The sequence below is a fragment of the Manacus vitellinus genome, unplaced genomic scaffold, assembly GCF_001715985.3.
Source record: "Manacus vitellinus isolate BGI_N305 unplaced genomic scaffold, ASM171598v3 scaffold_69_pilon, whole genome shotgun sequence".
NCBI classification, from domain to species: Eukaryota; Metazoa; Chordata; class Aves; order Passeriformes; family Pipridae; genus Manacus; species Manacus vitellinus.
Genome location: NW_021940749.1, coordinates 1 through 144,179, shown reverse-complemented (window position 1 = coordinate 144,179; position 144,179 = coordinate 1). Strand labels below are relative to the sequence as shown.

Sequence of the window (144,179 nt, the reverse complement as noted above, 5' to 3'; positions counted from 1 at the left end):
GATTCTACACTATTTAAAGATATAAGTTGGTCCTATAAACATAACTAAGAATTTATTTTAAAATGATTTCTATTCAAAAGGATACTATAATGCTTAATATCTTAGCTTTGGATTCTACAAAAATTTGCCCACATGCTGAGATTTAAGCACAGGAACTGAAGAAATGGTGCTATAGATCAGCTTCATCACATTTAATATGAAAGCTGCCTTTTCTGCAGCAGAAAAGCCAAGCAGAGCATCTCCAACCTTTTCCAGTGTAACAGAGAAATGGAATATATCAGAACCAATAATTATCATTGTATTGCTAAATGCTCAGTGCCAAGAAATTTAAATCAGGGCCTTTCCTTAACTCTCCCTTACCTTTAGCTTCTTCCTGTAAACATAGAGGTAACTGCATGTTATCATGTTAGAAATAAGTATTTCTTTATGCAATGTAAACTTAATTTTTGGTGGCTTACCTGCAAAATTGCCTCACCCAGTGAATTTTAAACAGCTGGCCTATACATCCTTTTCATTCAACTGTTTTTCCTTCTGGAGGTACTTAAATAATATCTTGAGGGTGTTTCCTCTTAATGAGGTAATAATACCCATATCCTGGGCTAAATAAACTTGAGGCCAAAGGCCTAGGTGTTTATTAGCAGAGGATGTGGTTATTAAGAAATTTAACAGGAAGCACCCTTGAGTTATTATTTTACTGACATTTCTAATGATTATGCATTTGAGAAATAATTGGCTGAAAAATAATAATTATACTTTTAAGAGGTCAGGTGAAGCAGAAGATAATTTATAAGTCTGCTCATGGCAAACAAAGCTTCTATCAGTCTGGTACCTTCCAAAATGGGTAGTGATACCAGAGGGAGGAGGATCTGCTGTTGCCTTGGGCACACCAGGTCAGGGTGCCACTCTCCTTAATGCAAGAGAGCCTGTGGAAACTCTGGGTTTCAATTCAGAGCTGGTTAGACTGTGCATCCTTTTAAGAGACTGTAGTTATTTGTCAATAACAGAGGTAGCAAAAACACATGAATTTGTGAAATTTGCATGTTGTTAGCTCTAATAAGTGACAATTGGCATCCTAATCCTCTTTAGCAAGGGAGTTTTGCCCCCAAAGGAACAATAATAATGAGCTTAGCTCTTAGAAAAACTGGTTCTCATCTCTGGATCTTAATTGGTTTTGCAGAGATGGACAGAGGAATGGAGACAAAGGGAACTTAACAGCATGCCAAGTTCCTGTCATAAGTAAACAGTAGTTTGGAGAAGACTCTGGACTCTCAGTCTGGTGTTCCAGTTGCGTTGCTTCCTCTGCCTCGTAATACCTCCGTCCTGCAAATATTTGTGCTGCATGAGTAGATTCAGAGTCCTTGGCTCCACTCACCAGGCATCTTCCACTGTGGATAGTGTTTCTTTTACAACCCTTTGCATTCTGTATGATGCAAATGCTGGCAGAGTGCAAACGTTCTGATGAGAATGTGCAAACTGCTCACAAACTCGGAGCTCAGCACATGTGTAGGTATTTGTAAGGCTGGCGGCTGAGAGTCATCAGATTATGCTGTTTAGTTCCACTCATATGAAATCAACTGCTGTGTAAAATCCCACCAGCTTCCCTTAATTGCTACAGAACAGGAACTCTGTGGATTTAAACAAATGAAAGAAGGTGATTCGGGGAACTGACAAGTCTCTACTGTTCTTTGTTTAGGGCAGAAATTGTAGCAAAGTATTTTCAAGTTAACCAGCTTCTGTGAGCTGAATTTTTGCCAAGCTTGAGACTCTCCATTAAAAATGCAGCAGTGGCTAATTGCTTTGCTGACAGCTTGTTTAAGTTGAATATAGGATGCTAAGTTCCTCATGTTAGAACAAAAACAAAAATACAATGGCTACTTATGTTTTGCCTGCAATTAACAGAATAAACATCTTAATAGGCAGAGAAGACACAAACAGATGTTCTAATTGCACATCTGTGTGAAACTGATATTTGCTAGTTCCACTGTAGCTTGACCTCTGTACCTCGGGAAGTTGAATTCCCTCCAGATTTAAATGATTTATTGATCTGGATGCAATGAATATTGCAGAAACAAGCTGTATTTCTAAGAAGTTAAATACATTCTCATTCTGTGAAGTACTAATTCATATTTGAAAGGAAATCACACTCTGCTTTAATCAGAGTGGCGATATATATATTGTTCATCATATCCTTGAATAAGTGGGAGGAAAGATGAAATATGCAGGGGATATGAGATTGGCCAACTGGATGAATGTGGAAACAAGGAAATTGGTTCCAATAGCTACATCTTTCTCTTCAGGCTTCTGAAAAGATTTTGTGAGGTGGACCAAAGCAAAGCCAGTGAAAAACACCCTTTTTTGTAAGCTAAAAAACCCCTCCTTCCCTACTACAATGAAGATTAATTTTGTTTTGTAGTTCTCTATGCAGAAACTAGAAAAAAACCCCCTTCATAATACATATTAATCTTTTTCCATAAGTAGAGTTAAGATTTATATTGACAGGTTTTCATGACATTTCAGAAATAGCAAATAATGAGTAGCAAGTGACTTTAGGACCAGATGTAACATCAGAGACTGCAAAATAATATCATTACCTCTACACTGTAAAACTGGGCACTGTACATTTGTATTAATTTTTATTTTATTTATTTGTGTTTTTTTAGAATATTTGCTTTCATTGGTTTGGGTAATTATATCTTTGACACAGCACCCACTGTTGTGTGCTGCTTTGAGTTTCTTTGCTGTTCCACTGAAGCCAATACTTAGTCAAACCTGGGAAGACTCCAGTCCCAAACCCAGTGCTGGTTGTTAGGCTTTTGTTATCTACCAAGCTGCCTCTTGTTCCTGCCAAAAACAGTTACACCGTGTTGAACTGAAGTACAGCAAATCTCTGTGGTTTTAAATGCACTAATTTTATATCCAGCTGTCTGGAATTAATGCAGAGGAATAAACAAACAACATCACAGTTTGATTTGTTCAACCTGTTTTGTGGGTTTTGTTGGTTTAAGTTTTATTTTTTTTTTCTTTTTCCGTAATTGTCAAACAAACCTAGAGTTTATTTTGCTAAAGGAAAGTGAGATTGAGGAAAGTACCAAATCCACTGCTATAGAGGAATGGATGGATCTTTCCAGCTAGGAACAAAATGTTTCTAATCAATATGGAAGCACCCGAAGCGCGTGTTCCTCCTCTGCAGCTCAGCTCTGGCCAGCTGTGGGATGCTATTCCTGTTTCCATGTGCCCATGGATGCAGTCTGGCAGCACGTTAGGAAAACTCGTAATGCATAAAAAGAAAGTGCCTTGAGAAAGCAAAACGAGAAGAAAGAGGAGAGGGAAAACAGCAAGGAAACAGGGAGGGGAGTAGAGAGATGAGTGAAAGGATGATTGTTCCTGGGCCTCCTGCAGCTGGTGCCATTGCTGTGTTTTTCTGGGAACTGGATGATGATGATGATGAGGGAAAGAAATTGTGTCTTCTTGTCATAGCATGGTGTTTTGGAGATTGCTCGAGGGGTGGGAAAATGGGATGAGTGATCATTTGAACTATACACAGAACTCGGTGCCTCATTGATGTCTGGATCTTTAGCCAGCTCTGAAAGTTATAGTTCCTTTTCTGTGCTTTAATCACAACTAACTCCTAAGGAGATCCCTAATTAGTATTAGAAAATAAGAGATTATCATTAAAGTATTGTGTTGATGTATCAAAATACAAAGAAAACATACAAAATCAATAAGAGAACGCACACATCTATTTATGCACTTATAATGTCTATAATTCTGTGTCCAAAGGATGGCTTCATAAATTACAGGATTAATACACAGTGGGAATTAGTGCAGTATTTTCTATTTATTGTTATTATTTTAATATAATTTCTGTACCTCTTTTTTATATCAATTTATATAACTTTTGTTTTCTTCTGTGGTGCTTTACAGGTTCCGAGTTATTTTGTGGCACATAGAAATGTTTGAATTAGGAGGCAAATTGTTCTTTCATATGTATGTGAGGAGTAACATCTGGCTTCTAAATTTCTACTTATCTTTTATTAAGGCTGGTGAGGGCATCATCTTCCAGGTGTTTTCACTTAACTATTTGGTGGACAGCAAACACATGTCATACACACTGTGTACTGTGTCTAAGTACAATCTGGAGCTATTGAAAGAGAGTATTTACTGAGGAAATTGTTTAAGAGTTCATATATATGATTTTAAGAGGACAATTTCCCTTTCCCTAGAGGTGATTTATATATAAATGTCAAATTTAAAATATATGACTCCCAAAAAGGCAGCCACAGAACACAAGACTGTGGTCATATAACACAACTCCAGTGTCAAAGAAAGGCCATATTTTAGGACTTTGGCACCATTGTCATGAAATATGGCTTAATATAAAACTAACTGAAAGTCAAATGTTATTTTGCAAGAGGAAGGGACAGTAACTTGCTGTTTATAAGTTCCTGTGGAAATGGGGCGATGTTACATGCAAGCCTTGTTGTAAAGCACTGCTAAGGCTAAAAAAATGAAAATTAAAAAACAAAATGAGATCATGCAGATATTCAGTTCTGAGGCAAATTCAGCTGTGAGCTGAAAGCCTTTATTTAACTTTGTTAGTGTTTGAATGGCTCTCAATGTGCAGAATCAAAGTCTGTCTGTCCCACAGCCTAATGAGAAGGGGACATGCATGTGTCCCTCCTTTTCTGTCCATACAGAAAGCTCCCACAGCAGCAGAGCTGGCAAGGTTCCGCTTCATTTGTCCCCAGCACACCAATGTGCTTGTGCCTCCTCAGATGCTGTGACTACTGGCTTCAAATAACTGTTTAGTCTGACATTTCTTTATGTTTGAGCTGGTCTCTGGGCAAATCATCATTATTATTGAAACATTGCGCATTAATTTGTGGACAAACTAGGCTTGTAAAACTTGTGATGTTTGGAGTTTAAAAATGAACTTGATTTTCGTAAGAGCAGGTCCAGAATTACTCAAACTGATTGTGCTTTTCAGTGTGCAGCAGTTTCACAGGGCAACAATTTATTCTGAGCAAAGAGAAGATCTTTTTGGCTGTAGCTGTAAAGGAAAACAAATAGTTGTTCTGAGTTTGTGGGACAAAAATTATGCCCACACTGAATTTCACCTCATGAGGCTATTGATAGTGTGAGGAGCTTGCTGTAAACCTAGTGCAAGTCTTATATTGTTCTGTATTCTTAGAGATAGTTTTGGCACTCTAGAAAGGACAAGGATATTTACTGAAACCTGTGCCAATGAAATGATGGAAATCAGATGCGGTGAGAATCAAACCTCCTCATTACTATGGTCAACAAAAGTATCTAACTGGTCACTACTTGACAATTCTTAAGATCCTCAAAAAATAACAGTAAGATTGATCTTGTAGTGAAAGACACAAGACAACTTATAAGGACATTAAAAAAAAGACCTCTTCAACTTATGTAGTCTGGAAAAGGCACAAGAGATAATGTCAACTTTAATTACTGTTTTCTTCTGAGCACAGGGAATAGGCCAAAGGGCATGAATGGAAATTAAAGAAAAATGGAAAACAGATGGTAGGAAGCATGCTACAGGAACTGGGATCCAGGCAGCACTGTACATAATTTACCAAAGAGAAAAGGGGCCTTTTGAGTTATTTTCTCCCATTTTAAACAACGTCATCTTATGGTCTGTTTCACAACAACATTATTACCAAATCAAGTCCCCACTGATAGCAACTGATGTATTGTTGCCAGGATTTAAAATTTTTCCTTCTCCAGTTTTTAGAAGACATCTTTGAAATATAGGTCAAGTAAAATTGGATGCTGAAAGATAGCTGCATAAATTAATAGCTTGACATCCCAAAGTGCTGGTCACCAAAGCCACCATATATTTCCACGGGGTACTGGTTGAATACTTGCCATTTGGAAAAGGTTGACATTGATTTAAATGCTTCAGCGTGGGATTAGGAGCCTAATTTTAATAAGTGTTTTAAAATAAATCATGTCAATATTTATGGTGATATATTGCCAAGTACTGTTGCTTTGTTTTAGGGGCTTTCATCTGGATAGGAAATCTTTTAGTCCAGGCAGAGTTTCTTTCCCTTTACAGCAGGCTTCTCAAAGTTAAGGAAGCTGATTAGGGAATGGTGCTGACGTGCAGCAGGGAGGTTTCAAAGTTTTAAATCAGAGAGACTTTAAGGCACACTAAGCCATAGACTGGAGAAACACAAACATCAAATGATAGCCCTTGCAATTAATCCTAAAATTCATGCCTGTTTCTATACTTAATTTTTTTTCTCCTCCAATCCTACTCTGCATAATGGGAGCCAGGCCTATGCTTTTCATGGGAAACTTCTAATTTGTTGGGGTTTATGTAGGATGAAGCAGAATCGTGTTCAGATCACATATGGAACATCACGGCAGTTCTTGGAATGGGTTTCATCAGAAGTGTTGTTTAAAAAAAAAGGCTGAATGGTTACTTGCAAACATGTTAACATAAGCTCAGTCATCCCTAGGCTTCCAACACCATGATGGGAGAAGGTAATGAGGTCATGGGTTGTTTTTTTAGGTTCTGAAGACTGACTTTGAGAACGGAGGAAAAGTAAATAAAGGATTATTTATTAAATGAAGAAAGGATTATCCATTACAGGATAAATCTTGCTTGCCTTACGTGTACAAATAGTTCTCATTGACTATGAACAAGTCAAATACTTACATAAGACATTTATAACTTTTTATGTAACCTTATAAAACTGTGTATATTCTTCTATGTCCTGGCCTTAAGCAGCATGCAGAACTTAGCCAGTCAGGTGTATAACAAAACAAAGCAGCCTCATTTTTACTACAGATCTCTCCAAAGATGGTTTTAAACAGGAAAACTGCTTATCTATTTAACCACAAGGCAAATTTATCCAGAAAAAACATCCAGACAACTAAGCAAGTTTCAATGGTGAGTCTCAATTGCTGTGAGAACAGAGTGGCTGGGAAAAGGAAAGGAGGAGGGTGCAAAGCATGAAAACATTCAGGAGGTATTTAAATGGAAAGTTTCTCCTCCTGCGCATTCCTCAGAGTCCCTCAGAACACTGGGCAGGGCTGGCCCCGGGACATTCCTTGCTGGATAACAGTAACCTTTATTATAAGGCTACAGATTAATTTCAGAGTAATTTTCTTCCCTCCCACCAGCTGTAGTTACTCAAGGCAGATTAACCAGAACATGATTGGTTTCAGCCCCTCTCTGGTAGCATGAACTAAATACCACAATTACAGAGGTTGCCAACAGAGATAGTGTTAAATGCTAATTTAGTGACTCTCTTAGTTGGGATTATCTCAACTGTCACATCTCTGGGCTGAGTTTTTCCAAGGTACAAGTGCAATGTCACTGAAGAGTTGGGAGGACTGAGCTCTTCTGTCATCCCCTGCGGAGGTGCTGTGTGGATTCATAACCACAGGCTACCGCATGGCATACAGGTGTCCTCATATCCCATCCTGCCTCAGCCTCTCTGTCAGCTCTACACGACACATTTGCATTCAGTGACCCCTTGTGCCTCAAGTATGTGGCACTTGGGGACGTGGTTTAGTGGTGGACTTGGCAGTGCTAGGTTAACAGTTGGACTTGAGGATCTTAGAGGTCTTTTCCAACCTAAACGATACTCTCTCTGGTATTAAGTCACTTGGCAGCTTCTGCAGCCTTTAACTGATGTTATGCTGTGCATACAAGATATAAAAACTTTTCTCATCATCTTTCATCCTTATTGGTTCAGTTGGAAATCACCCCGCTTTATGTTTCCCATAGTTTATCTCAGGAATGCGTAGATAATGACCTTTCATTAAAAGAGAAGGAAACATTCAGCCTCCTATTTTAATTTTATTCAGAGGAACAGCTGAATCCAAAAGGAAGATTTGGATGTTTTCCCCTCTTTCTTTGAGAAGCTACAGAAATTGAGGAGACTAGACTTGAATCACCACTAGACAAGTGCATTCAGTGCTGCTCTGGAGTAATTCAGAGACATTTTTTCCCTGTGGTGAAATATTTTGAAATCCCTCATTTTTGTCTGAATGGCAAATGCCAAAACCTCAGTGTTTTTCATGAGGAGGAATTCTTGTCTTCTGGCCAGCTCAGTTAGCTTCCCAGCAAGAACTGGGAAGTTAAGGCTGTGGCAAAGGGAGGATTTCCACATTCATGTGGAAGTAGACAGCAGTTGCTTTCTGTTCTTTGACCTCCTGTAGTACTGAGGTATCAGACATTAGAATCACGACACTGTACAGAAAGTTATTGAATCAACTAATTCCTCAGGGTTTTGACCATTATCTCTGTCTAATTTTTCTCTTAAGATGGTTTAGTTAAGCTTAGACATTTATCATCCAACTAAAGATCATGTCAGGAAATTTTCTCATCATCTATCAAGTACTCCCTGCTAACTTGTTCAAAAGAGTAAAAAAAAAGAAAAAAAAAGGCCAAATGATCCATTCTCTCAATTCCATGCTGGAGTGGATTTCCTTTCTTGATCACAGTACACATTGCCATGGTCTCACCTGTCACCCATAATCTGAGTTCAGACTTCAGCTTGACCTAGCTTGTGCTGTACCTTTTGCTGATTCTGTTTTACATTAACTCAAAGACAGGGCAGTTTTTTAAATCCAGCTAGAATATTTGACTGGGCTTTTCCTCATGTCTTGTCTGTGACAACTACAGTCCTCCCTTGTGCAGCTCCCCCAGAGTGTGGTTGCCATTATACTCCTAGAACATAGTTTTGAGTACATCCCCCTTCCTTCAACATCCTGCTTGTCCTCAATCTGAAGGTGCTTCCTTTCCCCTCTAGTCAGTCTTGTGATATCTCCATCCAGTCCATAACTCCAGGCCCTAATGCCGAGCTCATTTTATCCAACAAACTCATCTCAACTCTCCGACTGAGAGTGTAGGGACTGGATATTCAGCTTGGTGCTTCAGGCCATGCAGATCTAGGTCTCAAGCAGTGTGGTTTATTTGACACAGTTTGAAGCCACAACTTTAGCAGCAATTCAGAACATGAAAAATACTTTCCACTGGATTCCCGTGTTTTCGACTTCATCACTTGAATTACAATGATTTCTTGTTGTGCCTGAGCAGAGTCCACAAACTCTGCAATTTACTGCTTCCTGCAACAGTCTGACACAGTCTCCTGTGGGAGAAAAATAAGTTAAACAGAGAACTTTTTCCTCTTAAAGAATTATATTGATCTTGCAGATGCTGAGTTGACTTACAGTGTTTTTCCTTAGAGCACTTGGCTGCAGATTCACTTAAGAGCAAATATAAGAGCCCTATCATCTCATTTCCCCTTAAGCCTAAGCATTATAATCTCTGTCAGTCACTGACATGCAGTTTTTCTTTTAAAGATGAGATATAATAGTATGAAACAGCTCTTCAGTGTTCTCTAAATTCTGTGTCATAATTTCCTAACTATTACTATTTCATTTCTCTCCAAAACCTCTGGTTTATATGCAGCCTGAACTTCAAGTGCAATATATAGAAAATATAAATATTTAAATTTGAGATATGGTTTACACTGTTCTTTCCTGGAGTGTTTTTCCTTGTTTCAGAAACCACATGAGTGTAGCTTAAGTAGCCTACTTGAGAGAGCAAATTCATCATGTGCCTACTTCAAGGCTCTCGTGTTGTTTAAGAGCTCGCTAGGCTGTGGTAAATAATCCACAGACCTTCACAGGAGGCAATGCTGACTCACATTCCTTGTGGAAGAGCACAGGCTTGCATCTTTTGGTGTCCTCCTCCTTCTTTTACCCCTTTACATCTAGTTTTCTCTGAGACGGGAACGATGTTTATCTGACACAGACCTTTACAGTCTTATTTCAGCTTGACTGGGCTTCTCAGGGTCAGTTTTCCACGTTCTGCAGCTTGCTGCAATACGTTCTTCCTGCAGACTGGAATCTCAGTTTCCAAAATGAGGATGACTTTTGACATCCCATGTTCTTACACAGCGCGAATCTGTCACCTTTACATCAAGATGTACAAAGATGTATATGTATGTAAAGACGTGTAAAGGATATACAAAAGAGGGGTATGGTCACATGACCATCAGCTTTACTTCAGCCAGGGAGCAGGCAGTGATTTTTCTCTTGTGACAAAATCTAATGGGCATCATCTGATGTGCTGTGACGAGGCAGCACCGCATCAGTAGTGATCAGTATGATTCTGATTTAGTGTTTGAGAATTGACCTTCTGTGCTAGGTAGTGTAAACATGAACTAAAAGAGGCAATTTTGGTCCCAAAGGTGGAGGAATCTGATGTACCAACCTTTTATCTGTTGTTGAGTAGTTGATGTGTGCAGAATGTGTAGCTCAAAGCTAAAATACACTGACAGGACTCTTCCTTTATGGCTCACTGTGGCTCATCATCCAGGGTTACTCCTGTAGTCTCCCAATGGCTTGCTTTTGTTACCAAAGCTAAGGTGATTTTATGCTACTGTCAGTTTTGCCATAATTCACCAAAAACAAGTAACCTTTGCTTTTATTCTGCAGCACTGATGGGGCTGACAGACAATGGCCCTGACGTGCAATTTGTGTTTCCACAGTGAAAGAGACTATATTTAGAGTAAATGATTTTAACTCCCCTTAGTAAATAAAGGGGGAAAAAATTAATCTCTGACACTGCTTTTTACAGGTAATTGATTTTTAAAAATGACTTTGCTACCTCATTTATGGCTAGGAAGCAATAAAACCTCTCCCCCAATTCAGTTCAGAAATTCACCACAGAGATGTTGCAAGCAGAGAGAGCCAGGAAAAGAGTGAGTGTAAAATACTTTTAAAACCAGACATCACATCTCTCTGTAGTGGTGGATAACCGCAATCATTTTCCCTTCCTTCACAGAGCATGAGGGATATTGTACTCATGAGAATTACGCCTCAGCCCTTCAAATGCTACTTACCCTGTTATGCAGCCTAATCAGAGATGATCTTTGCTGGAAGGAGCGAGGTGCAGACAGCCACTGGGCATTGCTGTGGAATGCAGGGGCAAAGAGAAGTCCTGCTTCGTATTTGGCTTTAAAAATTGGATGGCCTACAGGGTGTAATGTGCCTGGCTTGGGCTGTGGCGACACGGAAGTTCATACAGCTGCCCCTTCTCTTGTGCTGGGGTGTTCAGATTGGGCACATGAGTTTTGCAGTTTTCTCTGTGTTGCCTTGTTCCAAGTTACTGGTATAACTGTAACCTTAGAACTGTCTACTTTATGGATGGGCAAATAATGTGATCATTAAAGATGCTGGGGCCAGAGGTTGGCTGATGTTTGTTTAATTGAATCCCATGGCAGAATCTGGAAAATCCTCAGCAGGAGAGGTTGCCATTCAGGGCACATAAGAGTACTGAAATAGGTCAAATAATTTTGAGTATGACATTCCTGAATCTGGTGGAGCTTTAGGGTTTGGTGCACAGTGACTTTAAACCACTTTTTCAATTTCATGATGCTAAACATGCTAAATCTATTCCTGTGCAATGAAACACAAACTCGAGGCCCTAACAGGTGAAATAGCTGCTACTGGATCTGGTATTTTTGAATTATAATAAGCTAGATTCTGTAGTGCTTTAGCATTTTCCTTCACATCCAACTTAAGGGGGGGAAAAAAAAGAAAAAAAAAGGTAAAATATAAAGGATGACAATTTCCCCCTCATTTAAAACAATTCTGTTCCTGAATGAGATGGATGGCACAAGTCATTGATGAACATGAACCTAGAACTATGTGCCACTGCTGCTGAGTTTGCATTGCAAGCTGAAAAGGAAACAGATATTCCTGGTTAGAGGGATGGGAATTTCCCAGTGTGCACATAGTGCCAGTGGGTGCCAGGAAGAGCAGAAGATCTTTAATGCACAGGAGGGATTTAATGACTTAATGAACCTGTTGTACTGAATCAGTGAGAGAGGTTATAGAAAAACATGCTGACTTCTGGCAAGAACTGCTTATTTACCGGACTTCACTTATTTTATGGGCTATGATGGCCATTACTTTCAGGTTATATATGAGGATAATTACCAGAACTTCAGTGAAGTAACCATCTCTTTGTTTTCTGGGAAAATTTGTGTACATACAGAAAAAAATATTCATTTATATGCATGATTTCCCTCAGAATACCCAAAAGCCTGAAGATGTATTCTCCCTCCATGTTCTCCATCTTCAAATTTAGTTTCACAACATATTCTGTGGGTTATACCATCCAGAGGGTTAATAATTATAATTGTGAGAAAAAAAATATTCTTTTTCACTGAGACTGTAGGGAGACAGTCTGTTTATTGGCTAGAACAAAGACTTGGCACGCTTATATTATAATACTTTGCCATTATTCACTTTGTTAAAGAAGTGCAAACTATTTTTTTTTTTAGTTTTTCATGTGTCATATATGTTAAGAACTTTGCATTGAAAGGGAAGTAAGTGTACTGGAGACTCTCATAAAACCTGCAGATGCTAATGGAAATGGTGGGTGTGGAAAGGCAAAATTAAACAGCTTACAGGAGTGAAAATGCTGGCTTAGGTATTTAGACTATGATGTTATCCTGCAGTGTAAACTACTTACAGGACAGCAATATGTAACATTTACTATCCAGATCTGAGTATTGTGGGAAGCTATGGCCATTCTTACAGTTATCTACATGGTGAAGACTGAATATAAAACTCTGCAAAGTAGAGGCAAAAGAATTTTCATATGCCATAAAGGCCAGACCCAACTAATCTCCAACAATGTCTTAGCATTATATAAAAGCTTCATATAAAAATGGGTTTGCAATTTTGCACATCCTCCTCTTGTGTAAGGCACAATAGATTCCTCATGTCCGGTCGAGCTGCGACAATTTATGTGTATAGAATTAGAAGGGAATATTATTTTAAAAACATGAAAAGCATGGTTTTCAGAGAAAAGGAAGCAAAAGTTATGTATTACAAAAAACTCAGACATGCCTCAGTTTCAGTTTGAGAAACCTGGCCTATATTCCTTAAGCAGTTTGCAACCACAGGCCAACTTCCAAGGGGAACACCCAGCTCCCCATGGGGAAGGATTTATGATTTTATTCAGGATGTATGAAATGCGATGATTTTGGCTGGAGTTCAGGAAACAGAAGAGGGGGGCAGTGTCTACATGCATTTACACCCCTTTCAGTCTGCTTGTTGTCAATGAAGTTTTAATGACAATGAACAAAGGCAGAACGTGGGCTGCAGAATGGGAGCCGTGTGCTTTGTAAAAATGGCCAAAAAAAAAAAAAAAAAAACAAGGAAACAAATTGCCAACCCTTCTGTGAGCAGAAGCTGCTGGTGCTGGCAGAGCTTTGAAAAACAAGGCTGCAGCTGAAAACAACAGCGGATTCCAAGAGCCTCCATTAGGGACCTTTCTTCCAGACCCTGAGTTCTCGTTCTCTCTGACCTACTGAAATGATCTGTTACAATACATTTGTGAACTCAACCTTTGGAAACAGATGAAGTCGGCTGTGTTTCCAAAATTCACGAACGTGCAGTCAAGTAGCTGTATTCCTGGAATATGCAGGAACTTTTCATCCCCTGAGCTGCTGCATGGATGGACATCTATGCATTTTGAGGGAAGCTGTTTGACATGGGATTTTTAAAACCTGAGAAAAGTTCATGGTACCCAGTCAGTTGAAGGAAATCCTTCCCACTGTTCCTTCTCGCTGATAGTTTAGTGTTGTTTAACACGCGGTAATTTTCGTTTAATGAAAGCAGTGTGCGTGGGGAGAATCACTGTCTAAAAGAAGCAGTTGCTGAGCCAGATCCCTGGCTTGCATCCATTGCCCTGCACCACGAGAGCACGAGGGAATTCCTGGGTACCGCTGAGCTGGGGAGCCTGGCCCCACCAGCACCCTCTCGCTGTGCCTTTCCCGGGGGAGCAGGCTGGGGCTGGGCAGAAGGGAGTCTTCAACCATTTGTGAACTCTGACAAGCCCCAACTGCTGAAACAGCCCTTGGGAGGACGTTGCAGCTGAAGACAGTTTTGAACAGTCTGAAGCAGCTCCGTGCAGCTGAGCGGGGTCCCGGCAGGCCCCTGCCTGGGATGGAAAGTCCGGAGACTCTTGCACGTTCTTGTTGCTGCACTCAGGTCTTGCTGCAGGAGGTGGAGACGGAGTATCTGCACTGAAATACACTATCAATAGCTTTGAAAGAGAGACACAGGCTCTGCCTGGTGGGAGTAAGACCCCTGCCTATCATCTAAACATATCTGCTATTTTGTAAGCAAGGCAATAGCTTAATAAAACACTGGAAGTAACAGGTATTGCCTGGGAGGCTGAAAGTGAGAAGTGAACTAGTGAGCTGGCTTCCACCTGGGATCTGCAAGAGCCTTGAGGTCATCGACAAAGATGTCTTGACTTGAAACCGTAAACTTTCTTTGGGATATGCTGTGCACTGGAATAATCAAGTATGGAATGATTTATTAGCAGTTTATGCAGATAGAAGAGTCACTCCAAAGGGAGACAAATTTGCCATTGAAATAGGTTTCTTTGTGATGGAAATAAAAATAAAATGCTTGGCTTGTTACATATCAAGACATAGATTGAAATCTTCTACATGGCCTTGGAGAGAGAGAGAGAGGGTTCATACCCACTACAGACGTATAAACTTAGCTATCATTAAATTTTTCACAGAGTATCAAACACGTGCATTATGTATCTCCCCACTGGTCAACAAAAAGCTTTCATAGCCTCAAATTAATTAAAAAACAACAACAATGCAGCATCATGCCCATATGAAACCAGAAAATCACCACCAGAAATGTTAGCCACAACAAGTTAAAAATCTGAGAGTGTCGCCGTGCTAAGCTGCTCATGTCTTTCTTCTTCCTCACGTACTGATCTTCCTAAATACACGGTAAAACACTAAAACATAATTACAGAGTAGATACTTGACTGGGAAACTTCCCCTCACCTGTAATATGCATCCAGCTGCTTTGTTAATATTGCAATTCAGATACAATTTAAAATCAGCAAGGAAAGTTATTCCAGAACCTGCACCAGAAGGTCACAAACTCCCCTTGAAAGCACTGATACTTCCTTTTGTTGGCTCTTATGTATCTGATTACAAATTACTAAATCCTCCTGCTATTTGAGAACTTTTAGATTCTAATCAGTACTTTGATGAATGTACAGCACAATAATGCAGATGAGTGATGTCACCCTTTAAACATACAGCAGCATGCATGGACGTAAAGCCAGAGAAACCATTCAAAAGCTCTGGGACCTCTGTGATCTGGGATCTCCCTTTGTAATCCATCCTGACTGTAAATTATTGCCTAACAACTTGACATTGTTAAAATCTAATTAAACATTGAAAAAAAAAATCACAAAAATACAAAATGTTCTGCTTAAATTGTAAAGAGTTGCCTTTATGTTGATATAATAGAATGAAAATCCGGGATAAGGAAATGTTGCAGATGTTGACTTGAATAAATAAGAAGGAAACATGAGTAAGTTGAACAATGTCAGCAGCATTAAAGATCTTTTCTTTAGCAATTAGGAATTAAGTAACTTCCTAACACTTTGTGCTACAGTATAAGAGACTGTTTATTAAATTAAGTAGAGATAAATATTACAGACTTTTTGCATGTAATGAAATGTAAAGTAATGAAAGAAAAACAATGTAGCCAGGTGTCAACAGATGAGCAAAGAAACCTTAAAAGGTAGGATGTTTTCATAAAATATAATGAAACCAAATTGTTGAAGTAGAACTCATAATGTAAGTATAATGTGTCATTTTTCTACTGCAGCTGACATGGTCCTGACCTGTTCTTTTAGTCTGTTTAACACACTTATATTCAGTATTTTCATTGAGTGTGAAAACTCCATAGGATTAGTCTTAGTGAAACTTTGTTAAAAACTGCGCTGAGGGGATGTGAGGATGGTGCTAAGAATTTATAAAGGGGAAGAAATGCAGAGATCTGTCTCTCTGATACCCGTTCAACAGCAGCTGGGAAGGGATATTGCCTGTTCAGTTCCACACAGTCTTTATAATTCTTTGCCCGTGTGGTTTTGCATTATGATATCACTATTCTTTTAATGTGGATTAAAAAGGAGTGACCTTGCCTTATTTTAAAACATGCACCATTAAAGTAGGATAATTGGGGAATTTCCTGTAAAAAGAACTTTCCTGTCACCTCACACTATGTCTGGGTAGTTGTGTGTGTTGTTCTTCTGAGACTGCCCAAGGAAAGGAAATGTAAACCAAAGTATATTTTCCTTAAGTTTTCCTATACTTTGCACCGATGTAGTGCAAAGAAACCTCTCTGCAGAGGGGCTGCAACCTGCAAGCAGCTGCCTTTTAATAATCTTCCTCCTTTCCTCTGCCAGGGGTTTCTGACACAGGGGCACCTGAAGTACAGGAAAAGGACTTTTTGCAGAAGTTGTTTCTTTCTGTTCTTTCTCTCTCTTAGGTAATCCATGCTGCTGATCAGTTGTAAATGGGATTAAGCAATCTGCTGTGCTTGTATCAAACTGGTGGTTGAAGTAGTGTAAAAATACTAAACCACTTGTGAGTCTGCCACCAGAAATGGACAGATATTTGATGATTCTAGCTGTCGTGATAGTTATTCATTCCTTGTATTTTGTTTTCAGCTCAAGAACTATAAACTGACCTCTGCACTCCGCTCTTGGAAATTAAATCTATATCCCTTTATTTTTCTATCCCCGTCTTTCTGAGAGTGTATATATACATTTTTACAACTGCAGTTGTCTGTGCTGCTTTATCTGGGAAGCCCCCGGAAAAAATCTAATGCTTTTCTCCACTGAAATAGGTTTTTCTTCCAGTGTCACTTTGATTATGGTGGGGTGCTGTCGTTTCAACACTTAAGCATGTTGTGTCACTACATGGTTAACATTTAAAGCTTCTTTTAGCAGTGAAAGTCAGTCTTACTTAGATACTTGTTCCCTTGTTGATTTTAATATGGGAAGTCACCATCCTTTAACTGGACAAATTTATTTCAAATGAGCTTGAAATGAACATGGGTAGTAGCACTGTATCAGTTCATATCATTCCCCCTCCTTCCTCTTCTTCCATCATGTCTAATACATCTGATGCACTTTGAAAGATCCTGGGCATAAGATAAGCTATTAGAAGTCTCTAGTTGTTTTGAAAGAGATCAGGGAGTCTGAAACACTGGAAGGGGTCACCTTGAATCTGTGTTGAGTATGAGAAAGGCAGGCATGCCAGCCCAGATGGTCTTTCTTTATACTTTTTATGCTATAAAGAGGGGCATTACTGCTGCTTGGAATGAAGGGGTTTTATGATCAAGAGCAGAAGAAAAGGATTTAGAATTGTTAATATACTGCTTGAGTGCTTAGCCATTTATATTTACAGTAATTGCTTCTGGGAAAAAAAAAAAAGTCTTTCTCCTGCCAACATGTAGGAAAAATAAAGGCTGATTGAATTAAGTCTGGGAACCAGTTTGATTAGAAACTGAAACAAATCTCCTAGGACTCTAGAAACCTAGTTCATTTGTGGCATTCCTTCCATACTCTAATGGGCTCTAATGCTTGATGCCGAATGATAAGAAAAACTTGTTTCTGAAAACAGCTGTTGTGGGTTTGTTAGCTTGGAACCACACTTTGAGAGCTGAATGTAAACCATAAATAAGTGGAAATGCAGGCAAGTGAGATTCTTCCTCCCGATAGGATTGTAACCAATGGTTGTTGTTTCAAAAATGTTCACAGAAAGGTAATAGAATTACACCTTTCACTTTTGGAAACAGTCATACTGTGTAAAAGGTCTGCAATGTGTAGTGATGTGTACGCTCTGAGACTTATAGCAGGCACCTGGAGGTACCACAGATCAGCATTTTGGTATTTGCTGTTTACTGAACTACAGCCCAGTGCCATTATGCCGGGATGATGTTGATACTGCTTCAGAACTGGAAGAAATTAAAACATTTCTGTTCTGTGCTCACGTTAAGGTAACTCAGGCCTTCAAATACCTGAAAAATCATGACCCTGCTTTCTAACTTTCCCATCACTCATTAAAACTTGTAAGGGGCATTTGGAGCTCTTCACCTTTAGAATTGTTTCGAGAGAAAACTTGAAAATGGGTTTCTTGAGGCACTTTGTGGGGCATAACTTGGGAACTGAGAGCAACAAAATCCTTTGGTTGTGAAATGCAGCAGTGAGATTCACTACCCTGCTTTCCTGCTCCTAATCTTTCCAGTCATCACAGTTAAATTTGGTCTGAACTCCTTGGGCCATCCCTGACGTAACCCACAGGCCTGAGACTTGTGAGTCACAGTCCCAGAACAAACTTTGTGGTTTTTCATATTTTTAAACAGAAAAATTATTTTTTTCCTTTATTGTTAGTTGGAGAGATCATATTTTTAAAGAGAAGTTGAGTAATACCAAATAAATTTCTCTGTTTTGCAGGTAGCTCTTTGAAAATGACAAATTAACAACTATTATAATTTCATTTAATGTATAATTATCTATTATTTACAGAATAAAGAGTAAATAGTGGAAACAAAGATCATGTCATAACCTGCAGTATGTGAAGTGCTAGAGAAGAGCACTTTTTTATGTGGCCACTTCTTTCATCACTCAGAAATGGTAGGAAAATATTTCTAAAATACAGCATGGACAGGCACTGGATTTCAAACTGAATTTCATGAAGCAGCACAACAACTCATTAACATTGACTTTTAAAAATATTTAAACACCTGTTTTTTGGTATCAGCTAATCATAGCAGAGCCTTGTTAAATGAAATTGTTATTGGATTATTTTTTTAACTTTTGGCATATTATATGTCAGGAATGAACAATGTAGAATTAGCCCACATTTTGGAAAACAGGTTTTCACCCACTTCGGTGTGTGATGGAGTGATATTTGATAATTTTGCAACAGTTGCAAAATGCAATTTTTTGGAGAAAAATATGCAAAGCGTTGAGTGCATAAGGTGTACAGTGGCAGTTTGCATTACACAAATTTTGTGCAAATAAAAATTAAAATACCCCATCTGGCATAATCTGGAAGTGTAATGCATAGAAACTGTACGTGTTGTTCTGAAAAAACTTTTGTAACCTTGCTTGCTTAGAACAAATTCATCCCGTTCTACCAGGATGATACAATGAAGCCAGTTCTATCTTCTTCCTTAGCAACACAAAACTTTTACAAAAAAACAAAGAGGTAGTTGGAAGCATTTGAATTACAAATGTTTCCAAATCATTAAAAATACAAATATTAAATTTATTAATGATATTCAAGAAGTAGATGCAATAAAAAGTTGATGAATTAACAGATTCAGATGAAGGTTATGTGCCATTTACCAGACATCTTGGTGACCAGACCCTGTGGACCAGATGGGAGGGTTAAGGAGAAGATGGTGATACAAAGCTGATGTTTCAATACATTCTTGCACATTTTCTGTGGTTCCTGTTTTGTTTGGTTGTATTTGATGGGATCTGCTGGATGGCTCCACACTCACTTGGACACTGTGCCCAGTGCATTCCTGGGTGCACTTGTGATTTCATGGCTGTTGGTTAAAACCTGTAGAATAATACCCCATCTCCTTGAAAGAGCCCAAATAATTTTTAAAAGGTTTTGTGGACATGATTTCAGTCTCAGCCTTAGGAAAAAGAAAGGATTCATTTAACACTGGAGATTGAGGAGTTAAAAAGGAGGCTGAGAAAAAGATGGACAAGAAGGCAGTGGAAAGGGAGGAAAGAGAAAGTGGCAGAAAGCATCAGGTTTAGATATATGAAAAAATGAGCATAAATGGAAAAAACAATGCAGTAAAGACATATTGTTTTTCTTTGCTTTAAATGCCTGTTAAGCAGAGCAGTCAACAGGCAGACAATTATACCACCAGGCACTTTAGATTACATTAGGGTGCAAGGCAAGCTTTGCTCTCCATGGTTCATGATATCCTTTGAACTCTCTGAAAGGATAAATGATATAATTTGTGATGTGACTCATACAGGAAAGCAGATAATCAGTGGTGTGCCATAATACAAGTGAGAAAAAGACAAAATAACAGTCAAAGAGTGCTTACATTGTGTTCCTTTTATCTTCTGATATTGTTTATCATCTTAGTATTATCATTATTATTTGCTAATGTTATCATATCACCTAATGACAAAAATTCAAGGCTTGGAGCCAGCATGCCAGACAAAACATCCTAATGCTCATGGCAGTTTCTTCCTTTGTTGGTTATTAAACTGTTTCTGTGAATGAAAACAATGATAACAACAAGGAGAAATGTACACCACGCTGGGACCAATTTCCTGCCACACCATGAGTGGTGCCAATAAACTGCCTTCTGCAGCTGAAATGATGCTCCTGGTTGGAGGGAACCTGAATGAGGACTGACAAGTGTGGCAGGAGTGACCTGAATTGTACTGTTAGCACTGAGAAGACAGATGCCTGATTTAGTTCTTCTGGCTGCACAGCTTCCTACTGAAAAATTGAAAGTGAAGAAAATAGGTCTGGCAGGGCTGGGAGGTGTTCCGAGCGAGGTTTCAGTACTGACTTTCTGTGGGGATATCGGTTTTGTAGCAAAGATAAAAACTTCCTAGCTTACCATCTGTATCTGTGCTTTGCTTCCTGTGTTTTTATTTATTAAATTAAGCAAAAGGGCACCAGAGCAAACCCCAGATGAAAATGAAGTGCCCTGTTTTTTTCAAGAAATGCATAATAATTCAAAAACAGGCTATCATCCACAGTTTTATGGAGAGCCTTGAGCTATGCTATGTGTCATATTTTTCTAAAGCCCTCTTGTTAATAGTTCTGTAGGCAGACTTGAGTGCTCCAAGAATTAGCTAATGTTACACCAGTAAAAATGTCCCTTGGAAAAGACAGATATAAGGAACATTTCTACTGGGGATTGCATTTGGTCATGTTTTTTCCATTAGATCATGCTTCTGTGGAGTTCCTCAGCTCTTATTGGAAGATCCTGCTGGTTCTTGGACTGTGATGCAGAATGTCCCTTACGTTCATTAGTAGCTTATGTTGGAAGCAGAGGGCTTCTGAGCCCTTCAACTGTAATTCAACAACATTAGTCTTAGGCAGGAAAGTGAAAATTTATTTACTGAAAGTAAAATATTTGTTTTGGCCAAAATGCAATTTTTGGCACTAGTACTGACGTCTTTTAGGTCAAATTTTGGTAGTAGGCTTGTAAGCCTGGGATTACAAACATAGGAGAATGTAATAAAAATTTGGTCCTGTCTCATTCCTCTTGGTGTAAATCCAGAGTATTTTACTGAAATCTATTGCCATCTGACTAAACTTTCTGTTTCTAGGGTCTGCCAGTGTACACAGCATTTGGTGTTACTAGCCCAGAGTATGTGGATTTTTAGATTTTCTCATTATTATAGAAAGCGAAAAAAAAAAAAAATAATAGCCAATCCACTTTATAAGTAACCAGGTAACATAAACTCATGTTACTGATGTGACAATTATCTGATTTAGTAATTATGATTAATGGTAGCAAAAATAATGCAAAAATGACCTCCTGAGGGAAGTGAGTATTACTGTCCTTTTTGTGCAGGCAAACTGAATCCAAGAGGTTAAATAGGCTGTGTAGCACTTCCACATAAGATGGAAATGAAAGATGTGCAGACTAATGATGAATTGTGCTATTTGTGAACTTTTAGATTAAACTTCACTGTGCTTATACTTTACAACTTGTGGAAGTAATCAAACCAAGACTGAGTCCTTCACATCCCTACAATATAAAGCTCCTCTATGTGCCTCACAGATTAGTTTAGCAAACAACCTTCACTTCATTGCTCTAAAAAAAAAATTAAATCTCTCTTTGTATGTAATGGAATTTTTTTCCTTTGTTTTCTAGGATCTTCATGCTTCCAAGAGGACAGCTGTTCCCAAGAACCATACAGTTCCTGTAAATTTGTCCTTATATCTTGCCTTCGACAGCTCAGAGAAGATATTAATGGTAAGTTTGGAGTCCCTAACAGTTGTCTTTTCCAGGAGACTGTGTAGGCAATCAGTGCTGATATTTCACACAGTGGTCACCTACTGGAGAGGTGTGACTATCTGGGGATGCTGGGCCACGCAGAGCTCTTGTCACTCTGCACAACTGGCGCTCTCATCCAGAGAATTAACACAAATTTTACTTGCTCCAAAGTTTCACTTCCCTTTTGAGTGTCTCAGAATTTCCAGCTTTGATTCCCTAAACTGAGACTTTGGAAATGAGAATCAGATACTTAGACTTAATAGAATAAAGTTGCTGTGGAGGCTCTGAGCACGCTGCACTGATAATGTCAAGCACCCCAGTGCAGACGCTTCGAGCTCAGTGGTAGGTGCCTGGGTTTAGCAGCTAAGCCTAAGGGTTCTGCTTTACACTTTTAGATCCGGCCTGTGCTTTTCCATGTCAGAAATTATTTAAGCAGCTATTAGACCTGCAACAAAGTGCAGTGGAAAGATCAACAGAGCATGGAGAAGCTCTGTTTACAAGGTACCAGGGACGACTTGCATAACAAACCTGTCAATGATTTGTAAAGTGTACAGGCACAGTACCGTGGAAAGTCTCACTCAAAACAATTGGTTACTCATTACTGTGTTTTTTCAGTGATCTTCTCATCTTACTGGATGTGCTGGACAGCAGGAAGGCCTGCCCATCTCTTTAGTATCTGATGATCCTTGGACAACTTTGTTGCCCTCTCTGTAAATGAATGCCAGCTTTCCTACAGAAGTGTAGGACTGCCCAGTGATGTACAGTGCCTGTTTTATTTGAATGTTCTCTGGGAAACGGTTTAGAGAGCATCCATATCAAACAATTCCTGCGCTGCAGTATTTGTACCTCGAAGAGCTAGGTCAAGGGTTTTGGATCAAAGCCTAGCTGAGACTGCATACATCATGGGGCCCAGGGAGAGAAGCATTAAATTTCTTGCTTAAAATTGGCTGTTAAATGCAAATGCATCATCCTTTGTGTTATATAAAATCTGAGATGAGTGTTCTGTATTTTCTCGAGGCAGCAAACTGTTGAACAGATTCTCCTCCATTTCAAGGTCTTTCCATCAGGCTCTTGATGAATGCATTAAACTATATATTCATTATAGGTGATGAAAAGTATATAACCTTTCCGGAAAGGAAGTGGGTCTGCTCCATAAATAAATCTAGTTTTGTAAATTAAAGATGTGCTAGAATGAAATACTTGAGTCCTACAGTGCTGAAACTCGAGCAAGGCAAATGTTGTAATGGCAGCTTTGGGAAGGAGAGTGCTCACAATGGAATGGATGAACCTTATGGAGTGCCCTGATGGTCTAAAAATTCAGGCTGTGCTGGATCAGGGGAAGAAGTTCCATAACCAAGGTCCCTTGCAGAGGAAGGTCTGCCAGAGTTTCTCCTTTGCTGTGTATTAAGGTCTGAGCACGACCTCAGATGGAAAGCACAGCACTACTCCACCAACAAAGAGGCCTTATGAATAGGAAAATTCTGATTATATTCTGAGAGGTCATCTCTTAATGATCTGTGTCCTTTTAGGAGCTCAGAGGGCAGGAACTCATAGAACACTCTCCCTAGTTTCTTGCTTCATTTAGTACTGGCTCCATTGCTTTTATGTATTGTTTGGAGCTCCTCATGACTGTGAAAATTGGCTCCAACATTGAAACCATTGTAGAAGTTCAAGAAAGAACTGATGAGTCAATGAGTTCCACATCTTCCTTTTGGCCAGAAACATGAAAAAGTATATGGTCTTTCTCACTGTGATTTTCAGGTCAACTACTGTCAGGTGACAACTAAGTACTTAACCAGATCCATACCCAGTAATGTCATGTGAGAAGCAACAGCAAGAAGGTCAGGTAGAGCCTTTGCCATATCTCATAAGTGATTTTCCTGACATGCCAGTACAACTTTGGCTTTCTGTGAGTTATACTTCATATGTTTCCTAACCACTGACTTCAAAAAAGCCCAAATCATTTACTTCCATTATCAAGATTTCAACACTTCAGTTTTGGTTATTTTTTGTTTTATTTTTTCCACCACCCTTCTTTCAAATGAACTATGAAGCTTTGCATGCTTTGGTTCTAAATGTAAGTGCACTGCACACGTTTATCCAAGGCACAATTCTCTGACCTTTCTCTCAGTTGCAGCTTGCTTCTGGTATCATTGTCAGGTTTGTTGGCAGAGGGAATTAGCCACAACTGGTGTCCTCCACAGCACTTGCTATAGCAGTTGGATGCCAATGAAGAATGTTTTATAGCAATGGCAGCATTACAGCATCTCAGGGGTTTTGCTTAATGATTGGACACATTCCATGTTAGGATACAAATGTAATCTGTGTTTGTGGAAAAACAAACATCCCAGTTAAGACTAGAGCAAATCCTCCTCAGTACTGACTGTGACCAAGGTATGAGCCAGGTCAAGTGTGGAGAAATAAATATTGACCTCATATAACGGTTCATATGAAAGCTGTGCTGTGTTAAATCTGTAGCTGTTTTGCACTGGAGTACCAGCTAATGACACAGCCAACTTAAATCTATTGAGTACTACCATATTTTTTTAAAGTTGACACTCTCCCTCCCCACTCCCAGTAATTCCATTTTGATCTCATGGAACTGATTCAGCTCTAAATGAAGCTCTCAGGAGCTGCAAAGCTACTGTAGACAAAGGGTCTACAGTCAGTCACTTACCAGACACAATGTACTTTTTTTATGGTCTAATGCAGCCTCAAAATAAGAGCCACATTTTTAAATTTTAGCATGACAAGTCATGTGCACCCACAAATCATGCTGTTGTCATCAAGGTCTTAAAAAAACATATTTCTTGGAGAAAAAGTAGATTAATGCAGTTAAACAAAGCACATTACAGGAGACGGAGAGAAAAATCCACAGAGGGGAAATTAGTGCCCTACTTATTAGTACCTTTTAAAAATCTCTCTTCTGTACTTGAAATATTAAATAGCAGGCTGGAAAAAATGTAATCTTCCTGCAGGAATGTATTGCTTCCTTCGACATAAATATTAGTCTCTTAACATGCAAGTTTGTCACTGCTTGAATTGTACTCATATTGTGGTGCAAGCAAATGCTTTGTGCTATTGAAAGAGTTTTCCTTAATAAAATGCAGAAGCTAGAATGTTAAATCTTTTGAAGTTGCTGCTAAACATGTAATATTTAGCTTGAGAAGCAATAGTGAGGAAATGAACATGATAAGAACTCATTCAGTAACAGGCCTAAATTGATTATTTCCTTCCTTATGTAAACTTATCAGTCAGCCCTTTGGGCTCACTTCCGAATACCAGCTCAGCACAAGAGTCTTATCACAAGGAAATGGAATGTAAAAGCCCTGACAATTTTGATAAGGCACGTACTTTAGTTATGATCCTATCTCCCCCCTCCTCCCTTTTAAATAATTCATCTGCACTAAAAGGGGAGATGCCTTCCCTCTAACTTTTGTATAAATAAAAGTTGGTGCTGTTATAGCCAGAGTAATTTATTGTGCTGGTTTCTCAAAATATTCTTAGGGAAGGAGACTAGAAGATGTATTGACAATTACAAGCAGCTTTGGAATGGAGTGGCATAGTGTTCTGAATAGATTATTTCCGAGTTTTTAGAGAGACTCATATGAATTTTGGACACAATCTAAAGATTCTCAGTAGAGTGGATACTGTTGGAAACTTAAGACTCTCTGGTTTTATCTGCCACTTGTTTATTTGCCACCTTTACCCATCTATGATGCCGTGGGTCTCACATCTCCTTGTGATGGCAGAACCCAGACTGCATAAAGATCCAACAACTCACAGTACAAAAGTCAGACATACAAACTGAAAAACCTACTACTCCAACACCAAACCACACACCCAAACATACATGAGGCAAAAGAATACTGACAACCAAGCTCTACCCACCAGCCACAACAGTTTTAGAAGCCAAAATACCAGCAAAGCAACCCAAAATACAAATTTAACTTCATTCATTTGTCCTAGTAAAGTAATAATTTAAAAATGTGTGTAACAAGTTTTGTCGTTCATCGAATACCAGGACAGCAAGGCCTGATAAAAGGACTCAAATGACAGTACTGTTTTTGTTCAAGATGTGGTGACATGCTCCTCAAGCAAATGTTATAGGCAGCAAATCCACGACCCAGTAAAATACACTCCAGACCATCAAAGTAGTTCTACAGCTTGATGAAATCCACTCATTTCTAGCAAGAATGACCTAAAACTCTTCAGAGAAAAAAAAAAAAGGTGTGGTGGAATTCAGAAAGAATGTTTTTTAAGCAAACAGTGACATACCAAAGCTGAGTGTAACTTTTCCACTGAAACCTAAAACTAAGCCAAACTTACCTGATTCATTTTTTCTGCGGAAACTCAAATTTTGAGTCTCTTTATGCAAATTAGGGAAAAGTCATGACTGAGGCTGGATTGACATATAATTTGGATTGGCTACTTATCTAAACCTCCTCTCAGGAATAATGATCATCAAAACAACATCTCATCATTGTAAATCAAGAGGAATTTTAATCCTGACAGTGTTGAATTGCACGGTAAAGATACCATTGATTTTAATAGGGTTAGGATTTCTCCAGGATTTTCGTGATGCTTTGCACGAGGAAGCCCTTAGACTTTTTCACAAGACATCCTAAATGCTTTCTGTTGGAGAAATGTTGCTATGGCAAGTCTATTTCATGAAACAGTGGCAAAAATAAGACCGGAAAAAGGTCATGGAACAAATCCAGAATGTACTTATATGCACATGAACACCCAGAAGAAAAGGCTTCTGATGGAAGATTTGGGATCAGGGCTCTCTGTGTTGCCTTTTCCCTGTCTTTGTGCACAATATGAACTTTCATAACTCTGGGCTTTCTTTAACAAACTGTACATAACAGGAACAAAATCTTGTTAATGATTTTGGAGAGAAAAACCCCAGAATTAGCAGGGCTAAGGGAAAAACTAAACATTTGCAATGTGAATGCTAGGTAGTAAAATAAAAGAGGGTGTAACTGCATTGCCTGTCATTTATTTCTTTGGGCCTACAGCAGCAAAGTCCTCAGGGAAAAGAATTACAGTAGGAGATATTATCTTATTTTACTTCTGTATTTCCTATCTTAAATTAATAGTGCCTTAGGATTTTCATTATAATTGATATAATTATTCATGAGACTATTTTGTTATACAAGTGAGTAAAGAGCACTTTGCTGCTCCGTGAAGCCTGGCTTGTTTTATGGTGTTTAAATTAGGGCTTAAAGATATAAGTGAGGGGAAAAAGTGCTATTGCTGAAATTCTCGGTCCAACAACTGAACTGGTGTTCGGAGCAAAGAGCAGATGGAAGGGCTGGGTTTTTGCATCTGTTTCTGTAAATCCACAGGGGAAAAAAAAGTTTTGTGACCTCAGATACTCTACAGCAACTGGCTGTAGTGTGCATGGGGTTTGCTTTGTGATGCAAAGCTCAAGCACTGGAGAACTGCAGAGCTAGTAATCAGATGGTCTGTAAGAAGGCCAGGTTGAACAGGGCTTGGAGCAACCTGGTTTAGTGGAGAGTGTCCCTGCCCATGGTAGGGGCTTGGAACTACCTGATATTTAAGGTTCCTTCCAATCCAACCCATTCTGTGATTAACAGCACAACCTCTGTTCATGATAGGCTTTATTGGCAGTGATAAAAATGGGGATGGCATTACACCAATCAGTCATTGATTGCTTGGAGATGGAGAACAGGGTAAATCTAGAGGGAGCTTTCAGAGATAATTTCTGGCAAAGCTCAGGTGGGTACTGCCACCTTTACACTGTGGGAAGAGGCACATCAGGAAAATTTTGTGGTCTGCTTGAAGGTGGCAGAATTGCTTATTTATTTACGTCGTGCACTGGCGTGGTGTGAAGGAGATACATTCTGGGGGAGAGGCACAGGTGGGATAAGAGCACAGTCTCTGAACAGATGTCTCATGACATTTCACGGTGATCAGGGAACAATCGTGTGGTCAGAGACTGTCTAATAAATGGATCTGCAGAGTCCCAATGAAAATTCCCCCAAAAACTTTTCATATATTCATATATTCTTATATTTTCATATATTGTGCTTATTAACCATTAGGTTTTGGAAACACATGGTGATCACTCACCACCCAGGCCAGTCTTCAGGCTTCTGTACTAGTTTGGAAGAGTTCAGACTGAATCAAAGTTTCAAGTATTGTAAAAGATAAACCAGTACATTTTATTGTCTTGAAACTTACAGGAACTGTTCTAAGAAGTTCAGCTTATCTGTTTGGGATAAGTAGAAAGGCCTAAAGTCAGGCTAATTTTTTTGGCTAACAGTGATTATGTTTCCTTTTTTGCTAAACACCTAGATATTTATGAAAACAAAGAAGAATATATGTGCAAAGATTCCATCAGCTTTATAGCCAGAATTAATTGCAAAATAATTTTCTCTTAATCTCAATTCAGATTTTGAAAGAACATTTCTGTTACTTCTCTTTGCCCCGTTTTTACAAGCTACACTTCTATCACTTCTATCCTGCTAATATTCAATTAGCAGGAATTAAATATAATTCCTGCTAATAAATGATCCATTTTCTGCAATATCCTGAATTGTTACTGTAAAAGATGCAAGTCATGAATCAAAATGCATTTATTGCATACTGTAGCTCTAGTGCTAGTTATGTATTTATTAGATATTTGAAGCTCCATCTTACATTGTCCCCTGCATTTCCACCAAGCAAATAAGAGGTCAGGTGAGCAACATCTGTTCACTTTGCAGGCTATCACAAGTTTCAAGGGAGTGGTAACAGAGGGCTGTGCCAGCTGGTGTGATAAGCCATGAGGTGACATACAGGTAGTGCTCTGTGACAGACTTAAGCTCTGGGGAACAGTGCAAAGGTTGTGCAATTTGGGGCAGCGTGGAGCTGCTCCAGTGAGAAAGTCCCAGGAAAGGGCTGTGGCCTGTGTTACCTGTGATGGCAACATCACTCTGTGGAAGCAAATTATTATCACCTCCTGTGTCCACCTTCTCCGTGTTGTTTCGTGCCCGGTGACTGTGGAAGGGTCAGACCTGTCAGACCAAGTGCAGGTTGTCCTTCTGCTTGGCTGGGAACCAGCTGTTTGCAGGCAGCCCGGGGGGATGCATGTGGTGTTTTTGCTTCTGTGGACATGGAATACAGGTGAGACAACTGAGATCTGAATCACTGCTGGTGTAAGTGGTAAAAATAACCTGATGCAAACCAGATTCTTGTCCATTTCAGGTGGCATAATGTGATCAGCCAAAAGATATGATCTACAGTAGTAATAAATTGACTTCTGACTTGATAAGTTTTTCAACTTGTTTTTTTTCATGACCCCATGAGTGACATAACAAAGAACATTGCACACCAGTCTGTGAAGTTGTTGTATTTTAAATGTATATTAAATTCTCCACTCTACATTAGTTGTACCATGGAACAGACTCATTTCCTCTTTTGGTGAGTTAATCTTGTAAATTAGCATTACAACAAAGCCTGAAGAAGCTCCCTCCCCTCCCCTTCCATTTCCTTTTCTTTTGTGGTAGATCAGTTATTCACAGAATGTCCTTTGTTTCTGGAATCAACTCTTTGTTTTGCCAAACTTACTTCCACCCCTGTGTCTAGTAGAGACCTGTTCCAAGAGGTGTTCCACTGCCTGAGAACACGCACAGGCAACAGAAGGGCTTTTCTTACAAAACTGTCTTTGCAAGCTTTTTATCTGTTCCCCGCCCTAGAGAGGAAAGATTTTTGTTGAAAACAAGTAGACCTGTATGCATTCCCTTTGGGAAATTCTCCTTAGTGCCTTCAAAAACTGCTTCTAAAAATCTGCATTTGAGGAAATGGCCTGTACATCTAAATAGGTGAAGAGATCTCTCAGACATCTTCTTTCATGGGAATATATTTCTAAAGGAATATGGATTGTTCTGCTTTTAGTGGTTTCAAAATCTTGAGTCAAATCTGTGAAGTACATTTTACTCAATTACGTGTATAAGAGTTTCCATTCCTTCAGGTACTGGATTCCCTGCTAGTGATGGAAACTGCATCTTCCATTTCGTAACCAATAATCTTAATAACTGCAATCTACACTCTGTGCATTTATTTTGTGGCGTGTCATTGACTCTTGAGACTTGCATACCCAAAGGTGACTTTGTCCTGATGCAAATACACGGATATTCCCAGGGTCTGCATTGCCTTCTGTAAGTTTCAAGAGGAAAACATGGTAATAGGAAGACAAGAAATATTAGAAATGTTCATTATAAAGTTGGAAACAAGTCTCACCAAGCCTCGAATGCATTCTTTGTGGATGGAATGGAAGCAGAAAAAAATGTTTCAAAGGAACTGACTGCTCCTTTGTGTGATTCAGGCTCATAGAGAACTGTGTTCATTACAAAATCTTTTCCAGAAGACACGTTTTCATTGAAGGCGGTGACATGTGTGAGTCTAAGATAAAAATAATTCTTATTTTATAAAGAAGTGAGTAACCTCTGTGTCTCATCCTTATGTATCTGACCTGGTACCATGTAGATGGTTTCTGCATCATGTCTGTTCTACAGAAAATGAGTGTCCTTTTTAATTGTCTGAGGGCTTGCTGAGAAATTGGTCTGTTAGGGTTACTGCAAATAAAAGAAGATCTCAGTAGTCAATTATTTCTTTGTCTAAAAGAAGTCATTAAATTTGATGATAGAAGCTGTCAATGTATAAAAATATACAACTGAATAGAACGTGAGAACAAATGCTGACAAGTGTAGTATACAGCCAGTGCTCTTGACAAGACACAGGATTGAATCGAACAAATGGCTCATAAAGCTCATTTAGCAGGAGGACAGTAAAATCCTTCCTTTAAGATGATTTAGCTTTTTTATATGGAGATAGGGGTCTACCCCAGTGGATGGGGGTGCTTGCTTTTACCAGGCACTGCAGACAGCGCTGCAATATAACTTTAGTTTATTATGGCACTAAAACTATTAAACTGTGACAGTCTTTTTTTTTTACTTGAAGTGAGGTTTGTCTGTAACCAAAAGGGGACAGCCATTCTTTTCCCATGCTGACTATTGTTTTTGATGGGCAGTCATCTCTGTGTCTTTTAAAAAAGCACGAACTCACTTTGTGCTGAATGCCTGAGAGGGAAAATATAGAGTTAACTGTAGAGGTTGATCAGTAACTCAAAACTACAGTAGCTCCACTCAACATACAAAAAAGTTAAAGCAGGTACTCCATTCTCTGTCTCATTGATTAGCATTATCCAGATGATAAATATTAGTAAGCACCAATTTCCGGAGGGACAAAAGCTGTGTGGGTGGGTGTAGGAAGAGCCCAGGTCAGGAGCCCTCCCACGAGGATGAGGATCTGACTGATGCCCCAAGCAGAGGATAACTATGGTGGCTTTCCCCCAGGAGACAGTCACCTCTGTGGATAGGTGGGGGTGTTGAATATGTGGAAACCCCTTGGAGCCAAGTTTCCATTCGCCTGGGCGACCGTGTTGGACAGGGATGGGAGGCTGTCTCAGCAAAAAACCACCATCCCTCTGTCTGATGTCCTGGTCTGCTTGTGTCCATCACTGGTCTGTCACCACTGCTCGTGGTAAAATACTGCTCCTGCCAGCACCACCCATGGTATGTGGCTCCTGTAGGATGCCTGGCAGGCCCACGGTCCTGGGTTCACTCTGTTGTTCCAATCTGGATGCTTGTTCTGGGGAGCACAGAAACTCTCATTCCAACTTGCAAAAGTGTTTTTCAGAGTCATTCTGAGGTTGCAGAGTCCTCTGAATCACTGAGGTCACTTAGACATAACCTAAGTGTCTTCAAGAGTCCTTTGAAAATTGCTGGCAGTATTTTCTCTGACCGGGTCATTATCTGCTTACTGAGAAAGAGGATGTTTTGTAATACACTTTTTCTGTCAAGCTGAATGTTTGCAACATGTAAGTCCTCATTTGGACTGAAAGATCATCTTTAAATTCATGAGTTGGGTTAGGGAAAAAAAATCCATCACTGACAAATCAACACTTTCAAAACTAGATTTATGATAGTGTTTGAATCTCATGTAAGCTTTAGATCAATTCTTTATTGATTTTATTCAACTATTTCTTCAACTGAATGAAATTTGGACGAAATAAGATTTGCCTTTCGGTACCAATCCTTCTGTTGATTAAGAAGGGACATATTCACTCTGTCATTAGCATCCTCTGTTAGAGAAGCTCTCAAATACCTGCTTTGTTGAAAAGAAAAAAGAAAATAATATAGGCTGCCATCACAGGCAGTCCTAAATCAGGGTCGGGTGCTGTGGATCTGGTCCAGGATGACAGAAATCTGGTGCTGTGCAGAGTCTAACCCAAAGTAGGAGACTGTCAGTGTTGCTTGCCCCAGATATGATGCTGACCAGTGGTACAACATAGCTGGTATTGCAGACTGTCTGTGAGTCTGTCCTCAGCAGAATAGCCACCTCATTCCCAAGGAAACTTCAACTGTAATCTGAACTTTTCAGTATCTGTTCCATATGGACACCAACAGTGAGCTTTTAGCTGTCTTAGAGACTTTTCCTGGCTCTGTTTTTTCACCTTTTGCTCTATGACAAATCCCAGTAAATGCATATTAGCAGATTGTTTTTATTATCCGCAAATCCCACAAAATTTAGTATGTTTTTCACTGTATCTCTCTCATTCCAAGACAGAAAGAAAAGAAAATTCTCATGTATCCATGTTAGTTAGGTCCAAAACCACAGTTTATGTCATGCCTGTTGTTATTCAGGTTGACCAGTTTGGCATATTTTGACTTTAAACCCATATCTAACCTTAACTCCAGTATGATGGCTCTGTTAAGATCAGACCTTTAAAACTTTAAACCTTGTGATCCCCCTATAGAGGAGTCCCACTATTCTGGGGCTCAAAGTCATTTCATGTCTTTGGTAGCTGTCTAACTGAGCATCACAAAAAAGGCTCAAAATTTTGTTAAATCATTGGTTGTATTTAATACCTAACAAAACAAAACAACCATCAGGTATGTTAGGAAAACATGGCAGGCTTGCACAGAATGTGAGCTCTGCTTCTTAAGTGGAAGAGACAGACAATTATTTACTACAATTTCAGAGCACATGGCACTAAGTCTCTTGGCCAGGAGACACAACTTTAGGGAAAGCGATGTTTATCACAGTGCCCTGTTAAGTGGATTCGAGTCCAACAGAAATAAACAAAACAGCCTCTGGAAAAGTTTCAGGGCTTTCAAACTGGTGAGTGCTCCCGTGTCGCAGACAGCTCGGGTCATTTATTAGGAGCCAAACAGTCAGTACAAATGGCAATAGGAACTTTTATGTTGACTTCTTCCTTCTATTTTTGTTTGTTGTTTTGTAAAGAAGGTGGATTTCATACAACTATGAAAAGCTACACTTAAAGACAGTCTCTAGCCTGCCCATTTGACAGACCCTACATCTTTCAAATACACTTCTTTTCTCTGCTCCTCATGAGGAACCTCCCATTTGCTGCTCTGCTTTTCTTATCTCATACAAATGAGACAATCCTCGTTTCCTGTAAGTGTTGTAAACCACTCAAATTTTTACTAATCATTGTGGTATTTGCTACCTGCCTTTCAGGATTGGTATAGCTGGTAGATGATCTAAAATTGACAGGTTGTGTGCTACAGATTCCAGGTCGTAATCATCTTGCAATCCTGCATTTTGCTTGCAAATGTTGCAAGATTTTTGTATTGGCTGTTTTCTGCAACTAGATGTCACCTTGTTGAATCATTTCTGAGATCATCGTGTTACCAAATTTACCAGGCCCAGCAATATCAGGAAATCCCAGATGGGAATCCAGGACTTTTGTTTTCAGGTCAATGATAGTGGTGGAGGTTTTGTAAGACATCCCCTTATGACTTCAATGACACCGAATTCTTGAATTGCACCTAAGAAGGCTGCTAAGAGTGGTTATCTAAGGTGGTGTGTGCTTATACATTTAAGCAACAAAACTTTGGAAGATTTCGTGAGGGCCGTGCTTCGGCAAAGTCCTTGGTCTTATGTTTGACTGTAGATAAGGGAACTCACTGCTTGTAATGCATGTACTAACACAATTTACTCTGTCCTAGAAACATGTTGAAAACAGCTTCTGAGTCACTTTAAATCCAGCAGTTTGTTGCAAACAGACTGCATTGTTGCAGCAGAGTGTTGCAAAAAAAAATTGCAATGGACCCCCTGGTACATCTGAGCCTCTTTCTAACATTTCTTGTAGACTTTTCCCACTCATGGAAAATGTATGTATTAAAAAAAAACCAAAACAACCTTACAAAGCTTCTAATTGCAAACAAACTTACAAAACCATATCCACCTTAAGGGGAAATGAGAAACAAACCCAAATATCCAAGCCTGGGTCATAATGTTGTTTTTCTGTATTGCACACTCATTATGGAGGTAGCTTTTACTTAACCTCTTAGTTCTCACATCACTCATGTTAATGGCCAAGTTTCTGATACCAGGGACATTTATCAACTGATCATCTGTGACTCCATGAGTCACTGTCTCCAGGCTTGACATAAACCACTCAGGCTCTCTGCTAGGGTCACCTGGACTTTGTCACTATTTAACAATTGAAAAGGAGCAGTATTTTCTTAAAGCACAGGCCAGACCCTCCAGTGATGTAAATGAGTACAAGAGAAGTAAAGTCAATAGAGCACTAAGCTCTATTTTCCTTAAGCTCCAAGGCAGTTGAGCAAATGCTGAAGCTCTGTTTTCACTCTGTACCTTCTTTTCCTTACTCATTTGTTCGTTTGCCCTCTTCAGTTAAATCAAACATACCTAGGTATAGGCAGTACTTGAAAAGCAAATCCCATGGCTTATTCTTTCCTATGCCTGCATCTTTCCTGTGGAGAAAATTCTGTAGTAGGAGGGAGGAATGATGAGGCAATATCTCTTTCAGTTCTTGTACAGTTTAAGATCTGTATCAAACCTGGGACCTACAAACTGCAGACAACTAGTAAAGCTGTAGGGCCCAACTGCAACACAGGGGCCAAGGTGTACCTCTGAGCCAGAGCCATTGACAAAAGCATGTTGGAATTTAGTCCTGTCCTTGGCAGTTAGTTTGAGAAAACATACAGACTTTTTCCAGGTCAGCCTCAGCTTTTTCTTCTTCCAAGCCCCAGGAAGTAAAAAAATGCATGTTTAATGAACTTCTTGAAAGCTCTAGTTCTTGTATTCCTGACCTGATAAGTAAGAGATATCGATGAAATTTGGAAATTTATTGTAGGGAAACTTTAATCCAAGTGCCCGACATATATTTCTTTAGTGCATGAAGTCTTTAAAACATTAGACTAGGTCAGGAGAATCAGACCACTGACTCAATGTAGAGAATTTCTCATTGTCAAAATACCATTTGAAACTTCTGCTGGGAATTTAGTGCTGCTGCTAATGTGCAGCTGCTGAGTAGTCAAAGGACATGCTTACCCACGTGTCTCTGCTTCTCTACTTCAGCCTGCCCTGAAGAATGTGTCATGGGATCTATTTCTGGATCAATGGCAGAAGTCACCAAACAATCCTTCCAAATTATTCTGTTGACCACATGAAGGCTTAACTCTCCTCTAAAGACAACAAGGCCGATGTAACGTTGAATGCTGTAATTAACTCCATGTGTTTTGAGGCATTAGGGTAGAGTGAAATGACCAGAAGTACACTAATAAATAAAGACCATATCCTGGTATTGATCTGTATGTGGAACTCACCTCTGAAATCAATAGGGAGCACTGAAAAAAAAATCAATGGCAGGATATGACCTTAGATAAGCTGTTTTCAAATCATTCGGTCCCTCTACTACAAGAAGACAGGTTACTTTGTGTTATCTAAGCCCTCAAACATCCTCAAGAAGTTTGGGAAGTAGGAAAAAGCCACAAGTAAGGGAACTGCTATAGAAAGATTTGCATGACAAAATACTCGTGTTTTGTAAGACCTTGATTAGTTGTTGCTTTGTAATATCAACTCTCTGGGTGAAATATTTAAACTGTTTCTTGTAATTAGGACTGAAAGTCTCTGAGAATTCCTTGGGGAAGAGTGAGTGATGTAGTAAAAGGAGCCAGTGTTTACATGCACTTCCCTCTAGCACAGTCGATAACCTTGCCCTGTGTTATAACGTGGGGAAAACTCTACAGAAATGAGGCCTTGAGGCAATTGCTCTGCATGAGAAATCAACTATTTGTTGTTGAAGGGGAAATGGAACTAAAAAGCTCAAGGGATACAGCCTACCTTCTTTCCTGAGATATGGTTTTGACAGATGAGCATGCTATAGTGTGGTTATTTTTCCTCTTCTGGAAATCAAAAAGGCTGAGTTTTGCATCTCATAGTTTATGTTTCTTGGCTCTATTTGCCTGTATTAGATAAGTTCTGTGTGGGATCTTCTGAAGCGTAAGAGGGCAAACAGGGACCTCACTGAAGGAGGTTATAGATCCCTTCAGGCTCACAAATTTGATTTCTTTCCTTCAGAAACCATATGGAAGGGATGGGCACATGGATACCTGGATACCTGTCTAATATGGTGTCAAGATGCAGCTGAAGCTTACACCCAGGCCTAGTTAACTAACTTTGTTGCTCCCATGACCAGAATAAAAAAATAACTTTAAGATGGCTGCATGGATATTCCTCTCACTAATTGTTTTCCACAGATATGAGTATACATTTTTTTCTCTTTTAATATTCTGGGAGAGAAGTCCTCAAGCAAATGTTTCTGGGAGTGAGAAGAACTACTTTTAATATCCCAAAGTTTTTATGTGAGCTTACCCTGATGAACAGTACAATAATATGGTATGAGGCATGTCCCATATCAATTAAAAAGAATATGGAGAAAATTGTAGATTTGAACATGGGGGTAGGGGAAGGGGAAAGAAAGAACCAAAGGCATTTACCCGAAGAGTTTCTCTCTTCAGAATAACTCTCTTTACTTGCCCTTGCTTGCCTTCTGCCTTTTTGTTTTTTTAATTGCATACATGCATTTAATGCATGTGAGATGATTCACTTTGTCAAAGATGGTATAAACCTGCACTTAGAGACTTGTATACTTCTTGTTCCTAATGCTAGAAGATGCAATCCAGCCAAAATCCCCTCTAGATGGCTCCGATGCTTTCATTACATTACCAGTCTTTGCTCAGATCCTTGTCTGACTCTTTTCCCTATCTGTAGCTTTGTTCTCACTTAGAATTGCATGTTTGAAAGTTCCTATTCCTTTTTATCCATGAAGGAGATCTATGTCAGTAATACAAGCTTTTGCATGCTGCCCCATTAGTGTCTCATCTTAATCCATGCCTTGAGGGTCCAAATCCGGGGAGGATAGAATAATTGAGTCTCCATGCAGATCTTGGACTCTTGTCAAACTGTGCCAAAAAATGTGCCAATTAAAATTGCATTTTCATGACATTGCAAGCCAGACGGTTGCAGAAAATGTGGATGAACAAAATGAAGGTTTATAAATTAGGTTTAAGAAAAAGACTAATTTCCCCTCCAAAATTACCTGACTTGTATCGTGTCATTGTTCATGATTTAGTCAGAACCTGGAATGCTACCTTCAGATTATGGAAGCTGGCAAAATTCATAAGCTGGCAGAAGGGAAAATATTCACATAACTCTCGGCGAGAAACCAAATCAAACTATTCTTTTTAATTGCAGGTGAGTAATAGCACTCTTACATTTCATACAAATAACGTCAGCACTCTCCTGCTCTGTGATTGATGGGATGTTTTAAGTGGAGTGCTCTAATTCAGCACAGCTGGTCTTGCTGGATTTCCCTCCTAGTCCAAGAAATTTTTGGGTTTAGATGTATTGGCAACAACTTACCCTGTTAAGGCTGAAAAATATTCCTCAAGAGAGTAGATGTTGAATCGTCAGCTCTTCACTTGGTCTCTATATCTCTTCTAGTGAAAACCAGGGATTACTGTTTAGTTGTTTGGTTGGTTTTTTGAACCAATTCTTTTGGCCTTCAAGGTCTTGTTTGAGCTTTTTGGACTGAACCATAATGGTCTATCATGAGTAATATGTCTGTGGCCTAAGTGCTTCCTCGTAGTGCTTTCAGAAGGAGTTTTTCTTTTCCCTGGATCTCTGCCATTTGGTTGCTTCCCGTGGCTGGGACTAAGAAGTTGGCTGCATATTTAGGAGGCCCCGGTAGAGTTCCCCACACTCCTTGAACCCATGTGCATGGCCAGTGGCAGGAGAGGGCTCCCATGAGGATCACAGGAGAGCACTGATAGGGAAACATACACACTGTGGGATTCTTGAGAACCTCACTCAAGTACAGCATGGGTTTGAAGAGGGGATTGCACAGCATTAGTGCACAATTCTCCATACCATGGGCAGGCCATGATGCTTTGCCAAGCCTAAGGGTATCTAAGGAAAGAAAACTGATGGGTGTTTGAGAAAGCAGAAAGACTAAACCACTTCTATCATGCTTCCAAAGTGGAGGATGTAGAGCAAAAGATGGGATTCTTTAAGGATCTTACCATGCTACAGACTATGGAGATCATTTAAAGTAGGCATATATCCATTAAGTTTCCTAGCATCAGACTCCTATGGATTTATTTATAGTCCTTGAGTAGAATCCACATGAGCTTTCAGAGCCCTTGGAGTATGTAATAACAGGAAAATCATGCCTCTAGTTAAACACTTCCCCAGGGAAAGCCTGGTAAATGTCCAGGGTGGTGATTAGGAAAGGTTAACTTATGATGTGACAAGGAAAGTAGTACAACTTAGATAACACTAATAAATGACAGTGGTGCCAAAAAATGATAGATTATTCCAATGTGTTCTGTTAAAAATAAATAAGTAAATAAACCAACCAAGTAATATTTTAGAGGAATATCCTAAATCTATCTGTACCCATATACAGTTATTTACTGTTCTAGCATATCAATTTGGATGTCTATGTGTGGAAAATATGTTACAGAAGTAATTATTTAACATATAAGGAATTATCTGTTGTGTTCCACCTTGGAAATGACGGGACATTATACTGTGGAGCTGTCATGAGTGAGCACCCGCAATGACATTTATACTGGAGGAAAGTAGCAGTAATAGAAAGCATTTAGTAAATGACTGAAAACAAATTTGCAAGGGAGAGACAATTTTCTCTTTGCTTTTGTTGGTTTTATGCTCTGTATATGGTAATCCTTAGATTATGGAGTTAGTAAATCGAATTGGTGGGGAGTTTATGCCTTAAACAAGTGAAACCCTAAGCTTCCAACATTAAAAAGCCTTTTTATTCCCAAGGATTAGACTTTTGCTTATTATTGATTTTCTTATGTTGGAATTCACAGCATGATCTTCTTTCTTTCTGCTGTAGTTATATGAATTATTATTGCTGTATTATTGGCAAATACGTATTTTTAGACTTTGTTCCTAGTTATGTTGCAACCTCTCAGTCTTGCACAGACTCTCAGATATGCTCTCCCTCTTATGCACTGATCTGAAATACAGATTTCAGCAGGAGAGACCATAATGAAAAAAATTAAGCAACACTTTACCATTGGGATCTAAATAGTTCTGTCTTGCTCAGTGGCCGAGTAATTGCTCAATATTCCTGACTTCCTGTGATGGACCCAGCGTGTCTGTTCAGTGCCAAGGACTGTGATGCTCAGATATCTGATCTGTCTCTGAGAAATCCTGGATTGTCTATGCAGGGCTGTCTGGAAATTGTAGAGCTGGTCTCAACTCAAGCAGAGCCCTGCACCGACACACTCCAGTCTTGCAATTGGTTTAGCTGCTGTTTATTTGGGTCCCCCTGTATTACACTCCACTACACTGAGGAGACATACTCAAGCAGTGTCTTTTAGAGGAGTTGATGGAGAAATGTCTTAGCACAGTGAAACCCAGAGACTCCTTACTGATGCTTTGAGATTCTGCAGGTATCTGTAAAAACCTCTGTTTCCTCAGGTTTGTTCCTGAAGTCTGAAACAGATGTTTTATTACACTTTTACTGACTCCAAGGACAAAAAAAATCTCACCACTTCAGCAGGAACATCCTGACACTAAAATCTTTGTTCCAAATATTATAATGTGTATTTTATGGCATATAAAGAAAAAGTTACTCAAAATACTGACTAGGGAGATGTTTTCCCCACCTGTCCCATAGTGGATAAAAATTTGCCTGGACGGTGCTATTATAAATCATATATCTATTATACAATAATGCCAAAACATTAAAACCTGAGTGTTTATATACAGAGTAAGGTCTAGCATACATGCCTTACACTGTGGTCTACATGATGCCTTCTGAAGTGTGAGCAGCTGACCACGTGGTATGTCCCTCACTGCTTTCTAGATTCAGGCATTCAGTATAATTTTGGCAGCCAGTGAGATTTAAAGACCTCAGATTCTCTGGGCATCAGGGCAATTATTCAAGGCATAACAAGGTTTGGGTCAGAAATAAGGAGCTGAGAGATTGTGGCCAGTTGAGAAGGTCTCTCTGTTACATCAACGCAGGTGTGTACCTATGTTTGCCTTCTTCCTGGCACAGTTTATTGCTGCTACTCTTTCTCTTCACCTACAGTGGTAAGGATTTCAGTGTGTTTTTACCATTTGAATGGTATTTTTAGTACTGCCGGGGGTATCTGACTGGACCTGCCCTTGGAAGTTTTTCTGGGACAGCTCTCAAGGTCTCCCCTCATGCCCAAAGTGCTGCCATCTCTCTCTTTCTTGAGCTGTGTTGTCTGTACAGGGAAGCAGTTCAAAAGCAATTGGCTGGTTGTCTGGGCTGTAGGAGGCTGATGGCCTAAAGTACAAGAAGAAAAAGAAGAACACCATAAAAATTTGTGCTTTTCAGCCAGGTAAAAATGAGCATATTTGCCACTGAGATAAAAAAAAACAACTTGGGGTTTTTGTTTGTTTATTTTTATCATCTTCATTTACAGGACACATGAACAGGTTTCCTTTACATAAAGGTGCAAATTCAAAAAGAAAAATGTTGCATATAAACTTTTAAGGAAAAAGGTACCTTTTCATTTTTGCTATTTGATAAGAGAATCACTGAACAAGAGCAAAACACAGAAAAAGGCTGTATCAAATGGATGCTTGTAGCGTGTAATACATTTTTTTTCTGGCTGCAGTTGAAGCTGCAGTCAGTCTCTATGCAGTTAACTAAAGCTAGAAACCTACGTGGTTCAGCCACTTAAAAATACTAAAATGACTTTCTTCCCTCCTGCTCCTCCACGCTTTCTTCTTTGCAGATGGCAGAGGACAATATGCTGGGTCTGCAATAACACTGACTCAAAATTCCTTGCTAATTGTAAGATAACTTCCTAAAGATTGCAAGCAAAAGGAAGTCAGAGAACAAAGCAATGTCAAGTATGCACATGTCACAACACAATGTGCTGATTCCAAGCCTTTGGAAACATGCTGAAAGACATGTCTGAAAAAAAAAACAACAGGGAAGTGCTTCCACACAGGCTTTCAGCATGAAAACAACAGCTGAATGTGTCTGTTCCCACCAGGAAAAAATACCCTGAAATAACAAAAGGTGTTGGAAAGCTAGAAATGAAATCATCAGATGACGAGTACACCCTTTTGTCTGTTCCTAAAATTTACATAGACTGTACTCCCAGTGCATTGTAAACCAAGGGATCAATCTGGAGTAGTGTTTGACTGCAAGGTGCCAAGAAGACCAAGAAAAATGGAATGTATAAACAGGTCTCTCTTACAATGAAGGACTAACAGAACAAAACAGAAGGAAAGCAAACAAAGGGCCACACTTTCAGATAATGTATCTGCAGGAATGCAAACTCTGTGCATTCCTGATCACTCCTGTAGGTACTGAAGGCACAAAAGACAGACTCTTGAGGAGAATGGCATACACAGCGTTTCTTTGTGAAACAGTCTGCACACATTCCCTTCATAACCACAGGCAAATCTTTGCATCATTGCTGTGCTCTAAAGATGTAAGTGCTTTCAATTAGGTCTGTCACTGTTGGCTTGCTGAGTCCAATTTTCTGTCATCTTAAGAGCTAAGGGTTGAGCAAATTCCAGGGGAAAATTATGGGATCCCAGTGAAAGACAACATGCACAACACAAATGAAACACTGAGTGCATCTGACTAAAGACATTACAAAATATCACCTCCAAAAGCAGAGAGAGATCATACCTAAATGCAAATGAAGCAGCACTCAGGAATGAATAACGATGTGACTAAGGCATTTTTCTTTTAAAGCTGACAGAAGGAAATAAAATTATCCCTAGTTTCTGCAGGCCTGAAGTGAAAACCAAGTTGCATAACATTGCATATCAGCTCAGGAATAAAGCCTCCATTTCCAGATTCTCTAGTGACTTTATAAAACTGTTCCTTTTTTTCGAGTGCCGAGCCCCAAAGAGCACTCAGGACAAGTGCACATGAGAGGCTTGTTTTGCATTCAATGCTTCTAGTTGTGCTCCCAGAGATACACGCCATAAAATGACCTCAGAGTTTGTTCATGTTTCCTACAGTGGCCATAATATGTAAGAAAATGAAAATCCAATCTTACCTTAAGCAAATTGTTTAGGTACATTTAAGCAAAATTTTCCAGAGATTTGTTAAAACCTAGCATAAGTTTTTCTGCCAGAAATAGAAAAAGTGTGTCTGTGATTACAAAGGCTGAATATGAAATAAGCTGAGAAACTATTTCTTTCCCCTGGCTGCAAACTGTAGTATCCCTCTCAAATCTATTTGTCTGTTAGATATTCCTTGTCAGTGTACTTTTGGGGATTCAGGTCTTTCTTGCTGATTCTAATTTGGACTCCAACTGTATGAGGCACCATTTAAATTTGGTGTTCAGCTGTCTTCCATAGATTTCCATCCATTTAATGGATTTCTTCTTCTCTCTTGGGCTAAACTGACAATATCTGTCTCTCAGTCTCAAAATAGCAAGTTCATGGAAAATATGGCTTCTTTCAAATCAACATCGGGTTTCTTTTATTATTTGTGTAAACAAGAACCTGACCAAACTGAGCCTTCTGTTTTACACTCAGAGGAAACCCTCTGCCATAATAAATCATATTGCAGATGCCCTTTGAGGCTGAGACTATGCCTGACTGTAGCCAAATGAGGGAGTGATATACTCTGTTTCGGCTGTGCATGGCCACATAAAATTTGGGAACTGGCAGAAACAGGCAATAAGGCACATGAAACTGTTAGGCAATGAAGGAGAGATGGGGAATGCACCTTAAAAAGAGCTTTTGGTTTGCACTTTTCTAGGGCCTGCCAGAGGTTTTGAAATAATGCAAAGGATGAGCTTGCTATCCCGGGAACAATATTCTAGCAAATTGCTTTTTCAGGACCAAGGGAGTTGTATCTTTGATCATAATTCCTTTCAGATCCCTGAGTAAATGAACTGAAAACTAACTTTGTGTTAAACAAAAAAAAAAAAAAGGAAGAAAGAGAAAAAAAATAGAAAGGAAATATGAAGATTAAATCCAAGCAGTATTATACTGTCCAAAAGCACTGAAGAGATTGTAGCAGGTGGTCCCACCACCTGTGCTTGTCTGCTTCCATTCCAAATAATCTCCTTATCAAATGCAGAGAGAAGCAGACACCCAGGAGGGTCCCACAGGAAGAACAGTGGCTGAAAAACAGAGTGACTAACCAGAGAGATAGGAACCTGCAGTGGGGAAGCTGAAACAGAGTGGGAAACAGTGGAGACAGATCCTTGTCCCATTTACTTGCATATGTACAGCAGTGCTGCTGGCTCCAGCCCTTCACATTTATGTCGTGTTGGTAACGGGAGATAAGAGATCCTGCAATTCAAAGCTATAAGCTACCACGTTCTAATGGCTTGCAGAGAAAAAGGCCAATCAGACAATGCTTTTGTAATAACACCTATTTTCTTTGTCCTTCCTCAATTGCTACAGGAAATGCTTTAATTTAACGGAGTAAGCGGATGCATTGCGGGAATTCCAAATGGCACAGAAACAAGTAATGATCCCTTCCCTCGGCATTGCAGGGAGGACTGTGGTTTGGTTCTCAGTGGGCTGCACTTACAATAGCTTTTTATAATTGTCAGACTTTGACTAAAAGAAAACAAAGCACTGGCTGAAAAAGAAATGACAATAAAGACCATTCCTGTCATGTATCTGAATATTCCTTTTCACTCATTCTTTTCTGTGCATGAAATTTCTTAGGTAAATACAGCTAGAAGGGGAAAGGTGCCTCAAAGGAGCCTGCTGTTGCCAGTGTGTATCCTCGCATTCAAGTGAGATCTTTTGAAGTGAAGGCATTCCCAAAGTTGAGGACTTCTGTGTCGAGCTGCCTGCTGGGCATGATGCACACCCTGGAGCTGATGGCTCTACCTTTTCCCGAGTTGTTCCCTAGTGGAGCAAAGTTCTTGCTCTTTGGGTGGCAGCCAGTTTCTTTCTCATCAGGTCTGCTCAGTGTGGTGCAGCATCACACTGACATGGTTAAACGGCTTCTCAGCTGGGACCGTGCTTGGTACCTCTTTGCCACCTTCCACTTTGCACCCAGAGATGGTCCCTGAGCTCTTTGTAAATTCTATATCTGGACCCAAAGGCTTCCAGAGCTTCCTGTCCACACCACAGCCTGGAATAAATTGTGATAGCCTCTTATGGGATGCAATCCTCAGTGCTTTTCCTCCTCCTGGACAGGACATTTTTCTGTCCTGTAGGGAGCAGTTTGATAAGAGCCCTGACGCTGGATCTGCCATTCTGGGAAGTCCAGTTGTTAAGCCTGGACTTTCCTTAAATCTCTGCTCTGTTTTAGAAACACAAGAGGATATGGACAAAAGTTAGGCCTGTTGAAACTCATCAAAAAAATTGTCTGGCACCCTGGGTAAGGGGGACAGACTCGAGGATCCACGTTTTCTGTAGTGATAATTATCCATAAAAATGAATACAGTGTTCTGTAGGAGAGCTAACCTTAAAACATCCAGCACAGCTTCTGCAAGCTTTAGTGGTTTGTCTTGATGTAGCATTGCTTGATATTGTTTTTGCAAAGAAGGGAACTTTGGATTTAACACTGCAGTTTTGAAGTGAAGTCTTGTTCACCTTGATAGCTTTTTGGCTCGTTCATTTTGAGCAATGGTTTTGAGATCCCTGAGAGGAATATTCGGAGGTAAAAGAATAGTACCGCAGTTTTCGTTCATGAATCAGAAATATTTCTTTCATTTCTTGCATGATGTTGTCAAGACAACAGTGTCCTAATTGCACCTGTACTGTTTGCCACAGTGTTTTGGAGAACAAAAGACATTTTTTTGTTTATATGACTCTCAGAATACACAGGTTTTGATCTAACTTTTAAAGCAAAAATACCATATATACAGAAGAAGGTCTAAGGTTCTTGAAGTGTAAAAGTCAGGTAAAGAAAAGTGATGGGTCTCTGCAACTGAATCAGAAATATATGACATTTTCTATTATTCTGTAGGGTGATGACTTTGTACCATCATATACTTACAAAGTGTGGCAAATTTTATAGTAACTTCATTAATCAACTTGGCACTTTTACAGTCTCAGCTTGCATTGCACTTAACATACTTTTTCAATATTTGAATTCCCTGACTAAATCCATAAAGCAAAGAAAGGAGAGATTAAAATAACAAGAACTACATTGACTTCAATTCAGCTCAAAGTTTATTCTGGATTCTGCTGTCTGCTTTTAGCAGAGAAGCAAAAAGTTTGCTCTCCCCTCTTGTGAAAGGGTCATGTTAGAACAGGACAGGCCCTGAGGGACTTGGCATGAAGAAGTGGTGGTTGTGTGGTGACAATTCCTTCAGACCTTCTCCTTCCTAGAAGTGTACAGTCCTGCTGATCAGAAGGCTTTTGGTAGGAATAGGTAAGGTTCCTGTCAGTGTGAATCTTCCCTAGGAATTCTGAGCAGCCTCTTAAGACTGGTTAAGAAGAAACAGTTCATGTTGCTCTGAATCTAGTTTTAGGAATCTGATAACTGGAGTCATTAACAAAAGCAGCAAAATGCATGTGGTAAACTCAGATCTGGGCAGGAATAATCTTGGTTTCAGTGTGGTCATTTTGATCTTGATCACAACATTGGCCAGTAAACAAGGGAAGAAGAACCAATTTTGTATGAAGTTTCTGTTGACTCCACTCCAGGACCATAGTGATTCTTCCAATTCCAGCAAGAGCATCATTCTGCAGGTGACTCCTGATTTTCTTCTTTCTTCAGCTCAGGTAAATAGAAAGCTGTTCTGGGGCAGGCTAGAATTAATTCCCACCTATATATAAAAGCCATCTGAAGATGTCACCTGACAGAAATTCTGTGCTTAGGTTGCAAAGCCCAGAATTTAAATGTAAGGAAATGTTTTACTCACAGCTGCCAGCAGAACCTTAATTCAGATGCTCTTTGTGTTAAGATATAGTCTTTAATTGCATAATCACATACTATTTTTTCCAAAGGACCTCTGTCTCACTCAGGGCACAGGACCTACAAGAGGGCCAAGTAGAGGTTATACAGGCACACATAAATCTGCCACTTCCTAATTTAACTGTCCTTGACTTTGCAACCTACGTAATTTTGCTTTCAGAGATATATATATTCTTTTTCTTACACCATGATAGAGGAGGTTTTCATAAATGGTTTCTTTTGGTGGGAAATGGTTGGATGTCAGCTTGCAAAGGCTCTTAAAGGAGACATAGTTAAGAAATGGATAATCCAGTAAACACAGCCTCCATGCATTTTAAACATGCATAGGCTAACACTTCATTTGCTCTCAGTTTGGAGTGTCACACGGTGTTTCAAGTGCTAAAAGATTTACTATGGTTTATGACTCAAATATTTCTAACTCAATTTGTCGTTTAGCACCAAACTCCCCTGTCCTGCAGCACACTCAAAGGCTAAAGGGCATCGAGGCATTCTCCTGCTCAACTGCCCGTGGATTGGAATAGCTCTCATGACCTTTCTATTGCTCTTGGGATCTTTTATGAAATTAATTATTAAAATGCAAGGCCTTGGGTTTATCTGTGATGTAATGCTTGAGGTTTTCACTGCAAAACCAGATTTCCTCAGTCACAATAATTTTTATATACTAAACAGTTTCTGCTTGAAAAGAATGATACTGCCCTTCAGTATAATTTTGCTTTTTTAATCCACCTTATTACCAGTTTGCTCTTTTGCAAAGCACTATTAACTGAGTGCATTTCCATTAAATTTCAAAGCACATCTTGGTCTCTATGACTGGATGTTGCTTATAAAACATGCGAGTTCTGGCAGGTATGACCTCGGGTGCAAACATAACTTTATTTGCTAAGAATAAGCTGTTTAACTCTGTGGCTTTGCTTATGGTTCCATAATTAAAGTGCTTGGACACTATTACAGCAAATGGACTGAAGCTACAGGTATAATGAGCAGTAAACAGAAATACAGATAAGAGGAATGAAGTTTGAGGAGCAGGTTGTCATATCCAATTCTGCTAACCTCATAAATGGAAAATACCCAACCTTGACTTGCATTAATACTTAGAACAATAGTTATCATAAAGAGCCCTTCAGCCCAAGAGGACTGTGTTTATTAAGTGGCCAAATCAGGGGGTTTGTAATCTGTAAAAATAATTTGCTACAGTGTATTGGAACAATAATTATTGAGTGGCAAACGCATTTTAAGGCATTTTAGTGGCAGCTCCACAGTTGATCCTACAAAGAGAGACTATTACGAATCCAGGTTTTCATGCCTTCAGCAAATGCAGGTTTTGAGTAAGAATTCAGCTATGGAACACTGAAAACTTTCCATACAGATACGTGCCTGAGCTGTATAATAGATTAGCAATCTGAGGCAGCACTGAAAGAATCCATTTTTCTCTTTCCAATTTTTCCCCATCTGGGTTTACTAGATTACCCAACGAATATGAGCTAATATTTTAGTTTGCAGAGAGCTCTCCTCATGTTTGGAGGAACTGGGAATTTCATAACAGTTTTATGAGATGAGTTTAGAGCTGCTTTTTGGAAATGTGTTTTTAAACAGAGGATGTGTTTTATCTTTCTTTAGAACATATTTTCTTGATTTAACTGGCATAGGTTCATATTTTTTTGAATAATTTAAGCAGTCTGGGTCCAGGGCCCAAATTGTGTTGACCTTCAATATAATCCTGGTGAAGTGAATGTTGAAATAGCAAAGGGAAGTTCACTTTTGTGTTGAAGACCAGGGTCAGTGAGAAATATTTCAGCTGTTATGCTATCCTGATTTAGAAGGCAAAGGAAAGGCTTCTGTGCATCGTATTGACGTGATGTGACTGAGCGAGTGCAGATGCATCACGATCTGAAGTCTGCTAAACTTGTGTTTGGAGGGGTGTGAATGTATAAGAAAGAGTCTGTTCCTGGGAGAAGCCAAACGCTGGTTCTGGAAAGATCCCAGCAAATCACAATAAAGTTATGCAACTAATCTTTATTGGTAGGATGTGGTACAAAATAAGATGATTTATGGTTTTATTTGGAGTGTCTGAGCATGACAGACTCTAGTGGTTATCACCAGTGTCAGGTCAGGAGCAGGGCACAGGAGCTTCCCTAAACGCTCAGGAAAAAGTGTTGCGTGCATAAAACTTGTGGCCCATTGTGGGAGAAGCATTTTATATTATGCTGAATATTTGAATTCTCTATTAGGCTGCTCCTTATGCAGTGGACACAACCTGACCAAGCCCAGGCCTAACAGTAAGTGACAATATATAAGATTTTATGCTCCTGCAGGACTGGAGATAATTTCAAGAAAACTGGCTTCTCAGGGAAGGCAGAATCTCAAATCTGTTACTACTGGTCAGAGTCCAAGAAATAAAACTTCCAATTCACAGGGGCAGAAGATCACACAATACAGCTGTGCTTCAGGCAGCCATACCCAGCCTAAGTGATATTTCTACATGGTCCAGACCTTAACCCAAGCAAAGACCCCTCACAAGCATGGGTCTGTGTTTGGGGTAGTTGGTCTCACTCATCTTAAGTATTTGGTGTGAAAAATCCGTAGCAGAGCTGGTTTTTTTAATTGGGTGGAGTGGGAGAGGAAGGTGGCGTGTTCCCCATCTGAAATTTGTTATTGGAAATTATTTCTAGCATTTGAAAAATTATTTGAATAATATTTAGATAGTATTAGTCACCCATTTCCATCAGCTATTGAAAAGGGCTCAGTGAAAATAATGTTTCATTTTTCAAACTTCTCTCCTGCTTGAAATAAAAATTGGATGTAGAGAAACCTTGAGTTTTTGAAAGCAATATAAAAACAATGGAGTCCTCCTGAAAAAAAAAAAAAAAAAAAAAAAGAATGGAATTTGTCCAGTTCCTTTAGAAACCCAGGCTCTGCCTTCAGAGCTTTCTCAACAGTCTATATTTTTCCCAATCACTAGCAAAACAAGGGTAAAGTCTTTCCCAAGGGAAACTGCTTAAGCCTGTTGCAACGTCCGTGAGGAGTATGGGTGCTGGTGGAGAGTGATACAGGGAGGAACTGTGCTGTCAACAACAGGAAGCTGGTGAAAAACGAGCGGTGCCCCTGGGGAGGTGAATGCAGAGCAGATGGCTCTAATTGTGAGTCACACTGTGACAACCGACAAGAGAAATTCTGCACTCTTGACACTTTAAAGATACCAAAAATACCAGAGAGCACATTCCATGGCTTCTTGAAGACTTCCATATCGAGGTAGCTGGGGGGGGGAGAGCTCCAACTCCTCCTGTTTCCATCACTGAACAGCCCATAAAATTTGCTGTTGATAAGCTTCCAAGCAGCCAAGCAGTCTAATACTTAGATAAGTCACTAATGTTAATAAAACCACTGAAGAAATAAGAAGGAAGAGGTGCAAAGGGGATTCATGTGCAGGGCAGCACCAGTTGCTTTAGATACTGATCCTTTCAATTAGGGGTGGTTCTGGATAAGAAAGGGGAAAGTAACATCCTTGTTTATAAGCACTGTTAGATTTTGAAATATCTGCTTTTTTTTCCTTTTTTTTTCTTTTTCCATCCAGAGTGACTGCAAGCATTTCTTGATATATTTCAATTATTGTCCGGATAGAGGGTTGCAGATTTATATTGTGCTTCTTTAGTGGAGTTACAAAAAGTCAAGACCAGAAACCATTCACAGTTGCTTGCCAATTTTTTATTTTGGGATGAATGCCTGGCTTGGGTGGGTCTGCAGATGTCAACAGAGCTACCCCAGAAATATGTTTTATTTGCAGTATTTTTTTGCTTGATACAACTGCTTTACTACCAGTAGTTTAGTACCAGATTATCACTTGAGCATGGCCTGGTTATTTTGCTCTCACCCTAATAACATCAATCAGCTCCTTTACTTGGAACTCTGTGACCATTGATATCTGGCTGAGGCACTATTGTTGTTTTTCTTCTGGTCCCATGTAAAAATGTTCCCTGGATATTTGGGGAGGTGTGTGTGTGTGTGAATTTCATAGTGTTAGAAATATTTTTGGGAGTGTCTCATTCTGACTGGATTCAGATATCTGATATTTTGGCAGTTTCTACTATTTTCCAGATTGTTGATATTTGTGAAAGCTGCTAACAATGGAAAAGTGCATCTGGACACTTGGGAAGGAACAACACTGCACAACTGTTCCTCCTACAGCTGTCAGGCTGCAGCTCAGGGGTGCAATTTCAAAGCTGGTAGTGGGCAAGTGCTCGTGCAGTGCGGTGGTGTGTTTGCTCAGGGAGGTCTCACAGTGCAGCACTTCTCAGTTCATTTCAGTATTTCTGAGTTGGAGCTATCGTTATCATTTTCTTTTATTGTTATTTTGGTTTATGTTACAGCAGTTAAGTGGCTCTGTAGCTTGCAGTACCCGTGGTAGTTGTGTCATGTCTCACTGCATCCTCTGGAAATCCCACCAAGCAGCCTTCCCCAGTTCTGCACTGTTACACTGCTGAGGTTACACCAGTGGGTCCTTCTTTGGTCCAATTCTCTCATGTCACCAATGCAGCTTGAGATGAGGCTAAATTGGGCATTTCAGAACAACTGCTGTGGCAGACTGACACTTGACCTATTTGCTAGCAGATATTTTATTAATCTTCTGCTGTTATTGCCATTTTTAAGATGAAGTTACTCTGTGAAAAGCCCAGGATTTACACTAATTCGAATTAATCTACTGAAATACTTGTGTAGTTCACACTTAAGAATTTTTAAGCTATGTAACACCCATATACACTGGGTTGCATTTACTAAAATCATGAACTTTTTTTGTATCCAACTCACAAAGATCTGTGCAGATACACACATATGAGCCTCCTAAGACATGCAAAGCCCTGCCATCATTTTGTGGTATCACCACTGCCAGAGAAACCTACTGCAATGCAAAGCCAAGGAGCAGGACTCATGTTTGGTGTGAATTTCCAAGTTTGTCTCTTGTGGTGTTACTTTTTCCTGCTGGTAGTAGTAGAGAAGAAGAGGAGTAAGCACCATGCCATCTTCTTTTCTTGAATCCTTGGCAGGGATTTTGAGACCACAACTCTTCTCTCCTTTTAAAGGCTTTCCCTTGGAGAAGTTGTATGACACGGTGGAATGTCTTTCTTCTTTATATCTGTGTTGGCTAAAGGAAGACAGAGGAGCTTGAAAAGGCTCGCCCTCCTCAAGGAACGCTATCTGATTTGTAAGCATTCCTAGAGGTTAAGGCTGGTGACTATCAAGAAAGCAAATACTTCACGCAAGGGTAAGTCCTCTAATTGTGTTTGTGTTGAATAGCTGCCAGATCCCCATGTCAGGATGTCTGCAGTCACGGCTCTGATCTCACCATTCCTTCCTCGGCTGTTGCACAATTGTGTTGCATGTTTGTGGTAGGGGAGAAAGTTGGAGAGCTGGGCTATGAAACCATCTCAGGGAAGGAAGCCATGTTTTATTTTAGTTGCTTGGTTTGGATAAAAGCCTGTAGGAGATTGAATAACGTAAAAAACCCATAATGTGGCCCATTCATGGAAAACAAACCTGGTCTTCTCTACAGATATGTGAAATATGAGGCTTGATAGCCAGGTTGGAAAAGGAAATGCCTGTTTGCTAGTGTAGTAGAAATCCTAATGAACATATGTGATAAGACATTACTTGTTCTACCTGGACTCTCACCTGCAGTTGCAAGATCTGTTGGGCTCAGGCTTGTAGATGTAATGAGGGAACTTTTGGAAAACTGGCTGGAAATCTGCATCTCTGAATGCTCACTGCAAGGATCTGTTGTGGCAGAGAAGTGAGACAGAACAATGACAAATAACAGGTTGTGAAAGAGGAAAGAAACCCAAAGGTACTGCAGGCAACAAGCTTAGCAGTGGAGAGAGAAGGAAAGAACATCATAATTCCTTCCAGCCACAGCAGAAGAGTTTTGGGGACTCTCAGAACAAGCAGGGATTGAAAGCCACTCGGGTTACACAAATACTCAATCCTGAAAGAAGACAGCAGTTGCCTTAGCCACAGAAATATTGAGTAAAAGTAATATCCTGATCAGTCTCAGCGCCACAAATCTTTCTTAGATGATAAAGTTGTGCATTGCTCAAGCTTGGTTAGAACAAAGTAAATGTCACAGAGGTCTAATTTTAATATTGAAAAATAGTAAGAGGTTGGGTTAATCTTTGACCATCATGTCATCTCACATAATAAAATCTGGGGAGCTGTTAGCAGTGCTCCAGGAGGATGTCAGTTCCACTTCCTAAACCAGGAAGGGGAGAATTATCCAGAGCAATAAAGAGCTTGTACAAATAATACTAGGGAAATCAGAAGTTAATCAGAATACCAACTCAATCTAATCAGTGAGAATAGCTCCCTGCCAACTGCTCTGTTACCTGAAACAGGGGTCAACTGATAAATATCAGCCAGTCCTCTCATTAAAAAAACACAACTAACAAACCCCCTTCATCTCCGAATCTCAAATTCCATCATTCCCGATAAGCAGTAACCAGTTCCTCATCTCTCATTTGCAGTTCATATCCTAAGCTACACAGATTTGCTGTTAGAGATAAGGATATGAAAAAGCAAAGTGATATTAACACGCACGTTGCAACCTGTGAGCCTCTCCGAGGCTGCCGTGCCTGGCGTTGGGAACAGAGGTGGTCAGTGAGTCTGCACAGGGACTTGGGATCTGGCCACGTGCCGTTGGTTTAACGTTAGCCTGGGTGTTCAAGGAAAACAGTGTGAGACATCTGAATGGAGAAACAGATGATTGACCAAAGAGGGAGCAACGAAGGAAGAGCAGGAGCGAGAAGGACCCGCTGTGTGTCCATGGGCTGCTTCTGGAGCTGGCAGAGAATGTCTGCCAGCTGAAGGGGGAAGAAGGAGAGGGATCTGTAACCCCAGACTTATGAAAGATGTCCCCCAACTGCCATCAAACCATATGAATTACCTTTGGCTTCCCATCCCGTGCTCACCACTGTGATGAACTTGTCATAGTTCCAGCCAAGGCAGTATTTTCTGCCTTTCCCTTTTAGCACAGGTGAGATTTTGCTTCCTAAAACCCAGGTAACACCGATCAAAAGTGGCAGTCAGCAAAAGATGGTGCCCGAATCAGTATTCTGGGGCCCGAGTCAAACGTTCCTCTTCAGCCATTTTGTGCAATGTTTTTCTGAACTTTTGTGAAGGCACAGAAATTGCCTTTTTTTGCTTTTCTTGGTTACTGAGAGAAATAACGGATGAGTCAGCTGCACCATAATGCAGAATTCTTCTCTACAACAGGTTAGAGGCTTTCCAGAGAAAATCGTTCTTTTCTGTTCTGCCGACTTTGTTTCTTCATGTGTTTTAGATTTACAGATAAACCAGTCAAAACTAATCAAAAGCAAAACAGAACACAACCAATACAAAATCCCCCAACGTACTTTTAAAGGTCACTGATGTAACTATATTTAGTTTTAATATTTTTTTAGTTCCAGTGTGTAGTGAATAAGCAGAGGTTATTTCCTCAAACAAACCAAGGTTTTCTTAGCTTGTTTTCTTGACTTCAGATTTAGCTAAAGTCAAATATTATGACCTGTAATAATCTGAGAACAATATGTCTTTTTTTTTACACTCAAATTGCTATTCACTGTCACTTTGCCTGTTAAGGGAAAAAATAAAGCCTGTTTCAGTGAGTCACAGGTAAATTAAATTTAACTCAATTCTATGATTGAGGGCAGAGGTCTTGGAGACAAGCTGCCTGTAACAGGTTATATATGCTTATATTTATGGGAAGTCTATACTCAAATTAGAAATAAGTCAAAATGATTTCAGTGAAACAATTTTGCCATTTTTGTCAAAGTGAAAAATAAAGAGAAACTTATAAAATGGATTCATTTACATGATTATTTGTGGAAAATAGATTTATTGTTTCACATTATGTTTCTCTGTGAGCTATCATTCATATGCTTTTCCAAGTACATGCTCTCCTTCCATTATTTACTTTTAATTTCAAAGGGGGAAATAATGGGGTGAAGGGTTTTGGATTATTGTTTCATTTGAAATGCCTGGACAGTAAAGAAATAGTATATTCTGTGCATCCTTTAAAAGCCAGACACCTGCTATTGAAGGGGAAATAATTTCCCCCCACTCCTCATCCCCCCTCTTAAAAAAAAAAGAGAAAGAAAAAGAGAACAGGTACACTTAGTGGGCCAGACTAAAGTATGACGGGAGATTTTCGAAGCCACAGACGAATTTAGCTGCACCACTTCCGAGGAATATAAATAATTGTTGTTTACTTTGGTTTTCTGAAGTTTGAAATTATCCTCTCCAATGTAGGCTTTGGGGGGAAGTCCACTTGAAGTAATTGTAGACATTTGAAATTACCATGTCACTGCCACCTCATATGACAAGTGTAAATGCCACTCATTCATACACAGATTTTCCACAGACTACCAGAATGCCAGAGAATAGTACCAAGCATTGCCAGTGAAAAGCAGGAGTAGCCTTGCCTTACATCTCCACTTGCTTTTTCACTACTTTTTCCAAATTGTCTTTGAGTGGGGAACAAGGTCTGGGCATTTGGCCCAGGCAGGCAACACTATCTCTATTTTTTTAACTCTAGTTTTAAGAGAACCTTTCCTCCTACCTATACTTCCTGTTGCATTTGTTTCTCTAGAATTGTTCTGGAAAACAATGAGTTTATAAAAATGTAACACTGTGTCTTGAGTCTATGAAATGAATACATTATTAGATAAAAAGTCTTTCAATCATACCACTACTCCAAATATATACATACACTGAGACGCGTATGTTGAATCTATTAAAAAACAACTTTCAAGAAGCTTTGGAATTACACAAAAATTAGACAATGCTGTACAAATAAACCACCATCTGCCTTATTAATGGATAACTCTTGCTCATCTCGGGGCCTAAATCGCGTGTTGTGCTGGTCAAAACACACACCAAATGAATTTAGACACGTTATATCTGTGATCTTATTCTAGAACCTTAGTTCTTTATAAGGTCCACCATTTTGTAAGGCCACTGTGGACAGGCAATGAAAACTGTTTATTGAAGTGAGTAAGGCTTATCCTAATTACCATAAGAAAGCTTTTTTCCCTCATGCATTCTAACCTTAGTAGACTATCATCTTCCTTTATATTCAGTATTTAAAAATTGTTTTGGCAAAGTGCCTGCGTAGTGAGAAATGCAAGCTGCCTTTATTGGACTGTTTTGTTCTTGTTTTTATTTTTCATTAAATACCTCTCATGTTTTTTTCCTTACGATGACCCACTGCAGGTAAATTCAAAGTAAGAACCATGTTATTTCTTTTGTTCCAATGACTCACTCCAGTAAGGAACAGATTCTGTTGTGTTAAGTTGTTGCTTCTAAGATAATATCATACACTTCATTCCAACATAATAATAGTTTTTAATTGAAAGTCATAGAAAAACAGAATGATTGAAAATAACCCATAAGTGATTGAGTGAGCTACATGTCGAATCATCCTCAGGTCTGGATTCATCTGTCTGTCTTTTCTACAGATTGGGAGAATTTTCTTTCCCCCCTTTTTTTGTTTTCTTTCTTTCTTTTCTTTTCTTTTTTTTTTTTTTTTTTTTTTTTTTTTTTTTTTTAAGGCAGTTCTTAATGCTTGAACAAATCCCTTTTTCTTCCCTTCGGTAATGTGGTTAACTGTCTGGAATGTGAGCCACTGGAAATTCTTCCCCACAGAAGAATCTCCATTAAGCTTTCAAACAGAGTTACTTCATCCCCACAGCTGCATGGATAGAAGTCTTCCTACTGCCTAAATACTTACTGTATATGTCATCCTTAAATTTAATTATTTTTTTTTCCCCGGCCAGAGCTTTAGGAGCAGGTGCTAGCCTTTTGCTTCCTTTCTGCTTCCTCTGTGGGGAACGGGCTGGAAAGAGCCAACTAATTAGAAAATTCTACAGGGAAATTAATTCTGCAAACAGCTGAGGAATGGCATTTCAGTATAATGCTCACTTTGTCTGTCAGCAGAGCACTGGTTGACTTCACAAGTGGCAGCTCTCCCAGATGTTACACATGTTGTGATGAGACCAGAACTGCATCATATGTTGCCCGTTTACTAAGAGACATGGTGCTCTGGAAGAGTAAATACACTAAAACTAACTCTGGGACATGCTATGTTGCTGTCACAAGGCAGCTGCGTGGGTTTTTTACATATGCTTGAAGTGTAGCAGTGAACCAAATCATTTTTAGTGAGCTTAGTTCCGAGCGCTGCCTTTGCTTTCATGTAGGGCTGAGGTGTGGGGGAGGAGGGTGAGAGGAGACATGCTAAACTACTCGGTGTGAAGGGCTGTGCATTGTACACTTGGAAAAATGTGTGCAGGTCTTTAACATGTCTGAGCAAAGCCCTCGTATAAGCAGTTGGCTGGTCACGTGCACATGAGAATAGTGAGATCTGCATCCACAGGCTTCCGTGTTCGGAGACAGTGGCGAGTGGAAAATGCAGAGACAGGCTCGGAAGGAGCCTGTTGTGAGATGTTTATGGAAACAGCACTTAGTGATGATGATGACAGACTGCTCATTTCTGAGAGATCTCACCAGTACCAGTTTTGTCACCTTAGTACTTTTTACTTGTGGACTAAAGCCCATTCAGCCACTCACGTTACTTTCAGTGACGTGCCAGATTCTCAGCTCGCTTCTTACGGCACATCTTTGTGACCCTCAAGCCAAGAACAGCACAAAACCCCCAGTCCTCCTCCCAGCCACATTGCTTAGCTGTTCCTTCCAGAGCCCCCAAATTTTCCTTGAGCTGTTCATAACATGAGGTAACCCTCAGTTGCAGGTTTCTCCTGCACACTGCTCCCAAACTGGCTTGGCATTCCTTGCTTCTGTCCTGCCAGGAGATTGGCCCTGGGCTTCATTTTAGTGTTCAGCTATGCACGAGTGGTGCTCAGCCTCCAGATGGCTGAGAATTTAACATAGGAAGAGAGACTTGTGAGCGCCCATTGAGTAATATAGAGCTGCTTTTCTTATCTCTTTGGTCCCAACATGATGTTGAAGCTCGCAGTGCTCTGAATACCTCTTTGTGTGGCAGCTGGTTCATTTTTTAGATGTCTCACTCTCCCCTCAGTGGGTCTTGTATTCTTGAGCTCTCTTTTGCACTCTCGATCTCTGTCATTAGTATCTGAATGCTTTTTCTTCCCAAGTCTCCTAAGAATTCATTTGTCATACCTAAGAATGTAAAACAAAAGAACATTCACGGAAGTCCCACGGAGACACGGCACTTTTCTGCAGCTGAAGGTTTTCCAATGCGTTTTCCTTTTTCTCATATTTGCTTGACTGTAACAGGACTCAGGTTTTTTTCTTTTTCTTTCCCCCCTCCCCCCTTTCCATTTTCCTGTACTTCACAAATGCAATAATATTCTATATTCTATCTCACTCAAAAATCTCATCACTCCTTGTTTTTTTATCTGTTCTTTCCAGCATAATTACATTGCTTAATACATTGCACAGTGTTGGGTTCAAGGACTGTTTTTGATGGTGAACTGTCCATATCCTATTACCGGTGCACTGTTAACATGCAGATGTTGTTTGAGAATTAGTTGGTTATGAGCTTTATTTAAATTAAAAAATTGACATTTTTGCTATGCTCATTTTGACGTGTGATCATCTTCCAGCATTAAACATTAACTAAAGGGCCTTGATTTTGAAAAAGTCCTTTTCAGAGATGAAGAGCATGCTTTCAGAAGAAAATAATAGCATTCCATTCTTTGTCTTTAATAAAAATCAAGCCAGTTTCTATACTTTCTAAATTTACCTTACCTGATAGAAATTACAGGTTTCCTAATGAGATATAATTGCTTAAGAAACCATTGCAATTAAATCCCAGCTAAATATTAACACCTTCCCCTTATCTAATTCATAATTTAAAAAAATTCTGTACATGTTTTAATTAATTTCTGTAGTTGCATACATTAACAAATTGGAAGGACTAAAAAGCATCTCTCTCCAAAGGAGAGGTGCATGGACTCTTGAATGTAAAGAACTTGATTCTAAAGTCTCTTTGAGTTAGAGAGGTCCTAATGTCACACAGAGAAGATTTATTGTGCAGTCACATATTCTGAATTAGCTGACTTTTTAATTTTCGGGTCCTGAATGCATCACTGCTTGGCAGTTTTCCAAAGGGCACTGTGATATAACTGATACATTTATTATGGAAGTTTGTCAAATGGTCTATGCTTAACATGAAGACCTGTTTGCATTTAAAATAAGAACACAATTAAATTATTAAATATCATTATCACATATTCTTGCCAGAATTACATTTTTTATTATGGAGTGCTTAATAATTGCAAGAACACTATCAGCTGAAATTTTTAAAGTGATTGTCAAATAGGAAAGAAAATGGAAAATGGGAAATAAAATGTGCTATTTATTGCAGGTGAATGCCTAGCTTTATATACTACCTAGATAAAAGTTCTTAGTGATTTAATTTTCTGTATATTGTCATCCAGATGTTCAAAACACTGACCCAGCTGGTACGGAAATTTCATTTTTTCCAACTCAAGATAATGAATCATAAAAAAAAAAATAAATCATAAAATATCTCCATATTGCATCCGTGGAGATTCGCTAGGATGATTTGCACTAAATGGATTTTTTACACGGGATAAATTTCTTTTCCAAAGTTCTACAAGAGTCAAGATAATATCCAAACATGTTTAGGAGCCAAAAAGTGTAAGTGAAGGAGAAAGACGTGTGTGTGTGGAAGTTGTTGAATAATTGCACTGTTTGTTTAATGATATAAGTGTTGAATCCTATGAGTGCTCCTGGAGAGAACAACAGTTAGAGAAGCATGGATAAGGATGTGTTTGTGTGATGTGATGTGTGAAGATCAGGAGGGGTCAAGCTAGAAGGAAGAGAAGTCCTTGGTTTTGGGGCATGGGTGTGTGTGTGGATGTAAGGAGGCCAGGACAGCTAGGTGATTTGGGCATTGAATTTAAAAAACCCTTAAAATAATTAAAAGCTTTCATTATGTTGTAAACACCACACATATTTCCTTTGGGGTAAAGTGAAATGCTTTTTTTTTTGCCTTTGTATGTTCAAGAGGACCGAATTTCTGTTCAGTTTCAAGAGATCTTCCCTTTTGAAAATTGAAATTCTATTTCAAAATGGTAATGCTGGCTTAAGATATCAAAACTTTGCTTTGAAGTGCAAATAGGCAAATAAATAAAAGCAGTTCACTTACCCATTTTGGGAACAAAGCTACTCACTCTGATCAAAGCTGATCAAAGCTGACCAGAGTTTCCAAAGGGTTTTAGTATGTCCAAGATTTCATTTCCTAATTAGTTTTGTATTCATCAAGAAATTTCATTCATCTCTAGCTATAATGTTTCTGTTCACAAGATTTTTTTATATGTGTTTACCACACGTTGCAAGAGTTAATAAATAAAACCAAATTGATTTATGACTTGTTTTGCTTGGACAAGTTTATGAATAGCAATGGTGTACATGTTTTTTTAATTAAATTCTTTCTTTCCTCCAAAACAAATTGAGAATTTTGTTCAGAAAATGTGCTCACACCTTGTGTTATTATGGATACTCTTGCATCTGGGGTAGATATTTAGAAGAATGGTTTCCAAAGTCTGGAATGGAAACTTTTAAACTTTCATGCTGTCCTTAAGTTTTAATATATGCCTGGCTTGATATTGCATTGCAATATTTACATAAATTCTATATTTTGCATAACAGATGTGCCTCAGCAAAATGTGAGCCTTTTTCTTAATACATTTTTGCAGCAGCTGCAGATAACATCCCTTGTTGAATTTCTAGATTGTTCACTAAGGTCAACATCCATAAAGCATTTTGTCTACTACACTTTATCTTCTCTAAAAATGTGAGTGTTATTCTTTTTTCTGAAATCCCATCAATTTGTTACTTGTAGGCATGGCCTGGAAAGGAAGGAAGGATAAGGAGACAGTGGGAGTGAATCAATATTTTATTGTAGTGACACTCTGGTGTTATTCCAGGCAGGCAGTTTTGCTTATAACCTACTGACTGCAGTGCTGTCCATCCCAGTTGCTCTGAAATGAAAGGCTACATCTTTGCTGCTCGTTCACGTGTTGTAGCACAGAGGAGAAAACAGGTAGATATTTATGCCAGCTTTATTCTCTGACTAAAGAATTTGACAGTTTAAAGCTGTGCCACCTTCCCCAAAGGCCAGGAATTTGATAAATGGACCCGTGTCCATTGTGCTTATCAACAATATCCAGGAATACAAGAACCTAATTGTGCTAAGGATTAATCTAAGGATGTTATTTAAACACCTGTATTTTGTGGTCAGAAAACCACTCTGTTAAACTCATCTGAGGGCCTGCTGTTGCCATAAGAGGAGTGTGTTGGAGTGGCTAAGGGGACCAGGTCATATCCCTCAAGACTGAAAGAAAAAAAGTCATGGCATGTGAGTAAAAAACCAGAGATTTCCAGAAAGGACCATGATTCTTTTGCCATCAGTCAATAATCTTTTTGCTGTTGACACCCACAAAGTTAGGCCAGTATTGATTGCTTCTGAAATCCCACCCTTATTACCAGCCTTCTTAAGTGTCAACCTGTTTGCCTTCTTTCCAAATGTTGGGAAAATCCCTGAAACTTCTGACCCTCAACCCCACTGAAAACAAAAAAAAAAGGTTATTTCATGTTTTTTTATTTGGTGTTTTTTTTATTTGGTGTTTTTTTATTTGGTGGTTTGGGGATTTTTTTGGTAAGCCCTCTAGAAAAAAAATGCAGTGGAAATCAGATGAACATTAAGTGATTTTTGACACATTTGGCAAATGGTAGTGTTTTTAAGAAGTCTGCTCAGAAAACCTCTTGTGTAAGCATCCACTTTCTCAGTTTGAGTAGGAGGATTTCTTGCCAGAAAGTGGAAAAAGAAAGATCACCAGTTGGTGATTCATCCTTTCCACTCGTATTTTCTTTGCCTATGACTCCCGAAGTGTTTGGTGGGAATGGCAATATTGTTGTATTTTTACAACTAAAGCACAGGAGATTAAAGTGAAGATATGAAAACACGAATGCTTGAAAAGTTACATTCCTGGAAAAGAGAGGCACAGATGAGCTGTCAGAGAAAGCTGATGCTCAGAAGTACACTAAGAACCTTCAGAGGCTTGGCATTAATGGAAAACAAAATACTTATTTAGTAGCCTAAGTTATACACTAAGCGACAGCCCTAAACTTTCATAACATTCTAGGAAAAGAGCAGGAAAAAGAATGTAAAATGCTCATAATTATCTATACTAAATGCTAGACTGTATATTATATCCCTTGTCTCTAATGTTGGAAAAAAATCCTTTACGGTCTGAATTATTATAATTAAAAAAAAAAAAAGCATAATCTGCAAGAAATTTTTATGTGCTGAGTTGTTTTTTAGCTGGGTTGTTTATGAAGCATTAAAAAAAGCTGCAAGTCTCACATTTTGCTTTACACAATCAATGTTTCAATGACTGACTAAATACTTGTCATTCTGTTCCATTCATAAGATTATGCCATATACAGTCATGTGGGGTTTGTCCAGGAGTTTGACATGTCCTTTCATTGCTAAAAAATTGGGTTTGGAATGGAAAGGAGTCGAGTACAGGAAGGAAATGATTATGGAAACTGTAAGAATTTGAGACCTCAGCTATCTTCAGACAAAACAAAACATTTCCTCCTGTTATCAGAAGGTATGTAATTACTGATCAGACAAAAAAATGCCAAGAAATATTTCAAGAAGGTATTTGGCTTCTGAAAGGTAATTCTGCCATCCGAGTCAGACAGAAGCAGAGCATCACGTTGTGATATTTTTTTCTTATATGAAGAGAAGTAAAAGGGGTAAATATTTGGAGTTCAGGCTTTTACTGCCTGTCTCAAGGGACTCTACTGAATGTCTTTACACCCTCAAAAGATCCTTTATTAGAAGAAAGATAAACTCCAAAGAACACTGGTAAACTAATTTTTTTTATTTAAGTGGATAAGGTTGTGATGGATACACCTGATTACATTATCAGAGTCTAGGAATTTTAAGATAAACTCAGGCTCCAGAAAAATTCAAGCTATTCACAAGTCAAAATAATTTTCAAATACATCATGTGAAAGACAAATAGAACTTCAAATGTGATGCTGATGTAAAGAATTTTCCAAGTTAGTTGGAGAAATTTAAGTGTGGCATTGATTGCTTGTGTTTAACCTTCACACAATAACAATGTTGCTTTCAGCTGGAAATGATGAAGTCATGCATAAAAAAACATTTGCATATCTAAAACATATTCACAGACTTTAAGCCATTTCAAATAAAACCATTTTCAAATAAAATTTTGATTCTTGTCCTATATACTGATAAGACATTTTTATTCTGTTAAAATTATATATTTTTGGCAAGAATATATATAAAAAAAGCAGTATTCTTTTGCTAGTGTGACAGAGCAAACATAAATAAAAATATAGAACATTTACTGCACAAAAAGAAGAAAATGTGTTGGGCATGGATAGTAGCTATTGAGAAAATGTTAGCATGGGGAAAGGCTAAGAAATGTTAAGCATATTGGCTATTCTTAATTGAGTTTTCACTGGAAACCACCTCTTTTCAGAATAGGGCTGGTTGTTATTCGTACCTGCACCCTCATATCTTAAAATGACCTTAAAGAATGTTAAGTGTAAGCCAATTCTAATTAACTACTATTTAATCAGTTAATATTTGAGGCTAAATCTGCAGAGAGCACAATGCTGGCTAGCACAACACCTAACTTTAGGGCATCCTGCCAACTAGCAGGAATTCTTGCTCCAAGATTAGGCACATCTCTTCCTTAATGAATGGAGGGGAAGAGCTAAGTCAGCTCAGAGTCATGTCACTGGAGAGCAGCGGGCTGAGCTCTTCCAGAGAAAAGCAGCGAGATGTCAGCTGTATCCCTGAGTAAGGCATTTGACTCTACTTGGGTTTCTCCACTGTGAATCTGCTCTTTCAATTAAACATCTCCAAATTGGCTAAAGGAAATCCCAGCCCAATATTTAAAGCATTCGCCTGTGGACCTGCTTTCAAAAGCCATTCTGCTTTAGCTTGAAAACACATTTATCCATCTTCCAGGGTTTTTTTTTTACTGAACTTTAAAACTTAGTATATATTGCATATTTTGAGGGATGGGGAGGAGAGTGTGATTGATCAATTAATTTGATATGTAGAAATTCCTTGGCCAAGGAAAGAATTGTTCCAGGTGCAACAAATACTTACACAGAAAAGTGCTTCAGCAGGAGAGTCTGGTACCTGATAGTCATAAACTGCCAGGATTACTGTGCCAATCAAGCAAACCAGTGCAATCAGTATGCAAACACAGTCACATAAATATGGAAACAGAATATTCAGCCAGAAACATTATTCATGTTTACCACAAAGTAAACTGTCTCAGTATATAGAAAAAATATAGAGCTGTTTTTGTAAGTTCTGAAAAGTCATGGAAGATGCCACTGCATGAGGCAAAAAGCTTTGTTAAGATGAATAAAAGGAAAAAGGTAAACTTAGCAAAATGCTTTACTCTGCATACTTAAGGGAAGCACAGAGAAAGCCACATGTGCGAAATGGCAGAGATTGTTTTGTCTATCCCTGCAGTGAGTTGAACTGCAACCACCCAGCAGAGTGAGGAATTGCTGCTCAACCAAGCACATATCACATGGAGAGGTAGCACTCTCCTGTTATTTCATGACAGAGTAAATAGTTTAATGTTTCTGTGAGCGTGTGGCTGGAGGCACACCCTGTTTATGACAGGCTACGGATGTCTGGAAGAATCTGCAATATTTCCAGCAGGAAAACCAAATGCTAAGCAGATGTATTTTCTTCCAGACCCAAACTGTTGGACTCTTCAGATTTAGGTTCAAGCTGGCAGAAGACCTTCACTTCATTCAGTTTAACATTTTTAAGACAATGATCACAAAACAATGACTTTTCAGCCCTATTGACAAAGCCTGGAAGTCACTGAGTAGGTCATGCAGATCTGTGTTCCCCTGAGGGCACAGAAACTGCTCATTAAATCTGCTTGGTCTTCTCACTTATGCATTGAACTTCAAAAAATCAAAACAAAACAAGAAACCCAACCCCTGAAAGCAAATAGCACTCCTTCCCAGAGAATGCTTAAAAGAGTTATTCCAACCTGATCTTTCTGCCACTTACCTTCTATGGGAGGAAATATTCATGGAGGAACAAACTGGAAAAGATCACAAAGATCATGCCACACAGATTTCCTGGTGTTATTCTATAGGGCAGAGGTAAAAGTTCTTTCCTCGAATTCCTGTCCCCATGTAAACAGGGGGAAAAATACTGTCTTTTGTCAACATTTTGTTTTGCTCATTTGTCGTTATCTTCAAAACTTTTCTATGAAGATGCAATTTATTAATTTTATGTTTGTTCAATAACAAAAATGATCCTTTGGGACCCTATTTGTAGTATGTGCTGAAATGTATTGTTTGCTAAGTGGCCTTATCTATAATTCAGAGAGTCTTTGTGTGCTTTGGAAGACCATTTGGCAAACTCTACGAAAGGAAGTAATTTAGTTATTTGGCTGCATTAAAGATGAAATCAATTTAAGATGAATTAGGACTTTTAGAAAAATGATATGAAAAAAAACCCTGATGGCCGAAGTTCTTGGCTTTGGAAAAAGTAATTAGCCAGTATTGCAAGAGCCTTGGTGAACTTGCAGTAAGATGTGGTTCTAGAAGAGTAGTTTAAGAAGGTGTTGCTCCCAGCTTCTCATTCCTATCTCTCAACTTGGTTGTTACTTTCTCAAAAGTTTAGATATGCTGTGTACCCTGGTGAATGTTTCTAGCCTGTTTCAGTGGCAAAATACATTAATATAAACCACTGTTTTAGATTATTCAGGGTGCAGACTTCATTTCAGTTTGAGTCTCTGTCTCCTCCTCTTGTTGCTCCATGGCTGTAAAAATGTTGAGGGGGATGTTGCAACCCAAGCACCCACATGAAGGCAAAGCTTCATCTGAGACTGACTTCAGTTCCAGAAGGTTCAGGTTCATAGCATGAACTCGGAGTCTGGTTATTGAGAATACATTGGTGAGTGAAGATACAGTTCACAACCATTTATTCTGAGTCATTTACAGTCTAGTGATAAATCTGTGCAGTTTTACTTCCAGCTGAACGGGACACTGGATGTGCTAAACTGTTTAATATATGTAACATGATACTCTATGATAAATATGATGCATTAGTGAGCTAAGTGACAAAAAAATAAAAAGTGTCTAAAAAAGATACTTAAGGAGAGGCCAAAAACATTTGCAGTTATTTTAATGATATCCAAATGCTGTTCCAACTAAAGATGTTAATAATTACAATGAGCAATAAAACTCCAGAAAGAGTTAAACTTACTGTCAGCCTTTATTCTGCTGCAGTGTTCTGTTTGACATAATTCCATAACCTCTTCCCTTCAATAAATGTCAACTACTTTGTTTTATTTTTTTAATTTCTTCAATGTCTTAGCTGTGAAGAGAGACAGAGCATGGAAATTGTCAGGGATATATCACGTTTTGCATTCACATGCTCATGGTTTTTGTTAGGGTGACTGAAAGGTCAGGGAAGATGCTGCAGGAAGACTTTCAAGTAACAATAAATATGGAAGTTGTTTCCAACTCAGTGTTTTGAAAAGCTTTAATCGAAAGGCCTCACTATGATCAACTCTGGTAGAGGAATAAGAGTAGTATTTCCACAATAAACATTTTCTTTTTGATGGTACCTTCTCTGAAAACCACCAGTGGGGAAGGGGCAGGATTTGATGACACCATAGATTTAAAAAATGCTACAAACTTATCTAAAAGCAGAAGATGATGCCAGTTTTTGAAGACTGACAATCACTCAAGAACTGCAGAGGCTGGATGGAAAACCTCCATTGCTTTCAATGAAAAGGTCTGTGATACAGCAGTATCTGACATGAGGGAACAGCCTCAAAGACCTCTGAAGTTGTTAGTTCTTTCCTCTCAAAAGTCCTTTAGAAGGCAGAATAACATGTAGAAACAAGACCTGTGTGGTAGCTCCCTGTCATCTGCAGGGACCTCTCTGCCCACAGCTGTCTGGCTTTCAGTGCTCCTCTCTGTACCTGCTTTCAGAGTCTGGGACTGGTCTTCTATTTATCTGGTACTAAAGACACAGTTGTGGGCACAGGATTTGTAAATACCATAAAATGATCATAATGGCCTTATCCATCTCCTACCAAGAAATAAGGCACAGTAATAAACTTAATCCTCATCCCATCTTTAACAGTATTTCCAAAGGCTGTTTTAGAAAATATAAACAGTTTAAGGAATAGCCAGAAACCTAATCTGGTCAGCAATCACAGATTTTTCAGTTGTGTGTTGAAGACATAGCAACGTAAATTACCCTTGAAATGACTCTATTTCAAGTAATACTCTTTTTCCGAGATATATTTTTAGACAACTTCATGCTAGTACTACAAGAGCTTATTCCAGACAAGGACTTAGCTTGGGTTTATGTTAACATATAATTTGTAAAAGTTTGTAATAAACACTGAGACTGGCAGAAATTATGGGAAGGAAAACACTGCTACTAACTTTGGCTACTTGCTTTGATTCAGACCTCGTTGTGTTATGTTTGTTATGTGAGCTTCAAAACTGCAGAGAAGTTCTGGATCATTGTGTCACCGAGACCAGAATTTCCAAAGCAGCCTCATCCTTTCAGAAACTCTCCTTTGATTGAGGATTTTGACTTCCAATATAAATATTCACCAGAGGCCTGATGCTTAGATGGGGAAGTAGACTAACAGGCTTTCATTCAGATAGGAAGAAATATGCAATGCATAATTCAAGACCTTAGGCCTGAGCTGGCACCCTGGAATACACCCACTGAAGCTGATGAAATTTTAGGATGTGCAGGAAGTGCCAGCTGAAGTCTTACAAATAAACACTTGATGAATATTTATATAAATATGGTAAACAGAAAAGGAAAATACCAGTGTGCATGCTGGTGGTCAGTCCGAAATGACTACTCTTCTCAGCCTAGTTTTTGTATCCTTTAGAATAATAGGTCCATCATTATTTTTCCAATGCTTTTCAAACTTGTGGTAAGAGATAATTTCCCCTCTGTTAGTCACACAAACTAAAAGCAGCTCTGTAATCTCAGTTTAGCTGCATTTGGAAACTAGTCTTGTTTGTAAATGAAGGAAGAAAACCAGGCAGGAACTTATTTACCAAGTGTCTCTGGAGAAGCATTCAGTTTTTCCATGATCACACTTTTCTCCACACTGACCAGCTTCTCTGCACTGGAGAAAGTTTTTGACTTCTTCAAAATACCAGTTTATCATTGGTACAATTCAGGATGCATCAATGCCTTTGAAAGTGTGATTTAGAAACTACTGTGATGTTGCACTCTGTGTGTGTTTTATTATTTAAAACATGTAGTTGTTCAGGTCAAAATTGCTCATGACATTGTTTGAGACACTGAGCAAACTCATAATGGGAAAATCCATTGCTCTGAAGAGCCAACAATTTAAATAATTTAAAGCTATATTTCCTGTTATTCCAAAATGAAGCTTAATCTATTATTTAACTGTCCAGGAAGCTACTGTACAAAGGTGTTGAACAATCTTGAATTAAGTGGAAAAAAAGTTGGTGGTATAAATTAAATAAATATTTCATTATAATCAATGGTGGCATTTTAATAATTAGTGAGAAGTGTTTAGAGATTTTTCATAACATGGCATGTAAGCAGTGAAAACAAAAGGCTGATTATTCAGCACATAAAAGCCAATTTTAGAAGAATTAGCAGATGGAGAGTGCCAGAGACAGAGGAGAGTATTTTTTAAAAGTTGTATGATCATGTAATTAAATTGAATGGATTAAATATGAGAATGCACAAAAATTCAGGTGTGTTTGGTTCCATTCTCATTGACACTGGAGAAATAATGACATTTCTGTTTCCCTACATGTACATGCTTTTTGGAAAACCATTTATTAATGTTGGAATGAACGGCCTCACAACCATGCATTAGAACTACAACGTGACTTAAAATGATCAATTCCACACAAAAAAGTGTTTATGGGGACAAACCCAACAGCAGAAATTATTCCAGATTCCTGGAAAATTGTATTACCTTGTTAGCATTTGTTTCAGAAGCATGACCAACCCAGTAAAACAGAAGAGTGTCAGGATGTCAGGAAGAAGAGTGGGAAGAAGAGCAGAAGAAGAGGGAATGACTGATCTTTTCATTATTACAGAGCTTGACAAACCTGGAAATAGTTTCACCTTCTCCAAGTCATAATCTCAGAAGACTATATTCTCTTCTTAAAGAAACAAATTAATTTCAAAAGCCTTTAAAAACATCACCAAGGACTGTGTATGTCAAGATATGCCAACCAAACTGCTATTTCTTTGAGGTGTTTCAGCATCCTTGATGGATGAATCATCTCCACCATGGTTTTTTCAACCAAATAATTTATTTTTACACATGTTTTCTACCAAATGGATTGCCAGAGGGAGGCTATGTCACAAGCAGGGCCAGCTAGTGCTCGCCTGAAATATGCAGGATACACTTTGTGCTGGTACTTGCTTTGATTTGTTTCCTTACTAGATATAGAAATAGAACTAGCTGTAATCCACTTTCACACCTAAGGTCTGAATAACAGATAAATTGATACAATCAGGGAAAATTAAGTGTCCAGTAATCACGTGGAGTGTCTTTTCAAAAGGTAACTGTCGGGCTTTCCATTTTCCCAGAGGTGCCATAGATACCTGTTGAATGTTTGTGTCTTCTGCCACACCATTGGATATACAGCAGGCACTGACTGGCTTTATTGAGATCACACAGTTGTTCTCTTTCCTCTTTTATGGTGGGTTCTTTTTCTGTGTTAAGTTCATATGTAAATGGGGCAGGCTTCATATGGTTTTGGAAGTACGTGCCCAGCCATGCAGTCTCTAAGAAACGGTCAGTTTTCTTTTCATTTTTTGTTGCTGTAGGGCTTTATTGGGTTGCATACCCTGCTCCTTACAAGCACCTTTCTGTCAGAGAAACAGAAGACAGCTTTCTTCTGCCATCCCACAAGGTCCTGCGTGTCAGTCTCCCGAAGCCCACAGGTCTCAAAGCAGTAACTCAGTCAAGGGCACAAGTTCCCCTCTGACCCCCGCGTCACTGGTGTTCACAATCTTTTTGGGGAATTACAGTGAGGAGACTGGATGGCTCAAAATGTTATTGATGGACTGTTGAAGGTCTGGCTACAGTTTTTGTAGAGCCATGAGGGAATTGACTGTGCACTGTCTATTAATCATCTTGTGCATGAATCCCTAGGCTAACACTGAAAGTTTCAGCCCCCCATGAAGCCAATTTGGTCAAAGGCAGGCTGGTGGCAACTGAAAACTGAGTGCTGCATCCAGTGGTAGTTTGTGAAATTGCTTTAGTGGCCTCAGACAAAATATCAGCATCTCCAAAAAATTCCTCAAAAGTAACTGCTAGCCAAAGGTTGAGGGACAACAGAGGGTTCAAAGACAGGAAGGGCGAACTTGGCTCTTCCCAAGTATTCTCTGTAAGCCAGCAATGAAATGCAAAGGGACACATTGATGTTAGCACCACCCAGGCTGTCGATAAAGAACTTCTGTCCTCAGAAATACCAAATCGAGTTCAGATGATTTTCCCACTCTCCCAAAACCACTTTCCCACCAAGCAGAAGAGCTCACAAAACTGAAGAGCGTTCCCTCCTTCTCACATCTCTGCAGTCTGCAAGCACTGTGCTTGTCAGAATGTTCCCAGGAGGTTTCCTTTACCATTGTGTCTCATCTCTGCAAGCAGCTGCTTCCTTTTTGCGTAAGAGTTCTTGGAGACTTGCTTTGCTTATCAAAGCTAAACCACCGAAAAGCTGGTAAATAACTAAGTTCTACTGGGAGGATGAAATCCCACTGCAGATGGAGAGGTTTGCTTAACCTATAAAATAATTCTGGAATAGCTATTGTTTTGGCAAAATTCTAAAATGTAATAAAGTTTGATTGTTCTTGGCTTCTCCTAATTTGCTTACTTTACTGATCCTCACCATGCAGATGTTAGTCCCATTACTGTTAACAGGAGTTAAATATACACAGATATATATAAGAGGGACTTGACCACTTACTCTCACTGTTCCAAGGTCAGCTGAAGTCTGGACCTTTTACTTTCTCTGTGCTCCACTAACTGAGAACAAAGCTTATGCAAGACTTCCTTGGGGATCAAGGGGTCTGAGGTTTTCACAGTCCACAAGGCTAAAATTCAAATATGAAGCACAGCTGTTTGGATAGGAGTCTTGGACCTCTTTGTTTTGAACTATAGTGACCTGCTCAGACTTCCCAACACGTGAAACTCTGAAATTCCTGCACAGCTAATGACTGGGATGTGAAAATTGCCTGACAGGCAGACCTGGGTGAAGTGACCAATTTAGACTGCTCTGGGATTTGCAGGTGGAAGGGCTGTTCTTTCTCTTCCCTTCCCCTCTCCCTCACATTTCTAGACGTGTACATAATTCCATACACGTCTCTGCATATGTGCAAATTTGAATCTCTGTTCGCCCTCCAAACTGCTGACCACAAAAACTACAGAACAAACTTTGGTTTTGTTGCAGATGGTAACGTTCCTCTCTTCTGCCAAGTACAGGTATTTTTATGAGTCCCTGATAAGAGGTAAAATAAAAAGGGAAACAGTATGGGATAAACTAGTAAGTCACTTTAAGTACTGATAGACCCTCACTTTCAAATTCATTCTATATCCCCCTGGTAGTGCAGGCATTTTGAAGTATATAATACATATAAAAGTGCCAGTTAAACCTTTCCTTTGATTTAGCTGCAATTCCACAAATATTTAGAATATCTGCAGTGAGTAATCTTGCAGAATTGAGACATGATATGCTGGATAATATTAAAATCTCAAATAAATAGTTAAATGGACTGGCAGTAGCCATTGTGGCTTGGATGAGGTGATGACCTCAGAGGAGGATGCTTGACTGCTTGGGCTTTTCTTGAAGTCAGTGATACATCTTCTAATATCCCCTTACATTTAGAATCCAATTCCACTATCTTCTTTCCAAAAATTATATATATTAATGCCTGATTGTAACAAGATAAAGAATATTTGATCTGTTTTAGGTGTCTGACCTTTCACATTTATTTTGCTGCTGCAAAGCATGTGAAATACTATGGAAGGAATGTGGAAAACCCCCACCATTCTTTATGTAGTGATATAATGAGTATCTTTGTGCATCCAAGATAATAGGAATCCCAGCATTCATGCTTACTATAAAATATAGCAAGCAAAGACTAAGTAAATCCTGGCATTTTTTAACACAGAAATAATTTTGACTGCATCTTTGGCTTGGTATGACATGGAAACTGGCGATTGTTTATGCTTTGCTACTTTTTTTGGTCTGCATTAAAATCCCACATGAGAAATGAATTTTTCTCTAGGAACAAACTGTTACTTTTTTTGGGACTGAGTTCTAATTAGCTGGGTCGTATGTCTGTTTCTTTTCAGCTGGGAAAACGCAGTGCATATAAAATCCAGATGGATAGCACATGATGCTGGAACCAGCCCCGGCCAATCAGCCATGTCACTTTGATTGGAGGAAACCTATAAGCATTTCAGCAAAAATCCAAACCCAACAAGATAGTAAGAGCAGCAAACTGGCTTCACTCTGGGGTTTCGTCACAGCTCTGGCCTCCCCACACATTACTGAAAGGTATTTAAACCCTTATTTAATGTAGGATTTGTGATTTAGACCCTGAATGCCAATGGCAGAAGCCATGTGGGAAGCGGGAGGGGGAGGAAATTCGTCATCAGACTACATCAGGCCACAAGGACCACAGCTTTAGGGCAATGAGCTCTTTGGAGGAGCTTGAAATTCACCCTGAAACGCTCCATAATATCACAGATCAATTCTTTTTGTATGGATTGGGGTTGTGGCAGAACAGCCTCTCAGAGAGCAACTGAGCACATGTGGTGATTACTCACAGTCTCGCTGTGCTCAAAAGCTCCTGGGGTTCCACCAGACTGAGAGCGAGATTTTCAGAGAAGTCTGAAGGAGAGGCAGGCAGTGCTTGTGGAGGGATGGAGCAGCATCTGGAATCCCTACGGATAACTGCAGGAATGTTTATTATTCTTTGTTTATTATTTTGAGTGTGTGCTCTCTCCCTCTTCCTCTCTTTGTCTCCCTTTGTTATTTGTGTAATAAAGTTCCTCTAGGCACATAAAGTAAGTCATCTGGAATTGTGCAACTCCTTCTGCCAGGAAGTTGGAAAAGCCCCTCTCCTGTGCAGAGAGAAAAATACAGACTTGTTGCAACCATTGAGAAATTACAGAAATACAGCATTTGTGTTTGAGTTACACTGAGGAGCAAAGAGCTACGGCAAATAATTGTGCTTCTCACTGTTAAAAAATTCTTCTTTTATCCTATCTAAGGTGTTATGTTTATTTAAAACTTGAAAATTAATTTGTATCTTTTAAAATAATAAAAAAAAAGCACCTAAAGTACATTAGGAAAAGGAAATGAGTAAGGAGAAAGGAGCATCTTTGCAGCCACATGGCTAGTGAAATTTTCTGTTTATTCTTTGGGGGAAAAGCAGAGTAGCTGCAGAGCTGCTGGTTGGAGAGGTGCCGGGACTGTTTTTATTGGCAGGCGAGGCTGAGTGGCTGAAAGGTGGCCATTAACACCCTGACACCAAGTGCTGACAGGGCGATTATAAGATTAACACCCTATGTTATATTAACAGTGTCAAAACCTCCCCTTACCTGTCAGTGAGAAATAATGGCACGAAGGAAAACATTATAGACATACAGAGATTTTAACACGAAAATACCCCACAGCTGCTTTTTCAAATAGGTCTAAATACCTAGATGACCTACTAAAGCCCAATAAAATGAAAAACTATATTTTAAATTAATTTTAAATTACAGTTTCACAAATGTGCTTGGCCACTTGCCTTGCAGTTTTTATGCCACAATTGTCCCCTTTCCAGTTTAAGAGCATGTATTTCTACACATATTTTAATTATATTTCATGTTGTATGTGATGATAGTATATTCTGTATGCCATATGATCTGTAAGATCTACACACAGAATGTGTAATACATATTCTATATACATATATATATATCTATATAATTCAGTTTCTAAACGAGATCAAGACAGAGTCAAGGCATCCAAAATGCCAGAAAGTGTTCATGTGTTGCATAAGAAAAGTTCAGTAGTTTTAAGTCATGTTTTGGGGATTTTCAGAGTTGCAATTCCATCGTATCATGAGGGCTTAAAGCTAATTGAAAGCCCTTAACAAAGTGGATGTAGTTCACTTAAGACTTGTTACAAATTACTAAAGAGCCATCTGAAAAGTTCAAATGTCTCTGAAACAGATCCAACAGAAACATTTAATAACTAAACAAGCATAAAGGATGGATTTATGAGTACTGTTTAGTTTGGGGGCTGCTGGAAGACAATGCAAAAAATTCACAAACACTTCCAGAGCTTCTGTTAAACGAACACTGCACCTGAAAAAAATGGACTATTTATTATAGCAACTGATGAGAATTGCCAAAGGTAGGGAGTTTCCAATAAACAGGATTCTAGTTTTAGGAACAACCTGCTAAAGTATTTGTATGTGTAATTTTATTCCAGCATCTGCTTTGGCTGACACGAAGGACTCCAGGGCAATTCTGAACTTTCAAGTCATCTATAGAATTGAGTGTTTTCATCTACACATCTTTTGTACTTCAAAAAATGAAAAATATGACATAATTCAGAGAAAATTATGTTTAATCATGTTTTATTGATGATATTCAGGCAGTTTTCCATGCTGACAAGAGCCTCAGCATATTTTCTGAAATGTTAGAAATGCCTCTAGAGATTTTTGGCATTTCAAAAAATTTGATTTTCAAAATGAGGAAGAGACAAGAAATACTATCAAGATAGTAGAGTATTTAGTGGCCTAATTTATGATAAGATCAAGTGGCCGTTAAAAAGACACTCAAGCAGTGAGATCTTGCATACAGTACAGTTTTCTGGGAATTTAAGTGCTTGTTTGCCAAATGAATGACACAGACTTGAGCTAAAAAATGCTTATCTACACTGTTTTAGGTGTTCAGCAAAGGTGTAGTTCCCCCTGCTTTATTTCACTTTTCTGAGCAGACATAAGAGACTTTGTGGGAACCCTGATTTGTGTTTATTTGTGTTTATTAAAGCAAAATTCCTTTTTCCTGGTAAAGGAAAGATCATGCAGCTCTCCTGTCCAAAGGGCCTCTGCTGGGTGAGACAGAGATGAGTTTTTCAAGTGTTGCTTCTGCTGGAGAGCACTAAGGGGGGATTATGGGCTTGGTAGTGCTAAAATCAGTGATCAGTGCCCGCCACAGATCCGCTGTCTCTGAGCTCTGAATGGGAGCAGAGCAACAGGCTGTATCTGCTGATCCTTATCCCTTTCTTTCTGCACATCTTCAGTCAGACATGGAGAGATGATGGGGCACATTCTGCCCCAGCCTAAGACCTTCTTTCACACTTGCAGATCAAGACAGGCTTTGGCAAAGCTGGGGTGGCAGTCAACAAAAAAAGAAAAAAAAAAATAAAGCCACCACACAATGAAAGCCACCAAATTGTTACTAAACTATGAAATCATGTGTAGACATGAGAGTGGGAGGAGAATTACCTAAGACCTTATTTACAAAGGAGTAAAGACATAAAAGATGACCTTCTGTGACCACTAAAAGGATAACTTCATCAGGATATATTTGTACCAGAACACGACTCTCACATGTCAATCATGCTGAAGTGCCAGAGAATTTACTGTAGTCATTTGCAAGGGGTTTTGAGTGAACAAGGTATATTTTTTTTATTTTATTTTTATTTTATTTCATTTTTTTATTTTTGGTTGGTTGAGTTTTTCTTTTTCATTTCGTTTTTTTTTTTTTTTTAATTTGATCTGATGCCTTTACACACCTGGAAGAAAACAAATATACACTCACAAGATACGATTCATGGTCTTGCCACCACTGTGCAGCCCAGTCAAAGAAAAAAGTGGTTTTAAAATGACCTATGTAAACCATGTTTTAGTGTTATGCGACAAGCAGTAAATAATCTTAGTGCTTTTTTTAAAAATAAAAGCCATGTATTGTACCTTTGCCTCAGACAAATTGCTGAGTGACTTAAAACTCACCTACTTTAGAATCAAAAATTCCTCCTCCTCCAGAACCAACATGACTCTAATTGCACAGAAATCACATCTTCGGCAATCCCTGCATTATCTGTGATGTGAGGTGTCTAGTCTCAGCTATAAGATGTGCTTATTTTCCTTGTTCTGGCTTTCCCAGAAAGGCAGCATGTGAGTGATCACTGGCAGTCCTGGGAAGACATGGAGGGCACATATTGCTGGAGGTGTGGGAAAAGAAGTAAACCCCACGTACTCTGTGTATCCATGTATTAGTCTGTATTAGGGATGTCCTTTATCAGCTACTTACATATTTTCCAATGAAAGCATTTAATTAATTCCGATTTAAATTTTAGAAAGCTAGTAAAAAATGAAAATTTGTCCTATAAATGTTGGCCTGTGTTGTGCAAGGTCACCTAGGAGCACTAAGAAATCTGGGGGAGGAGGTGGAACAGAGCACACAGACAAGCCACATTTTAACATTGACAACTGTTGTCCACCTCTGTATCTTTTTATCTGCATTGCTTTGCCTTCCTTAACATATGGCTAGGGAAGGATGGATTTTTAAGGTATTTACAGCATAGTATACTGAAAACACTACTTTCTCATCTCTTTCAAAAAGACCTCAGTGCACTATTTGGAGACTCTTTTTTAATAATTTCTTTAGATGGATCAATTTTATTTTTTCCCCTTTACTTTCCAGGCTATTTTAAGCACATTAAAAGAACTCTACTGCTGTCCTGGTTATGCTGAAAACAATCCCCAAACTCTTACATATATCTGTGACTTCATGGTGAGTTGCAACAGCAACACCAAGTGAAAGAATTCCTGCTTAGAGCATTGCAGTTTGGAAATGAGTCAAAACTGGACAGAGTATTGAACAGTGACTGCTGTCAGCAGCTGACTTTTCCCATATAACCTTCACAGATCCCAAGTGGGAAGTTTACATCCCCAACATCCCACAGGCACGGACAGATGGAATCAAGGCACTGTCCACAGGGCTGCCCCGAGGGCACAGCTCTACTGACGGCACCACAACATCCCAAAACAGAATAGCTGTATGGACATGAGCCCCAAAGACTTTCCCATCCCCACTCCATCTTATATATGGGCAAAATACTTCCATACTTAAAAAAAGGAACACAGTAAAATGTCCAGGGTAGCTCTGTTGGCTTCGTTGCTGTTGTTCCTATTTGTTTATTATCATCTGTCAGGACTGACGGGTGTTTAGAACAAAACAAGCTCCGGTTTTGAAACGCTGCTTAATGAGAGGAACAAGTTTCAACTTTATTCGCTGCTTTCATGCAACCAGAGGTTCTGTTTATTTAGAAAGCTAACATTTATACAGATTATGCACTCGCAGTGGTTCTGTGCCAAAAAACACATGACTGAAATGGGTCTTTCCATCACTCTTTCAGCGTTGACCTATGATTGTTTTTACAGGAACTGGATCTTTTAAGCAATAGCCTCTGGTGGGGCAAGGGGAAAGCACGGCACCTTGTGCAATGATTTGCAAAAGGTGGCTTGGGCAAAAGGATATGTGAATACTCCAAATACTATTTGATTGCAGTAACTTCCAGTGAGAGTGGGAAGGGTCATCCAGGAAAGCTGAATGATGGGGAGAAGGTCACCAGTTTAAGGAAATCAAATCTTTATGCAATGTGATTGTTTTGATTGATTAAGCTATCCAACAAACTTTTCAAAGTATAAAAACTGGTAAAGTAAGAATTATTAGAGATGGCAAATTGAGCTGGAAAAGTCAGTGGGTAATGATTCAAGTTCTAAATTTGCTGTTGTTGTATGTGCTCCTTATTATCCTGCTCTTGAAAATGTTTGAAATGTTTCCTAACAGAGTAGAGTCCTAAGAAAGAAATGCTTGTCTTGTGTTTGTATGTAACTGTATATTTAAAACTCTTTTAAAAAAAATCACTCACTGCAAAAAAATGGAAAATTATTATGCTCAGAAGGATCTGTCTGGCCACTGCATTTGTAGTAACATATTATCTTCAGGAGTAAATATCCAGCCTGACAAATGTCCTGTGCATCAGTCAGTGTGTAGAAATATTGTAGAGGTGTGTGATTAGAGAAAATTGAAAACTCTTGATTTTTCTAGGTTGAATATCTTTCCTGGGAGACAATGGTCTTCCTATGGAACCATTCTATGAATTAAGGATGTAGGAAAAAAGAAACATCTTTCTGCTTTCCAATATTTTTCCAGCTGAAAAATGGTGACAAAGCTGTAGGATGTGATTCCCCCCCCCTTCACATTCTCACACTTTCTAAATGTTTTCCAACTGGCAAAACAGTCAGTGTTACTTTGTGCTCTTTCCTGCCTTTGGAAAGAAAGTAAGCCCTGTTTGAAAACAGTGCTAGTATTTCTCTGTTCTGAACTATTTTTGGAGAAAAGAGTAGAATCAAATTATCACTTGTTTCATAACTATGAAATGAAAAATTCACCAGTTCAGAAAACATTCTCCTCTGAAACATCCTCCTAGAAGTGTATTTTTAACTTGGAATTATTTTTCACTCACCTTTGTGTTGACACTCTTTAGTTAAGCCAAGTCTATCTTACAGAGTCACAGTCTCTCAAAAGATTTTTCTGTATTTTCCTTTGAACAGACATCTGTGGGCTGATTTGCATCAGCAAAGTGTTCATTAAAAAGGATTAGGCACAGTTAAGCACTGCAGCCCCATGAAAGAAAGTGAGGCTAAACACCATGCACCTTCTCTCCATTGAAGGTGCCAACCCATGCGTCCTAATTTAGGGGCTTTTTGCCTCCCATACATCAGGAAACCTAAAACTTTTCATAATATAGCACAAATTACCTCTTCAGCTAGTGAGTAAATAATCACCGTTGACTTCTCTCCTGCACAGCTTTTACCTCAGGGCTGTGTGTTGGTGGCACAAAATGTGCTGTGACTTGGGGGCAGGAGGGTGGTCACTTGGCTCTTTCTCCGCTCAGCCATTCCTGTCTTTCCCCCTGTTCCCGCCCACAGCAAGAATTAAGTGCCTAAATTGCTTTGCTCATCACTTTACCAGTGGACCCACTGCTTCTTTTAGTGGCTGCAATTCCCTTAGCACAGGGCTTGGGACCACTGGTGGAGGCAGATGTGACTCACCCCTGCTGGGGGAAGCCACTCAGTGTGGGGAAGCTCCCCCAGACCCAAAAGGAGTGGGAGAAAAGCGTGACTTGGAAAGACAGCAGGAATTCCTTTCCTTTCATCTCCTGTGCTTTAATTTCCATCAAGAAGGAGGCAGTTGGACTCATTTCTTTGAGTAGGTTCTCCCCAGTTGAGACAGAGGTAAAAGATGCAGAGTAAAAGCAGGATCCAGAGGTGGGTGAACCTGCTCTGTGTCTTTGCACAACCGTCCCAAAGTGAGGAAAAAACTGCAATTTAATATTTATTTGCTGAGCTACCCCATTTCATCATATTACCCTTTTCTGCTCTGTCTTGTAAGTGCTGCAATTATCTGCCATGCTGCTTAAATGAAGATTTCTCTTCCCAAAAAGGAGAAGAGGGTCCAGACTTTCACTATGTTTCCTACACTCTAACAGAGTTTACTGAAGTGGTTGTACGGTTTAGCAGATTTTCATCCTGTAATTACATGTTGTGTCTGAAGGCTTCTATTAAAGCTGGGGATGGAAGCTCCTCAGAAGACTTAATAAATAACTGAAATGTGTAAGACTCTCTTTATTCAGAAAATCTGCCTGGAAAGCTCATAAGAAAAGGCTTTCCTGTGAGATTTTCTATACTTCCTACTTGAAGAGAGGCTGGAAACCTGAGAAGAGTCATTCTGTTCCAGCTAAAGTGGGTAGGTGCCAGGGGTTTAGGAAGCTGAGGGAGAGGCGAGGGGAGGAAAAGGGAGTTACACATTTTTTTTTCAGAAATTCAGGTTCATCTTGAGTTTTTGGAAGAAGTTAGTGTTCAACTTTTGTTTTGTCTGAACAAATTTCTTCACTGTTATTTTGTCTAAGTCATCTGGCTTAAGTGGGCTTGGCTTGCCTGAGAAGTCACATTGAATTCATAGGTCTGTTCACAATGCCTACGTTGAAGCCTGTTTGTAAATTCCTACAGGAGCTAATGTGCTCCATGCACCTCTTACCAGGCACATGGAACCTCTTTTCCACTACACACAGGACAATTTATTGGAGATGTGCTTGCACTGGGCTTCAACCAAGCTGAAGCTAAGCTGAGCTGAGCTGCCAGGAGGGTCTTTGGTCCAGGAACATCAGTCAATATGAACCTATTTTGATGAGAGGTGCTACATTTTCCAAAAGAAGAGACTTCATTTCTCTCTGCCTGTGCTATTTAAGACCTCTACAGTTCAGCTTTTAAGGTGCTGAGATAACCTTCATAACTGATAACCCCTTCACAGCTTGGAAACTATGATTTGATTTTGGCTAGTTCAACGGGACATCACTTGAAAATCTGAAGCAGAAATTATGGCATAAAAAGCAAAGAACCTGGCAAATTCTTTACCATATTTTCACCCCCCAAAGAGGAATACACGTACATACATGTATAGAGAGAGGGTCACACTGTGCTTAGGTACGTGAGACACAGAGTAAGACTCCACCAGAAGAGTAGATGTGCAATTTGAGTAATGAAATAAATAGATGTATGAGAGTGTAGTGTTGCAAACAGAGGCAAAACAGTCTGAATCAATCATGGACAATGGTCAAAGAGGTTTGAAGTGCAAAATTCAAGAAACTAAGAAAGGAAATGAGAAATAAACTGCAGACAAATTATGAAACAGCCATTTTTTTCCTCATCCAAGCTTTATAGCTAATTTTCAATAGCAGGAAAAGTATGTTAAGAATATGCAATGCTGATGAGCTCAGAACCACAATGTTTTTTCACACAGGTCCAGCGTCAGGACATACTCAGGACATCTCCCAGAAGCTCCAAAACAAATTGCCTTTGGACTTTGAGACCATGAAACCAGAGGAACCAAATACAGTCCCTCACAGGTATGCAATGCTTCAAAGTCCAGCCTCACAAATGAAAGATACACTTGTCCTCCCTCCCCCCAAAGTGTCATCAGTAAGATGTCAGGAAGAAACATGATTTATAAGAAAAATCCATCAGATTTTGGTTTGGTTTCAGTGTGTTTACAATGTAAATGACACACAAAATGACTTCTGCCAGTGGTTTGCTGCCACCCTTCTCCAAAGCAGTGACGGGTGCAATATTTTTCAGATTCCTGGCTTGAAATAGGGCAAAAATTAGTATTTTTATGTCCTTTCTTGAGACCAGTCCCTATAAGGTGTCTCATGTCTGACATGAGACAAGAGTCAAGGCTCTTCCAGGAGAGTAGCTCCGTCCTATACTGTGCTACCAAGAATAAATACTCTCTGAGCAGAGGTGCCAAAAGAGGAAAAAAAAGAAATCCCTCCCTTTCATTTTTTTTCTTTCCTTGCAAGGCCCAACATGCTGTCTTTGGACAGATTTCAATCCCGCTTTAATTCATTAAAAAAGTGAAACAAAATCACCATTTACATCCTTGACAGCTGGCAGGTTTTATGTGTTCTTACTGCTTCTGCCAAGTCAAAAAAAAGTTTTCATTCAGCTCTGTCATGGATCTTTGGAGTGCTGGAAGTGTGAGAGATGTCAAAATGTACTCATAACAATGACATACAGTACCTGAAGGCAGGAACGTATTATGCTAATGTACTAGTGTAAAGGAAGTTACAATTCTCCTTTTCACTTAAAAAAAAGAAAGAAAGAAAAACAACAAAAAACTCCGTGACATCAGAAAACATAGCAGTCCCGAAAGAGGGAGCATTTTGCTTTCCTCAGAGCCATCTGACATGTTCCAAGAGCTCTCTGTTCATCAGACTGCATTCCAGCCTGTAGTGGGGGTGGGGGGAAGAGGGAAGGAAAGGCAAAAATTTGGTGGTTTATTAGCATTTCTTGATTCTTGTTGCTTCTGTGAGATGAGAGTGGTGGATGAGCAGTTCAGATGCTGGGATGGGCTGCCAAAGTGCTACAGGCAAACCCTGCTGCTGCTGCTGCTGCTGCAGACTCGGCAACATGGACTCTTCCCTACTGGGTATCAAGGTCGTGGAATTTAGGAATTTGCACCCCTATGTGATTGGGTTTGCAATATGCCACAAACAGGGCACCAAATGGAAACATTACAGTGATTGTAAGGCAGTGATAACAGTGCCCTGCAGCTACTTGGGTAGAAATAGGAACAGAAATGGCCTCCAATTTACATTTTCTGCTCTTCCGCAGCCCTAATGAGATACTAACAGAAGGAAAACCCCTTTCAAAGAGAAAGCAAACATGGCAGAGCTGAGGCATGATGCAAAGCCCCAGTGTTCTATGTCCCAGTGCACGTAGACCGAGCCTAGACCACATTGCAGGGAGTATGTAACTCGCAGGCCTACAACCTGATCCTGTGCATTCAGGCTGTACTCAGCCCATGTGTTCCTTGGCCAGAAAGGGGCTGTACAGAAAAGCTTGGCAGCTGTTTGAATTCTGTGGAATTAGGTAAAGTTATCTAGATTACAGTTCAACAAAATCTTAGTTGCCACTTGAATTTTTGATGGGGACAAAGATAAATCAGGCCCTGCTGATACTGCCTTTCCTTGTCTGGCTGCCCACCCCAAGGAAATGCAAATGTGAGTTAAATCCTCCTGAGCACAAGTGTAAGAGTCGAAACTTTCTATTTCCACCCTGCACAGCTGTTTACACTAGAGAGAAACCCTTTTGGAATAAAAGAAGAGAAGCACCCCATGGTATAATTACAATGAGCACACCCCTGCTATCATTTCCAGAGGCGTTTGGGAGGGAGCTGCCACAGCTTTCAGAACTGAATCCTCACTCAGGAAGGACAGATGCCAGATCATTATTCTTGGCTTTAAGATAGAAAATAGCTTATGGGCATAAGATGCTATTTACTGCCTACAGTACATTTCAAAGAACAGCTATCTTGTCAATCATACACCCTTTGTATTGCTTGACTAGGTCATTTTAGTTTTGCTGTGGTTAGTTCTTTTAAAATCAGTGTTATTCTTATGATCAGCTATCCCTTATCTGCAGTGGTGTGAATAGCTTGGGGTTGCGACTTAAAGACCACAAATATGACTAGTCTTGGCTCTGAAACTTTGAGACCCATAGGCACAGTCTTTTCTTACAGAATGCAATCATTATGGCATGCACACAGCCCTGAGCTATTTCACTTATTAAGCCAACAACTGCTTAAAATGGCAAACTGCTCTTGGAAAAATCAACTTGGTGCTTTTTGCCTGTACAAGATCCCTTTTGATACACATAAATTTTGAGAAAATCTAAGCCTAGGGCAATTGTCTACTTCTGAGATACAGTTACAGCAGGATAATGAGGAGACTCTCAGTTACATTGCTGTGCTCATCTTCACCCACAGTACTGTGGATGCAACAGGCAGAAATTATTTGTTCTCCGCAAGAGAACAAAAAAAAACCCCACACCAGTGGCTTTGTGTGCATTTCTGGGATGAGGGAGATCCAGAAAAACACCAGACCGAAGAAGCAGGAACAGTGTGGTGTCTTTTACCAGAACTGGTTCTGGGAACCTGTGAGGGTGGGGAGGCCCTGGCACAGGTTGCCCAGAGAAGCTGTGGATGCCCCATCCCTGGATGTGCTCAAAGCCAGGTTGGATGGGGCTTGGAGCAACCCGATCTACCAGAGGGTGTCCCTGCTCATGGCAGGGGGTGTGGAATGAGCTGATCTTTAAGGTCCCTTCCAATCCAAGCCATTCTTTGCTTCTATGATTATCAGCGCCGTTTCTCAGAAATCCCCTGCTGTTACACCCAGAGCCACTGGAGAGGTGACGTGGAGACCTTGTGTTGGTTGACCAGCATTCAGGGCTTTGCACCTGGATGAAGTCTTTCATTCACAGATTCTCTGGGCAACCTGTGCTGCCAGCACTGAGGGCTCTGGAAGTGTTCCAGATAACGTGCACTTTCTGAAAGTAAGATTACTCTTATTACTGAGATGATGTGGAACTGTTTCTTTTATTAGGAACCTTTTCAAATCATTTAATTATCATATTAGTTGTGTTCATAGCTTATATTCTAAGAGCACAATTGTGTGACTGAATTAAAGATTGTCTCCTGCCAATTTCATTGTACAAACAGCCCGGAGCTCTCTCTGCCTTAAATATATATCCAGAAGGGGATTGAACGTGTGTGAGAAGTGGAGACAGACTTTGGAAACAAAAGGAGCTCTTAACCAAGGCCTCTTTAAAAGAGTCTTGCTAATATTTTAAAATAATAATGATCTTTTAAAGACTGAAAAAAAAATAGTTCTGTACTCTGCTCAGTGCTGATCAAATGGTTTCACAGTTGTCTACAATCAATAAGATTTTGCTTTGGCCCTATCAAGGTAAATTAAAAAAAAAATCATGAAATTCTGCAATTACACATCTGGGAAAGTTCTGCTTTTCCACATGAAATATATGGCAAGCCAGGAGTATTTGGACTGCCAAAAAGCAAATCTCCACACCATATAAATGATGCAGTTGAAAAAATTATTAACTTATGAAACTTATAGCCAGCAGGGTTATAGAAATATTATATATAGGTGTATAGAGAAATCAGTAAATAGAATTGCTATCAAGTATGATTATTTTATTTTTTTTTAATATTCCAAAGTTATTCTCCCTTTGGAACAGGGAGTTAAAAATGCAATGGCACAAGAATTCAGAAATATTTCTAGAAAGGAAAAAAGCAACCTTTAGAAGATACAATCCATTGTACAACACCTCTGTATGTCAAAATTATATCCTTCCTTTAATTCCTTTGGAAGGAGAAACGACAGTGTTTAATCAGAGAAAGCATTCTGGTCACAGTACAACAATGCATTTTTCAAAACTGCATTTTTCCAGGTGAAGTATTCTTTTCGTGAGAGGCTTGGTCAATCCTCTCCCTTTTTCCTCATCTGCTGGTACATCACACTGGCTGGAAAGGCATCTCCTCTAGGCTGGGAAAACCTGTGGCCACCATGTACTCTGAAATCTACTCAGGAAGCCCCAGATGGCATCAGAGTGGCCAGCCCCGTGTTCCCAGCCAGGTGTTCCACATGAGGACATGGGGTGTCACCACGGCAGCTGGTGGCTGTGATGCACCTGCATGGAAGCTGCTGTGCCTCTCCCAGCGCCGCCAGCTGCAGGAGCATTGCTGTTTGCTGAGGCACTGGAATGCTCCTCACCCAGCTGTGCTCCACTGGACACCTCTCCATGGGCTGGAAGGGCAGTGCTGACAGCAGGGTGACACTAACCTTGGCCAGCTGACAACCAAAAGTTGCCTACACACACCCCTGATTGGACTCGATGTCCTTCCTTTGACCCTCAGCTCCTTCCTCTGACTCTGAGTAATGAGTGTAAGCACTCCCAGATACTTCAATATATCTTTTTTTTATTTTTCTTCTAGCTGAGTGGATATTCCTCCTTCATTGCTCATAGTCCTATTTGTCTGTCTTCTAAAGAAGTGAACACATCTGCTGGGGAGTTGGTGAGTCTGAGCTCGTTCATTAGGAAGGGTTCATGAAATACTTGATACTACTCAGGTAGCTTGTGATAGCATCCTCCTCACTGCTGGAGGATTTTATTTCCAATATCTGAATAAAATACACCTGCTGAAGAGCCATATCCTATACTAGGACCAGCCACAGACTGGACATGTGCTAGGGGCTTGTCCTCTTGTATAATTCAAAACAAAATGCAGAAAAATACCTTACTGAGCATGAATTTGCCAAGAGAATATGGCTGAACTTGTCTGCAACTAAGTCACAGTTGGTTCACACTTTCCAGTCCATCTGTGAGGATTATACTTCAGACAGTTGTTTAAATGGTCATATCAAACACAACACAATTTTGGGACATGGGATGCTTATTATTCCAGGAAGATTTCTTAAGTACATCAGTAGCATGTTTTCACATTTGATTGTAAACCAAAGAACGGCTGCAAAAGACAGTCATTGGCGGGGCTGAGCCACAGCACCACCCTACTATCAATAATATCAATATATGGCAGCAAACTGCTCCTCCATGTGTCTGCATGGGAAAAGTCTTAAATGCAAAGCCTGTGTGATAGACCAAGAAAACCTCCCTAAGTAATTGTGGACCAGAAAATTTTTTATTTTCCCCATGAATGGGGTGTTTTACAGCATGTTTCTGTCTGAACAGCAAAAATGGTCAAGAGGAAAACTGAAGAGATTTAAGATGCAAACCCAAAATGCTGTAGATTCTAAACTGAGTGTAAAGGTTTTTGTCAATGTGTGGGCCACAGTTACACACTGTCATGTACAATCAGACAAGCAGGCAGAGTTTCAGATAAAATTATGGTGTGAGAAACAAAATCTTAATTATGCTTTTAAAATGCTGATGCTGATTTTTTAATGCTGCTGCTCTGAGCATCTCCCCATCCTAAAGACTGCTGTGCCTGAAAACTCAGAGTGGTGACTCCAAGGGAAGGATTTTCCTCTTCCTCAGTTTCTCACCATGGAAAATGTCTACAAATGAACACAAAGAGCAAGGCAACAGCTTGCAAAAAATGCAAAGTCAAGCTTACCTGTGGCCTACCTCTGCAGCAATCTTGTTTACCCATCAACACCTCAGGAACAATCTCTACTTCATTCACATTCCTCACTAGCAGTCTTTATTATATGGTGCACCACATCCTCACATTAATTAGCACCTCGCTGGCAGGCTAAGTATCATTTTTCAAAAGGACTGCAATTAACAAAATAAACCAAATCCCTTTTTAGTTTGAGCAGCACTGCTTCTCTACCTTTCTTCAAAGTGATGGGGTCAAATTGTTGTTTTCCTCTGTAAACCAGCAATGGAAATATTTCCAGATGTGGGACCGTTTTCACTTGCCTAACACCTTTTGCCTGAATATTTTAAAGGGAAGGGTGGGGAAGGATATTGATTTTCTTTGATTTTTCTTCAGTTTGTCTGGGAAGTTGGAGGCAAGGAGGTGATAAGTAACTTAGGTTACAGAATGACTCATGAGTAGAGTCTGATTTTGTGGGCTCTCAGATTACTTTTTCACCAGATGATCCGCAGCAACTCAAAATTTGGTAATGTGTCTTTCTTGAAAAAAAAAAAAAATTATGTTTGTGTTGAGGGAACATCCTGGTTTATTCCTAGTGTTGATAGAGTAAATTGCCAGCCTGCCCCGTTCATCCAACCTTTGAGACTGATGCCAATGGCAGTCCGAATGCAGAGCTTGGGAATGAGTCTCACACAGCCATCAGCTTGAAAGCTGTCTACAAACTCACCAGTATGAAACTGTTATACCACAGCAATATTAGTCTGTGACAGCTGGGGAACCAGAGAGGTCTCAATGGCAATAAACAGAACACTATGATTTGAAATGCGCTGTATTCCTTTGGATGCTTTGCAACATGATCCTCTCTCTGTGGAGAAAACCCTTAGTGCATGGGGCTTAAAGATTTCTTTCCCTATTTTTAAAACAAATGCTGTGGAAACAAATTTTCTTGACTTGAAGTTTTGTATATAAAACCAGCTTAGAGTTGTCATTAAAAAACCGTGGCTAAAAAGTGCCAACAAAACATAAAAATATTGACTGTCAGTGGTAATCCAGCTCCCTCAGGGGCAGCCAGAGATCCCTATGGTGCCATGGCCTCCAGGCACGATTTTCTGGCTGGATTGGCCCTTCTATGGATAAAAATGTCTTTCCTTCACCAGAAAGAGCCAGGAGTGTCTGAGGCAGCTCGATGAAGCTCTAGGACTTGCTGGTGCTTTTTGGATTTCCTGGTGGGCCATTCGGAGTGGGAGAGAAGGTAAGCTTGGAAAAATGCAGTATTGCCTCTGGAATGCAAATTTTGCTTTTGGGCGAAACTGTTAATCTAAAAAAAAAGAAAAAAAAGGAAAAAAATAGGGCCAGATCCTTTGCTGTGTGGCAGTTAAAAAAGCAATCCAATAATTTGTCCTCACAAGCCTGTTAAAGGTCTTAAAAGAGACTTCAAAAATCACCCTAAATAACCTCAGAATGGAAAAGCTGATTTTCTAGGTTCAGTTCAGCCCTGTTTTGTGTGAAAGCCACAAGGCATGCTGTACTGCAGAACCCACCCCGTGGTGGCCTCTCAACACCAGTAATATTTGTGCTTTGTAATGAACTTTTAAGGCCACTATGTGGAAGAGAGTGCCATTGGCAAGTGCAATTCCCTCCTCATTAAATATTCCCATGCTATGAGAAACTGTGAGTCCCAGTGTTTTTTAACACCTGGGAAAAAGAATGATGCCACATTGCTGTTGAAGATGATGCTGGTCCTTCGGGTAGGCCTTGCTCTGCCCACCTGAAACAGTCCTGACTTTTTGGGACAGAGACTGTATGGCACAGCTGGGATTTAATAAACCCTCTCACACAAATCCCTCTGCTACGCTTCTAGACCAAAAAAAAAAAAAAAGATCTGGGAAAACCCTTACAAAAGGACTAAGAGCTATACTGGAGGTATCTCTCCTGCGGGCATTATTCCTCTGAACAGGCCAGAGTTTAGGGCAGGTCAAAAGAAAACTGCTGATCTGGAAATAATGGTGCATGTCAGGAAGATGCCACCAGCCTGCCAGCTCTGTACCCCCTCCAGTCTGCACCACACAAGGAAACACAAACACAGATCAGCTGCAAAATTATTATTAAAGCTGCCATGAATAATAATAAATAACAACAACAACAACAACAATAATAATACTAGTTGTTGTTGTTACTATTACTGCTACTATTATTACTATGCTCAGGTCATTAAAGACTGCAGTTCAGTGTCAGAGAGGTGAAGCTGCCTCAAACCTCTCACTGCTGCCCTGTTTTCCAAACAGTCACATAACCTCTGATAATGCATTTTAACACTGTTTGCCATTATATATGTCCAAAATAAGTCAAGTTTGCCAAAAATGACACCATGGCATGATTAGATGTTGGACAGCCCAACGGAGATCACCTCAGCTTAGTTCCAGTGCGTGTTCCCTTTGAAATAGAAATTCTACATAGAAATGAGAAAAACCCTCCCTTTATTTTGTTTCATTATATCACTGAGGCTTTGACGCACCCCCTAAAAGTCTCTCAGAGAATTATGTGCTGTGCTCTGGGGGTCATGACATTGCAAGCATCATGTATTGGAATGGTGGAACAAACTTTTCAACAGGCTGAATTTTTCTACTGGCTATAAATATTCCCTATCAGTCCTACCAGTGCCTCAGCAATCCTCTTTAGAGCCTTCCAGCTAAATGGCAGATATGCCCACCAGGTATAATTCTAACTTTATCAGGATGGCTATAAAAACAAAAATTTTGGCTAATAAAATCACTTACAGTGATTATAGGTACTCAAGCTTGGGACATTCCCCGCTTTTCTACACGTCTTCAACTTGCAAAGAAAAAACAAGCTGTAACCACCTTGAGAAGATTCCTCCAGGCTGAACACAAGGGTACACCATAAGGGCAATCATGGCCACACTGAAAGATCTGTATTTCCCTAGGAAATATCCTGCACCACTGCTCGCCCTTCGAATATTCTTGAAAATACCTGCCATGGAACATTGTGTCCCTGTTTGCTCTTCACACTGACAGTGGCCAGAGCTCAAGTTACAAGTATATCAAGTTGCCTCTAAGAACACCAAAGAATAAAACTGTGATGCTTCCAAGTGAAGCTGGACTTTCCAACAAACCTTGTACAATTCCTCGCCTGCGATATTTCCGCAGCTTGGTATTCTCCCCTCCACAAAACTGTTAGATTCCCTCAGTGGATGATGGAGAGCAAAGATGTGCATATATTCAGGTAGGATATATCTTTTTTTTGGTGGCAAACCAGGTTAAAGCTGTTCCCAGCAACTTCTGTTTTTTTATTTTTGTTTGCTTTCAAAGCAACCTAAGGCACTTCAGCCTTAAGGAGAAGAAAAAAACTCCATGCTTGTTTTTGCAATTGATGGATCTCTAACTTACTGTTACATTGGGAAAGATATCAATTCCCTTGTATTGAAATAACTTGTTGAACCTCAATATTAAGGAAACCCAGTAATTCCTGTCAAACCTAAAATGTTAATAAGGTTACAATTATATATAGTTCTGGTCTACACCATTTCAAGATGTAGAGGACAAGTTTTAACACTCCATGCACTGCAGCCAGCTCACTAAATCCAATGTTTCTCTGAAACACCTAATTTAATTTAAATGCAGGGAGTCACACCAGAGCCAGCAGATGAAACAAGAATGTAAAGGGCGGTCCTAAACCAGTTGTATATTTCTGAACATTTCCACCTCTCTACATTAACTGTAATTTCTTTGATTACAACTCAGCTTCTCCCACCCTAGTTTTTTTTCCCCCTTTATGCGGCTGAGAGAGCTTTACTCATGGTCATTGTTTCCTTCACACCACTGATTAGTCAGACAGCTCACCCGGCTGTGTGGGGTTCTCATGTGAGTGTGAGAAAGCAGCACGAAGAAACCAAGGAAAATATGAATGCAAAACCACAAAGGAAATCCAAGGCCAGGTGCAGGCTCTGAGACTGGATGTAACTTGGTCCCAAGCTGTCTTAGCATCAGCTTGTGGTTAATATTGTCACTGTTGGGGTTAGCAGGTTTGTTAGGCTCTGAGCATTACTTTTTTTTAAGGTACATCCTAAGAGATTCAAGTTCCACCTATCAAAGATATTAAGAAGAAAACATCTGACTGTGAAATTCCATCAGGAACCAGAGTGCTGCTTTATTAATAAGTGGAATATATATATATATATATATATTATATATAAATAAAATGAGATCTCAGGTTCTTTAAGCAGAATCATGGGAATGGCATTATTCACTGTAGTTATTGTTACTCTCTCTGTGTCTTCATTAAGTTGCAGAAAAAGCAGATAATTTTCAGGTTTTACCTATTCATCATTTTCAGGTTTTACCCATTCCTCCTCCCTTTCAGTGATGCTTTTCTTCATCAGAGCTCGCTGCCCACCCCTCTCCTCTGGCTGACCTTCCTTGGAGGGTACACTCTATTTCCTACCAGCCCTTTTCTCTCCCATCCCATGCCACCTGAAGATGTCCAGCCCAAAGCCACCACGATGAGGACCACACCAGCTGTGTCTCCTTCCCTGGGAGCCCAGCTCTGGGACAGGCTTCAGTGCCCTGTTTGAACTCATGGGGGGAATCTGTGCCCAGCCACCCAGAGCAGCTGCCAGAGCAACCCACAGCCCTTCCATGCTCCCTCCCTCCCTTTTTGCTCCAGCTGCTGGAGCCGTTATTCCTCCTTTCTTCCTTCCTCCCCAGACATTCAGGGCCACAGCTGTTTGATCAGGTCACAGTCCCATTCTCTCAGAGCCACTGACAAACAGCATGAAAAACCACTGGTGGAGAGATCAGATTTTCCTTCTCATTCCTTTTCCCTGTTCATCTGAGGGCACAGTGGCCATCACGGCTGAATGGTGGCTGCTTTGTGGCTGGCAAGGCACACACGGCTAAAATCCATATATTCTCATTTTCCATTTATTTTCCCTTCCCATCTACCCTAGCAGAAGGAAGAGCAGGTGAGCAGTGCCACAGAGTGTTGGTCGCACTACTGCTCCTTCAATCATGTTGTGAATTATAAAAGCAGATCATTTTGATTGAGTGTGAGGTACCAGAAAACTTTTGGATGGCCACTGCTGTATGATCTCATGCAGACAAACCACCTGTTAGTGGGCTGCAGCAGTCATAAATTGGTCCTGGGAATGCTTGGATAAAGAACCGTCTTCTCTGTTGTCCCAGGAGAGCTGATCTATCTGTATAAAATATCTATTTACGCTGCAGAAGTTGCCATTAAAATATTAGCTTAGTGATATTTTCCATGAGGAATTCCTGGGCTTTCCATGCTCCCGTGTGCGTGTAGATGTATGTACCTACAAGTGCACACACCGCAGTGTGTTGGAAGAAATGTGAGCATACTGAAATATAAATGCAACTGTTCAGGTTCAGTGGAGATCAAAAAAGGTAGGAAATGATAGAATGAATTATTATTAAAAAAAATAATTGAAATTTATCTTCCGGAGTTTTGTCTTTGCTGGACCTTTAACAAAGTTGTTAACAGATTCTATAGGGGATCAATGTTTTTATTTTTTTGTGGTGCAAAATTGGACTTTGCCATAGACCTTTCTGCTTTAATTTTAATTCTGTATTGATAATTTCAGAAAATGAATATTGATGCTTTAAACCTTTTCCCCCTCTTCCTTTCTCCCTTTTTCTCTCTTTTTTTGCAATCACCTGTAACAGGAAATCTAGTAGGTTTGTATCATCTCTTTCCTTTTCCCATTTTCTCTTTATTAAGGTTTTGAAAAGCCATAGAATGGTGAGAAATGGGATTTTTCAAAAGCAGAAAGCTGCAGAATGGCCAAGGCAAAAGCAGAACCTCATTCTGCCCAGCATTTTTCAATTCAGAGCAATAAGGAGCAAGGAGAATTGAAGACACATAGTAATGACAATGCTGCTGCTGCTGCTACAGTAATTCCCCTTTGAATATTGCCAAAACAAAACAATGCAGTGTTGGAGTGTTTCTCAGAAACACCTTCCTCTTCTTTTGCCAGAAGGGGCTGGAACTAGATGATCTTTTATGAACTTTAAGGTCCCTTCCATCCCAAGCCATTCAATGAAGAATTACAATCCGGCTTTTACAAAACAAGTGTGTTTCACTGGAACTGTTTATCAGTCTCGATGACAACACCTTTCAGTGCCTTTATGAAAATGGAGGTTGAGAGCCACACTGAGCAGAAATGGGAAACCAGAGCACCTCTCAGCCAACAGAAATCTCTGGTGCTCTTGGAGCATATCTGTGCCAGGGATAAAATACGCCTGGACACTTTTCACACCAAATCTGTGCCAGCTGTGCAGACAACCTGGTGTCTTTTCCAAGGTGGCAAAATTGGGAAAGTGTGTGTATATGTGTGACATACAGTGGGAGGAAGGGAGCTAGAGGAACAATGGGCTTTCTGGATGGCTGAAACATCTCCATTTTAGTGTCCAAAATCAGGAGCCTTTTATTGCACTTCACCACAAATCTAGCAGAAAACCTCTTCCTCAGACATGGGTTTCGTGCCAGTTTTGAGATAGATATTCCATTTTGTGTTGATTTTGGATTTGGAGCCAATATTGGCCTGATCGTGGAAACTGAGTTGCAGCTTTAAATTTGGAGAGGCAACTGGTTCTCCTGAATGCTTTTAAAACACTTTCAGCCCTTTGGATGAAAAACGCTCACGTTTGTTTTACCATTAGTCACTTGGAGTAAGACCTCTGGAGGTCTGAGGGACCATCTAAATCCTACTAGATACATAGCTGCTTCTGACCATCCTTTGCATTATAAGTACCTAAAGAAAGGGGTATTTATAGAAATGAGTCATGTGCCAAGTGGTATTTTCTTTCATTCCAAAGATGAGAGGTTTACGTACGGAAAACACACAGCTCCACGTGCAATACTCTCCCCAGTGCATTTACAGGCAAAATAACAAGCTGAATGCCAAGACTACAAGTTGTCCAACAGCAAATCCAGCTGTCATTTTTGCAGGTATCCATCCTCCAGTGGAAACAGTCTCCATCAACAGCAGACAGCTGTGGCTCTTAATATAATTCAGTGGCAGATAATACAAAGCAGTACTTTCACAGCCGGAGCATGGATGAAAAATGACACAGCCCAGGAACATGACAAGTAACAGGCCTGCAGGGTGAAGTTCTGACTGGCTTTAACTGGAAAGCTTGTTTTCTCTCGAGCACACATGTTTGCCAACTTCAAATGGCACTTACTATTTTTGGTAAAGTTGTTGCAAGCCCTCACACATGCTTCATCCAAGCACGGGTTCGATACTATATGATAATCATTTGGTATTAAATGCTGCTAGCGGAGCCAGAAGGTTTCCTTCATGCATCCTCCCACCACTGCCAAGGCAATCAAATTAATTCTGTTAACAGCCTGCCAAGTCCACTAGCCCACTAAACTGTCCTGTGTTAAAAACGAAATCGAGACACTGGTATCAAATCGTGCCGTTTCCCTGCGGAGTGTGACGGCTGGAGCCCTGCCAGCGGGAGTGACTGCTATCATCAGCCCATGCCATGCCATGGCTCTAATGAGCTGACATTTCCTGTTGCTAAATTGCCACGTCTGAAAGCCAAAGCAAACAGTGCTCAACCTCTGCAGAAACCAGACGATGGTTTCTGACTTTTCCTTCTGCCTTCTGTTTCCACGCTTTCGGCGTTTCCCCATCCGAAGCTGCCTAGATAAAGAGAAATGAAGTAAAAAACTGCTCCTGTACCATATGGAATATATCAGACTGCTCTGCAAAAACCAAGCTGTCCCATGTTGCTTCCCCAGACACCATGGACCGTTCTGCAGGCTGGGCCATTCCCCTGTTAGTTGGAATGGGGGGCTCTTGTGTGTGAGCACTGCAGGTACAGGTTGCCCACACTGGCCTGGCCATATTGTTTTTCTAACTCTTTTCACTGTCTTCTTCTTTTTTCACCCTCTTCTGGCTGCTTATTTTAGCAACAACAGCAGTGGTAGGTGGAGGAGTTCACTTACCTTTTCTAGGATGCTCCAGGGAACTGAAGGTGCTGTCACTGTTACATCTCCTGAGTCTCTCATAATCACCATTTAGCACAGTGAAATCTTAATGTTTCTCTTCAGAATAAGTTTTCATCTAAAGTTTTTCACCTAAAGGAATACTTTTTATGGGGGTCTAATCACCAGTGTGTGTTGAAACCACTGTAGCCTAGCAGTGCTCACTGACATAGACACTGCTTCTGAAGCAAAATAGGTACACCCAAGGAATATTAATAGAAAGAAATATTACAGGCTCAGCCTAAAAAACCAAGCAGTAGTCCTCTGGGATTCTTAACACGTGCTCCTCAGCAAATGAGCTATAAGATAAGTCTAGTTGAACAAGCAAAAAAGAGGTGTTTTTCCAGAAAGAGGATGGAAATTATGAAAAATGGCAGGTAGATTTTTTTTTTCATCCACCAAGAGAAGACCAATAAGTTCAAGGCAGCATCAGATTTTTTTCTCATTATTTTCTAGGCTAGGATAGAGACAGAGAGGGGATTTTATCTACTTGCACCAACTTACTGTCTTAAGACTGTGAACTAAATAGGGGTCTGTTTAGCTAGCAACATAGTTTTCTTCATAGCCTTTGTTTTGTCCTCCAAACTGCAGATGAATTTCATAGACCTCAAGCTGTACTTGCAACCTTTTCCCTAATTCACAGCACTGGTAATCTTGGCTGTCCTCCATCAACTTAACTATTAAGTCTCAAAAGTCTGTTATGGATTTTATAGACTTGGGGGAAGTTCATTTTGCTCGTGTGCAGGTTCTTATCTGTTCAGTTTGGTTTGCTCTCTTCTGTAGCGACACATTTAATGTCTGTGGCATTAATAAATAACTAAAAATTATTCCACCTATTTCTTTGTATTAGGTTGAAGTCAAGGAATGAAAATGATCTACCATGGACAAGTGTTTCCTCTGGTAGCAATGTGCTAAAAAAGCAGCAGCACTGGTAAGAACTGTGTCTTTACAATTCCAATTTTCTCTGCCGTGGGTTGAAGTAAGTTATAGAATCATAGAATCATTAAAGTTGGAAAAGACCTTCCAAGATCATCAAGTCCAACCTTTAACGGAGAAGTCAGTGCATTGTGGTTCAATATAATCACTGCATATGCCACATATTCCTTAGAATTTTGAAAGCGTCTACTTCATCTCTTCCCAAAATAATATAGCAAAGATTTCCAAGGAAACCTAAAGCATAAGGGAAATTAATGAATAAAATAGGTACTGACATGGATAAAAATAATTTTCCTCTCAAAGCACAGAGAAAAGCTACTGATGGCATATATTGCTCTCCTCCCCACCCCAACCACTTCCCTTGGCTGGGGGTTTCCATGACCAAGACAGCCATCTGAGTTACAAGTCTGCATGGTTACACAGGACCAAACCAGTCTTCTGCCTTTATTTTAAATTAATTTTTTAAATTCTGAAATTACTAAGTAGAAAAAGGCTGATGCTTATCCCAGGCACTGATCTGTTTTGTGTAACCTGGACACAGGACTATTGTATGCAAAATAGATGTGATGAGCTTTGTAGCTTAAATAGAACTATATATATTGCTCAGGTGATCGAAAGGTCAGTAATATTCATATTCAACCATTATTTCTCAGGCTTTTCTTGAAAATCTTTTTGTAGCAAAGAGAAAGAAAAGGCAGTATAAATATAATAGCATGAATATTAAATTCATAAGCCTGAGATACATAAACAAGGAAGTAAATCCTGCAAACCCTCCTTGCCCCATACCAACAAAAAACCTAATGCCATTTGGGAGCAATGTGGGGTTTTCAATACACTGCAGCTTCTTCTGGAGTTCTTAAAGTGCACAGATATGAGTGGTTTCCAATTTAAAGACCTTCTTAGTTGTGTGTATGTGTTTCATTTTCTATATACTTAGTAGGTCATAAAATCTTATCATATCAGTCTAGATAGAAAATATCACATCCCTATCATCGCAAAAGCTCAAGGTTTTGTTCTGAGAGACCAGTCTTAGAAGTTTTCTACCTTTGAAGAGACTGTGCTCTTTAATTTCTAACACTTGACATATGCAGTGCTAGACGGCACGACAACTGGGTTTTGATGTGTTAAGTGGCAAAGGACATTCAGCAATTAGCCTCAGTGTAGAAATGAGTTTTGGTTTAAGGACAATATCACTTGAAATCTAAAAGGCAATGTTTAAAATATAGGAGGAATTGCTATGTTTACAAGGGATATGTCTTTCAGCAACAGTGCCATGATATATGTTGCTTTCTGTTGACACTCTCTTTTCTTCTACATTTGGGTTCATAATGAATTGCGTGTAATTACAAGAGGTGATCTTTCAAAGCAGTGTTTTCCAGAGAACTCCAAGAGAAGAAAATGGGATCTTTGTGCTAAATAAATGCCCACAAGACCTGTTCTGCTCTCTTTCGACCAAGAGAAAAATGATGGAAATAAAATCCAAGTGATTTTCCATTTCTATTTGCATAATGTTTGCTTTAGGTTAAAGGCATATGCAGGCCTGTTGCTGGAAGGCTGAGCACATTGGAAAGAACAAGAAAAGGAAGGTCACATCCTGACATGATGATGTGCATTAATTGATTAAGAGAATATTATGTCATTTCTGAATAGGCTTAGTGTCAAACTCCTGCTTCCCTCCAACTCTGGCAGCATTAACAGCATGCTGTTGATACTATAATTTGAGGTCTCACTACCTTTGACAGCTCTGGAAGGGTATTTTGGAAGGATTTAGTGGTTTTGAATAGCTTATTTGACTAACCCCTGAAGAAACACTTTCCTTCAACACAAGCACGAGTGGTTATTTTCTATACTTAATAAGGCCAAGGTAAAGAAAACCCGATTGCATATTTTTAAATATTTTATCTTTACACGAGCCTGGGTTGTGCAAAGCACAGAGCCATATACACACTTTCACAGAGAAGGTAATAATATCGGAAAAAATCTCAAGGACTGTCTAACTCCCATGCCAAAACTTTCAAGCAGGAGTATAAAATCAGAAAAAAGTAGTCTCAACAGAAGGGTTATTAAGGATAGGAACCTCCCTACCTGATGAGAAGCTGCATCTTCTGCTCATCCTCAGGGATAGAGGAAGCAACAGGTCAACAAGTTCTCTGCATTTCCTACCAGAGTACAGTATTAAACACCCAATTTCTGTTTAAAGTGTACGTGGATGATCTATGCTAAAACTGGTCCTGCAGCACACATATGCAGAATGTGTCTATTTATCCTGTAGATTTCCTAACATGGAGTGAGAAAAAATGGAGAGAGGAGTGAAAGAACTCAGACTTTTCCCAATATTCTCGTTAAGTTCTCAGCTGCCCCTATTCTATGGGCACTCCTCACTTCCAGGATTTTCTGTAGCCTTGGATAAATATCCTCACTCATTTTTTTGAAAACAAAAGATAAGAATGGTGGTAACACATACGATGAAAAGCAATCAAATCAAATGCCATCCATATAAACCTGAGAAAAATCCGAAAAGTAAACAATGTCTCCACCAGAGAATTGTTACAACACATCGCTGTTATAATTATTATAATATTACACTATTTTCCTTAGCAACAGCCTAGGGTTTTTTTAAACTCTATACATTTTGAAGAGGTTGACACTGCAATGATTCAGTGGATTATATAGTTGGATTCTTCTTAAACTACAAATTTAATCCCATTTCATTTCCTAGATGACCCCTGATTAAGCTTGCCCAGCATTTCTGAGATCACACAACAGTTACCCTGATACAAGAGCTGAATTGACTGAGAAAAATAACCGGACACGACCAAGATAACAACCATAATAATTCATCCTTCCATTTCGGTTTGAAAAGGAGGTAACTATTCCTGACGTGAATAGACCAGAAAAAAAGTGACTTTCCCAAGATCATCCAACAGTATATGGACTGGGGTCCAAATTGCCAGGATCCTACCCAGTACTGTCTCCCCATTAGGTCACAGAGGAGATCTTCGGCTTTCAGTGACAATTCCCATTGCAGCGATCTTTGGGATTTCCTAACAGCAACCAACCTGAGTCAGTGTGGAAAATAAAGGAATAAGTTGCTCCAGAAGGTTCTGAAAGCAAGTGCAGAAAAAATTTGGCTGTAGTGCCAGTAATGTCGTATCCTACTGTCCCGATTTCCCATCTGGAATGACAGTAAAGGGAGCTGAGAAGTTACCATGGTGGCTGCAATAAGAACTGACTGCTTTTCCCTGTCTGGAAGCCATCTGATCTGTTTTGCATTCAAAGCCTTCGCTGGAAGGAGTTATGGCTCTGTGAATATTATTGTGTTCTTAGTCATACATTTATTAGATATGAAATATTTTCACTGAGCACTTCTCAGAACCATTACAGAGCAATTTAACACTTTCATGTGCTTTAGCCAGTCTTATTCTTCGTCTTCGTGACTCTGACTATCCCTTTCCCTCTCCCAAAGAAAAGAAGATGATGATTTAATCTAGGAGACACGCTGAGGGCACCAACAGATGTGGTTTTGCTGCTCCACACTCTGACTCAGGGTCTTTTCCAAATCCCCAGATGAAGTCAATGCAACTGTTTCATTGCTTCAGAAGGGGTTTGGATGAGGCTTTTTTCATGACACTGGGAAAGGACTTTGCCCCCTCTGCTGAACACACACTCTTATGAAATAGGGATGGCACTGGGAACCCGTGTTTGAACTGCTTGCCTGGGAGCTGCCATAGGACAAACCACATGTTATGATGATGGAGAAGGAAACAGTTAATAGTCCAGCCATTATTAATATAGGCTAAAAACAAGTAACTTTTGTTTATATTTCATTGTTGTTTAAAGTACTCAGAACTAAAAAAGGAAAAATCTGATGAATATGCTGTGTTTACATTGACTTAGTTCCCATTCACATTTTCCTGACACGAAGAAATACCTCCTCAGCTCAGAAACATGGGAGAAAGCTTCAGACGTCAGAGGGAAAGTTTCTTTTGCATGAGGGCTCTGTTTTGCAATTTTCAGGCCCCAGGCATGATAGAGGAGTCATTTCTCAGGCCCCATTGCGGCTGCTCCAAGGATGCCTGGCACTGGGGGGATTGTGTGTGGAGCTGGACATGTTTGCAAGACCCTTTGGAGGCTGCTCATGGTCCCAGAGAGGGGACAAAGCCATGCTGACCCCCCGGGGGGCTGGTGGTAGCCAAGAGGAGGAGGTTGGTGTCTGGCTGCCCAGCTCGGGACAGGCAGCCGAGGAGGAGAGCAGCGAGCTCTTAAAAGTGAGGCTCTCCAGCCGTCGCGGGAGGCAGCCGTGCCAAAACAGGGAATGATTGCCTAGCCCTGCTTTTGCAAGGTTTTACAGCTCCGTTCACACTTCCATCTGTCTCCCTCCCCCTTCCCTGTTTCCCCCCCGTCTCTTCCCCTCTCTCTTTTTCTGTCGGATGCTTCAAGGAAAAGAAAATTTATGGAAGTGGTTCCAAGAGCTGTTTTCTCTGCCTTGGTGCTAGTCAGTGCATGCTCCTGGCTGGCTCAGCCCTCCCTTCTCTCTGCCCGGCTCCAAAACTCCTTCACCTCACACAAAAGATAGATCATGTTACCCTTCATTAGCTGCCTTCTGAGCCCCAGCCCCCAGAGTTGGTGAGTGCATCCTTAAAAGTGCCAGGTACGTGCAGCTCCCTGCCTCCTGCACCTCCTCTGTAGGATAAAATTCCCTTTCCAGGTTCCCACCCTGAGAAAAATGTGAATTTCAAGTTTTTTCCAAGACAAAAAACGTAAGTGATGTTATCTTTCTGTGAAGGGACGAGTGGTAGGAAACACAGGTTGTCTTCCTTTCTGTTTTAATCAGCAAATTGCTTAATAAATGTAAGGTAATAAATCAGAACAGTGGCACATGCTTGGTTTTGAGGATAGGCTGCCTGAGTGGCACCATGCTTGTCCTGCATTCCCAGAGCCAGTTTCAGGCATGGTCCAACAGGGAAGGCAGGATCCCCACTCCCTCCCATCTCTTTTGCCTCATTTTGCCAGAAAAGCAGCTCAAATGTCATGGACAGCAAAAATAATTTTGCTGGGACTTTTGAACTTGCAGGGGTCACCCAAGCCCAAGCAGCAGCTGCAAAAGGCAGTTCTCCTGCCCTCCACCTCCTGTCCCACTCCTTGTTCGTTTGCGTCTTTGTCTCCCTCGTTTTCTCCCTGTGTCTCACTCCAGCGCTTTCTGACCTCAGTATTGCTCTGTCAGTGCTAAGACTGCAAAGAGAAAAACTTGAAAACCCTGATTCAGACTCCAATCTTGGTTCCATGCTCCTCTTCTAAACCCTGATGGCCATTTTTGTCCAGAGCTGTATCCTGATCTCAACAGCAATTTTAAGAATTCAGAGTTGTTCACTGCCTCCTTTCCACTGGCTCAAACACAGATCAAACCTGGATTTCAGGGTCTGAAATTTCTCATACATATTTCTGTGTTCAGACTAGGACCTTGAATGACAGGAATCGGTGACAGCGGTTTTCTGAAGATGAACTGGTAACTTAAAAATGGAGTGACAACTCTGATGGGCCCTGAATCTGGGGACATTTGTAGTGCCCTTTCCAGGACTGACAGGCTGAGAGATACAGCACTAGTATAAAAACAAGCCTGTTTTTAAAGGTTTGTCTCTTGGCCTTCCCTCCTTGGTGATGTCTCACCTACGACACAGCCAGTGACTCATCCTTCAATTATTGTTGCTGTCATTCTGGTCCAAATTGCTCGGAGGAAGGGAAATACTGACAGAGACACTTTGGGAGATTAAAATACCCGTGTCTGCGATGCTTTATAACAGCTTTGCTATAAGGAACCCGCTTTCTCCATGATTACTTTGCTATGAATTCACTTGTGTAACACATTCTTGGAACAGCACCATTTGTTTCTGGAACAAGGAATCAGCGACAGGAGATTCATTATAGACGGGGAATATTTTCTTTAGAGAAAAGCTGTCAGGTCAAGTCAGGCTTTTATATTGCTGTTTGTAAAACAAGGTGTTTACATACCTGTAAACCTGCCATGTATTTTTTTTCCTTCTGACGAAAGTCACCTTTAGAAATGTAGGTGGAAACGGTTCTTTGGCACTGAAAGCAGAGTGAGAGCAGGAAAGGCCAAGCTGTCACACTTCCTTGCCCTTTCTTCCCCTTACAAGGTGCCAGCCCCCCCGGGAATGTGCCCAGGGTGCTGATCACCCCAAATCCCAGGAATGTGCAATGTGCACCCTTCACTGTCCAAAGCACCCTGGCTCTGCCCCTGCTGCAACATCACCTGAAGAGAGGGTACAGCCTGGTGCCTGCAGCCTCCCTCCTGCCAATCCCTACATCTGTCCCCAGGACCATGGGAGAACCCACTCTTTGTCACAAGGTTAATAATTAAGATACTCCAGATGATAAATAGAAGTGCTAAGAACTCGGTGTGCTGCATATCCCTCCTCTGCAGGCAGCTACTCAACTCTTTTATCTAGATTATCATCTCTGAAGGAAAGTATAATTTGGCAATCATGGTCAAAGTGTTTAGACAATTCAGTCAATGGAAAACCCTGAGGCAAAAAGACAACTAAAACAAAAACATGAAGACAGAGGGATGTAAGAGGAGAGCAAATCCCACTCGATTATGTCTTTAGACAAAATCTCTCTTGCCCATGGTGAACACACAAGGCCTCCCAAAGACGGAGGAAAGCAGGCTTCCTAGGTAACAACAGAAATTAATCTAGAAATTAGATGCTCAAATCAGAAAGATGAAAGCTGCAAACCAGGCAGGATCTCTGCACTTCTGCTTTCCTTACTCCGTGGCCGGTGGAGTTGTCATTGGATGTTTTAATTCTGGAGTGAACACTTCTGTCCCCTAATTTACCCTGTCATTTGCCCACCCCCAGGAAAACAAAATTTGTGTTCAGATAAACACAGACTAACTCCCAAGCCTATGCAGACTATTTAATTAAGAGTTTCCAAGTGGAAACCACACATTATTTCCTCAAATTAAGGGACCCTCCATTCTGCTCTAGGGGCAAACAGAAATCAGGAGGCAAGGGGCCGGGCCATATCCTGAACTCCCATTCCCTCAAGAGCATCAACTATCAGACTGTGCAAACACAGACATGTGCCTCTGATGGGAAAAAATCAAACCAGAGGGCTTTGCAGGCAGAGGGCTGGAAATGCCTGTCTCCTCCACGGCCAAAAACCTGGAGTGCGGCCAGGCTCCACTGACCTGACTGCTGAGGAGAGGAAGGAGCTGTAAGCCAGCAATTAGTAATTCTGCTACTAACAGCAAAGATTGCTGGGAAGCATAAATAGGATTGCTGTTTATATGAGAGTTAGTGCAGGAAGTGGTGTTGCTGGTGGCTGGGGGTTTTTCAGAAAGCTGCCTTACCCAGGGAAGGATGCGGTTTGTCAGAATCCCTCAGCCCCTGGGTGAGGAAGAGCTTCATGCACAGAGGTTTGGGACTGGTTTTATGGATTTACATCACTTATATTATCACTTCCAGTCCAAATGTGCATTATTAAACTCCATAGCATAAGAGGCAACACATAATCCTTTGGTACACTCCGAGTTTTATTCTTACATTGTGGTGCACAGGGGAAAAATCTCGGACTTTCTGAACGATTGGTTTTTATTTTTCTCAGGAACACAGCTCACCCACAGAGATCCCTGCAGTTTTTGAAGGGATAGGTGCTTTTCCAAGCAGCATGAAAAATAAAATCATGAATGATGCACAACTTAGTCATAATAAGCACAGAATTAAGAAACAAGGAAGATAGTATAAGCTTTGGGAAGGGAACTAGTTTGTTTGTGCAAATGGTAAAGCAAGGAAATATACCTCTAGAAGAATTTCAGTATTACTTAATTATCCAGAAGTCTGAGATGAAGAGAAAAAAAGGTCTAGAAAATGACCTGACTTCTAGTTTTCACCAACTTCATTCTCTGTTGTTGTCAGTCACCTTCTGCTTCTCCTTTAGTGGAGCAGTTTCTCTGAAAATCAAAGGACTGTGCTGTTAGTGCAGAAAGGTGTGGGCACAGTGACCCCTTTTTAGGAGGTGGACAGAACCATTTTGGCATGTGTAAGAAAATAAACTCTAAAATGCAGAAAGTAAAAATGGGGAATTCTCCCTAAATTTCCTATTTACTTATCTATCTATCCATCCATTTATCCCCAGGAAAGAGAATGCATTTCACATGGGGCAAGATGGAAAATGAGTGATCAGAGCAAAATTAAAAATTTCCCCAAGTTCTTAGAAATGAGGGATGTTCATTTATTAATACTACTAAAAATGAATGACATTAGGCTGGAGGAAGGTGACAAAAGCATTCCTCTTGGAACATCACATCCTGGATTTCACGGCACATGTACATTTGAATTCGGTCTCTTAAATATGTCAGCCGTGTGCCCACTGGAGCTCACAACTCTGTGTTGTTTGGCCAGTCCATCTAACCACTGAATTAAAGGGTAATACAGACGTGCTGTGGGATGCAGGAATTATTGGTGATGACAAGTATCACACTGGGAGCAATGGGGCAGAGTGACAACATAACACGAGGAGAAAATTATCTCTGACATGCCCTTTACTTTCTTTAATGGCATATAATTTCTGGTCCAAATTAAGTAAGGACCTCCAGTGCTATTTGACAGTACCTGGAGGAGACAACCTTAAAAATTTGCCAGTTTTGCCTTAGATAAATAGATAGAGTTTCTTCAGTGCTCCTTGCACTTCCTCCTACTTAGTTTAGAGAGTGCTCCCAATCTCAGGCAGTGATATTTAGCTCTCTAGCAACTGGCAAGTTTTAAAGGATCATTGTATGTTTTCATGCTGAAGTGATAAATCTGGAGGTGAGTTCCTGGCACGGCCAATGGGAATGTGGATGTGTGCTGCAGAAGACAGGTTTACAGCAGTAAAACCTGGGAGAAGTAATTACGTGAGCCACTTTGGAGGAAATCATAATTAAGCCTTATTGGGGTTTGAAAGTTTGGATTTACAGTATATTTCACTCACCATTTTTCATTTTCATGGACCTCTGGCAGTTTCTGCTTCCATCTGGGATGAGGAGAAAAGTAGCTAAAAGCACTATGAATTAAATAGTGGGAAACCCATATACATTCAGGAGGGCACGCTGGCAGTCTGGAGAGAAACCTTGTTCTTTAGGGACACAGAGCTCCATTATATTTCTCAGGCTGAAGAGGACCTGTGTCATTTTGGGGGTTCATTCAAAGCAAAACCCTTTTCCATGAAAAGGAAAGAAAACATCGGAGGTTCAGTTGTGTTTTCCCTGAGGAAGCCTTGCCTTGAGGCAGGGCACAGCAGAAAGTACAAAATTCCCATCCTGGGCAAGAATCAGAGAAAAAAAGGACCCTTTTCCCTTGAGAGGGAAGTCTGTTGCACTGGTCTGGACTAGTGACAACACATGCATTGCTATTATGCTTTCCAGTTTCTATCCAGTGCAGGAGCAGCAAGTTGGGTGCAATAGGAAGGATGCCACTGATAGTTTATAAAACTGTGAGCACTGAAAATGGTTAATTTGCTGTGTCAGGTTTTGCAGTATTACTCCTCAGATCGTTAGAGCATGCTACTAGCAATCCCCCAAAACTGACATTTTGAAGGCCTTAGATTTCATTCCAAGTCTGAAAAGTGCCACAAGAACTGAGACATGGACTTTTGCAAACACGTAGGAGTCCAGGAGAGAGACCATGTCAGACATATGTTCAGCACTTGTCCACGCACTGTGAAACATCTGAGCCTGTTTGTGTGCTCACCACAGCCATGAAACGACTTCCCAGACTCCTGTGTCAGAGCTTTACACCTGCATCCTACCCAGACCTCAGAGCCCACAGGAAAACTGATTCTGCTCACTGTCACCTTCTTGCTTTTTCACGAGGCTGAGGAGGTAGAAACTCCAAGGTTGATCTCACAACAGTGTGACTATGCACTTGTTTGGAATTTTGGCCAATATGTTAATAAATAACGTAAATATCAAAGAATGCAAAATATTGTACAGTGGCAACACCCATTACCTCCAGCACTGGCAAGGATTCTAATGTAATACAAAAATTCCATTAATTTAGATAATAAAGATTAATACCCTAACCTAAATCCATACAGTCCTGAAGAGAGTTTGAATGTTTTTTTCATTAGACTCTGGGAAAAAAAACCCACAAACAAATTCAAAAGCAATTTCTAGTTTCAAGTCACTTCAATAGAGATTTGATTTTTGGGTCACTTTAAGCATAGAAGTTGGATTGTAGCTGCCTTTGTGCCTCTTGTATAGAATTCATAAAATTAGCATATTATTATTATATATAGAATTCATAAAATTAGCATGTTATTACCATCCAGAGGTTATTAAGACAGACTAAAAAGAGTAGACTTTCTGGGAAGAGAAACAATAAAAGTGGTGGAGATGGAGGATATAAGTAGCTCCAAGGATGGATACCAGAGACTCAGCCTTCAAAATAAGGGCTGTCATGACCTCCTTTCTCACCCACAGTATGTGCACAGTTCATCCACAGTATTTCCCATTTCAGTTCAACAGTTGCTTGACAGGCTGCTAAATTTAAGTACATGTGCAAGGACATGCTGCGGACTTCTCCTGGGCTTGAGATGAGGAATATAATTCACTGCTTTCCAGAATCCAGGTTTAAAAGCAGATATTGAGATCTAAACCCCATGCAGTACAGAAAAGGTCTGGAATTCGGCTTAGACTTCAAGTGCCTCAGTAGCTGAAGCAATGTCCAAACCCTCTGCCTGGTTTGGGTTGTCTGGAAGCAGTCCAGCATGCTAGATTATCCAGAGAGATAGTGAGTTATATATGTTAATGGGGAATTTAAGTAATACAATTTACAAATGGCAAGTACACACTCCTCTGGTTTCCCAGCTAAATCCCAGGAATGCATTGCTTGGAATTTCACAGTGCAATCGTAAACCCCCCAACACACTCCTTGTATTCCTTCTTAGGTCAATGCAGTGCCAAAGATCATTACAACTCCCTTTTCAAAACTGATTTTATTACTTCAGTCTAATTCTGTAGACAACATCATCAGGCCACATTGCAAAACCATGCTTTCATCACAGCCATTGCATTACATTAGTCTTTCTCATTTCTGCACGCCCTACAAACAGCAGAACACAAGTGAACACTGAAAACAACCAGCAGAGTTGGTTTATCCATCAGCCACATGGACATCTGGATCAGCCAGAGTGACAAAACCAGATTAATACTGATTTTCCTAATAAAATCCCAACCCATCAGCTTTAGGCTGAATTTAATCCTAAACTTTATAACCTCATATAATCATGGCAGCATTGGCTGCTTTCTCTTGGAAACCACCCCCTGGGCACTGCTGGAGACAGAGTATCTGAATTAGATTGTCTCTCAGCTTGACATTGCACGGCACCAGAGAGGGGTGGAAATAGCCCCTCAGCAAGGATAATGAAAGGCACACCAAAAATTTCTGCTTAAACTATACACCTTTGTCAAAATCAAATTTATAGGTATTTTATTTAAAAGTGTATCAGCTATCTTTGCTTGTAACACTAGCAACTGCTAATAAAGATAGCAGGGAAGAAGCAAGTGGAAATAGGGAGAAGGTGATTGCTCTGACTGGCATCTTTACTGGCATGGGACCCTGGAGCAGTTTAGGAAGCTTTTCTAGTGGTGGCCCAAAACCAGTCAAGACTGGCTCTGTGCTGTCTTGCATAGAATGCCATGATCTTCCTCTGCAGCCTCTTCAGCAGGAGACAGTGGCATAAGAGCTCTGAAGGAGGTCACACTATTGCATCAGCAGATGTGCAGAGGCATATCCTACAGGATGTACATAGGTGTAAGTGTCCTCTGAAACCTGGGGTTTCTCTCTGGGGCTGAAGGAGCATTTGGGGGAAGTTTAATGCAAGGCAAAAGGGTCTGTTTCTTTGAGGTGTTTGGTGTTTGTGTGCTGCCATCTGTGAGGAACCATTCTGGTGTCTCCAGATACTCTTTTTGGAGTAATAAGAGGGATACTTCATTCTGGAGTATCTTATTAAAATTACTGCACTTGTCTATGTTTGAGGCTGGTGCTAATATTTGTTCAAAGCAGAAGGAATGGGTGGTTCTTGTTCTCTCTTCATGACCATATTGTTTGCATTTTCTGCAACCTTCAAGTGATAAAAGAAATATAATAATCTGTCTGTTGTCTCCCTGCCAAACTGTCAGCTCAGCCAGTCCAGCACACCAGCAGCCTCAGAGATTTTCTAAAACAACTTCCAAGCCATACATACGAGATACAGGGCACTTTATAAAGCAAAACCAGTTCATTTCTCAATCTAAAGCCACCCGTGAAGTGTCAGTCTACGGGAATCAATTCACACATGTTTTAATCAACTTGTAAGTTACACTGGATATATGGGAATAGTTAAATTTATAGAGCTTGGAGTCTGGCCCATTAAACTCTGTCTATACTGTTTTAACACTTCTGGAAGCCTACATTTAAATTTGCCTCGGGTCATGAGTGAAATGAATACTCCTACTTCTAGTGAAATGCCAAGCACAGATCCATGAATGTGCACTGAAAACAAAATAAAAGCTTCCCCATGCTGTCCATGGGGATGGCAGGGCTCTGGAGTGACTGGGGAGCAAAGGACAGTGGGGATGTGCAGGGGTGTCCCACTGCTCTGGTTGCAGCCACTGGTTCCAGGCATGCAGGAGAACAAACCCTGCCAACCATATACGAGCAGAAACGTGCCTTGAAATGGGATCCAGCTGTTTGCTGAAGGGTTCTCAGCTACTGACAGCCAATTTGGACATTTTGGGAACATCTGCAGGTTTGCTCTTATCGATGGATGGGGGGTTTTGACTGCATTTGCTCTTGGAGCAGGTTTGGCTGATAGCATCAGCATCTGCTCAGCAGCATTAGCAGCCCTGCCTATGCAGGTACCGAGGAAACCAGAGACAGGGCTTTTGCCAGTCAGGACAGGAATGTTTATTTAAATGTAAGGAGAGAACCAGATCTGCAGCTGCTGGATCTACAACGAGTCTCAGAGGGGCAAAAACTGACTTGGAAAAAAAGCACTGTGTCCTGTGAAATAGAAAAGGAAAAAAAAACCACCGAGCCAAACCTCTTGCAGGAATATGCACTCCCCACACTGAAAAGGCATTTTTGGTTTCCAGAAAAGATGGCTACAGCCCTCATGCCTCTGGTTGCCCAATGACAGGCAGCTTTACATGCTGAATACCAACATGAGGATTTGCAAAAACAATTACTTCAATTATCTTGTTCCCTTGGCAACCACATAACACGCACTCATGTTTTAATGAGTCACTGCCACTGATGAGCAGGGGCTGCTGTGCAGGGCAGGAACCCTATCCCAGAACCCCACAGCTCCCTGGGGAGCCCAAGGGGCACCCGGGGGACTCCAGCAGCACCTGCCATTCCCACCTCATGTTTTTTCCCTAACAACCAAGAAAAAACAGAGTTTACTGTCTTGAATATGAGGGTATTGGGTCAGAGCGAGCACCACTGCAACCATAAAAGCCTAATGTGAACTACTGTAAAATAAAGCAACGTGAAAACATAATTCCAACTTCTCAGGTGCAGTAGACTGTGTATAAAATTGCCATTACTGAGCTGAATTCTGGCTGAGATACCAGTGGTGTGAAACCAGAATCATGTCACTGACTGACTGCAGCTTTTTTGGGTATGCTCAAGGATAAACAGCTGATGGCTAAACAGTTGTGTGAAGACTGTTTTCAAAACGCTGAGATTCATAGCCTACAAAAAATAAGTTCTGCATGCTAACAAAAGCATGTAGAATGTATAACTTTTATATCTCATTTTATATTATATACATCCATACACACATCTACGCATCTAGGCAAAAAAAAATTCTGAATGGATAGGCTGATTTTTATTGCCTTATCTCAGTCCCACAGCAACTGCGAACTGCTAAAAGGAGCAAGAAAAATGACAAAAGTTCCTGAGAAAGTTTGTATTAAGATGAGAAATAAGGAAAATACTTGAGGTGTTCAGTGAAGGAATTGAGTAGCAGGAATTGAGTAGCAGGAAACATAATAGAATGTTTACGACAAGGCTTGTGAGAATGGAATGACAATGAACCTGGGGATCTTATTCATCTCTCTAGTGCTATTAGACAAGAAGATAACCTGAAAATAAAAGGAAACAACACACATACAATTTTCAGTGGTGTAACTCCCTGCTACATGCAATCCTTGCACTTACTGCTGCAGCGGTATGTTTGATTATGGTGGTTTAGAAACACCATGTAGCTACTGCACTTGCTAAATCAAAAGTTTGCCCAGGAAACAAACTCTCATGCACAGGCAGAGCACATGGGAAAGGTCAGAAAGGACCCTCACGTCAGGCCAAGCAAATCCCTCTCCAGATAGTTTTTAATGAAATATTAATTTAAAGCTCAACAAACCCCACTTTTGTTGTAATGATGGAAAGGCAACTGCGCAAAAGAAAAAAGCTTTTAGTCCAAGGTTTTGGAGCTTGTGAGTATTTCATTTCTGGAAATTCGATCTCTTTTGGTTTTCTACTGTGCCTGACCCATCACAGGTATGATCATGCCTAGAAATTGGTATTTTTCCCACTGGTGTGGGTAAAAGGCTATTTTGCAGACAAAAGACACCAAAACATTTGTATTGGGTACTCAGAAGTGACAAATTCAGCCTGATATCCAAACCCACATGCATTCCCATCACACTGGTAGGAGAGAAGAAGAGCTAGGAGCAAGCAGAGGTGTAAAACAGATAGAAAGCTTGAAAACCAGCTGCAATGAGGCAGCAGCTATCGGGTACAAAAATAGCAACATTTCCCCATGTAATCACAACAAATTGTTTTTAATCACAAGCAGATGTGATTCATAATCAGTTTTCCAAATTCAGTCTAATGAGAGCCCCAGCAACTCCCAGCTGAAGAAATACTTCAGAGGGCAAGGGAATACCTATAGGTCAGTTTACATACCTTGGCAGCAACATGCAAGCCAATGGGGACATCCAGAAGGAAATAAGGTCACAAATTGGCAGGGCAGCAGCTGCAGTTACCAGTTTAAACAAGATTCAGTTGTTGAAAATCTACATCTTAAAGGCCAAATCTGCAAGTCATAGACCAAACTATGAATCTTCAGCTCAAATGTTATTTCCATCTGAACGTATGGCTATGAAACCTGGATGCTCCCCTGAGGCACACAGAGAGGCAACCTGAAGCTTTTGAAAGAAAACAGAATGAAAATATGAAATGGAATGGATTCATAACGAATGCCAGGAGCTATGGAGGAGCTCAGTAACTTAACCTCTGGCAAAAGAAATGGGGGCATTTGGCACAGGTCGAGACTGAAGGCACACAACTGCCCCATCAGAGAAGCCCCAGGGTAACTAGAGGAATGGTTGTCTGAACAACTCCATCAGAGGATGCATGGGAACAGCATGATCTTGGATGTGTGACAGCATCTCTTGCTCCAGCAGAAACTTGATGACACTGGGTAGGGACTGTCAGGCTCTTGTGTGATGGATCCACCTAAATATCTACTCAGCTATCTCCTGACACGACAAGGTGCGATATGACATATACGGGGTACTGGTCCTAATGAATATAAAGTTCCTCTACTGTTTGTTCCATTCCTGTATCATTACAGGAATGATTTTCAAGCTTTGCAGTTGCTGTGTAAATGAACAGAATTTTCCTAGATCTTTTTCCCATTTAGTTATTCACATTGAAGTTACACTGTTATGCTTTTGTTATGTTACTTATGTCTACAAGTTGCTAGAATTATTAACACTGTGTTGAACAGATATTGGATCTCCTCAGTTTATAATTGATAACAGCTCGAAAGGAAAGGTAATTATTTTTTTTGAGAGTGGATTTTCTTACCCTTGGGAATATATTTTTAAAATCTTACACTTATAAGAAAAGTTCCGCTCTGTAACCCTTAGATACCAAACCCATGGATAGATTGATGTCAGTGAAACTAACTCTTGCATTTGAAAAAAAGCATAAAGAGCAATTCCTGCTCCAGCAGCTGAAGCTGGGGCGTCACTCAGACAATTTCAATCTGAATTCCCAGATTACCACAAACTTTGGCAACGTACCTTTCCTGAAGGAACCGAAGCCAGTGCTGCTGGGAGTTCAGAAGCAGCTTTCCCAAGCTCCATGCCCTGCCTGGGGCACTCTCCTGCTGGCTCTCCCTGCAGACACACACATCCAGTGTTGCTGGAGTTGGGAGACCTGTAACACGGGCATCCCCACTGCCTGCCTGATGGGATGTGTGGGATCAAAGCTGTCACTATCAATCAGAGCTAGTGAAAAGCTGCTTTCCAGGTGGCACAAACAAGCTCTGAAAATCCTTTCCTAGCCCCCTTTCTTGTGATCGGGGGAAAATATTTCACTTGTTTTCTGATCTCAATGTGAGGGTATTTCAGATGCTGTGAGAACTCCACCGTATAGGACTAGATGCACAAACAGCAGGAGGGAACTCATATTCAAAGGAATGGAAAGAAAATAATGAATTACTGGAACAGCGCTGGCCACTTCAGTAAGAACACCAGTCATCTAATGAAAATATTGACATTTATGGGAATCCACAGGCAGAGTTAGGCATAGTTGTGGTCTCTGCTACTGTATCACTTTTCAAAATGTTTTATTTCTGTTTACCTTCCAAAACAAACTACTGTAACTAATATGTTTATAATAATTAAGGAAGAGACAGCCAAGTTTGAGAGAAGAATGGCCTCCAAAATTCACACTTTTCCCAGCTGGAAGGGAAGGCTTAATTGGGCTGAGGCCTTCTTTTCTTTCTCTAATCAGATAGGAAAGCTGGGAGGTAGGAACAAGGGCCCTAATTATTGCTAGTATAACTCCAGGAAGAACAGTGTGCTTGCACAAGGCAACAATTTAATATGCTTTCCTTTGCTAATCATGCCATTAGCAGCTAAATAACCACAACTAATACATTTATGTGTATGCCTGTGTTTGTATATACATGTGTGTGTATGGATATACTTATAAGAGAATGTCTTTGGTCAATGCTGAAGCTGGAGGTGGTGCCCAGTGCTGATTCAGCCTGATAATAAGTATCTTGAGGACAGTCTCTCCTCAAGCCTCGAAGCAGCTTTTGTGGTCTGTCATTGCAGCAGGACTGACAGTGCACAGACCGTGCCCGGGGGGCACAGGGAGACAGCTTTCTCAGGGAAAGGTCTGTGACTGTTTTGCAACCAAAAACGGTCCCAGGCCTGAGGGGTCTCGCTGCTGGAGGAATGAGATGGCACAGAGCATTGGGCAGACGTGACTGTGTTTGTGGTTTTGCAAGACAGACTCGGGCCGATCTCTTGTGGCAGGGAAGTCTGATCCCTTAATCTCGCTGAGAAAAACATATTCTGTGCACGTTCTCTTAATTACTCATCAGGGAAGGCCTTGCTCAGTATGTAGCAGAATTCAGCCTGTTTTACTGCTTTCAGTCTTTTTGCTCTGGGAGCAAAACAGAGTTGGCTTTCCTGATCAGCTGGTGGTGACAGCTTCCTCAGGTTTGTCAATACGACCCTCATATATCCAGCAAGGATAAGCATCTGTCAGCCTCTCATCAAAGGCTCCCACAACTTTCCACTTGCCCAGCTGACCTCTTCTGTGGCCAGACTGGAGAGGTTACTTCCTAAAGATAACCATGACATGGATCTGCCAATTATGAAATAATGTTTATTCCTTCCAGATCAAAAAGTGGTCAGGGGAACACATTGTAAAGCCAAGGCACACTTGTCCCTTTTTGCAATAAAGCTGTATGCCCTTATAGCAGTTAGCAATCTATTTTTTGGCACTTTGTTAATCATGTGTATCAGCTGCTTCCTTAAAAGTATTTTGTTTCCAAACTAGCGACCAAGTAAATTGATAAACCCAGTCAAACCCAAAACAAACAGCGAGGAGTTCCTTAACTGAAGATAGAAGGGTCTAGAACTCACCTCAAACATTTTGTATTGCTAAAAGAGATTCACAGGCGTGCAAACCCAGCATGCCAGGCAGGAGAAACATGCTTCTTCCTGTTGATGATTCTTTCAAATTTCAAATTACAGGATGTGCACAAAAGATTTCTTCAAGTTCTGTACAAAGCATAAGGGAAAATACTGGCCTTGGAAATGCAACTCTCTCTCATTACAGCAAATGTGTTCTCTTCTTAGAGTTGAGGAAGGATGAGATTAATTTGAAATATTTAATTTTTAAACAGGACAGCAGAAAGGATGAATTTTTCCACTTATCAACTCAGAAATAAAATCTGATTTATTGCTTTATAAGTTATGTAGAAGCTTCACTGGAAAAGTATAATATATCTGTGATACTATATCTTTAGAAGAATCAATATAGAGCTTTAAATCAAAAGATTTTACACCATTCAACAGTAAATCCACAATGATAAAATGTGGCAATAGAAGAATTCTATAATGACAAAGGGATTCAAATAAAATATTGATAAACCCAATGCATCTCCATACATTCTCCTAATTCCAACTGGAGCTGTGTTTGCACGGCTCATTACTGGGAAGAGTTACTGGTTAAAAGGCTAAATTTTCTAAGTTGTCCTCTTCTGAGGGCAGGAGTCTCTAAATCTGGAAAGTATTTAGGTTTCACAAAACGATATGATCAAGCATTCCTGACAAAGCCTCCATGCTCCTACTTGATTGGAATTTTTGAATTGCAGGCTGCAAGCTGCTGAGCTCTCTGAGAAGGCTTTGAGAGACCAGTGTAAGCTCCAGTTCTCACCTTTCTGTATTTTTTGGTATGTGATGGGTTCTCCACACTCTGTTGAAAATAGCAGGGAGCCCTCTGCTCCACGGCAACCTCTGAAGCATCCCCTACCTGGAAAATCACCAGCCCACAGATATTAGGAGAACCTGTTACTTAAATCTGTTTTTGAAACTTCCTGTGCTACTTTTTTTTTTTTTCTTTTTCTCTTTGCAGGATTTATCCCATGACCAATTTTGGTTGTTAATGGTCTGTGTTTTAGAAAATGATCTCGCTGGTTATTTATGCCCTATATCTCTATTTCAGTTATGCATTCAGCAGCTGGAGTCCATATGGAAATGTTGGTCATTTTAACTGAGTGAAGACCTTTGCAGATAAGGGATAGGAAATATAATAATGTTTTTCCTATTGGGTTCCTAATCATATGCCATTTAGGAGAAGTATGTATGGAGCAGGATATTTTTCCTAATATTATGATTTACTATTATCAATTTCAATGTGCAAATTGGCCCTGGAGTAGGCAGCAAACAAAGAAATATTTAATTTTAAAACTGTGAGCAGGAATTAATACCAGTTTGGAGGAGCAAGACCTTCTTCCTGTAGGAACTGTCACCTTTTTCACTTCCCTACCTCCCTCAGGAACATTTCTGCCTGGGAACCAGCTCCACTTTCTCACAGTGACACAGCAAGGAGGTTATAAATATCTCAAGCCTAACAGACTCACTCTCACCGGGGCATCCTTTCCTGGTTTGCTCTTTGCCAAGCTGTGATTACAAAAGCAATTCCTCACACCCTTGAATAAACACCGTGGAGCTCTTCCAATGGGTACAACCATACAAGACAACAGGGGGGTGCTGTATTTAACACAGCTGATAGCTGTGCATAAGAGAGTAGGGAACAAGTGCCACTACTGGAAGTCCAAGGCAGCGCTGGAGCTGACAGGAAAATCAATTACAGTGAGGCAGTGGAAAGAGAGTGATGGAGAACTTGAAAATTAAAAATATACATGTTCTAGAATTTCAATTGAATAGCCATCTTGCATGCCTACACAGAAGAATGGCTTGTGCAAAAAAAAGAAAAAAAAAAGAGAGAGGAATATGAAAACCATAACCTAATGTTACCAAGACTTTCGAGGCCAGATGGAAAATCCATGTAATAATAAAGAACATAGCTGATCTGCTGGTGTGCAAGTGTAAAGAAAACAAGCTGCACACCAGCCTTATTAAAGTTAAAAGAAGCAACGATTTCAGGCCAGTTTGCCACAAACAGCTGTGAGAAGTTGTCAAAAGGAAGTTGCAAGTGTCGCAAATTCTACACTTTCACTTTTCTCTGACCAATTAAAGTCTGAGGAAGCTGAATTCATGGATCAGTTATTTTTCAATAGCAAGTGCTCACACAAATGCAGAATTTGCTTTCAGAAATGCAGAAACTGCTGTATGTAGATAGCAAAATAGTTTCATATTAAACTCTTTGGTGACAAAAACTTCTTGGACAATTAGCTCTTCTGTGCAAGTCACTGTCCAGCCCATCACTTGCTTCAGGTGAAGAAGAAACCTGGGGAGTTTCAAACCAGAGTTTTTCACTTATCCGTTTTTCATTATGAAGATTGTCTGAGTTGATATTTGTGATGCACTATAAAACATAAGTCTCCCAAAATTACACATGGGCCAATATTTAATTACTGGAATGGAGTGGGCACTAGTATTCTTATACATTTTAAAGAGGAAGGGCTAAATCTGGGTATACATAAATGTGAATACTTCATCAGGAAATATTTTGCTTATACAGAAAATTAACTGTTTTCACAGCCTCAGGGTATGCCAGGGTGAAAGTGTTCCCTGCCACATGGTTTGTGCAGCTAATTTCTCAGGGACCCAAGTGGCAACATTTTCTACTTGTCGAGTAGAATACCCTTAGCATGGTATTTCAGAGCTTCTTTATTTTCAGTGTTTGAAAGTTTTTCCCAGAAGCCAAGCCACATGTTACCTCACATTCATTTCTTCACAACATTAATTTCTTCACAATATCTCCACAGATTTCGAGGGAGGAATCTCAACTCCCAGTCTAAACAATACTGGAAGAAAAATTTGGAATATGGGGGGGAAAGTTAAGGAAACCACTGCTCCCTTATTTTGTTGCAGAATTAGGACAGACAGGGTAACTCATTCTAAGAGTGACACAAAACCCATGATAACTAACAACCAGGATTTAAGATCTTGACAGTTCTACACTCTTCCCAATTAAAATATTCCTGTGCCTATCACTGGAAAAACTTCTCACCCTTCAGAGCTTTCTAGAAATATCAATCACTGCCTTTTCACCTGCACGTTAACATGTTTGTTCAGTTGTCAGTTCAGTCCCAAACACAAACACTTTCATCCTGCTTTCCTGCAGACAGGAGAGGGGAAGGAAAGGAGCAGAAGATATCCGTGCTGGTTGTAAGCTTGGTCCATAACTCCTTTGGTCACCTAGGATGCACATGATGTGAACAAGTGAAACCACAAAGCAATGAACCACAACATCCAGCACAGCTCGACCTTTTATCCTATTTAGCTGAGCAGAAGCCCAGTTTCCCCTTGGTTGGTGTGGCTGAGTCAATCCTTTAATGACAAAGCGCTTTGAAGCAGGAGAAGCAGATGATATCCTGAATATCTGCTGTGAAAAACAAACTGAGTTCTCTTTGGTTTGCAAAAGTCATCACTTCTAGATTCCATGTAGCTACAGACGTTGCACTAGAATCCCTCTGAGAAACCAGGATCCAAGCAGGGCATGCAGTGCCCAGGGATGCAGGGCATGGAGTACCACCTGGAGAGCTTGTGGGGTGCTGCCCCTCTCTGCCCAGCAACAAATTGCTCTGAGGGTTGGTCTGGGGAGGGGAAAACTCACAACTTATTTTCTCAAGTGAGTGGAGCATCTGGAAAACTCTGTCACATCACCCATACATGTTCCTCTTTCTTCGATTTTAATTTTTTTTTCATGGGCAGTTTTGCAGTATGAAATCTTCAGAGCTGAAATAATATTAAAAGAAAGAGATCCTTCTTTGCAAGGTAATTTGAACTCTAAACTGAATTTGGGCTTGATGATGTTTGCAGGTCTGTTGTGTTCATTTTCCCTGTACCTTTCAGCACTCCAGCCTTCTCTGTGAGTATACTCATGGAAAGCGAATTTGAGGTAATAGCTCATTTTGGACTTTACAGTTGACTTTCAAGCTTGCCCTTTGCAAATCTCATTATAGCAATTAGCTAGATAGATGGTGGAAGAATGAAAGTATCCCATGAGGGAAAACCTGGATCTAGCGAAATTCAGGAGAGTTTTGCCAATGGCAGGATTTCAGCCCATATTTGTAATGTGACAAACAAGGCAGCTGCAATTTTCAAGTATTCATGACTGGTGACAAGATTTCCACTCCAAAGAAATTAGCGTAGTCAAATGATGGTTACATCCAACTCAGTTTGCAGACACGAAAAAAAGAAACAGTTTTTATTGTGATATGAGTTATTGGCTCAGGCTAGAATTCCTAACCAGAACAATTTTGCCACATTTACAAAAAATGGAATGAATTAAATTCTATTCCATAATAGGCCCTGGTATTCGAGCTGCAATTCCCAAGGTGCACAACTTATAAAATGAATCTTTTTATAGTTTGTAAAGCTGGCAGTGGAAAAGAAAGCAGCCTTATTCTCAGGTAGCATTTAAACCCCATGAAAAATGTTGTGAGGAGTTGTGTTATTGTTGTAACACTGTCATTGAGGTTAACTTAGAGGGTCAGTGTGGAGTATTGTGGGACAGATGGGAGTTATGGGAGGAAAGAGTCCATTCCTTCAAATGTGTCATTGCTATAATTTCTAAAAAATTAAGAAAATTAAAATAATATTAACATAACAACCTGCTGACACAGGTTTCCCAGAGAGGTGGTAGATGTCCCAGCCCTGAAAACATTCAAGACCAGGTTAGAGGGGTCTCTGAGAAACCTGATCTAGTTGAAGATGTCCCTTCTCACTGCAGGGAGGTTGGATTAGATGACCTTTAATGGTCCCTTCCAACCCAAACCATTCTATGATTTGACCATTTTCTCTTTCTAGATCCATTTTAATCTTAGATTAAATTTGGAGTAAATTTTGAGATTATTTTACCCTAAACACTGAGACAGATTTTCTCTGTTAAAACCCTTCTTTCCGTACAGTGTTTTTTTTTTCCAGACCAAGTTCTTTGCGTAAGCAGTGGATTAAATATAAATAATACAGAACTTCAAGAAAATACTTGGTCATTTAGTCACTGGTGACTTGTTTGGATGAGATAATGAACTGGAAGGCTTACAGTTTTCTCAGAGGAATCTATGCCCATGCACAAAGTAGTTGTCCGTCCAAGAGCAGCAAAGTCTTGAGATGTTTTATCTTCCTGGTAAATCCCTGTGTATTTCCACTCATTAATGCCCATCCTCCTCACAGTACTGGAAAGTGTGACTGCCCCTCCAGTTGCCCCAGTTTTGGTGGGAACATACTTCTTGATTACATCTTGAGGCCTTAGAGAACAGGAAGAAAGGTAAGTATGGACTGTGAACTAACAGTTCAGATATGGTGGTTCCTTTCCTCCCAAACCAAGTTTGGAAAATAATATGTTTGGAAAAATAGTGGCATGCAGGAAGGGCACTTGGAAGGGGCTGTAACACCACACTGGGTTTCCAGCCTAGAGTTTTGAGGTTTCATATCCGAGCACTGTCTTCTAGAGCAGAGAAACAAGATGGGCAACCTCACTGCTTAACACAGAAATGCAGTGTCTCATTTTATAATCTCTTCACTTTATTAGCTCTAGGGAGAAAGGGAATTATTCAGAGAGGAATTGTGTAAGTGCTGTCTCTGTCAAACATGTGCAAAAGGAGAAATAAACATTTAAAACAGCTGAAGGGCAAAGAAGGCACTGCCAAAAAAATGCTTATTGGAAAGAAGAAAATTAAATTTAAACTGAGTGCTACTAGTATTGCAAAAGAACAAGAAGCAGAACCTTCTTCTATACAGAGCACAGGAGCCACAATGCAAAACCCGTGAGGGGAAAGGAGGGAAGGTGCCAGCACAACACAGGAGCATCACTGGCAGAGCCTCAGTGGGAGCACGGGTGTGGTGAGCCAAGCACGAGCCAGGACTGACTTGGGCAACCTCCACAACAGTTTGTCTTCCCACAGCCATGCCTCCATGTGCCAGCAGTGGGACCAGCCCTGTTGCTGGTACCTGCGTGGGAGTTGCCTGCTCCCGTTGCCATCACTTGCTGGGGCTGCCCACACACCCACCTTCCAGCATCCTACCCTCTGCTGCATCCCACCCTCTGCCAACACCCATAAATCAACACTGCAAAAAAAGGGAGCCTGATTAGAGCAGAACTGCCTTGCTCTGCTTTGCTGCTGAGTAGCAGGAGGACCTTTTCCTCTCTCCTAGAGCTGGTGCAGCTCCACAGTAAACATCATGCAGCCTCCAGCTGCGAGGAGCTCCTCTCAGGAGGGCACATCTGCACTTGCTTTACAGCCTAAAGTTTGCTCATCCCATCTGATTGCTGTCCTCCTGTACTACTCACAGCGACAAAGAACAGCCAAGACGCAGTTTGGCCCCGCTGCTCCTTTTTTGTTACAATTACGAAATATCATCGTATCTCGGTCGGCTGAAGGAACAGGGTGTTTAATTTCTCTCTCTTATTCTTTATGGAGATGGGCCTGAGCCACAACGTTTGGATCCAGCTCCTGCATGAAGCATTTTCAAATGTTTGGACGTAGCCATCCGGCTCGCCCCTCTCTCCCCGCGCCTCACCCGGGGCGCTGCCAGTCACATTTTGGATTTGGCAAAATCCCTGTAAATGGATAGAAAAAAGGAGAGGCAGAGCTCAAAAGAGGGAGGAAAAGCTAAGGAATGGACTGCAGGGAAAAGGCAAGGAAAAGGTTATTGTGTAGCTGGCGCTGCCACTGATGTCAGAGAACACACCAGATCTGTCACAGGAGCGATCCCAGGAGATTTATGCCTGAGACTTTCCAGGGACTAGTCCCAGAGAAAAGCTTCTGCCTTCCGCAGTGTATCAGAGCTGCAAGATGAAGATAAGGACGAGATTTCATCAGGCACCAGCTGCAGTCTAAAACACTCTGCAAACATATACATGTTAATAAAATAAAGGTACATTTCAACCTCGTTATATGGCAAACTGGAGATTTAAATGAAGGGATCCTACAGGAGAGTATCAGGAGGTGGGAACAGGCTGGCCTCTCTTCACAATCCTAATTTTGCAAACAGCGCTTTAAAGTCCGCATCCAGTGGTAAACTGAGCACTGCAAGCTTTGCCCCCTCACTTATGTATGTCATATAATCAGGAAATGGAAATTATACAGTCTGCCTCTGGCTTCTGTAGCTAAGAAAAACACTGCCCAGAGTTACTGCAACAGAGCACAGAATTCCTTAGTAACCTGGAATGCAAATTAAATGAGATGGTTTCCCCTCTCTGATGATAGATATCTTGTATGAAGAAAAAACCCCTAATATCTGAGCACAGGATTATGTGTGAATTACTCTCTTAGTTGCACTTAAGTGTGTTTTAAGATGGTTCCAGTATCCCATTCAGACACTTACAACCAAAATGTAAACTCATATTTTTTCCCTTTTCCCCCCCCTTAAGTGAGTAGATATATTACTGTCTAGAGGCATGTAAATCTGTACAAATTTATTACTCTGTTCTAATTAAGTTTATTTGTTGATTTATCCATTTCACCTCCTTAAAGAAAACAGAGCTAAAAGCTCTTCAAAAGCTGTGTGATGACAGTCACCATTCTGTTTTAAAGTTTTTGGGCAATAAGTCAGTCCTGCCTCATCCCAACAGCAAAAGCGCCACACAGCAGACCCACACTTTGTCAGTACAAGCAAAATGGACATCTTTTAATTCCTCTCCTGAGCTCCATGACCTTATTTGGGGTGTGGGGGTGAAAGAAAGAGAGGAGATGGGGGTGTGAATGATCTACAGAACCCTGGCTCCCATCCTTCTTGTCTCTTGCACTCTTCCCTCATCTGTGGGAAAGGAGGCTGATGAGCCTTCACTGAGAGCTCTCACTGTCAAGTGTGACTTCAGGGGTGTGAGGGGGGCTCAGGCAACAGGGTGTGATCTCAGCTGTCTCCTTCCTTCCTTCCTTTTCCTCTGCTGGGACCCAGGACCTGATGTAAATCCACTGACGTCAACAGGAGCCTGATCAAAGGGGCCTGGGTTAGACCCCAAGGGCATTCCCTCCAAGAACTGTTTATGGCAAATTGATGTGACTTCAAGGAAGTGCCCTGCCTTCAAAATTAAACATAATCTAATTTTAAAAATCAGGTGGGGCAATCTTCTATTTAGGTCCTGATTCAGGAAATCACTGAGTAGTTATTTAACTTTAAGCATCTTATTAAGTTCTGTGCTGTCCAGCATGAGACCAGAATACAAGTTCACACATCTTTGGTTTAAGTACATAATTAAAGGTAAGCATGTGGCTAAGTGTTTTGCTGCATGGGGATGGAATTACTTGCATGCTTGGATGTTGTGCTGAACCACGGAGACAGGGGCTGCTTTGTACTTGCTGAGTAGAGAGAACAGGGAGCCCCTACTATGCTGTCACAGACTGAGGGGTGGAGTGGGCAAGACACTGCCTAAGCTTGAGAAACATCACTGATTCGTGAGGAAATTAGTGGGACTTTGGGACCTGATGCAGAAATCTTGATAGGAATAGGGAAATCTGTGTGTGCCTCATCAGCCTGCGCTACTTCTGCAGGCCTTTCCCCATCTGGCTTTTCCTCCACCTCATAGAAACACAGCATGGTTAAGGTTAGGTAACCATCTAGTCTAATCTCCCTGCTCCAGCAGGGGCCCCTAGAGTGTGTTACTTAGGGTTGTGTCCAGGTGGCTTTTGAATATCTCCAGTGAGGGAGACTCTACAACCTCTCTGAGCAACCTGTTCCAGTGCTCAGTTACCCGCACAGTAAAGTTCTACCTCATTCAGGTGGAACTTCCTGCACATCAGTTTCTGGCTGTTGCCTCTTATCCTATTGCTGGGCACCACCAAGAGGAGCCTGGCTCCATCCTCTTTACATCTTTTCTTCAGATACTTAGATACATTGCTAAGGTCCCCTCTCAGTCTTCTCTTCTCCAGGCTAAACTCCATTACCTTTCTAGAGGGGTCTTGGTGGAATATGTAAGAAAAGTGAATGTGAAAACAAAACAAGATGGAAAAGCATCTAAAATATTTTTAGGAGCTTGTAGGCTGTTGAATATTGCATTCCTGCTGCAAGGTGAGCAGAAAGGAAAGTCCTTAGTTTTCCCTACTTCAGGTGTTCCTTGAGTTTTGTTGCTCAGATAAAGTGCCTGGCAGTTGGGTGACACTATATATGAGCTACAAGCGAGAGCAAACAGGATATTTTCCAAAGGCACCGTGTCGCGGAGCAGTGCAGCGGGGATGCGAGGCGATGGATGGGTGGATGGATGAGGCGCTGGTGCCACCTGCTGTCCTGCTGCTTCCCCCTCGGCCATAGGGATTTCGGCAAATGGAGCTTTCCCTGCTCTCTCACGAGCTCCATCTTTCTCTTATCTCTAAGTCTCCAGGAGTAGAAACATCTCTTATCGTTTTGCCTTTTTGGTTTGAAATTCTCAAATCGATCTCCACATCTTTCCAAGCAAAAGATGCTCAAAGCCAGGCTTACCAGGGTATTATTGCCATTGATATTCCTGGGTTACATGCTACAATTAATATTTTGTTTAACTGCACCCTCATTTACCCCCAAACACCCTAAGCATTGAAAAAGCAATCCACTTCTCCGGTTTTCAAAATCTAAGAAAAAAAAAAACCACAGCAGTGTTTGTTCTTTCTGCAAAAAATTTGCTGATGGATATTTATCCTGATACTCTGTGTCCTTCTCTGGAAAAAACCTCCATGATTAACCTTTACAAACTCAAACTGGTTGATAAATTTAGGGGCACACCAAGCCCTTTGTCATCCTCAGGGCAGGCTGAGGGAACAGAGCCAACCCTGCAAGGTTCAGGTCCCAGGTTCCTAATTCCAAACAAGGGGAAGGAAGAAAGAGGGAGGGAGACCAAACCACCGCTGCATCAGTGAGCACTGGAGATTTAGACAGGCTTTTGGAAAAAAAAATGCACATTCAAAACATTTAATGCAGTGTACCAACAGGACAGGACTACACACACAGGGAGCCCATTCCCAGTCTGACACCCAGCTTAGTGTCCAAAGGCACTTCCCTTCAAATGCTGTGCACTCAGATTTATTAGGCAGCTTTATGGACTGATACTTCCTCACATTTTACTAGTTTGATTAATTCAGCTGGCACCTCTGATCTTGCTTCCACTACTAACATTTTCTCTTGAATGGAATGACTCTGTAGTCTCACCATTCATGTGTTTGAGTCAGATTTTACATCAAAGATGTCCTGGGTTTTATACTGTCAGAAGCAATTTTGTCCCAGAAGAATGAAGATTGTGATTATCCCAGGAGGAAAGCTGTCAACTCAGCTCTGTGTAGAAAAACTGCTGTCTACAAAAGCTTATATTGGACACCCTCTGGCAGACTGCCCTCTTTAAAAAAAAAAAAGTCCACTGTTACCTACATGAAAGACTTTTTCTAAGAGCATTTTTGTGTTTGCTGACTTGGTTCGGACAGCGAATTCAAATGAGACAAAAGAGAAGTATGTCTTTCCTTTATAAGCACTCATTTTTCAGGGCAATGTATAGAAGAGAGATAAAGGGGAACATAAGGGAGTGGCAAGTGCTGAGCTTTGATGATGCTCTGTCTCTCAATTAGATCCAAAATTCTGCTGCATCACACAGTGCGGGCTCTCCATAGGCCTCAAATGCTGCTCTAAACACAGGGGTTCTCTTTGCCACACTATAAAAATCAGCTTCGTGTCCAGCTGAGCCAATGTGGTCATCCAGGAACCTGAATGCCAAGGGAATTTCATATGGTCCAAGGGTCATTTCCTTTTCCTTCTGATTTCCAAAAGTACCCCCGAAGCAATCACTGCCAATGAGCAAAGTTGGCATGACCATATTGACATGAGATCTAGGAACTGAACCAGGTGCAACCCCCCCCCGTCCCCGTCCCCAAAGTAAGACTGAAGGACAAAGATTTTGATTTTGATTTAATGAGGCACTTGAGCAAAACCTTAATATCCACTGATTTCAAGAGAACCCCAGTAAAGCTTAGAGTGCAATATATGTTCAAGTGGTTTACTGATTCTAGGCTTGGTTACACAAAAAAACAGATAAAAAATACTTTATGAAAGAAAGAAGAAATCCGAGTGCCAAAGCCAAAGGAAAAGAGCTATTTTGAAAATTCTACAGTGTGAAAACTGGAGGCTGTCATTCTGTTCAGAAACACAGGTTTCTCCCTTTAAATTCATGCCTCCCAGGCTTAATCTAATATGGTGGTATTTTGTATAACTTCAAAAAAAAAAAGCCTACTTAAAAAAATGACAGGATGGGGTACATTTCTATTACTGGAAATGGAATTTTAAGCACCGAGTTTTATCTTGTCAGTTTAGCTCAGCAATGATGTGAGCTCGCAAGGGGTGAAGTGGATCACTAATTGCCAGAAAGCACGACAATAAACTGATAAGCACAGAGGCTAAGAGTCTTTTAGATGAGAGATGTTCCAGGAAAGGGGGGACTGTTTGAACAGGTACTTTTTCTCTGCGAATTGGCTTCTCCCACAGTTCAGCTGTGTTTGCCTCACTTTTGTTCTCTGATCCCAAAAGGAGCACAGTGGGGGTTGTTTGGGCCAAATCAGGGAGACAGGTATATACCTGTACACACCTCGCTGCCAATGCCAGCTCCACCCTGCAAATCTTGCAGCTCTGTTTATGCTACATTTTTCCATGGCTCCAGACAGCCACAGTTTTAATTGGACTGGCTGATTGTTTTTTTAACCCTTTTTTATTTATTTATTTTATTTCATTTTATGATGCTAATCTTGGCACTGGAGGACTCCTCTAATTCAAATTACTGTATCAAAATACACATCAGCTAATATAACAAATGGCCATTCACCTAAAATTAGGCAACCTACCATAAACAATAAGCCAAATTAAACCCACGCTTCTCCTTTCTTCCTTTTGGCCTGACCTGCTTCCCAAACATCTAAGCAAGAGGGAAGGTTAACAGATGCAGGAAGGTGAGAGGGGGAAGTACCAACCCTGTCTTGGGCTTTCAAGCCTTGTGATGCATTTTCCTCTTCACGAAGGGAGTGCAACAGAGGAGAAAAAAACCCACAAACCTTGGCCAGCTGTGAAAAGGAAATCCCAAAAGTGGGAAGGGACTATTCGGATGCAAGTTTTTCCTTCTGAAGAGTTGCCATCACTGTGAGGAGAAAAAGAAAAGCAAAGGAAAGGAGAGAGGGACTGGCCCCATTTTAGGTGCTTTGTTGTTTATGATGCCTCCTGGAGCTTCCCCCACCCCCCCAGTCCTCAGCTATTAGAAATAACAGCAGCAAAGGAATAACAAAAGGATTTCAGGAGCACATGAAAACCCTAACTCCCTCAGGAGAGAGACTGGGTCTTAAACTTGTCCTGGAAAGCACCCTCAAGACTTGGGCTGGTCTGCCCAAGGGGTGCACAGGCAACATTTGAGCCTGGGCATGTCAGCATCAAGCAGAGTAGAGGTGTTTTGCTCCCAGGTTGAGGCAAAAGTTTCCCTCATTCCCATTTACTTAAATGGTTATTTATGAATTAGTGAGCTGGATTTATGGCACACAGCATTTCATAAATTCCCCCAGATCCCACTGGACCACTCCATAAAACACTTACATATGCTACCGACTGTCAGAATAAGAAACGGTTTTCAAACAGCCTGAACTCTGGGTATCCCTGACATAACCCAAAGTGTGTTTTGTGGAAGTCCTCCCAGCTTTGGCTGTTGTGTCAGCAGGGGAACTTACTGCTGCCCAATGTAAGACACCAAGTATTGTGTTTCCCATTCTGCCTGTATGGTTTACACTCTGAAGGAAAAAAAGTGCAAAATAAAAGTGCCAGACAAAACTTTAAAAGCATTTTTGTTTAAGGTAATTATGATCTCTATTTATGCCTATTAAATTACAAAGATTAATATTAAAGAACGCACAAAAACTGCCAGAAGGCAACACCTGAACCGTGTATGCTCAGTGCCTGTGCTGTTTCTAAAGTAACTGCTCACTCACCTCCTTAGAGCTGCCTAGATAATTGCAACTTTTTTGTCTAGAGTTCATTTGAGATGAAGAAAGCAGGGATTTCCTATTCCCCAGCCTGGGAATGATTTGGTGGACTTTGATCCATGGTTTACACATTGTTCCTTTGATAACTCCTTACAGCATGGTGGGATTTTGTTCACCTAAGTGTGGTGGGATATTTGCTGTAACCACGGCTGTGCCAGCTTTTCCCTCTGAATCTTGGACACACAGAATTGCCAGAGCTTTCCTGAGTCCAAAATAATCATAGACAAACAGAAGCATATTTTAATATTTGTGTTACTTGGGCATACCTGTGCTATATAGCTCCTAAGGGCAGCAGTAGCACACCATAATTTTCTTTTCAAATTTATTCAAAGCTTTGTGGTGTTTCCTCAGAGTTTCAGCTCAGAAATCATACTACGGAGTGAGTATCAAAAGGACCTCTACAGAGCTGGAAACCTCAGTTATGAAAACAGGATGGATAATAAATAGCTCTATCCAAGTCTCATGTGGACTAACATGATTAAAAAGATAGCATATCACTCAGCACGTTTCTTTGGTTCTTCATTAATGTATGGTTGGTACAGTGCTTTATTAAAATGCCAGAACCTCATATCCTGCTGTAACTATTGATTTAATCTGCCTGGTGTTCACTTGTGTGGAGCTACTCATACTTTACATCACAGGTACAGGAAGGACAGTTGGATTTTCCACACAGTTCTGGAGTCAATAAGAAAACCCAGGCTGTCTGGTATTTGCTATAAAACTCTAGCCTGGGTTTTTGGGTTCTACATCTTACCAATGCTTTTACAGGCTGCAGGTATGTCTGTTTGTGAGGGAATATCATGTTTAACTTCCCCAGCAGGATCTTTTCCTTGAATTTGCCCTTGATCTGCAGTTGTGGCCGAGCAGATGCAGCAACACAAGGATGAAATAAAGGAAGAGTGGAAGGATTGGGGCTGGGTGGGCCAGGGGATTAATGAGGGCACTAAGCTGAGGTTCCCCCTTGCAACACAAGTTCCATAGCCTTCACTGTTAAAACAATGAAGTGGGTATTACACACATCTTTAACAGCTTCCACAAGTCCAAGCTTCACAGAAGTCTTCCAAATGGGAAATATGGCTTAGGTCCCATTGGAAGGTTCTTGAAAGCCACTCTGCTCTACAGCTCGGAGGGTTGGCTGAGGGGCCAGCCCTTGCATACAACCTGCACAAGAGCAGCAAACGTGGGCCAGGAGTTTAGATCTTACCAGGAAGAAATCACCTGCATCTGACAGCCATCTCACATAATTTGACTTGCTGCCTCGGGGAATGACTTTGGATCTTGACAGTCATTGAGTACAGGACACAAACACAGGAGTCCTACAGCTACTACCACTTTTTTGCTACAAAAAGCCAACAGAAAACACCAAGGGTCAGTCAGAGGCCCCTCACACAAGGACATGTCATGTATGAGTTGAGCCTGGACACGGCATTGATACCTGAAGGGTTTTGCCCACGGGTGCTGCAAGGAATGGTGGCAAAGCACACACTTAAAGGCACCAAGATGTGAAGAAGTGTAGAGGTCTAAAAATTCTTGGGGCAACCCAAGGGTTTTCCATGGAGAAGTGAACAGGGCTTTTCCTCAACAACTTGACAGAGCAATGCTTACACAGCCAGTGAGGTCCCACCGAATGCAAAGCCCATAAGCTTTTCAAACAAGCTATCAGGAAGAAGAAAATAAATTACGTGTTTACTTTCAAGTTGTGTAAAAAAAAAAGGCTCCTGATTCTGTCATGAAGAGCTCTCTTATAAGATTTCAATCAGAGTTTTGCCAGCAGTAACTAATTCTACATGCCAGAGATGCAAACAGCTCCTTCCTCATACCCTCCCCTGCCTTATGACTTCTACCTGCAGATAGGAAAAAAACCACCCCAAAACCTCAAATGCTTGTTTCAAGACTGTCATCAGTTTGCAGTTTTTCTTCCTATCAGCTGACCAGGTAAGCTAGAAATTACAGAACTCCTATGGAAGATTATACGTTTAGCCCTTCAGAGTGGGGAGGTATGTAACCTTTCTTTCAAGCATCCCTCTGTCACCTTCCCACCCTCTCCCTGAGGCTCATTCCAGCTTGTTCACAAATCAGAGGTAACTGACAGCAGCAAATCAGATGCCATAAATCACTCAGGAGATGCTGCAGCAGGGAAGGTGAGGGTGCACTGCTGCTGTGTGAACTGGAGGTCACCAAGATGTTCCTCATGGCTCTCTTACAGAACCCATTCCCCTCTCAGGCTTGGGACCACATTTAAGACATCCACCCTTGCCATGAGGGAAACCTGTGATTGTGTCTAAAGGGTCAAAATTTGGGGCTTACCAGTATCACCTTTAAGAATCAAATCTTGACTTGATCTTCTCTGATGTCTGTCTTCTTGAGAGGCGGCCACTTATTATTGTGCTTCAGAACAGATTTTAATAACTTAAGAGTTAAATCTTGACTTAATTCTCTGATTCTAATCTCAAAACAAGGGCACTTATTAGTACACTTCAGAACAGATTTTGACACCGTGGATGTTGGTTTATAGCTCCAAGAGAGAGAGGGAATTGCACCATTCTGCATTACCACGAGTTTTTTTACACAGTGGCTAAAACACAGCACACAGGTAGGTTTTAATAACACCTGCCATGCTGACATTAATGGGAACTATGAGCATAAACCCACAGAGACAGGAAAAACAGTGCTGAACCCATAAATTAGAACAAAGTGGTAAGTAGGAGAAATCTCCAAAGCACTGTTAAATGGCTGTTTACTGACTGGAGCCCCTCAGTGAAATGATCTGCTTCAACGGGTCACTAAATTACCAAAAATGGGGTGTGGGTTAAAGCTGAATATCTTAACACCATTGTTAACATCAAAGAGTTTTCATTTTGCCAGAAAAGAACCCTCAGCACCTGCAGAATGACGTCAAAACAAATTAAGTGGTTGCCACTATACTGTCATTAACCAAATTCTAGGCCTTTCTGCTGTATAAAAACTTGACAGACCAATTTTTGTTGGAGAAAACATTTTCTCCGCTCTAAGTACTTCACTTTAATGAATGACAGTTTCTGCTCAGAGTATCCAAAAGGTACATGGATAGAGGTGCTGAAGTGTAACTATGGAGGTGAATTTTCTCCTAGATACTCACCTTTTCAAATTGTGTTGAAAACCTAGAAATGGAAGAAAAAGCACCCTGAAAACCCCTAACCTCATGTCTGCAAAGTTTTGGCGCTTGAAAATGCTTTGCAAGTTGAGAGTAACACAAAATCCTACTGAATGCTATTAAAAAGATGAAGCTTTTAGATAGCCCTAGAACCAGGAGAATAGAAAGGAATTTAAGCCAAGAAACCAAACCAAATTAGGACCTCACGACATGCTCCCGAGAATATAGCAAGCTTAAATTGATTTTTGTCTTATTTCTTATTCTAACCTGTGTAACTTTGTTTTAGGACCCGATAAATAATTTTCAAAGGATGCTTAACCACCTCTGAAAAGTACCCTTGTGGAATACATGCTGCCAAATAAGATACACAACATGAGGAAAATACCAAGTTTTTATAAACTTTGGTTTACAAACACAAGATATGAAAATGCTTGATATGGGATCACGCAGTATTACTTAATTGAAGATAATTGCCAAAATCCTACACCATGAATTCTAGTCATTCATGAACTCAGCACATTTGCTTCTTCAAGAGTTCTCTATCTGACTAATTAACAGAGCTGGGAGAAAAAACTTTAAACAACTTCCTGGGGATTAAAACAAGCCATAGAGACACCAGATAAAGGCTATTTTTCTTTTGAACGTATCAGAATGACTTCATCCTGCATTGTCAGGGTGGGTGTTCAAGCACATTTCCCTCTCAAATTGAGGAATTCACCCAGAATGAGGCTGATTTTGGTTCTAATGCTATGGCCAAGTAAATATTTTCTTTTTCATTATTGCTATTTCTGCTTTAGGTGAAGATCAGGTGTCAAAATACTACAATACCAAGTGAGAAGCTGTTGTATTATACTCAGAAGTGATTAATGCAAGGAAGTGTTTAAAATCTCTTACTGGATTTCCCCAAATGAGGAATATTTTCTCTGTTAAAGACCATGAGAAACCACACTAGCAATAAGACACTAACATTTTTATCCCTTTTATCTCTTGCTAACACATACAGATTTAGAAAGTCATATAAAGCTGAATATCAGAAGCTATGATGGAATGTTCCATTCTGCTGAAACAACAGCAAAAAGAGATCAAAGCTTTAGAGTCCAGTGAGAGGAAAGCTGCAGGAAGTTCAGCAGCAACCATATAGTTATTTTTAGTCCCTGTGTTTCACTAGTTCCTTCCTGATCCCTTTCTGTTCTCACACCTACGCAGAGGAGATGGTATCCCATATCCTGGAGCAAATGTTGTAATGAATGAGTTACTAGTTCACCCTTAAAACTATGCTCTCACGCAAGCACATATGTCATTCATTTCTATGCTGCTCTCCTGAGACCAACAGAAAAATTCCAATGTCAATGGCAAGAGAGACGTATGACAGATTTCCATGAAAAATATCATCCTCCTCTGCTCTCCAAGTTTAGAATGTATTCATGTGAAGCAGGGGCACTCAGCAAGAGTAGTATTCTTCATTTTCTATAATTGATTAGCATCGTCTTAGGGAGTCTGGTACCTGACCAATTGGACTGTCTTCTTCATAGACATAGCGTAAAAATCTACCCTCCCAATCTAGTACTGTTGTACTGCAGTATTTTCTCAGGTTTCCATTTTTAATTGTAATGGCTGTAGCTTAATTCCTAATACTAGTTTCCCCCCATGAGCCTTTTTAGGGCTTCTTGTCCTTGGTCAGACATTTCACTGGCTAAACCCTGCATCGCAGGTCTGAAAATTTTTGCAGTTCTTACCTGCTCTTGCCTCCTTAAGTAGCTGCTGATTACATTCATCTCTAAATATAACTCCAGGGAGAAATGAAGCTGTTTCAAAGGAATTAAATCTGAGGAGCCTTCAGTCTTTTGAAGTTGAGATGCTCAGTTTCCAATCAGAGCATAACATTAGCTGGAAACTGCTTTCTAGCCTTATTGTGTACAGGAAGCTATTGGCACCACCAGAACAGCACAAAATATTACCCTTACATTGGGAACCTGTTTGACATGCCATTTTCTTTGCTGATATTTAAAGTACTGCCCAATTTTCTGCTAAATGTTAATCTCAAGGTGATTAAAGCCAAGGAAAAGGAGAGGAGGGAAAGTAGAAATTTATGTACAAACCCTAAACGTGGTTGTAGACTATCTACTCTTTCTGCTGCTCGTCAGCTTGAGTTTCCATCATATTTTCTGAGTTGGAGGAATTTTGACAGGTTTATGTGTGACACCAGGTTACCCTGCAAAATGGAAAGCCTGTAATTAGATGCTGTGCCATCAGGTACCTCCCACTGACAACCTTAAATCTGCCATCAGGAAAACACCCTCAGGGAGGCCAGTGCCTCTACAGGCCACTCACCTGTCACCTGTGGGATGTACCTGAACACAGCTACCTCTGTAAAGGACCTGCCCCCAAATCCATGGGATGGCTACAGACAAAGCAAATATTTGTCCTCCCACACTGCTGCAACACTGAACTTGGGAAAAGCATTTTCTCCAGCAGCAAAAAGCAAGCAGAAGAACCTGATCCAAATCTACCACCTTCAAAGCCACCAGCAGGACCCCTCCTGCACTGCACGAGGGGACAGCTACACCTTTTACACTTCAGTGGGTTACAGGATGTTTTTAATGGCTTTGAAAAGAGCTTAGTCAAAAGCTGGGTTATTATTTGAATGAACCACACCTAACCTGTTTGTGCTGCTGTGCCTACCATCAGGTAGCTGCTGGTTTTCATTTGAAAAAAAAGCAGTACCTGAAAGAGCTGAAACTATCCAAACTGAAAGGCAGGCATAACAATAAAACACAGTGAAGCTTAAGGAGCATGAGACAGGATGGACTGCGCTGAAGAAATTCGTTGAAAATTTTTTCCATCTGAAGTCATTAAAACATTTTGTTATTTCTTAAATGTCATCTACAAAAGAAGATGCCTTACATAAGAGAGAGGTATTGCTAAATACCCAAACACGTGCACCAGCCACGTGACTGCCATAAAACTTCAAAGGTGGCTGCCTAACTAAAACGCTGATGTTTTTAATAATGTATTTCTTGGAACTGCTTTTCATGTGCTCAGATATACATAGATGTTTACTTCTCAGATAACAGTGTGCAAAAGAAGAAGACAAGCCTATTCCATGAGCATCATGTGCACATCACTGTTGGATACAGTAGTGAGCAAGGAAAAAACACTCTCAGAGGGACAGGAAGGGATTTGCATTTGTAGATCCCAGTTAAAGGTGAGGCACCATAGTTGTCCTAAGTTTCTTGGACAAGTGTTGATCACTTTAGCAAGAGGGAAGAGAACCTAAACCATAAAGTCTCCAGAAATTAAGCATTTCTTTGGGTTTTCAGAGCTGTTTCACAGGACTAATTTCTTCTACATCTTTCTTAATTGTAATAGGTGCCTTCTTAATCATAACAGAAAACAGTTGGTACAACGTTGCAGCCATGGTTTGGGTTTGAGTATCTAACTACACTTCATTTTATGGTGTTCAGCTGTTCAGACCCCATAGATCAGTTGCTTTAACTGTGGTATCTCATGCAATATTACCTTGCAACATCACAGAATCTGCTTTAGAGAACACTAAAATCCTTGGAGATGCAGGCTGACTGTTAAAGTCATACATATATGTAAAATAATTACGGTAAATATGTTATTTTTATTATAGAGGAAAGGCAGAATTTTAAGAAACAAGTACCCAAATTCTTTGAAGATAAGCTGACCATTTGAGTCTTTGGATATTTCAATATCCAATACATAAACACAGAAATTAAATAGCAACACAATTTGAAGGTGACCATTGAGACTAACAAACATCTATGCTTAAGTTTATAACTTTCACTCCTTTGCTGAAATATCTTACGACCAAAAAAGTATAAAGGAAATAAAGTCACTAGTTTTAGTCTAATCTTCCCTTAGAACTCAATCTATGAAACATCCTTTGTCATAGTTATTACAAGGGTCAATTTGGCAGCTTCCATTCTCTCCCAGCAATAAACTAGGTAGGGCATTGGATTACCAAGACCTGCCAAGAAGTTTTGCCAAAGTGTGAGAAGCAACACAAATGATTACCAGTTACCAACCTTGTGGGGCACTTGGCAGCTGGAACCCATGACCTCTATTTTGCAAAAGCCTGAGCCACAGGAGAGTGACAGGAATGCAGAGACCATGAAAATCTGGGTATGGACAAGTCTGAGACGGGGAAATTCAAGAGGAGGGAAAACGACAAAAATAATTGAATGCTTTGTCTGTCATAGGAAACTCTACCCCGATGTCTAGAATGGCCTGTCACTTGATTAAGAGCTTAGGAGACTGCACAGAGCTGGCTGAAGTTTGTTGTCATCCAACACAGAAATCCTGGTGTCCCCTGAAAACAGAATTTGAAGGCTTTCCCATTTTAAAACAAACACCTACACAACTTGGATTTTTGAGGTTAGTAGTTTTCAGTGAAAAATCTGAAAAAAACCCAGACTTGCAAAAAATGTGAAAACCATTTTTTGCAGTATGTGGATCTTGCAGAATATTTTTTTAGTGCAGCTGCATAGGAAAAAGAGTATCCTAGCAGTGTGCCCATATGGTTTCTTAAGAGCATTCCTGTTCTTTGGCTCAGTCACCACTGATGCATTTCATTGCAGCACGAAGGCTGGAATAAAACCCCTGGGAATGTGCCAAGGTTAACGTGCAGCGAGCTGAGGGAAGGTTCACACTGCTGGGATGAGGTATTGATATAGGACATCTAGGAAAATTCACTTTATCCTGCCCTATCAGGGGAGAGGACTCCACACTTTGCTCCCGCATCTTTGGCCCATACTTAGTTCTGGCAGGTTATCTTCTGCTTTTTGCCCTTTGGGCAGAATCATTCTGCTGTCAAAAGACGCTTGCAGCATGTAGCTTTTTTATTCTAACACCTCTTTGTGGAGTTACTGCTCCCATGCCATTTGAGGGGGGGAATAGTCCCCCAAAATACCTACCAAAAAAACCCCCACCAAACCAACAAAACACAACTGCTTTGCTAGGGTTTTTTTTGTTTGTTTTGTTTTGTTTTTTTTTCCTGAACTTGAATTCCAGCCTAGGGACATCACAGTAGTTTTTAAGATTCCTCTTGATTAAGAATCACAAATCCAGTGATTGACTTAGGGTTTTCACTTTGATGGCTTTTATTAACACCTGATATAAACCCCCACAATACTCATGCTTCGAGATGACTGCCGTGCCAAAGGAATGGAAAAGGTAGATGGTGCTGGATTCCCTTAAGGACACAGTTTCTTCGTTTTATTACCCTGGCAGTGAGTAAGTTTACCTCAAAAAAAGTACTTCTGTGCCACCTAGTGGCGGCATAGTTTAGTGACATAATTATTTAACACTTCATTGCCAAACCACCAAGTTCAAATGCAGTCCGAGGTGTTACGGAATTTTCTTATCGTTTGTGTTTCAGTGTGTCCAGGTCAGGACAGGAGCATCAGCCAGGTGGGACCTCAGCCTGCCAAGCTCTGTGTACTGCCCCAGTCTCCACAAAGCACTGCAGAACCGGCATCAGCTCAGTCAGAAACCATCTCTGACAAGGTTTTTCATCAAAAACCTAGCAAATTCTAGCCTTTGCTGGTGAGAAAAACCTCTTTACTCCTTTTCCTCTCACACTGTTCAGGTGAGTCCCGGTGCCTCAGGTACAGTCTTCTCCAGGTACTTCGGTGAAACGTGCAGGGGGGGCTGCAGGTTTTCCATGCTTCTCTTCCAAAATTCATTTCCAAAAATGAATTTGTCAGTTGTTCTGGAATACTCTATGCAGCCAGAAGACACTGTCCTGCCCTTATGAGAGCCTGTCCAAGGGAAGGGTTAATAAACCAGTCCAAATATTACCGAATTCTAGCAAGAGCCCTCTCTTGAGTGCACTGTTGGGTCTTTTTAAAGGTGCAGTGTGAAAAATTACTCCCAATGAACAAATGCCATATTTCACTTGAAACCTGCGTTCGCTTGCTTTTAGTGAGAACAGTGAACTCTCCCTGACATGGCAAGGTTTACTGGTTTCCATGAAACCTCTGCCAGCCAGACTTGGTCATGACTTGGTGTTGCCTTCTCGAGTACTGCAGCAGCCCTGCAACAGCCATCCAGAATGTGATGTAGTTTTACTCCTGCAGCTTGTGCAAGGAAACAGTGCCTTTAAGCCAACTAGGAGAGTTGAAGTGAAAATAACCTAGTCTGGAGCTGTGAAATGTGAAAAGCATTAAGGCACTACCTCGAAATGTGCAACTCCTGTCCCTGTCCCCAGTGACCAGACCCCACTAGATGGCAATCCCCGCCTTGGCTCTGTCCCTGCAGCTCTGGAAGTTGTGTTACCTGGCTGGTTTAAAAATTAAGAGGCCCAGAGTCTTAATATATGTATCTTTCTTTTTTTTTGTCTCCTTTTTCTTTTCTCCCTGATTGTTTAGCTTTTTAAATATGTAGAAACTCTTTTTTTTCCCCCCTTTAAATGAGCTGGGCTTTTTGTAGTGTAAGGTTTAAGTAGAGCTTAAAATTTTCTGGTATAATACACATTGCTTTACAGAATAAATAAAACCCCTGTGTATTTTGAACCCAGGCAGTACCAATAATGCACACATTTTGTAACTTAGTTGTTGGCTTCAGGCTTACAGAAGAGGGAATCAGTCAAACATCAGTACTTATACTGCAGAAAAATATCTTTGAGTCTTTCACTACTAGTCAAAAACTTGGTCACTGACTGCTAAAAAATGCACAAAAATATATTCCAATGCATACTTCAGAACTTTAATCCCTTACAAGTTCCACTTCAGGCTTCTTTGTGCTCTCCATCATCTTCTCTCCAGCACTGGCACAGGTTGCCCAGAGCAGTTATGGATGCCCCATCTCTGGAAGTGTTCAAGGCCAGGTTGGATGGGGCTTGGAGCAACCTGCTCTAGTGGAAGGTGTCCCTGCCCATGGCAAGGGGTAGAACAAGATGATCTTTAAGGTCCCTAACAACCCAAACTACTCTGTAATTCTATGAAACACAGAGCCAAACAAGTTCAGCCTTTCTTCAAAAACAGCTTTGTGCTGCTCCAGTCATATCCTGGATCCAAGCACAATCTAAACTGCATTTAAACCAGTGTTGCTGCAGTTCCATCCTGCTGGAACCAATGTTCTAACATGTAATAAGTTCCATTTGAATGAAAATGAGCTGTTACAGTAAACTCGCTTCCCACTTCCAAAAGCAAAATTTCCTCTAATTTCATTTTAAAGAGCAAATCCTTCTCTCCCCAGCTGAGTACAAACAAACATCTGGAACTGCTGCACTTTAGGTTTTGTTTATGTATTTAATGGATGGCCAGAGGCTTAGAAACTGCCAAATAATTCTAGTCTTAGGAATTTATATTAACTAATTTCTGTGGGATTCAGGATACATCTGCCAAGTTTCAGATACAAGCAAAGCTCTTGCAATTGAGTCTCAACAGACATGCATCCCTAAGTAATCTTCATCCACAAGTATTATTGTACTACGTGAAGCTGTAACATTTAACCCTGTGTGAATTATACTGAGTAGGAACTGGCAAACAGCTTAAACCACCCTGTTCGTCCCAGAGTTGTGTTTGAGGGGAAGATGTGGAAGTGACCACAATGTGTTTTTACTCTTCGGTGACTAATTTTACAGATAACTAAACCTCCATCTGAGTATTCACAGGGGCAACTCCTATCACACTGTCACTGCCAAAAATCAGTTTACTTGGTCAGGTCTTTAAAACTCTTGATCTCTGCAGAGATGGATTTCCAAACCTGTATTTGAGTAACAAAGACAAGATCCATATAAATGCAGTTGAGATGATCAGGAGATCCCAAAAGATGCAAGGCTCCTAAGGAACAGAAAAAAAGATAACACATTACAGAAGCACCTTACCAACACGGGACACAAAGTTATTAAGTTTAAAAACCCTGCATTTGAGTGTAATCCTCTTCATTGCCATATATAGCTCTGACCTCACATGACAACTGACCTGACTGTGCTCCTCCAGCCTCTTCTGTTCATCTCTGCTTTACATCCAGTCCCTCTGATGCTGCAAAGAAATGAGTTACCAAAGTCAACCCCATAGACAGGGAGACCTTAACTGCTGCCCAATTGTCACTTCTCTTTAGACAAGCCCTCTGGGGTCCAAAGAAAACCTGCACAAACAGACACTGCCCTAACTTTAAGGCCCTGCCCTCAGTGGCTGAGCCTATCACAGGGTAACTGCAAAGTCTCCTTTCTACTCCACCTACCCCCAACTCTACACTGCAGGGCAGAGCAGTTCCAGGCCCAACACAAACTCCAAGGACACGTTTCCAGACAAGTGCTGTGGTGCAACCAGAAGAGAGAACTCTGAGAAAGCAACGACGCCAAAATGGATGTGCTGCCGCACGAGAAGACGGAGGATACGGCGAGACTGAACGGAGGAGGCTCTGAGGAGCCTGAAAAGACACTCTAACAGAATAGCCTGGGACAAGAACTGCCTGCAAAAGGGCTAAGATGGATGGGAGACAATGCTGTGTTCAGAATCTTCTTAGATCTTCTCAAGTCCCAGGTGGGATGACAAGGGAGGACTGCACGGCACGGCCACCGATACAACCTGTAAGGAGGCTGTAAAAGACACCTGACCTGACACTTCTCAGATGCGATTCCGATGCACGTCCAAGCTAGAGAGCCAAAGAATGGATGGTATGGGCACTGGGCTGGGCAGTGCAGAGGTTCAAGATCTTAGGAATGATGCCTTGACATCTCAGATAAGAACTTTGAGGGCAGAAAGCAAATATGTGGTGATTGTGAATTTTAAGACACGGAACACAGACTGGACAAAGGACACGACACAGACCTGAACTGCTCTGCCCTGCACATCCTACTCCAGTGATGAAAAGTAAACTGCTCCTCCTGTGTGTGCCAAGGAGGAGCAGACCCTTTCCCCTGTGGGTCCCCCTTAGGGCAGACCCTTTCCCCTGTGCTCATTTGAAAATCCCTCCCTCCTAACCATGAAACTGGACCCAGCTCTCATCCCCTCTCCAGGTGATAGTCCTCCACTTATCTTTCCCACAGCTGGGGATGTGAATCCATCTTCGATGCCAAGGAAGGCCGCCCAGCTGGCTCAGAGGGTCCTGTGATCCCTGCAACTGGAAAAGTTCCAGCCTTTTTTTTGTTACCGTTACTCAATTTATAGCTGCGGTATAAATTAAGTACCATAATCAAAAGAGTGCAGAGTGTGAGTAATTAATTAATTAATTAATAATAATTAAGCACAAGCTGGCTTGTTCCCAACGTTAGACAAACAAATACCTTGCTCTTTAAAAACACAAAAGTCTCTGAGCAGTTTTTCGGACCGGGTCTTTCTGCATCACAGCCCAACTATTACTAAACACTGCTACAGTAACTCCTAAACCGTCACCCAGCGCCAGATCCAGACACCGCTTGAACATCTGCGGGAACGGTGACTCCATCACCTCCCTGGGCAGCCTATTTCAATGCGGGACCACCCAATTTTTTCTTAACCTCTAATCCGAATCTCCTCACTCTCATTGTAAGGCTATTTTCCCTGGTCCTCACCGCAGGACAGCGGCTCTTTCCCGGTTCAAACCTCGGCACAGCCACCGAACCGGGCGCGGGTCCGTGGAAGCACTTCCTAATTCCCGTTATTACCTAACTCCACATCCCCTGTCGCGAAGCGCCCTGGGAGGGTCCCGGCAGCCCCGGGGGCTCAGCCCAACACCCCGGCAGCCCCGGGGGCTCCCTCCGGGCTCCCCCGCACCTTGTGCCAGTACCGCCAGGATCCCCCTTATCCCGCAGGTAGGACTCGGTCGCCCCGACACCCGCCGGCCCGACACATCCGCCGCCCGACACCCGCCGCCCCGACACACCCGCCGCCCCGAACCCGCGCCCCGACACGCGCCGCCCCGACACCCGGCCGCCCCGACAACCACGCCGGCACGGCACCCCGCCCGCCCCGACACCCGCCGCCCCGACACCCGCCGCCCGACACCGCCGCCGCCCCGACACCCGCCGCCCCGACACCCGCCGCTCCAGCCCCCCTCGAGCCACTCCAGCCCCGCCGGTTCAGCCCACCTCGCCCCAGCCCGCATCCTCATCCCATACTAACTCTAAACCCAATACTACCTACACTACCTGCTCTTATTAAGAGTCCTTGTCATCATCCGGCCCTTCGCCCATCGTGATTTTAAGTCGGAGATGCTACTCAGGTGCTGCTGCTCCCAGAGCTTTTATACCGTCTGGGATTGGGCTAGTCCTTTTCCCCCGGGGCTTCACGGGAAGGGAGGTGGGCACGGCCAGGGGTATTTTAACCCCAGCCTTTGCTCAGGGAGGTTATTCAGCAGCCGGGCTTCAATGGGATAGGAGCTTTCCCTTTTCTTCATTGAATGGGACTGGGTTACAGCCCAGAGATGGAGGGAGGGCTGGGGTGCCAGCTTTGGAATTGCCAGGGGTGTTTTGAAGGGAGTATGGGTGGAAAGCAGTGTCCAGGAGCCCCCTAAATGCCTGTGAAGGCACCCACTGACTTGTCAGATGTGCCACTTAAGTTTCCCTCCCATTCAGCCAGATAGTACATGCAATTACAGGTGCAGTCTTTGGCTGCAGGCAGTGACCCTGGGTGGTTTGCTAAAGAGAAGGGAGACTCTTGGAGCTCTCCTCATCCATCTGGGTGACTTTGTGGTTCGGGTTTCTTTACCATGCCAGAGGGACAGGGTGTAAAGCAGAGTTGAACAGAACAGAGGCCAGAGGAGCAGAGCAAGAAGGAGGGTCATGACCTGATGTCAGCGCAAAGACGTGGCTTTTGGCTGCACGTTTACTCGCTGTGTTAGGGGTTCTGTTGGTTTGGGTTGTTTTTTCTTTGTTTTTAGATGGCCCTAGGAGGCTCTAGGCACCAGAGGGGAGGTGATCTGGGTGAGTCCCGGTGAGCAAGGTGAGCATGGACTCCAGGACAGGACTAGATGGTCTTTTACAGGTGTTGTGGTGAATCTGTGCACATGCTTTGTTTGTTGTGTTTTCCAGGGGTTCTGCCACCTTCTAACAGACAGTCCAAGGCTTCAGGGCCCCTGCTGGAAAGAGGTCACTGTGGAGGAGAGGTAGGTAGGGGCTACCCCAGGAAAGCCATCCTTTCAGGCAGTATCTCAGTGTGTACATTTGCCTTTGGCTTTTTTACTTTGCAGAGAATGTGTGCAGCCTCAGAGGGCCACAGCCACCTGCCAGTTAGGTTTGATGGTCTTCAGCTGTCCTTGTGAGTAATCTCCTAATACTACGAGGGTCATCAATTAAGGCTGGACCTTTTCCAGTTGCAGGTGCCATCCAACCTGTGTTTGGCAAAGGAGGAGCATTGAGGTTGAGTCAGGGAGGTAGTGAGGAGGTGCTGGGGTCTCCCTTACTTTCAACACTTTTTTTCTCACTCCCCTAGGTACGGCACACGGTGATGGCAGCAGCCTCCGACTGGGGTCGGAGCCAGTGGCCCGAGAAACTCTCAGGGGATGGTGAGTAGCCAATTGCGGGGTTATCTCCCACGTGCTGCTGAACTCTTGTCTCAATTCCAGTTTTCTTTCTCGTAGCCGACCGAGTCAGGGATCACAGGACCCTCTGAGCCAGCCAGGTGTCCTTCCTTTACATGGAAGATGGATTCACATCCCCAGCTGTGGGAAAGATAAGTGGAGGACTATCACCTGGAGAGGGGATGAGAGCTGGGTCCAGTTTTATGGTTAGGAGGGAGGGATTTTCAAATGAGCACAGGGGAAAGGGTCTGCCCTAAGAGGCCCTTGGCACACATAGGAGGAGCAGTTTACTTTTCATCACTGGAGTAGGATGTGCAGGGCAGAGCAGTTCAGGTCTGTGTCGTGTCCTTTGTCCAGTCTGTGTTTCGTATCTTTCAATTCACAGTCACCTTACCTTTGTTTTCTACCCTCAAAGTTCTTATCTGAGATGTTAAGGCATCATTCCTAAGATCTTGAACCTCTACACTGCCCAGCCCAGTGCCCATACCATCCATTCTTTGGCTCTCTAGCTTGGACGTGCATCGGAATCGCATCTGAGAAGTGTCAGGTCAGGTGTCTTTTACAGCCTCCTTACAGGTTGTATCGGTGGCTGTGCCGTGCAGTCCTCCCTTGTCATCCCACCTGGGACTTGTGAGAATCTAAGAAGATTCTGAACATAGCATTGTCTCCCATCCATCTTAGCCCTTTTGTAGGCAGTTCTTGTCCCAGGCTATTCTGTTAGAGTGTCTTTTCAGGCTCCTCAGAGCCTCCTCCGTTCAGTCTCGCCGTATCCTCCGTCTTCTCGTGCGGCAGCACATCCATTTTGGCGTCGTTGCTTTCTCAGAGTTTTCTCTTCTGGTTGCACCACAGCACTTGTCTGGAAACGTGTCCTTGGAGTTTGTGTTGGGCCTGGAACTGCTCTGCCCTGCAGTGTAGAGTTGGGGGTAGGTGGAGTAGAAAGGAGACTTTGCAGTTACCCTGTGATAGGCTCAGCCACTGAGGGCAGGGCCTTAAAGTTAGGGCAGTGTCTGTTTGTGCAGGCTGTCTTTGGACCCCAGAGGGCTTGTCTAAAGAGAAGTGACAATTGGGCAGCAGTTAAGGTCTCCCTGTCTATGTGGCTGACTTTGGTAACTCATTTCTTTGCAGCGTCAGAGGGACTGGATGTAAAGCAGAGATGAACAGAAGAGGCTGGAGGAGCACAGTCAGAAGGTGGGTTCTCGTGTGAGGTCAGAGCCAAGACATGACTTTTGGCCCTAGGTTTATTGATCATTTGGATGGTTTGGTGGTTTAGTTTTGGTTTTTTGTTTTTTTTTTTTTTAAGATGCAGAGCCCTCGGCCCAGCAGATGATAGGCACCAGAGGGAGGGTGAGCCCGGTGAGGAAGGTGAGCAGGGACTGCAGGACAAAATTAGATGCTTTTTTGCAGGCGGTGTGCTTGTGGTGAATCTCTGTACATACTTGTTTTTTTGTTTTCCAGGCAGTGCACCGACTTCTGACGTGCAGTCCAACGTGATGGGGACCCTGCCTGTAAGAGGTCACGGTCAAGGGGTGTCAGACAGAAACTGCCATGGGGGCAGCAAACTCTTGGGCAGTATCTCAGTACTCACATTTGCCTCTGGGTTTTTTTTGCAGGAGATGTAGACAGCCTGACATGGCCGAAGGCAACTCACAGTGAGGTGACAGACACTGTTTGGTCCTCTGGAGCTCTCCTTGTAGGTAATCTCCGAGTATTGAAAAGATCAGCAGCGAAGGATTGAGTTTTTTTGATTGCAGGTACCATCCTTGTAACCTTTGGGAGCAGATGAGCATTGGAGGTGAGTCGGGGAGGCAGCAGGAGGAGCAGGGATCCCCTGCAGCTTTAGAGATGCCCTCAAATTTTGTCTCTCGCTCAGGTATCCCAGAAGATGACAGCACATTGTCCAAGTCTGGTCATAGGCTGACACGAGGACCTGCCTGGGTGACAGTGAGTAGAGGGATCATGGGGGCTGGACCCACGTGCCACACTACTGAGATACGGTGTCTGGTTTTCTTTCTCACAGTTGACTGCCAGTAGTCTGACGATGGCAGGAATCTCTGAGCCAGCCCAGGTGCCCCTCCTGTGCATCAAAGATGGATTGGCATCCCCAGCTCTCGGAAAGATAAGTGCAGGGCAAAGCCCCAGAGAGGGGCTGGGAGTGGGTGCAAGTCTGTGCCTCGCCTGGAGGGATTTTTGAAATGAGTCCGGTGCAAGGGGTATCCTGTGAGAGGTTATTTGGACGCATCAAAGGAAGGGCTTACTTTTTGTCATTGGATTCATGTGTGCAGGGCTGAGCAGTTCCAGTGTCTGTCACGTCCTTTTTCTTGTCCCTGTTTTGTGTCCTTCATCTCTTAATTGTGTCACATGGTGTGTGTTGTCACAGGTGTGGGGTGTCTCACTTGGGGTCAGCCTGGAACTGCTCTGCCCTGCTCCATGGGTCAGTGGGTAGATAGAATATTGCTCAGAGTGTCACATCAGCACATCAGTGCCCTCAGACAGTCGAGCTGATGGCTGTACGGTCCTGCCGGATGGAGCAGGTGTCCATAACTCGTGTGCAATCATTATAGCTGAGTGTTGTGGAGCTGATGGTACTTGGCTAGCAGGGCCTTGAAGCTGGGTTGTCATTTGTGTTCTTGTATGCTGCAGTCAGAGTTCTCACTGGCTCAGTGGAAATGAGTTCTTTGAAGTGGTTCAGGTCTCAGTGACCATGTGGGTGACGTGACTGATCCTTTGGTTTTTGTTGTTTTTTTTTTCAGATAAGTGGACGCAATTTACCCCTTACCGAGACAAGTTAAAGCAGTCTAGGAAGAAGGTTGTATTAGGTGTTGAACGTGCCGAAGGTCCACCCACTAAGAGGTCCAGCTAAAGGAGCCTGAGATGGCCAGCATGAGGCAGTATGTCAGCACAAGCCTCCGCGTCCGTGTTTTCCTGCAGTGGCCGTCTGTCCACGGTGTGTAGGAACACTTCGGCGTGCAGTCTGATGGGGTTTAGAGGTTTTTGGCTTTCGTTGTGAGCAATTCCTAAATGTTTGAGAGCTGAGTGTTTGAGCATTTGCCCATTTCATTTGCTGGGGTGGTCTTGGGAGCAGCTGAAGAGAGAGGAGCCTTGGAGGTGAGTTGGGGAGGCAGCAGGAGGAGCGGGGATCCCCTGCAGCTTTAGAGATGCCATCTAATTTTGTCTCTGGTCACTCAGGTATCCCAGAAGGTGACAGCCACAGTGTCTGACTCTGGTCAGGGCCTGGGTGCTGGTGAGTAGGGGGATCACTGGGGTTTGAGCCCCGTGCCACACAACTCACATATTGGTTATGGTTTTCTTTCTTGTAGTTGACTCTGAGTAACCTGGTGACTGCAGGAACCACCTCACGATCGGGCAACTGACTCAGTTTGGTCGTCTTGAGCTGTCCTTGTCTGCAATCTCCGAGTTTTAAAAGGATGAGCAGCAAGGCACAGAACTTTAGTGATGGCAGGTGCCATCTGGGTAACTTTTGGAAGCGTCCAGGCGCTGGAGGTGAGTCGGGGAGGCAGCAGGAGGAGCGGGGATTCACTGCAGCTTTAGAAATAACCTCTATTTTTTTTTCTTGCTTTTATTTCTCTTGCTCTCTTCTCCTGATTTTAATTCTCTTAGACTCTTCTCCTGATTTTAATTGTCTAGACCTCTTCTCCTGATATTAGTTCTCTTGAACTCTTCTCCTGATTTTAATTTTTTTAAGGCTCTTCCCTTGATATTAATTCTCTCAGGCTCTTCTCCTGATTTTAATTCTCTCAGGCTCTTATCCTGATTTCAATTCTCTCAGGCTCTTCTCCTGATTTCAATT

The 144,179-nt window shown here is 41.0% G+C and overlaps 2 long non-coding RNA genes across 2 annotated transcripts; both read left to right on the top strand.

Moving 5' to 3' along the window:
• The first annotated feature begins 71,698 nt into the window (after window positions 1-71,698).
• LOC108641547 lies at window positions 71,699-134,476 on the top strand. Its single transcript, XR_003916267.1, has 6 exons — window positions 71,699-71,845; window positions 80,161-80,266; window positions 86,994-87,088; window positions 94,721-94,801; window positions 133,126-133,300; window positions 134,304-134,476. It is a non-coding gene; the product is annotated as an uncharacterized LOC108641547 (long non-coding RNA).
• A 7,213-nt stretch (window positions 134,477-141,689) lies between these two features.
• On the top strand, window positions 141,690-143,872 carry LOC108641551. The gene is made up of 8 exons (XR_001922078.1): window positions 141,690-141,733; window positions 141,827-141,883; window positions 141,982-142,025; window positions 142,123-142,163; window positions 142,242-142,312; window positions 142,389-143,315; window positions 143,558-143,612; window positions 143,689-143,872. It is a non-coding gene; the product is annotated as an uncharacterized LOC108641551 (long non-coding RNA).
• Window positions 143,873-144,179: the final 307 nt, after the last annotated feature.